Below are 144,179 nucleotides of genomic sequence, written 5' to 3' on the forward strand. Positions count from 1 at the left end.
GGCAGTTAGAGGAGATCAGGTTGGCAGGCAGAGGCAGTTAGGGGTGATCAAGCTGGCAGACAAGTGAGCAGTTAGGAGCCAGTGGTCCAGGATTGTGAGTGGGATGTCCAATTGCCGGTTTAGGCCCCATCCCGGTGATTGGGCCTATTGGCAGTCAGACATCCCCTGAGGGATCCTAGATTGGAGAGGGTGCAGGCTGGGCTGAGGGGACCCATCCCCCTGTGCATGAATTTCATTCACCAGGCTTCTAGTATAAAAATAAAGTTATGTTTGCTACCTTCAGACTGATGTAGGGATTTACTCAAATAAATACAATGGAAATTGGTTGGTTACTTTGAAAGTTTGAAAGGTACTTGTAATCACATTTGTATATGCAAAAAATATCTATCTAATGTGTACATGGTATTAGGTTTACTTTTGTGAAGACATGTAGAGAAAGAACAAAGGTATAATCAAACTATTTTATGCAGTCTCCTTTCATTAAAATATGGTTGTTAAACTCTTAAGAAGGACTAAAAATAAAATATTTATTTAGTTCCAACAGCTCTATAAAGTTAGTAGTCCTATGTCATAGATAAGCTATCTTTGCAGCCCTACACAAGCTTCTCCCCTCCCCTCCCCCCAGATAGTTATGGATCCTGGCTTCAAGATTTGGGGTGACTACAAATCCATGTGCTTTCTGATATATTCATGCACTGCATAATGACCTTTCATTAACAACAGACCTTATGTATTACACCGGTCCCATAAATTTATAATGGAATTGAAAAATCCCTACTGTTGTCAAATTACAGCGGGGAGGGGAGGGAGATCTGGGGGAGATAAGAGATCAACCGAAGGACTTGTATACATGCATATAAGTACAACCAATGGATACAAAACTCTGGGGAGGTTGGGTATGTATGGGGTGGGGGGCAATGTAAAATATGTACACAGATAATAATTTAATTTAAAAAAATTTAAATAAAAATATAAAAATGAAATATGAAAAAAAGAAAGAAAAATCCCTACTGTAATATTGTCAACAATAATAATAAAAAATTCCTATTGCCTAGTGATGTCATAGACATTGTAGCCACTGTAATGTCACAGCTCAATGTCTGTAGTGATGCTAGTGTAAACAAACAGACTGCACTGCCCATCATATAAAAGTACAATACAAAGTATTTGATAATAACAACAAATGACTTGCCAAAACTGGTTTGGCTCAGTGGATAGAGCGTCGGCCTGTGAACTGAAAGGTCCCGGGGTTGGATTCCGGTCAAGGGCATGTACTCTGGTTGTGTGCACATTCAACGGTAGGGGGTGTGCAGGAGGCATCTGATCAATGTTTCTCTCTCATTGATGTTTCTAACTCTCTATCCCTCTCCCTTCCTCTCTGTAAAAAAAAAATCAATAAAATATATTTTAAAAATAAATAAATAACAAGATAACAAATGACTACATTACTCATTTATGTATTTACTATACTATACTTTTTAACTTTATTTTATGGTGTGCTATTTCTACTTATAAGAGGGGGGGGAGGTTTGCTGTGAGACAGTATGCCGTGTTATGCTGGCAGCAGCCCCATACATATTGTGTTTACTGTGTCTCTTGATGGCAACATTTTCTCTTATTCTTGATTTGTTCTCCCAATCATTAAGCAGTACCTGACTACATTCCAGAAATAATGGATAAAGTGGAGGAAGAGTGTCCATTATTGACTGCAATGGGATAAAAGATTTTGCCCTTGCTTCCCCACCCTCTCACCCTTGAGAAAGAAGCAGATTTTGTCATGGAATCAATTGCTTGCCCAAGCTCTTCAGCAAAGGTGGTGTTTTGGATATCCCCATTTTCCCAAGGCTGCCACCATGGGCCCAAGATCTAAATGGGCTGCTCTGTCCTGACTCATAAGATCAGAGGAAGGTGAGTCCCTCTGGAGGACCCTGGGCAACCTTCAAACAAGACCAGTGCCAATCAGATTTGGAAAAGGCAGGATCTGGTGAGGAGCAAAGAACAAAGAACAGCACAGGAAGAAAGAAACATCCTGGAGGAAAACAGACAGCCTAATACAAGGTAGCTATGATTTCATTTTTCAAGGCAGTTCAGAAAGTTCATGGATCCTTAATGAGGATTCACTTCTTGCCACCAAGAGATGCTCACAGGTTCTTTACTTGTATATATTCTATGTAATTGTAATAAACTTGCATTACCATTTCCAGCACCTCATCTTTGGAAACAATATTAACTTCTAGTTCATGGGCCGTGCCAAAGAGATTGACATTGCCTCAATGGGGGAAAGCAAGAAATGTGGGCTCTTGTAGAGGTTAAGCAGAACTTAAAGAAATTATGCTCTAGAAAAAAAAAGTTTTAATAGCATTTACCTTTTCTTATTATGACATTAAAGTATGCTCATTGTGAAAAATTAAATAATGCAGACAAGTAAATAAAGCAAAAAAAAATTCTCCTATTCATAGATAGTCACTGTTAAAATTTGGGTGATTTTCTTTCTTTCTTTCTTTCTTTCTTTCTTTCTTTCTTTCTTTCTTTCATCTCACTTTCTGTGCATCATCTCATCTAGCTTCATATTAACTCTAAAAGATTTAGTAGAAGCTTAGGAATCTTTGCTAGAACACACTGATAGCAAATGGCAAGGAAATCATGGCAAGGCAATCATTCAAGTCCAAGCTACTGAAGTTAATTAAATAAATGTTAAATAAATGAATGGGTGGGATCTGTCAGTAAAATGTCCAGATTTGAATTCAGACCACACCAAATCCACATCTGCTATTCTCACCACAGCCCATCACACTCTGGGAGAGCATATCTAGTGCAGAATAGAAATATCAAACAGGCAAAATTAACATATGGGGAGACAGATATAAGGAATAAACTTTCACTGGACAAGTGTGGCTCAGTAGCTGAGCATTGACCTATGAACCAAGAGGCCATGGTTCCATTCCCAATCAGGGCACATGTCTGGGTTTTGAGCTCCATCCCCAGTGGGGGGCATGCAGGAGATAGCTGATCAATGATTTTCTCTCATCATTGATGCTTTTTTCTCTTTCTTCTTCTCCATTCCTCTCTGAAATCAATAATTTCCATTACCCATTTGCTTATGATGTTGAAAGACATGTGCTATATAAACAAATAAAAGCTCTGAGCTTTATTAGTTGTTAATTTCAGTCTCTTCTCCCTCCCAAAATATCATTGACTAGAAGTCCAGTGCATGAAATTAGTGCACTTGAGGGTGTGGGGGGAGGATCCTTCAGCAAGCTTTCACCGTCTTGCAGTCCGGGAGCCCTTGAGGGATGTCCAACTAAAGTCCTAGGGGTGCAGGCCTAAGCTGGCAGATGGACATCCTTAGCACTGCCGTGAGGCAGGAAAAGCTCCCGACACTGCCACTGTACTCATTTGCCATGAGACTGACTTCTGGTTGAGTGGCACTCCCCCTTTGGGAGCACACTGACCACGAGGGGGCAGCTCCTACATTGAGCATCTGCACGCTGGTGGTCATTCTGTCATTTGGTCAATTTGCATATTAGCTTTTTATTAGATACTAGAGCTCTGATGCACAAAATTTGTGCAAGGGACTCGGCCCTTGCAGCCCCGGTTGCCTCACCCACTGCTTATTCCAGAAGATCATTCCAGAGTTTGGACTAATTAGCATATTAACTCTTTATTATATAGGAGGATTGATCCACTGAAAGTCTTTCTCCATTCTGTATAGAATCTTACTCACTGTACTCACTGAAAAAAAAGCCTTGCATGAGTCATTTCCAAGTGGACATTTGGAAGGATGGTAAATACGGAGTCCCAATAGCCAGTCCCAGCTTCCTCTCTCTCTCCCTGCCTTGAGCTTCCAAACCTTCCTAGGAATAAGAACTAGCCTTTCTCTTTTCAGGTTCCTACCAGGAATTGGGATATTGCCCCAGGCTTCGTCTTTGGTTGGGTTGGTCTCTAGAGAACAGATTCCTGGAACCAACTTCCTGTCTGTATTTGCCCCATGTTCCTCCTTACTTGGCTCTAGCTGCTTGTTGGGAATATTCCACTTCTGTCTTATGGCCTCCCTCCCCTTTCCCCTTAGCCAGCTGCTATCCTGAGCTGCAAGCAAGATTGCCATACGCTTTAGTTGCTTGCTAGGTTGGACCTCCTTTGCCAGCCCCTGCAATTTCATCTATTCCCCAAGTGCAGAGTTTTACCTCAGTGGTACGTTCAATGCCATGTCCCAAGCCTTCTCTAACTTGCCTAAATAACAGGACATGCCTTACAGATCTATGACATAGCCATAGCTTTACACAATTGGTGTGTTCTGGAAACATCCTTTTCAAATCTAACTTTCCAAATAAAATCTCTCAAATATTCTAGAGAGAATGTTTAAAGAATCATTTTCTGACTCTTTTATTTAAAAAAAAAAAAAAAAAAAAAGTGAATGTTGACCTATGAACCAGTTTGATTCCCAGTCAGGGCACATGCTGGGCTTCTTTCAAGCTCAATCCCGTTAGGGGGTGTCCAGGAGGCAGCAGATACGTGATTCTCTCTCATCATTGATGCTTCTATCTCTCTCCCTCTACCTTCCTCTCTAAAATAAAACATCCTTAAAAAAAAAAAAGTGGGGAGCAATATATGGTTCTGTGTGAAGGGTATTATCTAAGACCTGAGTCCTTGATTTGAGTCCCATTTCTCACAGATTGAGATCTTGGAATAATCATACAGTGTTTCTGGGACGTTTTTCTTCACCTGAGAAACAATTAGAGTAATTTAATTATTTTTAAAGCCCAGTCTAGTTGTAGCAGTCTTCAATTCCTAATAGTTACTCCTGAATATATATTGTTTTGTATATTTGAATATTCAGGTAACAAGTTCTCAGCATTAACTACACTGGATGAGCTTTCTGTCTGGGTTTTGCTCTTTTATTACTGTTGTTTATGTTTTTTATATGCTGTCCTTCAAGACCTGAAGTTGTTATAATAGGTGACAACTAAGGTAAGCTTCATAGAAAGGGAGCTGCCTTATCTATAGAAAGAAGCTTTTTATTTTTTTATGTTTGGAAATAAAAGCAAGGAAAGCTCTACTGACTGTGAATAAGACATCTGAGAACAGGTCAGAACCTGGCGCTGAACAGGGATGGCAGAGAGCAATGCCTCTGAGAAAGAGAGACACCATCATCCAGCTCTTTTCTTTGGTAATTAATGGGGAAGCCTTTGTATGTTTGCCTTAGACCCTTTCATCTAAGGGTTGCTAAATGTTTTACAAACATCAATTAATTCAATTAAACTTCACCTCACCGCCTTGAGGCAGGTGATGTGAAGTTCGCTTCCGGTAACCACATCTGTGCTTGCTCCAGTGTTGTCCACAGGTTAGGCATTAGTACAGATGAGCATAATTAATAATAACAGTAAACCTTGAGTTCAGATAAAATGGTGTCATGTGAGGTCTCACGCATTTTATGAAGATCAGATTCAGGTAATGGGGACTGAAGAGGAAACTGGAGGGAGTTTATTGCCAGTGATGACAAGGCACTGGTTTCAGGTTCCACCCACTACACACATGACCTTGAACCGTCTTTTGTGACCCCTTTGTTACTCAGTTGCTACAGCTCTCAAGTTATTTCACAGAGGCATTGCAAGGAATAATGTTTGCAATATGCCGTGGAGTCCTTAGATGAAAGCTGGAAATTAATACATGATGAAACATTATAACCACTTGTAATAAAAGTAACTTGTAACTTCACACCAGCTAAAAGATTAGGCAAGGGAAGGACACGCAGGCTCACAGTCCTGGCAGAAACCAGTCCTGGAATTTTTTCCATTTAACATCTAGTCTATCCACCCAGAGAGACTGAGAACTGCTGAGTGGCCCACGTGCTCCTGGGATAAGTGAAAGCAAGCTGAAACACCAGGTCAGCAAAGAAACAGCAAAGTATTTTCTTTCTTTTCCATTCTTATTTGAGATGAAGTGGTTCAAAGGAAATGAGTGCAAAGAGAGAATGAGAATCAGGAAATGGCTGAAGCAGCTTTTCCTTGCAATTCTGTTATTACTCTGCGTGTGTAATCCATAGTCTCCGAATGAGCTTGTGCAGGAGTCTTCCTTTGTGCCTTTGCTTTCCATCTCCTTTGTCAACATTTCCCCTCTGCCTGGGCTGACCAGACTTGTTTGGAAAGGTCTAGGAATAATTGGGGGCACCGCCTTCAGCACTGCCATAAGTCAGAATTCCAATAAACAGGACAGGCGGCCTTCTTGCACACTTTCTTTTTCTCGGAATACCCTCCTTACAAGCTTCCCAACCAAGTCTCTCCTGTGCTCCCCAACACCTCTCTATCTCCATTTATCTAGGCCAGCAGGGAACTCCCTACCTTCTTGAAGCCTTTCTGACCTGACTCTTACCTCAACTCTGACACTCTTGAAATTAGCACACATATTAACATCTAGTCTATCCACCCAGAGAGACTGAGAACTGCTGTTAGCAATTCTTCAGTGTTGGTTCTGCTTACTAATAGACTTAACTCTTCCAGGGAATCTTATCTTAGTCTCCTCCTTCATCTAGTGCAGGTCATGGCATGATAGAGTTAATTCAATAAATGAATGGGTGGAATCTGTCAATAAAACGTTAAGATTTAAATTCATACTACACCAAATCCACATCTGCTATTCTTACTATACTACATCACACCCTGGGAGGCACGTGTAGTAAAGAATAGAAATATCAGATAGGCAAAATTAAGAGAAGGAGAAACTGCTATAAAGAATAGCCCTAGCTTGTTTGGCTCAGTAGATAGAGTATTGGCCTGCAGACTTAAGGTTCCTAGGTTCAATTCTATTCAAGGGCACATGCCTGGTTTGCAGGCTTGATCCCTAAAGGGGGCATGCAGGAGGCAATAGATCAGTGATTCTCATCATTGATGTTCTCTCTCCCTGCCTCTTCCTTCCTCTCTGAAATCAATAAAAACACATTTTTAAAAAAGAAGAATAGCCCTTGATTGTTTGGTTCAGTGGATAGAGCATTGGCCTATAGACTGAAGGGTCTCAGATTCAATTTTGGTCAAGGGCACTTACCTGGATTGCAGGTTTAATCCCCAGTAGGGTGCGTGCACGAGGTAGCCAATTAGTGATTCTCTCTCATTATTGGTGTTTCTCTCTCCCTCTCCCTTCCTCTCTGAAATCAATAAAAATATATTTTAAAATAATACACTTTCACCAGAAAGGTGTGGCTCAATGGTTGGGTATTGACCCATGAACCAGGAGATCACAGTTGGATTCCCGGTCAGGGCACACGCCCAGGTTTCAGGCTCCATCCCTAGTGTAGAGCACACAGGTACCTCTCCCTCTCCCTTCCTCTCTGAAATAAGTAAAAATATATTTTCTAAAAAAGACTAAACTTTCAATTCCTTTGGACAAATACCAAGAAGGGTGATTATTGGATCATCTGGTAAGATGTTTAATTTTGTAAGAAACTGTCAAACTGCCTTTCAGAGTGGCTGTACATTTTGCATGCTCACCAGCGATGAGTGAGAGTTATGGCCCCACACCCTTGCCATTATTTGGTGTTGTCAATGTTTTGGGTTTGGGCCATTTTAATGGGTGTATAGTGGCACCTCATTGTTGTTTGAAATTTGAAATTCCTTAATGAGATAATCAAATAAGTTGAAAACATATCCACGTAAACACCTGCACATGAATATTTACAGCGGCATTATTTGTAATTGCAGAAACTTGGAAGCAACCAAGACGTTTTTAATGTAAGTGAATGGATAAACAAACTGTGGTATATCCAGACCATGGAATGTTATTCAGCTCTAAAAAGAAATGAGCTATCAAGCCATTTCAAAGGTAATATACTGTATGATTCCAACTATATGACAATTGGAAGAGGCAAAACTATGGAGATAGTAAAACATTTACTATCTAGGGTTAGAGAGGAATGAATTAAGGGGAGCAGATAGATTTTTTAGGGCAGTGAAAACCACTCTGTATGATACTATAATGGTAGATACTTATTACTATATATTTGTCAAAATCCATCTAATGTACAACTTCAGGAGTGAGCACTAATGATAACGTGAATTGCCTACTAGAGCTTTTTGAGGCTTGGTGAAAATTGTGTCAATGTAGGTTTCTACCATTCTGTAGCTAATGTGCCATTCTGATCAGAAATGTTGATGTTAAAAAAAAATGTTGGTGTTGAGGAAGGATATGTGTGTGCACTTTTTATATTCTTGGGGACTTATTTTGCTATTCAACTTTGGCTTAAAAGTTGTTATGGCATAACCAGATTGGTTTAATAAGGTAAGTTTGTGTGAAGTTTTTTCTGTAACTCCTAATCAATGACACGTTCATTTCAGCTCCAGAATGGTGCATGAATTGCCAAGTATACTCAAGAACCCAGCCAGAAGGGAACAGAGCAAGTATTGTCAATTTTGAACCATAGAATGAAATAGTTCTCTCCCACCTGCACACCAGCACTGCTGTAGCTTTACCACTTCATATTCCACCACTTCTCAACCTTTATCTGTTGAGATAAAGTTTGATATCTTCTTGCTTTATTTTTTTTTCTCTTCTAAATATTTAGATTGCCTGCTAGAGCTTTTTTGAGGTATAATTTTTATTGATACACAATTCACATAAATAAAATTCACCCTTTTAAAAGTATACAATTCAGCCCGGCTGGTGAGAGTCAGCAGTTGAGCATCAATCCATAAACCAGGAAGCTGACAGTTTGATTTCCTGTCAAGGCACATGCCTGATTTTTGGGCTTGATTCCCAGTAGGGGGCATACAGGAGGCAGTTGATCCATGTTTCTCTCATTGATGTTTCTATCTGTCTTTCTCCCTCTCCCTCTTTCTGAATCAATTTTTAAAAATGAAGTATACAATTCAGTGAATTTTAGTATATTCACAACGTTTTGTAGCCATAACCACTAATTCCAAAACATTTTCATCTACCTAAAAAAGAAATCCCACACTCCATGTATTCTGATCTTGTGATAAAATGTTAATTTCATTTCCTTCTTTATATGGTTAAATTGAGCTAATAAGTGTTGGAAATTTAAAGAACTGCATATATTTTTTTTGTAATTAAAACCACAATGGTTACTATTTTTATGTTTATCTTAATTTTTGCCATTTGCTCAAGATTTTATACCTACACACACTTCAGTCTTGGCCTTATTGTTTTCTGCTTTCTGGTTGGAGGTATCAGAGCTGACATTGTATGTAGCTTGAAGCAAAGCAAGTAGACACAATGAATGTAAAATTAACTCCCCTTTATTGAAAAGATGATGTTCCCCAGGCACTATACTTCATAGTTTTAGGAGGTAACATCTGTTATCATACTTTTTATTTTACATGTGAGCAAATGAAGGCTTATGGAGTTTTGAAACTTACTATCCTTAAGTTATATAACTGTAAAGCCCAAATCTGACCCCAGATTCAGAGGACACGCCTTTAACCACTATGCTCTACCACTTCCTGATACATTGAGTGTTTGGTTTAATTATACAAACACCACTTGGTCAGTGCTGGACAGTGTGCTTTCACAAGTCCTCATTCCATTCCTCTGATTACCAGGTGGGAAGAGCCAGCTCCTATAGATGACACGATCACACAGCTCAACTTGCACAGATGAAATCAGGGGGTTTTCCCAGCGCCAATGTGGATGTGTTCCTCTACATTACACTGGAGCTTCTGACAATTCTCAGACTTCTGTTGCAGCTCTCACAACAACTAACTACCCCTGTTTATTTGTTTGCATATTTAAATCCCTACATCAGTTGAAGGGAGCCAATATGACTTGCTTTATATATGTTGTCCCTGTGTTCAAATAATGTGTCTTGAATGAATGTCTGAATAACCCAAAGTATAAAATGACTATCCAATGATCTACACTGATATAAATACAAGATAGAATAAGTGAAGTAGTCTTGCCACATAGTTACCTGAATATTTATTTCTAGGCATCCTGAAGCATTTAACCACCAATATTTCAGTGGAAGACTACATAAAATGTCATTATGCCTTCTATACATGTATACCTATTACAAAAGTAAACTTAATTCATTATATACATTAAGTAGTATGCTTTTCCATACAAACAAAAAAAATGTGATTACAAATACCTTTTGAAGAGAATTGGTCATATTTTGTGCCTTTGTGAGCAAAATGAATGAAGATACTATTAAAAGCTGATGGATTGAGTCTTTCATTAATGAAATAAAATTCTCAGTCTAAAGCCAGCCTCCACAACGAGCTGGGGAGCTTGTGCAAGGCTGCAAAGATTGCTCAACTATACAATAGGACTAATAACCTCACAAGTCTGTTGGAAGAATAAAAGACGTGCAAAGTGTGTGGCTCAGTGAACATAAGCCTAGTGGCCAGCTCTTTGTTTCTAATACCATTCTCCTCGGGGTGGGGAGGTGGCTGATAATAGGACCTGGACACCAAATATACAAGAGGAGTCTGGAGCCTCATTTAGTGCCAGAAAGTGTGTGTGTGTGTGTGTGTGTGTGTGTGTGTGTGTGAGAGAGAGAGAGAGAGAGAGAGAGAGAGAGAGAGAGAGAGAGAGAGAGAGAGAACAATAATGGGGGATAAATTAAAAAGGCACTTCAGCAACTGCAATAGCTCCCAATGATCAAAGCTAAAATAATTTGAGTAACAAAATTTAAAAAATTGATTTGGATTATAACCCAAAATGTAAAGTAACTATCCACAAGTCCACACTGTTGTGAATAAAGGATAGAGTAAGTAAATGGGGAAGAAGAGGGAAATCTCCTACTCTGAAGGATACAAATAATTTATGGACACACTGCCCCCTCAAGGCTCACTTACCCTTAAAGTGTGAGCTGCTTATGGTGACTCCACCAAAGAATACAGTATGGGAGGTGGAGAAATAACTTTGCAGTGGAGAAACCTGACAATGCTGTCTTCAGCCTAATGATCAAGGTCAACTTCCACAGCGATGAAGTCATGTTGAGAGTATGAGATGACACATCTATACTAATAAAAGTTAATATGCTAATTAGACTGGGAGACCTTCCAGGAGACAGCAGGGGAGGGCAATTGGGGGTGATTAGGCCGGAGGGGGAGGGAACTGGGGGTGAGTAGGCCTGCAGGCAGAGTGGTTAGGGGCGATTAGGCAGGCAGGCAGGTGAGCAGTTAGGAGCCAGAAGTCCCAGATTGTGAGAGAGACGTCCCAGATTGGAGAGGGTGCAGGCCGGACTAAGGAATACCCTTTCCCTGTGCATGAATTTCTTGCACCAGGCCTCTAGTATTGTTATGTTATAGCACTTTACCCCTGTGATGTTCCTCCTCAAAACTCATAATTCCAGTCTGATAATGAGAAAAACATCAGACAAAACGCAGTAGTGGGACATTCTACAAAATACCTGATTAGTATTCCTCAAAACCATCAAAGTCAGTAAACACAGAAAAGTCTGAAGAACCATCACAGCCAGAGCAGCATGATGACTCTGTGTAATGTGGTGTTCTTGAACAAATAAAAGAATATTCAGTTAAAACTAAGGATATCTGAAAAAGTTATAGACTTTAGTTAATACTAATTTATCAATATTGGTTCATTAGCTGTGATAAATGTGCCATACTAATGCAAGCTGTTAACAATGGGGGGAAACTGGATTCAGACAGAAGGGAACTCTCTGTACTATTTTCATAAAATTTATGTAAATCTAAAACTATTTTAAAATAAAAAGTTCATTTTTTCCCAAAGCAGTGTGAATACAATGTGTTTGTTATAGTACGTGGGAACTGCCTGTTTTAAATTTGTAGCATCCCCACCTTTGTTCATCACCTTGTTAAAATGATGGAAGTCACCTGGGTGGCAATGTCAGGCTTTAGATTTAGATTGATGGTATAAACTAGCCTGGGCTTTTCAGAACCAACCAGCCTTGGTTTAGTGAGATAACTCTGCCCCCTATGGGCGCAGTATTTAATCACACTTAGTGTCTTCGTGCTCCAGTCACTTTTGATGTTTCCAAGTCTGGGCAAGAGTCAAGATACACTTGGGACTTCTGATACCCCACTTTGTTCATATACACAGAACTTTACCCCCCAGAGTGTTCTCTAGAGAAAGACCCATCCATGTGAGGGAACCGGCTGATGGAAGTATAAATGGCATGGCTCACTTATGCTAAGTGAATTAAGCCAGTCAGGGAAGAAAAATACCACCTGATTTCACTTATATGTGGAATCTAATAAACAAACTAAATGAACAAAATATAAACTGACTCATAGACACAGAAAACAGACTGGCAGCTATTAGAGGGGAGGGTTGCTGTGGGTGAGCAAAGTAAAAGGATTAAGCAAAAACAAACAACACACAAAAAACTCATAGACATAGACAACAGTATGGTGATTATCAGTGGGGAAGGGGATCGAGTAGAAGAGAAGAAGAGGGTAAAGGGGAGATAAATGTCGAAGGAAGGAGACTTGACTTTGGGTGATGAACACACAACACAATGTACAGATGATGTATCATAGAATTGAACACGTAAAACCTATATAATTTTATTAACCAAGGTCACCCCCAATAAATTCAATAAAAAAAAGTTTAAATCAGATAAAAGAGAATACAATGTATAATACCTACAACATAAAATATGTGTTAATCAACTCTTTTTGTTATCATTGGGGCTTCCAGACAACAATAGGCTATCAGTAGTTAAGCGTTGGGAGAGTCAAAGTTATATGTGGATTTTTGAGTGAAGAGAGGATTGGCACCATTAACTATTGTGTTGTTCAAGGGTCAACTATATACACATACCCACATAAACAATGATACATATTTCTTAGGTCACCATGTGCAGAAAATGTAACATTATATTTTTACATCTCAACTTGATTTTTTAATTCCTCATTTTTCCTTATTATTAACCACATAAAATTAGTCAACTATAAGGTAGTTTAGTCACTGCAGGATATTCCCACCACTTTCTGTTTAGACAGTCGAGTAAGGATTTCCCCCTTCCCTCTTTCTTCCATTGGATTGGCATCCATAGTTGCCAAGAACCAATTCCAGCATGAAATAATTATAAGAGTTTTACCAAAAAGTTGGTGAAGCTTGGGAAGCTCAACAGGAATGAGTCACATGTAGTTTACCTGTTGGAAATGGCTACGAAGAATCTCTCCCAAACCTGAATGGTATTGTTAACTGCCAGACAACTCAGGGCATTTTATTGCCTCCTGTTGGCCAAACACCTGAACATCTGTAGGCTATTCCCGAAACTGACAATCTCTGTAAACCCTTTGAAGTGTATATTTCCACCTTGGGACAGGTTATGTGAATAAAAGCATGGTCCTTGATCAAGGCAGAGTCTTCTAGTTCCTTCAGCTGAAGCTCCCCTGACCCCCAATGACTATCAAAAATATCTTTCGTCCACGGACTCCTTCTTAATCATCTAAGCATAGCCCTTTCTCCAGAATGCTGAACCCTTTGTAAGGCTGGGGGAAAAGAAGCCTGGCACATTGTGCATCACAGAGTGGAGGAAAGACTGGCTTTTCCCATCCTCTGTCCTTTATTGGCAAAAGTTGAGCTGTCACTTGTATTTGCATCTCTAGTCATTTATATTTACTCTCCCACCATTGAGACATCTGTGGCTTCACCATAGATTTTGTCTTAGCCTTCAGCTATGAAATTTTTATCAAATCCATGGCAGGACAACTGGCTCTTACACCTCTCATGTTGACAAAGCATATTATTTACAAAGTAAAAATTGGCTTTTGTACACAAAAGTCAGACTTTGAGACTCAGAAATCCAATAGTCCCTTCTGTAAATTTCTAGTCTAGTTAGAAATCATAAGTGCTGATAATTATCTTATTTATTTCTTTTTGTATTCCTGCTGTCACCTTATCCTGTCTGTACATGGAAGAGGCTTGAGGGTGAATTAACGATCAGAGGACAGAGGAGAGTAAAAAGGAGTGTGTGTGTATATATATATATATATATATATATATATATATAAACATACATAATACATATAAGTATACATAATAATATAAAGAAGAAATCAATCAATAAACAAAGGTTACAGTGTTTATGCATTTCTTTTTTTATGATTTTTCATATTTTCTGAATTTCTAGAAGGAACATGTTTTATATCATCAGAAATAGAAACTTATCTATATGTGTATACACACATGTATATATGTATATATGTATAATGTGTGCATGCATGCACATATGTGTATATGTATATATGTATATATGTATAGTATATATGTATAGTCAGAGACAATATATATGTAGATGATGATGCTGGGAGTCACTTTGTATATCAGCACTACAGTGAAGAAGGGAGAGTAGGGAACCCAAGCCTTGAGCTGGCCATACCTAAAGCTATCTTTTCCTCCAGTCTCTGTGTTACTTGATCTTTGACCCTGTTGACCACTCTTTTCTTGAAACCCCCTCTTTCCTTGGCCTTATATCACCAAGGTCTCCGAGCCCTTTTTCTAGTTCTCTAATCCATCAGAAATCTAGACCTCAAGTCAGAGGAATGCCGTAATGGGAGAGACTTTGGGAGGTACACGGAGGGGAAGAGGATGACTCATATGTAGGAGTAATGGGTTCTGTGGTAAAATAAAGAAGACCACAAACGTTTACTTGAATCTCACAGGCTCTGCGACTACTTTGGCCATTGTAGCAGAAGTGAGTCGAAAGGCTCTCAGACCTTAAGAGACTGCAGCAGCAGCTGAAACCGGTTTGGCTCAGTGAATAGAGTGTCAGCCTGTGAACTGAAGGGTCTCAGGTTCGATTCCGGTCAAGAGCACGTACCTTGGTTGCAGGCACATCCCCAGTGTGAGGTGTGCAGGAGGCAGCTGATTGATGTTTTTAACTCACTATCCCTCTCCCTTCCTCTCTGTAAAAAAATCAATAAAATGTATTTTTAAAAAATAGAGAGAGACTGCAGCTTCCACTTCCTGTCACATAGACCCTTTCTCTCGGAGTCCTGAGCCACCATATACAAAGTGAGCTAGTCTAGGAATGCCCTCATGTGAGGATCCTAAACTAAACATGTAGCTATGCCTTTTGGTTGTCTTAAGCCACTAAGTTTTGAGTAGCTGTAAATCATTACAACAGATTCCTCCTTGCAAAAGGGGCTTAATATAATACTACCACATTTCTATAGAAGGAAGTGTAGTGAGAATTGCAACAAAAATTTCAATTATCTTCATAATAGGTTCCTGCATTGCTATGAGGGAGGGAGCTTTTTTGTTTAGGAAGAGATCTTGATACACCAATTAGGAGTAGAAGGTAAGACCCTAAGGGGAGGAGTTCATTTATCTAAGAAATAAAAAGGTATAACCACTTTGAATTGAAATGGAGAAATTAGGGAGTAAGATAGAGCAGAGAATAGGAAAGTAAGTAGAGATGAGGGAAGAGAAACTGAGGAGGGGAAATGGCATGGCCAGATGCTAGTCCCCACATTGCAGAAATGACTGAGAGGGTTTTGAAGAACATGGGTATCACGCAAATTTGACTTGGCTGCATATCCATAATGAAAACCTCCCCATTTCTCTAAAACATCTATCAAATTTGCTATTGGTATAGACCCTTTGGTGTTTTTTGTTTTTAATTTTTGTGGAAAATGAGAAAAATGTCTGAGGGCCACACCTCTGTTGACTTGGTTGAGAATGGGAACAGTAGGTACCAATTCCTACCCTAAATTAATTTAGAATAGTGGTTCCCAATGGGGAGTGGTTTTGACCCCCAAACAGCATTTAACAATGTCTGAGACACTTTGGACTGTCGTGACTGGGCAGCTACTGGCATTGAGTGGGCAGAGGCCAGAAATGCGGCCATAATTTCTACAATGTACAAAACAGCCACCCACAGTAAAGAATTGATCAGCATAAAATGCCAGTAGTGCCAAGGTTGAGAAATCCTAATTTAGAGAAAGCAAAATATCTGAGTCAGATGTGTCTGAGAACCTAAGGCTCCTGCAGAATTTGGAGACAGCTTGGATAACACATTGGACTCTCTGCAATCGTGGAATGTAGTTTGAATCAACGTTGTCCAAATGATCAGGTCAGGATGGCTCTCATGAACATCTGGTTTATGCGTCAAATAAGAAGATGAATCAGTTAAGGTTCCAATTGCAAGTTATAGAAACTAACTCTGAAGAAACTGAGCAGGAAGGAATGTATTAACAGTGGGCAGCTCATAGAACCATGGAATGGCAGGAGATAAGCAGTCATAACTACTCTCCATGTGTCCCTCTTTTGAGCTCAGCATGTCTATTGGACCCATTCATGTGGTTACATGTATGAGTAGTTCATTCCTCTGTGTTGTATTACTTCGTATAAATTTGTGTATCTGTTTTCTTGTTGATGAGCAGTTATTTTGGGCTACTGTGAATAAAACAGCTATGAGCATTTTTGGAAGAGTCTTTTTAAATGTATGTTTTTATTTCTCAAATAAATCCTTAAGAGTGGACTTGCTGGACCAAAGGGGAAGTGTGTGTTTAAGTTTGTAAGAAATGCCAAATATTTTTCAGTGTTTGTACCATTTTATGTTCCCCCCTCCCACCTCGGCAGTGTCTGGCAGTTCTGGTTGCCCCAGACCCTCACCAAACTTGGTATTGTCAGTCTTCTGAATTTTAGCACTTTTAGTGAAGATATGGTGTATCTCGCTGTGGGTTTAATATATACTTCTCTTGCATGCATATAAGCATAACCAATGGAGGAAAAATTCTGGGGAGGGAGGGCATGTATGGGAGTGGAGGGGGAGCAATGGTAAGATATGTACACATATAATACCTTAATAAAAAAATGAAAAATAAAAAATAAAAATAAACTTAAATACACACACACACACACACACACACACACACATACACACAATTTCCCTGATGACTAATAACATTGGGCATTTTACTTACGTGTTCTTTGGTTATCTTATATAATAAATACTAGGTGATATGCAAATTGACCATTACTCTAATACACAAGATGGCCACGCCCATGTGGTCAAAGATGGCTGCTGCCATGTGGACACAGATGACCACCACAAGATGGCTGGCAGGGGAGGGCAGTTGTGGGTGATCAGGCCTGCAGGGGAGGGCAGTTAGGGGTGACCAGGCCATCAGGAGAGGGCAGTTGGGGGCAACCAGGCCAGCATGGGAGGGTAGTTGGGGGTGACCAGGCTGGAAACGGGGGGCAGTTAAGGGTGACTGGGCTCGCAGGGGAGGGCAGTTGAGGGTGACCAGGCCAGCAGGGGAGGGCATTTAGGGGCAATTGGGCTGGCAGGGGAGCAGTTAGGTGTCGATCAGTCTGGCATGGGAATGGTTAGGGGGTGATCAGGCTGGCAGGAAGAAGCATTTAGGGGAAATCAGGCAGGCAGGCAGGTGAGTGGTTGGGAGCTAGCAGTCCCAGATTGTGAGAGCAATGTCCACTGGGATCAGGCCTAAACAGGCAGTAGGACATCACTGAAGGGGTCCTAGATTGGAAAGGGTGAAGGCTGGGCTGAGGGGCACCAAATTTTTTGCACCAAGCCTCTAGTTTATATATATATATATATATTTTTTTTTTTCCTTTATGCAATGCTTGTTTGAATTTTTGTGTTCATTTTTGAGTTGTGTCAGTGCATTCAGGCTGCTAGAACAAAATATCATTAACTGGGTAGGTTATAGAGAGCAGAAGTTTATTTCTCATAGTTCTGATGACTGGAAAGTCCAAGATCAAGGTGCCAGAATGACCTCATTCTGGTTAGTGAGAGCCTGCTTCATGGTTCATATATGAACATCTCTCTGTACCCTCACATGCTGGAAGGGTCTGGGAGCTCTGTGGGGTCTCTTTTCCAAGAGCAAAATCCCCAACCCATTTGGCCTTATTTAATTTTTTTGTCTCGGTTTCTCTATTCCACTGGTCCAGGAATTTTCCTAGCTTCTTTCTATCCCATTACAGTTATACTTAGTAACCCCTTACTTGGTCCTCAGTATGTATAAGTCTGTCATCCCAACCAGACCATAGTTATGTGAGAGTAGGAAATGGGTTTTTACTATATATATATTCCCAGAGCATAATTCATAGGAAATGATTTATAAATGTCTGTTGGTGAGGACAGTGCCATGCTTTTCTGAGTGGTGGGGAGAATGTGATAACAATGACTGTGCAAATATAATAGGTATGACTTAGCTAGTTTCCCTTCCCAGGAAGCCACAGAGAAAGGGTGCCGAGTCAAGGGGCTTGGGCACCTCCCAGGAAGAACTTTGCAAAAACTTCGATTGTAACAATTTAAATATAAAACTTAAAAAAACAAATGCATATATTGAAAAGTTTCCATTAACCTCTCCCACTATCTTCCTTTCTGGATACCTGCTTTATTAAAAACTTTGAGCTGGGACTGGTTTGGCTCAGTGGATAGAGCATCGGCTTGGGGACTGAAAGGTCCCGGGTTCGATTCCAGTCAAGGGCATGTACCTTGGTTGCGGGCATATCCCCGGTGGGGGTGTGTGCAAGAGGCAGCTGATCGATGACTCTCTCCCATTGATGTTTCTAGCTCTCTCTCTCTCCCCCTTCCTCTCTGTATAAAATCAATAAAATATATTTTTTTAAAAAAACTTTGAAAAGTGTCTCTTTGCAAGTAAAGGTTTGTGTTAAGAGTTTTAACTAGTAGATTGCTCAATTCCTAAATGAATCTGTGGATTTATCTTAAAATAGCAAAGTCACTTCATGACTCATGAGCCAGAAAAAATATTTTTAATGTCCATTTATTGAAGTACATAAAAACCAGGTTAACAAATTCAGAGTATGCAATACAGGGTTTACAATACAAGTAAGTCTTCCCTCCACTCATGACCCACCATCTTCAAGTTCTTACCTACTTATCAAGAAAATCATTCCTCCTGCGTGTCTACTTTCAATACTTTCTGAATACCCTGCTTATTCCTGACTCTTCTGCTAACCAAATGTGCTGGGAGTGGGTTTGGGGAATAGATTCCTTCACACCATACAGTTCTCAGATTCTCCAGGCACCAGCTGCATGCCCTGCGATTCAGCTCAATTCTGACACTGTCAAGAGCTAGCCTCAGATCTCACAGGTTAAGTGCTTAGTCCCACAAGACTAGTTTCCCTCTCTCACTTGAGGCTCCCATCACAAGTCCAGATATTCCTGTATTTCTGAATGACTGTCTGTGAACCCGAGGTTCCCATGACCCCCTTCTCAGATTTGATTAACTTACTGGACTAGCTCACAGAACTCAGGAAAACAGTGTATTCACTAGATTACCAATTTATTACAGATGATATTAAATGGCATGAATGAACAGCCAGATGAAGACAAACTTGGGTGAATTCCAGAAGGGTACCAAACATAGGAGCTTCTATCTCCTGAGTTCGGGTGCATTCCTGTTCACCAACCTGGTAGCCCTGTGAATTATGTCCTTTGGGCTTTTATGGAGGATTCATTACTTAAGCATAATTGATTTAAAAATTGGCCATTTGCCTGGCTGGTGTGACTCAGTGGTTGAGTGTCGACCTATGAACCCAGAGGTCCTGGTTCAATTCCTGATCAGGGCATACACCTGGATTGCAGGCTTGATCGCCAGTGTGAGGTGTGCAGGAGGCAGCCGATCAGTGATTCTGTCTTATCATTGATGTTTCTATGTCTTTCTCCCTCTCCCTTTTTCTCTGAAATAAATATTTTTAAAAATTAAAATAAAAAATAATAAAAGTTGGCCACTGATGTTTATTCAACCTCCTCAGAGGTAAGAATGGGGCTGATTTCATCCTTTAGTCAGGTGATTGGTTGCCCTGGTAACTAGCCCCCATCATTAGCGGCTTTCCAAAAGTTGCCTCATTAATATAAACTCAGATGTTGCTGAAAGGGACTTATGATGAATAACAAGACACTTCTTTCACATTTGTCACTTTGCAGATATGTCGGGACAAAAACCAGTGTTATAACAGATGTCCCTTTTGCTCTGGTCACTTATGAAATATCAAGGGTTTGGGGAGTTTTTAGCCAGGAGAGAGGACTAAGACCAAATACACCTTTCTTATTATAAATCACCATATTACACTGCACTTCACTAGGGTGCACCAATTCAAAATACTTTCCTGGGTCAGGCATGTAAGATGAATAATGTCCATGTGTTTGTTGTGTAATACCATCTTAAATAGTATTCTTTCAACACCACATAACTTGTTTGCATAATTATGTTCTTTACTTCTGGGGGGTTGGGGGAGAACAACCTTTTTTCTTGTTTTGGAAACACATGACCCTCTCAGTTTTTCCCTTTTGATATAAAATAGAGGTTCCCTTTCCTCTGATTTACTAAAGAAAATAAAAGCACAAGCTTCATGATACATGGCAATTGATGAACTCTTCCATTTCAGAAAGACTTGAGGAAGGAATGTGAACTCCTGGACAGGACATGCATGTCTGAAGACATGCAAGAACTACTACTACCTGGCTCCTTTTTTCATCTGACTTTTTTTTTTTTTTTTTTTCATGTAGGCTTGATGTTGTCAGACCTGATACTGTAAGAGAAACCATATCTTTTAAAACTTTATTTTTAAAATACTGAAAAGTCCAACACAAGCCAAATGAAACAGGTCTGCAGGCTGAATTGGACTAATGATGGCAGTTTGATTACTAATATGCTGCCCCTTTTCCCACTTGTAATACTATATATATATTTTTTAAATATATTTTATTGATTATGTACAGAGAGGAAGGGAGAGAGAGAGAGAGCTAGAAACATCGATGAGAGAGAGTCATTGATCAGCTGCCTCTTGCACACCCCCTACTGGGGATATGCCCGCAACCAAGGTACATGCCCTTGACCGAATCGAACCCAGGACCCTTCAGTCCCCAAGCCGACGCTCTCTCTATCCATTGAGCCAAACCGGTTTCGGCTGTAATACTATATATTAAACATTGTTCCTCATCAGGACAAAGAGACCTCACAGGCTTTCTTGGCTAGTATGAATGTAATTTATAAGTAGCTCTTAGCTATGGCCATTTGTGTTGTTAAATTAATTAAACTAAAGGACTATTAGACTGAGATTGTTCTAATGCCTTGTCAGCCTACAAAGCAACCCAAAACCCGAGCTTGCAAATGTTTTAAGGTTAATATATTAAAATCTGAGACAATTAATCACAAATGGCCAACTAGGCTTTCCCAAAAAAGGCAACCATTTAAGCTATAGCACATCAAATAATTTTGTGCTTCACTCTCTGGTGATTAGAGAAGTGTTCCATCTAGATCCTGTTGGTGGAGCACTTCCAAACACTTCCAGTTGGTCATTGCCTGACTCAAATACATTTTTTATCAAATAAATTCTTAAAGTGTTCAACATGCCTCAGGTCATCATTTAACTATTGATTCCAATCTTTTGCTATTTCATGCAATGAAGAAATAAACATCATCATGCATACATCTTTGTGCATACTGGGAGTGTTTCAGTAGGACAGATGCCTGGAGATATAATCACAAAACAATGGTTTTGTATGATGTAAAGATGACCCATGTATAAAAGGGGTTCATATTATTTGATTTCTCTTATTCTTGAAACACATATACACACAATCCCACAAACAACTAGCAAGTAAGAGAAACAAAGACATTTTTGTGCAGCTCTACAATCCTGGAAAGATCTAGTTTGCACATGTCATTAGAGCAAGTTCCTCTCTGGGCCTGCCATTAAAACAGTCACCACAATAAACATAATTTAAAACATTCCCAGAGTCCTGCATTTGGGAAGTATACTGGGTGCTGTTGTGAATGGATAGATACTAATCTAGGATTCTGATCTGAAAGGAAATTGTTTTATGCATTGTGTTTGGGGGAGGGGAGTGATGCCCTTGAAGTGAAGCAGGGACGCAGGGTACTTTAATTTTGGCTATGCCACCAACTGCCTTCATTACCTTTCATAGGTCATATTCCTGTAATGGATCCCAGTTTCCTCATAAAACCAAAATGATAAGAGTTAAAGAGGATTAAAAAAAAGGGGGGGGGGAGGTGGAGGTGGGGATTAAAGCCATAGAACACTAAGAATGAAGACAGAAAGGGGAAGGGGGCCCAAGATCTCTGAGATCTGGGTCCCTCCAACATTGAGAGGTTTGGGAGGGGAGGAGGAACCAGCACGAGAGAGTGGGGAGAAAAAGGAGAATGTAATGTCCTGAAAAGCAAGAAGGGCAGCTGACTCCGGAGAGTGCCGAGCACCCAACATTCTGAGCTGAGTGCCGAGAGGTCAGTGACTGCTGACAGCGTGGGAAAGCCGGTGAAAGACTGACGGGACAAAATCATCTTTGATGCCTTTATAAAATGCACAAGCTTATTCCAATCCCATAACTGGCCTCCTTGACCCGAGTCCCTTTCAGACGTGACCTTCCGATCTGTCAGTGACTCCTCTTTCCGCCTCCCTGAGATTGTTCTAAAGATAGGAAAATACTTTGCAAACAAAGGCGCCTAAAGAAAGGCTGGAACAAAGGAGCAGCGTGGGTTTTTACTAGTCTATTATGTATATTGTCCTCATTTTGTCCTCTGTAGAATTTTCCAGGCTCCCTCAATACCTAAATGTTCTCAGAGTGGTTCCAACCAGTGAGAATTTATCGATCCCGAGTCCAAGCCCCTCACCATCGTCCGCACCAGCGCAAACACCCCGGACTCCTCACTCACTCCCCAGCTCCAGTCTTCCACCCGCGGGACTCAGAATTCCAACCCGGAAACCCAGCCTGCGGAGCGGGTTGGGGGAGGGAAAGTAGATGTGCCCGGGCTCCGAGCGCATGCGCGAGTCCTGCCCGGAACGATTGTGCTGCCCTCTCCGAAGGCGTGGGGGGTGGCTGTTTGCCGGACGGACCGAGTACGGGTGCCGGGCGGGCTCTCGCGGAAGTCCATGCGCCATTGGGAGGGCCGCAGTGGCTTCTCTGTGTCCTTGTTGCCCAGGGCCCTTTCCTGGGTTATTCCCGGAGCAGGAGCCGGACTGGGACTGACACCCGGCTCCCGCCCGGCCGCCTCAGCGCCGGTGTGACCTCCTCGCGGGAGGGATGTGGCGTCTACGCCGGGCCGCCGTGGCCTGGTAAGTGCAGGCTGCGACCTGGCCCCGTTATTCCTAGGGCCTCTGGAAACCGGGTTTGCCCCATCCTACTGACAGATGTGCAGATAACTCTCAGTGCCGGCGGTCGGGGGATCCCGGGATGTTGTGGAGGGCCCGGAGGGACTGGAGCCCTGCGCGAGTCCCTGATCTGCTAGCTCCTGCACTGTCCTTGTCCCGGTTCCTGTGCCCCAAGAAGCTCTGGGCGCCTTTCAGCCTTGGCCTGTCTCGGCTGCCCCTGCCCTTTTCACCCTTCTGACCTCGCCGTCATCTCTGCCTCCAGCTGCTTCTTGTTTTTGCCCTCTCCCTCCCCGGTCTTTGGTTCTATCTGTGTGCCACCTTTTCCACGTCTCTCTTAACTCCTCTCTCTCCACGCCCGACATACTTGCTCCCGCGGGTCCGCGCCCTCTCCTCCCGGATGGAGGGGACTCTGCCTCTCGCCCTGGTTCGCTGAGGTAACGCGGTTTGGGATCCAGGTCTGCAGCAGTGACGACTGCGGTGGCAGAGATGGAGAATAAAGATACTCTCTTAATAGCAGCCTTTTTCAGAGTTTAGGGAAGGAGGCTTGGTTTGGGATGCTAGTTGGGAAATGTGGCACCACCTTTCTAATCACACTGTGATTGTCGCCCTGGCCTGATATAAGAAAGTCATAGAGGACTTTTCACTTCTGTGGGTGTCTATATGCATTTTAATGAGACTTAAACGACTATCTTTACGTGTAGTTGTATTTTATTTTATTTTATTAAATATATTTTATTGATTTTTTACAGAGAGAAAGGTAGAGGGATAGAGTTGGAAACATCCATCAGCTGCCTCCTGCACACCCCCTACTGGGGATGTGCCCGCAACCAAGGTACATGCCCTTGACCAGAATCGAACCTGGGACCCTTCAGTCCTCAGGTGGACGCTCTATCCACCAGGCTAACTGGCTTCAGCCCTGTAGTTGTATTTTAATATCCTTAGATACCTTTAGAGTTCACTCATTCTTGCAGATATTTGATAAAAAGTAATATACTTTAAGCAAGGCTGAAAAAAAAACTCGGTTTTCTCGATTTAACTCAGTCTGTAAACACGAGTCTTGAATTTTCTCAGACGTTTAAAATAGTTTAGGTAACTATACGTATAAAGTTATCTATTCTGTATAAAGAATAAAATCCATTTATTTTGTGAAGTTTATCTTGAGTTTATATTCAGAACTGGATGGCATATAATAGTTATAGGTTTTTTTCAAATAGAATAGTTGAATAAATTATTTCTAATTCCATTAAATTTTAATTTCTAAGTAAATCCACGGTCCTCAATACTAAAGTTATTTACAACCTTTTTATTTCTACTCAGTGTTTACTGGGGAAACATCTAATTTTCTTTAAATAAGAGGAAAGATTGCAGAAAATAGCATACTTTGCTAAAGCAATTAATATCTGTAGGAAAAACTTTAAAATTGAATTTAAAAACAAATTGATAACTGATATCTGTTTATTCAGTTGGATGCTGTTGGGCTAAATTAAATCTAAACTTATTGTGGACTCCATAGATTTTGGATTAATAATGGTATCTTACATTGATAACACAATTTAGCTACCTGCAGAAGTAGAGATGCAAAAAGTCAAAACCCCAAGCTCTGCAATTTGTCTTTTGTTATGCAACATACAACATGCTTCCTCTACATGTTATGAAGAAACACATTTAATTTCCTGTTCTTTAACAAATGGGAACAGAAATATTTTTGAAACATTTGTCTGAATATGTGATGATGGACATGTAAGGAGATCAATGACCAACGTTTATTTAGGTGCAATAAATATTTGTGTAAAATTGTTGAAAAAATAAATACATCTTGAGATTCTGAAGATGAGAGAGAACAGATGATTTCAGGGGTGAAAACCTTATGTTGGTTCATTTTTGATTTTTAGTTTGGCTGAATATGGAAGTCTCTTCAAAATTCTTTAGGATTTTGAAGGTATTGCTACTACCCCCCACCTTCCTGTTTTTCCCTTCATAGAAGGAAGCTTTTAGGATTTTGGCCTTAATTCAAGGCTTTGTCCAGGTGTGGGTCTTACCCCTTTCCTTCTCTTTACCCTCCCACTCCTAACCCCAGTCATCTGGTCTGACACTCAGTAGGCCTTTCTGTTAAAAAGATTATAAATGTACTTCTGTACTAATTAAGTATTTACATTATAAATTGACCCTAATATAGTCTTGAAGGACAAGATACAAACAAAATAAAACAAAACAACCTGTATCTAGAAGCTTTGGGACTTTCTTCCTTAATCCCAGTAGATAATTTTGGGAATACTGGATTGGATACCACTCCTCTGAATCACTTTACTTTTCTCCTCTGGTTTTTATTCATTTCTTTATATTCTAAGTTCTGGATAATTCCCTTAAGTCATTGTGTGATGTTTCTATTCTTTATTTTATGTTGGACTATACAGCTTTGATATTCATGAACTCCTTTTTAACATTTATTACACTCTTAAAAGATATGCAATTCTGTAAATTTTGTATTATTCTCTAGTTGCTATTTTTAATACAACCTGCTTCTATTATTTGTGTCTGCAGTATCTTTAGGAAGCCTCCCTGAGAATAGTATTAGAATTTTGTATCATCACTTTTTCTAAGATTAACAGTGTTATTTATCTTTGTCCTCATTTAAGAGTTGCTAATTTTCTTTAAGAGCCTAGTTATCTAATTGTATCAATATTTAAACATGAAGGACTAATGATGTATATAGATGCCTGTGTGGGTTACCTCTGAATGAAAAGGCTGATTTAGCAAACTGTTTTAGGTATATGATATGTCAGTGAGCAGGCTTCATTTTAGAGTTTTTAGGGAGTGGGCAGGCTATCTGATGTTACAAATACCAGTATTGTTGGGGCCCACTCTGGGAATGGGAAAACCCCGACCTCACCTTTATTCTCCCTCTGCCTCTCCCCCCCCACCCCACCCCCCCCAATATACATACACACACACATTTTCATGAGTCTTAGCTCTTCCTGGCCAGATTGCTTAGTGTAGAGACAAGTATTGCTGTTAATGTTAACACTCAGCTGCACTGGAATAGGGTGGAGGGTGACCCAAACCATCTTTCCCCAGTTGATGCTTCAATAAATCTCAATTTCTTCTCCTGTTTTCATTCTCTTACCAGTATTTCAAAAGGATGCTATTGAGAAAAAGTCTTGTATAAGCCTTGATCTTTTAGATCACCCTTAGGAATTAGAAGCTCTAGAAGTAGTCTTTGAGATGCCTTTTCGAATTTGAGGATTTTGCTCCCACCCATACCTATTTCTGCCATCATTATGGAAGTAGGAATTTTAGGGGTTTGGAAGTCAAGGATGGAGAAAGTACAGCAAGCTCTTGAATAAAGTCATTGAATTCGGCATTGTTTCATTATAATATTGACGAGATGCCAGATGTTGTAGAAACTTAATTCTTGTTTAGTCTACGGTAAAACTGATCATATTATGCCTCATTTGGCTTTAGGTTGCAGAACCAGAACCTATCAATGACATTAAGTGAGGACTTAGTATAAAATTAAAAAACATCTTAGGGATATAACTACTCAGACCTGCAGTTCATCTGTTTTGGTTATATATTTGGATGAACTTTTTTCTTAAAACTGCAAATAATTTTTTAGGGTTAAAGAGCTATTCATTCATACATTCATGGAGGTTAGTGCAATTCATGTTGAAATGACATTTATTGAGCTTTTTTTTTTTTTTTTCCGTGATCTTTGCTTGGTTCTTTCACCTTTTTAAAGATTTTGCTACTTAATTACCCCCAAAACATGCATTCATTAAGCAAAATTATTGAGTGTCTACTATTTGTGAGGCATTGGACGAGGCTTAGAAATACAATGGTAAGCAAAACAGACCTTATGGAGATTGCAATTTAATGGTAGAGAAAATATTAATCAATAATTATATAATATAAATTTCACAAGCTCTGAAGAAAAAATACAAGGAGCCAAGAACTGTAGCAGGGGGACTTGAATAAGAATGAAGTTCAGGGAAAGGGGGAATGGTTGATGTGAAACCAGTTCTAATAGAAGTAACAGGAATTAAGCAAATAGAAGAGTTTGTCCAAGAACAGTAGGAATTAAGGCCCTGATATGGGACTAGATGAAAAGCTCTCTGGAGGTGAGAGGGAGAGAGATGGGCACCAGACCATGGAAGTTTTGATAGACTAGGAGTTTGGATTTTATTCTTAATGCAGGGGTGACATTTAAATGATTTATGCAGGTGAGTGACAATGATCAGATTTATATTTCAGAAGAGTGTTCTGGTGGAGAGAACACCTTGGTACAGACCATTGTAGTCACTCATGTAAGGAAGGATAGTAGTGGAGATGGGGGAAGGGGGAGATTGGAGATCTATGTTGAAGTAGAATTAACAGAACTTGTGGGTGAGGAAGGATTAAGAATGATCCCCAGGTTTGTGGCTTATGTAACTGGATAGGTACTGCTTATGCCATTTTCTGATATAAGGAATACTGGAAGAAGATCAGGGCTTAGTGGGGGTGGGAGGAGGAGGAGAGATAACAAGGTTTTGGATATCTTGAATTTGAGGTATTTTTCAATATCTAAGTAGAAATGTTGAGTAGGCAATTGGACAGCAGGATCTGGACCTTAATTATTAGTATTAGGTATAAATTTGAGGAATATGAGTATGTAGGTGGTAATCAAGGAAATAGATGTGGAGAAGATTGCCTAGGAAGAATATATATAGTAAGAAGAGAAGTGGGTTTAGATTTTGACTTTAATAAACTACTAACATTTAAAAGGTATGGTAGTTGGGGAGGCGGCAAGTGAAAAGTAGTGACCAATGAGGTAAGAGTAAAACTAGAGATTGCCAAAGAAGAGAGAATTCCAACAGTGAGAAGGTGTCAACATTGTCAAATATTGTAGAGAGAATTAAAATGGGAATAGAAAAACCAAATGTCCAGTGGAAAGCTTTTGGCACTCCTTAAGAGCCATTTCACTGAAATGATACAAATGAAAATCAGATTGATTTGACTTTTAATGAGCAGATAGAGAAATGAAATGGGGTCCTTTTTTCCTTTTTTTTTTTTTTTTTTTTAAGGCAAGAGAGACTTGACTTTTGATTCCTTAAAAGGCAGGAGAAAGAGAGTTTGAAATAGGGACTCTCTGGGTGCTTGCTGTAATCTCATAGGGGCTGTAGGAGCAGGGGAGCCAGAGGATATAGTTGTAGCTGCGGTAGGTGGATAGCATGTTTCCTTCTGATACCTTCCATTTTCTCAGTGCTGTAGGAGGCATGTTATCTACAGAGAGTTGGAGGAAGTATGGCGAGATGTGGGAGGCTAGAGGAGAGTGGAAAATGTCTGAAATAGTTCTAGCAGAGAATAGAAGAATGTATGGACAAGAGAAATGAAATAAGACTGTCCGACAATCTTGAGAGCCTAGGTGATATGTCTGTCCAGAAGGTGGGATATTCTTCAGTAATGCTTCATTCCCCTCTCAGACAGGGAGAAGAGCTATAACAAGGATCATCCAGGGTTTATATTTTGCCAGTTAAAACAAAAAACCAGGGGGCAAGGGAGTCTGGAGTATTTGCACAAGATGTATTGACACTATGAATTAGGGGATTAAGATGGGTAAGTGTTTATTGACACTATGAATTAGGGGATTTAAGATGGGTAAGTGTTTAAGTAGATAAGATGGAAACTAATAGGTAAGAAGATAGAAGTTTCAGTAATTTGGTTGTTCCATAAGGTAAAAGTTGGTTGTAGTGAAAGGGAATCATGGTCTGAGAATAAGTTACTTGAATTAGTGATTACCGATTGCAACTCTCTGATATAACTATTATTTTATTTAAATGGATTGAAAAATAGGCTTGGGTAAATTCATAATTTGCCTTTAAGTGCCCAACTAGTAAGCAATGAAGCTGTGATTGGAACCAAAGTTTTATCCAATTCAAAAAAAAAAAGTGGATGTACGAGTAGAGTTGAAAGAAATTTGAGCTAAATATTATGGAACCATGAACTGTTCCCATAGTTGATTCATCTTTTGAGTTTTTTTATAACTGTAAGTGGTAATTTTAGTTGCCCAGGTAAAACCTCATGGTTATTACTCTTCTTTCCTCTTTGTGGGAACTCCTTTCACGTCCCACGTGCTTCAGGATTCGGGTTTGGAGAAGGTTGCACACAAATGAAAGACTAGAAAAATATTAATTTGGAAATATTGAGGGCCATGTGGGAGCCCATCTCTAGTAGGAGGACTATGCCTTGCTTTGGCTTTGCCATCCCTTTTATTCAGGTTTGGGATACATCCATTGCCCTTAGGCAGGTAATTCCAGTAACTAGTATATTATCTTATCAGTAAGGATTTATATGATTATTTGGTGGGAAAGTTGCCTCAGTTACCTTTGGCTAAATTAAATAGGGAGTGGTTGGTTCTGACCTTTCAAAGCTTCAAGGTTGACCAGCCTTCCAGGTTCCTTGTTGACACCTTTCTAATTAGTGAGACAACTCTTCTCTTATGTCTGGTCTGTCATTCTGGTACTATCTACCTTACCCTTTTCTTTCTCACTGCTGCTACCTCACTTTAGTTTTTTCTTTCTTATAACTGGGCAAATTAAATATAATCGTCCTTTCTCTTCACTTCTGATCTAACATTTACTTATCTGTCTTCTGATCTATCGTTGTGTCTTTGTGATTTCGGGCTGCTATTAGAAATTGCCATACCCTGGGTGGCTTAAGCACAAATACTTATTTCTCATAGTTTTGGGAGCTAAGAAGATCATGCTGCAGCAAATCTGGTATCTGGTGGGGGCCTGCTTCCTGATTTATAGATGGCCATCTTCTCAGTTCCCTCACATGGTATTTGGCCATGTGTGCTTATGTATGCATGTGTGTTTTCCCTTTTGTATGTTGTTCTTTTTATCTCATTCCCTTTGCATTGTTACCCTGTCTGATCTTTCTCCCATACCCATTTTTCTTTCAGCAAAGTCTGCCAATCCTTAGTGAAACATAGCTCTGGAATAAAAGGAAGCCTCCCACTACAAAAAGTGCATCTGGTTTCACGAAGTATTTATCATTCACATCATCCTACTTCAAAGCTTCAAAGAACCCAATTCAGGACATCATTTCATCAGTTTTCCTCTCTAACTAACCATCCTTTACGTAAATTGAAACTTTCTCCAATTAAATATGGCTACCAGCCCTACAGGAATTTTTGGCCAGCAAGATTAGCTGCAAGACTCTTAAAACTTCGGTATCTCGTACTGGGATCTGCTGTTGGGGGTGGTTATACAGCCAAAAAGGTGAGTTTAACATTCCTACTGCATTTCTAATTACTCAGCATGATTATATTAAGGTTTTATAGCATAAGTAATTTTTCTTGAGAGCTTGTTTGGAGGTTCTAGCAGGGGAGCACAGCTACTCGTATACCCTTGACCGAAGACCGGTCCTCTCCTCTTGGGGGAAAGTCGTCCTCTTCGACCGAGCGCGCAGCTTCAGGAGGGACGCACATGGATCGGTGAGGGAGGAGGGGGACACCCGCCTAGCCAGCCAGATCAGCCGAATCAACCCTGGCGATCAATGGGGTGACAGATGTCGCAACCAGATCGCCCTCACATCCAGCATAAGTAATTTTTCTTTAGTCCAAGAAAATATAATTAGATGTTTTAATATTTATTATGTCTCTACTATATGCTAGATTTTTATTGCTTGATTGATCTTAGAGATGGAGGGAGGGAGGGGGGGGAGAGAGAGAGAGAGAGAGAGAGAGAGAGAGACAGACAGACAGACAGACAGACAGACATCGATGTGAGAAAGATACAATGGTTGGATATTGGCTACCTCCTGCACAAACCCTGACTAGGATCTAACTGCAACCCAGGTATATGCCTGACTCACAATCAATCCCATGACCTTCTGGTGCATAGGAGGATACTCCAACCAACAATCACACCACCAGGATTATGCTGGATTATTGCAGTGGTGTGTAGTAATAGGAAAATGCCTTCCAAATTTTAGTTATAAGTATTGGAGGTAAAAATGGCCCCGTGGAGCTCTGACTGCGGTGGCTCAGTTGGTTGGAACGTAGTGCATCAAAGGAAGGGTTGCGGGTTCGATTCTCAGTCAAGGCAAATACCTAGGTTGCTAGTTGGATTCCAGGTCAGGGTGTGTATGGGAAGCAACCAATGGAGTTTCTCTCTCATATCAATATTTCCCTCCCCCTCTCTCTCTCTCTCAAATCATTTTTTTAAAAACCATATATCCTTGGATGAGGATTTAAAAAAAAAATAGTAGAAGAAACACTGTGCTGGGAGTGAGAACACTTTGTTTGATTTTCAGCTTTGCCATTTAGTGGCACGGATAGGAAACTTAGTGGTATATTTATGCAGCCACTTTGTGGCTGGTACCAGAGACACCCATGTCTTGACCCCAGGTCTGTCTTCCTTCTATTCCACAGTATTGTTTAAAGCCACATCATAAAACCTGTTTGAGAATGTATTTCATATTTTTACATTTTTCTTTAGTACAGGAAGAAAAGGAACATTTACATTGTTGTGTGCTTGCATGCTGGTTTGTTTTTAGAAGAGTTTAGGCCACTTTGTTGCTAGAACTTTTGAACATAATGTATCATTCTTAGTAGATTAGTATGTTTTCATTAAAATAGTTTTTCTTATATTCTTTATATACAATAGTATGCAGAGCTTTGATTGGCATTCTTTCTTATCTTTTAGACTTTTGATCAATGGAAAGATATGATACCAGACCTTAGTGACTATAAATGGATTGTGCCTGACATTATTTGGGAAATTGATGACTATATTGATATAGGTTTGTATCATCAAATTATTTTTGTCATATCTATAGGACAAAGAACTAGTAGTGTTGAGATAGTTTCCTAACTCTTGAGTTGAATGTGTAGTAGTTTTATTTTAATGATAAAAATAATAGAATGACAAAGAAAGCATTTATGAGAAAAAGAAAAGTATCCACTAGTTCATCACTTTAACAAAGCTGCCATTGTCTTTTTGAAGCATTCTCTTTTAAATGTACCAGTTCTGTGTATGTGGTTAATATTTTCACTTCCTTTTTTAAAATTATAATCATAGTCAACATACACTTTACTGTCTTATCTTTTGCTATCTAACACATTTTGTTAGCATTTTCCATATTTCCAATCAGCCTTCTCTAACATCATTTTTAATTTGTATGATACCCAGAACTGATGTACCATAACCCACTTAACTAGCTCTTTTTAATTTGATACCTTGGTTACCTCTATTTTTGGTAACCAGGTTCTTTGAAAGTCTGCCAGTGTCCAGAGTAATTTCTCACTATTGTCAGCTACTGTCCCCCATCTAACAATAGGTAGGTGAACAAAAGTATATTTGATAGTTGTGATTGTCAGTAATCCATGATGATCTTTAAAAAAACATTTTGAATGAAATTATTTTCCTCAGTCTCTTTTTTAAAACTGTTTATTAGCTTAGGTGTACATGGGAGTGGAATTAATGTCTTACTACACTTATTCACACCACTTCCTTAAAGATAAAATTGTGCTGTGTTGACAAAGGTATTTGCAAAAAAGTACTCTTTCAAATTATTTTTCTAACTAGAGGCCCAGTGCACAAAATTCATGCATGGCGGGGAGGTCCCCCCTCAGCCCAACCTGCATGCTCTCCAATCCTGACCCCTCAGGGGATGTCCGACTGCTGGTTTAGGCCCGATCATACTAAACCGCAGTCTGACATCCGTCTCACAATCCTGGACCACTGGCTCCTAACTGCTTACCTGAGTGCCTGCCTACTCACCCCTAACTGCTCCCCCGCTGCCAGCCAGGTTGCCTCCAGCTGCCCCCTCCCTGCCAGTCTGGTCACTCCTAACTGTCACCCCTTACTGGCCCCCTGCTGGCCTGGTTGCCCCCAACTGCCCCCCTGCCAATCTGGTCGCCCCTAACTGTGCCCCCTGCCAGCCTAATTGCTTCCAAATGCCCTCCCTACCGACCTGGTCACCCCTAATTGCTCCCCCTATCAGCCTGGTTGCTCCTCACATCTCTCAAGTCGCCCCATGCAGCCTGCTGTTCAGTTATTTGGTCATCCCTCACTAACCCCCCTGCCAACCTGGTCGCCCCATGCAGCCTGCTTGTTCAGGAGTTTGGTCATCCCTCTCTAACCCCCCATCTTGTGAGGGTGTGAGGGTCAATTTGCATTTTATGTCTTTATTATATAAGATATTCATGAGGATTGGTTTTTAACTCCATATATTTGCCAGTACATGGTGTAGCCTGAGAACTTGGATTCTTAACCTAAACTCCTAGACTTAAACCCTGCCTGCCCTATTTCTTGGTTGTGTGCTTGGGTCCAGTTACATAACCTTTGTACCCCAGTTTCTCATATATAAAATGGATTGGCTGATAGCTAGTTTGTGAAGTTGCTCTGAAGACTAATCAAGTTAATGCTTTTAAAGTCCCTAGAATAATAGTCGGCATATATTCTTATTTTGAGAATATTTATGTGTTTTGGTCTTCTCCAGAGAAAATGAGAAAAGCCCTTTCTAATTCAGAAGTCACTTGGCCAAAATTATTGAATGCTTTTAAACAAAAATAAATGCTTTGACCATTTTATAAATAAAGCCAACTCAAATAAAATAAAAGTTTCCCTTGGGCTCTTATTATTTCTAGTTTGTAACGGACTATGAAAAGAGGGAGAGAAGTAATGGAAATTCTGTTCTTGAGCTGGAATGTGATCACAGTTTTTAGTTAGCCAGGTACTGCAAGAGATGTCTTTCTTTTGTTTTTTTGGTTCTTTGCTTCTGCTTAGACATCCTCCCAAAAAGTACTTCTGATTCCAATCTCTTGTTAACATTGTTAATACAGTGTTTCTGTCTCAAGGCATTTAACTTATAAATTGAAGGTCTCCATCTAAACCATTTGTTTGGTGAGTATTTTATTTTAAATTTTATGGCTCGTGGAATATCATTAGAATAACACATTGTTTCAGATATATGTAGCAGCTGTAGTTGTAATAGGAAGAAAATGGGAGTTTAAATTTATATATGATATTTAAATTTTATTAATGTTTTAATGGTTAAATTATTACTTTGAAACTATGAGTGAGGCTATTTGTGTGTGTCTCCTCCAGAGAAAATTAGAAATTCCCTTCCTGATTCAGAGGACCTTGCAAAGTTGGCTCCTGACTTTGACAAGATTCTTGAAAGCCTCAGCTTATTGAAGGACTTTTTCACCACAGGTAAGGAAAGACCTGTGTTCGATCTCATTTAAAATGTTAGGAACCACAGAGGAAAAATAATTAGGTGTATTCACTTGTTCATTTCCATCTTTTAAATGAAAACATTTAGTACAAACGAAACAGTTTTTTTAAAACAAAAATCATAAACCATAAAGTTTTGTTGTGCAGTGATTTTAATTTTTTTTTTTTTAGCCCAACAGAATGAAAGTTTGCAACAACTTAAACAAGCTAGGCCTTAGACAGTGAGGGGAAAAATATCACTTGTTCTTGACAAGTAGATGAGACTTCCTATGTGTTTGCTTTTCATAATGGGTTAGAGTCAATTTGGTGATTTTAAAACAAATTTATTATGATGGACCATAATGAGTAGAATTTACTAAGGTTAATCCTGGTGTATTTGCCCAATTACTATCCTGTCTTAATATACAACCTGAGATCTCAGACATCTTTGCTTATTCCTGTTAAAATTTTACATTTCTATTTCCCTTTTTGCTGATTTTTCACAGGTCACAAATTGGTTAGTGAAATCATAGGAGCTTCTGACCTACTTCTCTTGTTAGGTGTGTAAACAGACATTTTTCCTGATCTTAACATGCCTTCTAAATGCTTCTAATAATCTACTTGCAAATAAAATTTCAGACCAAATTTATAATGCTGCTTATGTTGAATTTCAAAACCCCAGAACTATATTGGGCAAATTCATTCTCCTTTGGTCAAAATAATAAAATAATTATTTTGTAGTAAAACTAAAATTCCTAAATATGTATATTTTAAGATAAAAGCTATTAAAAAGAGTTTGCTTTACCAGAATATTTTCTTGAAATTGATCTGATTGTTTTTGATAATTGAAATGAAAAGTAATTTTAGTTTGTCTCATCTGTCCTGTCATAGGTGACATTTTAAATTTATTTTTTTACTGTATGTAATCTTTACATAATGACATTGGTATATGGCTGAACTGTAAGTACACTCATGTACAGCACTTCTTATCAAAGACTATCTTATTTTTTATTCTAATTTTCAGTGATATTTATAAAAATAGGTTAAACACATGCTACAATTAAAAAAACAATTTTTTTTTTTTTTTATTGCATGGGTTACTAGTGTGTTCCTTAAAATAAAAACAACTTTCAAAAAAAGGGATACTCTAAAATCCATTTACCATTTAAAAATTTTTTTGTTGTTGTTATTGACTGTGACAGCATGGATGGACCTGGAGAGTATTATGCTAAGCGAAATAAACCAGTTAGAGAAAGATAAATATTACATGATCTCACTTATATGTGAAATCTAACGAACAAAATAAACCAACAAACAAAATGGGTCCAGAAACCTGGATGCATAGAACAGAATGACAGATCTCAGAGGGGAAGGGTGCAGAGGGTTGGGAAGAGATTAACCAAAGAACATATGTTCACATAGGCAAAGCCCATGGACACAGACAGTAGTGTGGGGAAGGCCTGGGGTGGGGGGCAGGAGCTGTGTGGAGGGGGGCAAAGGAGGGGAAAACGGGGACATCTTAACTAAACATAATTTGTAATTTAGATTGTTGACATCATTGGAGAATTTAAAGGACTGTTGTTTATCTTGAAGGTTCATCTGGAGAAACCACTTTTAGAGCAACAGATCATGGAACTGAAAGTGACAAGCATTATAGAAAGGTAAGTATAAAAGAGAATTCTTCATCTAGGTAGTCTTGTAAGATTTTTAAAAAAGGTTTTAACTTACCTGCAAGACTTGAAAACGGTAACATTTGAGGAGCAAATATAAAACACCGTACTAGAGTATTATTACTAACCTTGGTACAAAGTGCAAGGTACATGCAGCAGTTTTAGAAAAGTAATTGGAGAAGCCTATTTCTTTCAAATATGTTCTGTGAAATATTAGCTTCAACCTAACAAAAGATTTTGTTGTTAAACATGAGTGGGAGAAGTGGATATAAATAAAACAAGAAACAATCAGGCTTTTTCTCTTTTCCCTTGATTTCTCTGCTCGTAATGCACTCCTATGCTTTGTGCAGCTCCAGATGTCTGAGTATACAGGGATTTTCAGATTTATTTATTAGCAGAACCCTTTACTATGAAATAACTTACATGTGTGTTTTTTTTGTTTGATTGTTTTTTGTTAATCCTCACCTGCAGATATTTTCGAGAGAGTGAAAAGGAGAGGGAGAGACAGAAAGAGAAACATCCATGTGAGAGAGACATCGATTGGTTGCCTCCCGCATAACCTGGGCTGGGGTTCGAATCTGCAACCCAGATACACCACTTGACCGGAAATGAACTTGTGGAACCTTCAATATGCAGGTTGACACTCTATCCACTGAGTCAAACCAGCTAGGGACCAATGTTTTATGTCATACACTTAGGGGAAATATTAAGGTTTTAGTAGGGAAAGTGGGTTTTAGTAGGGAAACAATTCTGTTACATTGATAGTCAATAAAATTATGTATGCATGTGGTTATTTAGGGTTTATCGATTTCAAAACATATATTAATAAAGTCCTAGTGAAAGTTTTAGAAAATTGCTTATTAGAATAACATACATTTCTTTGTGTTTATATGCGTATTTAACCTTACATTTTTTAAGTGTTGTTTGTTTTTTTTTATTATATATTTTGGAATTGGTAAGATAACTGATTCCTTGGCTATTAAAAAATGTATGTCTAGCCAAAGCCAGTTTGGCTCAGTGGTAGAGCGTCGGTCTGCGGACTGAAAGGTCCCAGGTTCGATTCCGGTCAGGGGCATGTATTATACATTGGTTGCGGGCACATCCCCGGTGGGTGTGCAGGAGGCAGCTGGTCGATGTTTCTCTCTCATTGACGTCTCTCTCCCTTCCTCTCTGTAAAAAATCAATAAAATATATATTTTTTAAAATGTATGTAGACAGATATATATCTGGAAAAAATAGTCTATGAACATTTTAAAATTAAATATGGACTATGTAGCTTTTTACTGAAAGTTATTATGGTTTTAATACATTGAAAAATAAATTATTTTATGTTTATTTGAGAAGCAGGAAGAAAATTTCTAGGTTTCTATCACTCTCCCTTTAATGTTGAACTTTTTACATAATATTTCAAGTTTTAATTATATTTCAAAATGTGTTTTTTTTTTCTTTTGCCTTATAACTTGATCTTTTGGAGAAAATATTTGAAATACCTGAGTGTGTGTGTGTGCACTCATGGGTGCATATTTGCCTTTTAATTTTATCTTTTTTGATACCCTTTTCATTGCCTTTATTATAATCAAGGGATACCCTTGACTATTCATGCTACGAGGGAGAAAAAAATTGAATAGAAACTAGCCAATTATGTGCAGCTTATTTTGAGCCAAGGCCTTGGCCCTTAATACAGGTAAACCTACTGTTCAGAGAGGAGCTAATCTAATTTGGGAGAAGGAGCCTTTGATATGGTAGTATGTTTTTGAGTGACAGCCTAGCTTTTCTCTGATGTAGCCTAGGGTTGCTTTGGTGAATAAGAAACCTGCTTTAGGGCCTGACTTAGATAATTCCCTTAAAATCCTACTAAGGTAGTAAATGAGTAATCAATAAAAGATCAGGATCTCTGAATTTATGGTGATAAATTGCCCACTCAAAAACTCACCAGTTATTTTCAGCTGTTGTAAATACTAAATCTGGAGTTGGAATTAAGTTGCTTTACTAAATAAAATGATAGCGAATGCTATTGTAAAAATTACAGAAAATGCATTTTCAACCTCTTAATAGTGTTTTAATTCTATTAATATGCAACATTATGGTTTTAAGGCTTGACTGTTACCTGTAATACTTGAAAATAATGAACTATTCAGACAAGGTGTAGAAAAACTGATTTTAAGAGACCTGGCTACAAATCAATGATTTAAGGTAATGAAGGAGAGACCTTAGCTTAGAACAGGTCCTTTTTAGAAATTACTCTAAAACATCAAGTTTGAAATTTTGGTCAATGATTAAAGGTGGTAGGATAGTGTAGAGTTTAGCTGTTACCTTTTTTAATTGGTTTGGTTTGGTCTGGTGTCTGAGAGCTCCAGATTTAAAATGGTATTCAGGGTCTGGCCATAGTTTAATACCTAAGTTTCTGGCTAGACTTCTAGAAATGTAGAAGAAAATGTGCATCACATTTTTTAAGATAATAGTAATAAATTGAAAACATTTCTATAACTTAAACTAAAAAAAAGACTTGTGCTTTCTAATAGGAGAAACATCTGGAGAAATGCTGGCAAGTAGAGGAACAGTTAGGACCTTTCAAAGTCAACTGACAAGAAAGTGACGGGAGCTGAGGGAGCACAGGTGTCAGAGTGTTTACCTGAGTCAGACAGAATGAACAGCATGATTCCCTGTAGTGCCCAGTCTGGGGTCACTAGACTTTAGGTGTTCTGGAAAGTGGTAAGGGAGGTCTTCAAAAAGTCAACAGAAAGCATATCTTTGCACATAACAAAGTATAACCTAACTAGACATCTGTTTCTTTGATTTTACCTGGATTTATTTCCATTCAGTTTGTGGACAGTAGTTATTTATGTTATGTTGATGAAAAGAGCTGATATGCATCTTTGATAAATAAATAAAATAGAAAATACTGAAACCACCTTTCAATAAATGTTTTTTGCTAATCAAAAATTTTAAAACTTGTGTCTTTAAAATATGAGAAAGAACCCTTGGAGTGAACTGAATAATGTTTTTCAGACTTGGAGATCTTTAGAACTACCTGAAAACAAAATAGAAATTAGAATGGTGAGCCTGTTTGAGTGAGTTAATTTATCGGTAGATTTCTGAATATTGCTCATAATGCATTATGGGTGATAAGACTACTTAGTGTGTCTACCTTTTAGATTCAGTAAGATTGTTGTGTTCTAGTGAAAATATGGTAGAGGAGAAATGTTAGTATCTGTGGTTTTGTTCTATCTTGTTTCTGATTGATCATAAACATACTGTAGAAATAAGGAATATGGTCATTCTGAAGGTTATAAACACAATTATAATTTATAGAAAATACTTAGAGGACATTTTAAAAGTCTAAATCATGAAAAGTGGTATTAATGTTTTAAGTATAATTATTAAACAGTAATACCTTGCTGCTTTTCCTTTCCATATGTTACTTTATTTCTTATTTATGTGGCTTATGTTGTACCTCCGAGCTGAAATAGCTCTTTCCTTTCCTTTGGCTAATTACTCATCATTAAAGCCCAGTTCAGTTGTCACATTCATTAAGGCCTCTGTGGTCATTTTGGTTCCATTAATTATACATTTAACATTTAGACCACTTGTCATATGTAACACTATCTATTTTGGTTTGCATTCTTATTATTGATTGAATATTCCTACCACAGAATCTCACCTAGGATAGTGCTGAGCTTTTAGCAAAATCAGTTGATTAATTTAAACTCAGTAGAAGAGAGGCTAATTTAAAGTAATAAATTTGATGCCAACAAGAATGGGCCTAAAGATTTTATATAATATGTCTTTTTGCTAGTTACCTGTGAATTTCTCTTGGCCTTCAATATTTGGCACCTATTGAGGAAAACAGGAATGTTAGGTAGTACATATGGTACTAAATTGTAACCAAGCAGTGTTGCTTAAGTACTACTTACATTTCTGGGATTCCTTATGTAACAAATGTGGTAATAAAATGAAATTCTCACAACCAGCACCAACAAGTAACTACAAAGTTAGGAAACTTGCAACTTATGTTTGGTTAGATCGTGATGATGATGATGATGATGATGATGACATAATTGTTCTTCTCTTATCTTTTAGTACATAAGTAAATAGCATATTTACATTATTTGATTAATTTTCCTCCCTTTTCTCAATCTCTGTGGAGGCTGTTCTGAAGATTGGGGAAAATGAGTTGTAGGATTGATGTGTAGTTTATCTATAGAATAGGCATTTTTTAGGAAACCAATTGGGATTTTATGCTGAGAACTTTGTGTGCAGTATAAGGTAAAAGTATATTGTAATTTGATTCATTTATACAACAGATGTATCAAGTCTTACTCTAGGTGCTAACTTGAACACATGCAACGTGCAGACATTATTCTAGATGCTAGGTATAAAAACAAACAGGGTAGGGGCCCTGTTTGGCAATACATTTTTAATAAAAATACAGTATTTTAAATGTACTCACATATTAATGACTTATAATTTCAAAATTATTTAAAACTTTCTACCAAACTCATCTACTTTTATGTTTTTGCAGCATTTTCAGTTGATATTTTGGTTTCTGGAGTTATCACTGATTTTCTTGATCTAACATAATTTAAAAAAAAAACAACGTAATACTGTACATGAAATAAGAGACTTTGAGAACTATAATGTCAAATTGACATAGCTAGGTATTTAGAGAGTATTTCACCTGTAGTTGTTTACACTAATTTTATTAATATTTATAACAATATATTTTATATCTAATATGTATCAGTTAAAATAGCTGCTATTTCTTGAGAGAAAATTGTCTGAGCTAGGGAAAATATTTATTGAAAAATGTGTTCTGTCCATTGAAAGAGTGTGTCTTGCACAGTGGATACACGCATTTCTTGGCCTTCCTATTCCACGTGGCCTTAACTTAGAAACTGTATACCCTATCACTTGGCATTCAGGGTGAGATTTAGTGCCTTAAATTGTATAAGGGTAACATCCTTTAGTCCTGTAGCATAGTGTAAATAGATTTTTCTGTGTCTAATTCTTGCTTTTTCCTACTTTTTTCAGGAGGTAACAGTTAATTTCAACTACGTTCACATAACAGTGCTTCCCTCAGTAACAGACTTGGAAGGAAAGTGAAGTGTCATTAGAAGGAGGGTGTTTCCTTGTAATGTAATAGAAATTAGAATACTTACCATACAATTTACATATAAATATGAGCAATAAAATAGGAAAGGGTGTTTAATAAAGAATTGTATGACTGATAGACCAGCAGTTAATAAATGATAAAGAATTGTATGACTGATAGACCAGCAGTTAATAAATGTGGAATATTTTATCACTGCTTTGGTATTGTATAAATTGAATACTGGTTGGTATGTTAGTTAAAGCACAGGTACACTACTATATAAGCCAACATGGGAATTCCCTTCTTTAAAAGGAAATTGTTTTGCAAAATCTAAATACTGGGGTGATTAGAAGAAGTAACTACAATAAATGACTAAATGACTAAAAATAAGTTGAATTTGGAATAAAACAAGTTGGATCTTTCTGCTTGATAAAAAGCACTGATACAAACATTGAAAACATGCCTTAAAAAATTATGGGAATGATGAGGGTAGTGGTTTTGTTTTTCTTTGCCAGACTTATCAGTGACCATAAAGTATTTATTTAAAAGATACGTCTTTGTAGATAAGGTTTTTATAAAAATATTTTATATTAAATTTGGAAACAAATGTTGACATTTCATTTATGTTATCACTTTTACTTTTTCTTCTCATTCAGAAATATCAACTAGTTTCATCCTTTGTCTTATAGTATAAGGCAGCTAGTGCCATTATTATTGGCAATAACTATAGCCTATGTACTAAAACTAAGAATCAAACAAAATAAAAATCTCCTAAATTATATGCTAATGGTTTCCCTTAAATTTAAAATGTTTTTTTTTTGTTTGTATTTACTTTTTTTTCTAACTTTATTTTTTGACTTTTTATGAGGTATAATTAACGATAAAATTATATTAGTTTCAGGAGGCCAACACAAAGATTCTATATTAGAATAAATTATAAAATGACAACTATAATAAATCTAGTTTTAACAGCCATCACCATACATAGTTAATTTTTTTATTATTGCTTTATTACTATAACTATTTTTTTAATTTTTAATATTTTTATTGATTTTAGGAAAGAAGGGAGAGGGAGAGAGCGATAGAAACATCAATGATGAGAAGAAATCTTTGATCTGCTGCCTCCTGTATGGCCCCCACTGGGGATCAAGCCTGCAACCAGGGCATGTGCTCCCAACTGGATTCAAATCGTGACCTCAGGTTCACAGGTCATCACTCAACCACTGAGCCATACTGGCTGGGTTATTTTTTAAAGTCATTTTTATTGTTGAAAGTACTACAGTTGTCCTCCTTTTTCCCCATTAACCCCTTCTGGCCTGCACCAGTTGCCTACCTTTTTCTTTTATGAAAAACTTTATTTCTATAAGTCTTTGGAGTATATGAGTAAACTAAATTATAAAGTCTCTGGATGAATCCACTAATTAAAGTTTGAATATATTTCATTTTAAGAGACTTTCTAACTGCATTAGATAAAATATTTTGATAATTTTTTTTTTTTTATAAAGCTCTGAAGCTATATGAAACTCCTAATTTAGATTTTAATGAGAATTAGTTTCCCTAACTCCTTTTATTTTTATAATTTGGTAAATATCCAGCCAGAACACTATTCATATGCAAATCCTGATCTCATTCATTGGAAGTTAGTTTTTTAGGGTTCATAGTTGTCAACACTTAGTTTGTCTTTTCTCCAACATTTCTCAAGATCAATTATCTAATAGGACAAATTTAAAATGGTGTACAAAAAAATGACATGTATTTTTATTGTCATGCCAAATATGAATATATTGTGATAAAAAGCTACACTAGATTAATATTTCAAGATTATTATATGGAATGAATTTTAAACATAGAAATGGTGATTTTTTTGTACATAGGGCCAAACTGAGTTTGTTTCATTTTAAATTTTTATAAGTATTTTATTATCTCCATATCTCAATTATGTTCTTTTATAGTGCTTTTGCTTTAGTAACTGACATGTACTCTATATTCTAAGAGGCTATTTTTATTTAATGTTAAAACAGCTCATAAAAAGTGAAAATTTAATCAAATTACTTATTTGATGTTGTGTAAAGTTAAGTGTCTAAAACATTATTTTTTAATTTGCAAAAATAAAAAAGTGCTAAATTTTAGTCAAGTAAGTTTGTGTGTAGGCATGCAGAATATATGAATTAATGTAAAATCTTGATTAACTTGATGCTCAGAAATTCAAATGAATATTTTTGAGGGGCTATAATGTTTAATTGAAGACATCAGATACAGTATGAAGAAAAAACATTTACTTAAAAATAATAATGTAACAAGTAAATAAACAGTCCTATGATAATTGTGGTTGAGAATTAAGAGATTTAGAACTATAAGGTCAACACTTGTTTAAGAACTGTTTCATTTTTCCTCTCATATAGATCAATCTAGACTATATACTAGTTCATATTGGAAATCTAAAACTAAGGGTTGAGGCATTTGTTTTCTTGAGTTCTCTAATACTAAGAATTTTAGTTAATTTCTAAATTAACAGCACCACCTTTCTTGAGCATCCTGGTTAATCTGGCTTTTACTGTAGATTGATTTTATGTATCTGGTTCATTTTATTTAGCAGTCACTTACTGCATTTTCGTTTTCACTTTTTAAACTATGCTGTTTTATATTTCTGAGACATCTAATTTTACTGAGGGGAAAAATGGAAATGTGGTACAGAGCCCAATTATATAGCGGCTCTAAAGGTACATAAATGTTTCCATTTTTTTTGTCATATGCTTTCCATTCCTCCCTAACTTACATTTGTTCCTTTCTTGTGCTCTTTGGTTTAACATTGTTCTCCTCCCCAATTTTCCTCTTTTCCTCATTGTAAACTCATGGCAGGGTCTGCTGGGTGAGCTCATTCTCTTACAACAGCAAATTCAAGAACATGAAGAGGAAGCACGCAGAGCTGCTGGCCAATATAGCACGAGCTATGCCCAACAGAAGCGCAAGGTGATGGATGGTTTAAGGGGGCTACTGATGTGTTCAGATTAATCAGCCATTTCTACCGAGATCATGTCACCTTAATCCATTCATGGACTCCAATTATGAGAAATTATTTTTGACAAAGTAAAACTATGGAAGATACATAATACAAATATGTAACTTTCCTGGAGAGGGTAAACATACCCAACATATATATTTTCTAAAAATTATATTAACTGTGAGGGTTCTTGGATTAGTATTTAGGGAAGAATAATGAATTATGGTTCAGTTATTTAGTCATCTTAAATTCTTAGGTAACTTGTCTACTTAATTGTTCTCCAACCAAGCTTTTATTACTAAAAATGAAAAAGATTACTATGAATGACTATGTTCAGTTATTTAAAGATTGAAATGTATTTGTTTTAGGTGAAGTGGAGAATGGCTTTATTTTTTATAGAAGAAAACAATTTTGATTTAATTTTCGGGCATAGTTATTCTTTTTTTTTGGGGGGGGGGTGTTAATCCTCACCAAAGGTTATTACTTTTTCCATTGATTTTTAGAATGGAAGTACAGGAGGGAGTGGGAGCGAGGAAGAGAGAAACAGCGTGTGAGAGACATGCATCAATTGGTTGCCTCCTGCGTGCACCCAACAGGGGCCCTGGCCCCTTTGGTGGGAAGGCCAATGTTCTAACCCCTGAGCAACACTAGCCAGGGCAGCATAGCTATTTTTATTCAGATTGATAAACTCATTGTATAAAGTTTATCCACATTCATCAATAAAGTCAACATAAGTAAGTTTTACCTTGGATCACTGAGAGAACATTAGAAATCAAATCTAATTCTTCTGTTCGCTAGAGAGCAGATTCTGATAAAAGTCAGTGTGAGTCTATACAAATATTTAGTTATAGGGACAATCAAGAAGTCCTTAAAAATATGACTTTGGCTGTAAGATGATCCCACAGTGTAGATCCCAAGGTTAATGTTCTAAGAAGATTTTCAAATCAAAATGAAATGAATGTAATGATTTAAAAATATATTCTTATGAAATCAGCTAGTTTTCACATATCAGAAAAGTTTTAAAGTTATGTACAAATCTTAGGAAGAAAGATTAAGTCATGCATATAATGAGCTTTTTGTAAGTTCTGGTATTGGAATCAACCAATATTATAATGATTTAGTGCAATGCTTCTGCTGACTAACCTTGTCTCATGTTGGTGGTTAAACACTTAAGAGCACTTATCATAGTTTTATTTATTTTTTCAGTGTCACTTCCTGGCTTTTCTCAATTCCATGGCTGTGGAATCAACTACTGTATGTGCTTAGCTTTTAGTGAATGGATAACATAGGTAGATAATAGAAAGTAAATTATTCTTCTACTTCATTAAGTTAAAGCATGTATGTTACCAAAGAAACACTTAGGCTATTTTTTTTAATATCTGTAATTCTTACAACAAAGAAAAATTATTTTTTAAACAAAAAAGACTTATTTTAAATGGTGCTTTAGCATTCTCTGATCTGTATGCTGTTGAGAGTGCCATTTAAATATTCTAATAAATTGAATGCTAAGGCTGATCCTTAGCTTTGTTACAGAAGGAAGGGGAAGGAGTTATTCCGTTCTGATACATCATTTAGAAATATTAGTATAGTTTACTTAAAAGTTATTCTTAAAGGTTCATAATGGCAAAATAACTTGAAATGAGTTCTTAAAAGTTCATAATGGTAAAATAACTACCATTTTCAGATTTTAAGATATGGTTTAACATTTTTTTAATCTGATAATTTAAGAGCTATTAGTAGTGAATACTAATTATTTTCTACATTGCCAAAGGTTAATGCTCATTTGAAGCCTACTTGTCATTTTTCAGGCTTAGTGATGTTCCATTTCAAATATTTATTGGTTTATCCAGTAACTTCTATGCCTCACTTACCTTGTTTGTGAAATAGTGATTGATAGGACTGTACCTTCTTCTGTTTTATTACGTTGCACAGTGGGTCACCAAATCGAGGTTGTTCCTGCCCACTGTGAAGTTACTTGGGACTCTAACGTTATTTACATTCTCCTATAGTAAGAGCACTCTTCATCATTTCCCCTACTTTCCTGAAAAATAGTTTCCTATCTTTCCTACTTTCCCCTTATAGTTAGTACACAGATAACTTTTCAGCCATTCACCATAATGGTCAAAATCCTAATTCATAAGATTTCTGTCCATCCAGGCATTTGAAGTTTACTTGAGGTACAAAACCACAGCTTTTTGTGGCTTTTTAATAATTCTTTCATCCTTACCTTCTTGAAAATATAAGTAAGGCTTCATTTTTTTATATCATGCTAGTAGTAGCAGTTCTAAAATTTCCCTTGTATCTCCTGAGCAAAGGAGCTCATGCAGGAATAGTACATTAAAACTGCCTTTGGTAGTTTTGCCTCCTATGAATATGTACACATATAAAGACGTTTTTGAGGCTTTCATATACGTGTTTTGGTATTTCAGAATGGCCACAATGGCTTAGTAGGGAAAAATACTTAAAATTTTTAAATCAGGCTTGGTTTTGTGAAGAGCTAGTAAAGGTTTTTGTCTTTCAGCTTTAGCTTGTTTCTGCGGAGGATTCCGCTTTTTCTCCATCAGTTTCACAGCCCTGGAATTGTAGAAAAGCCTTGGTTTCAAGACCATTGATACCCATTTCTGTCAGGGTGAGTCCTAAATTAACTTCATAATATAAACTGAATATATCAACAGGACAAGAACTTATTCTTGTCATAAGGAGTTGAATTTTATCGTAAAGTTCATCAAAATAAAATATATCCATATTGCTAGTTAAGACCTTAAATAAGCAACAAATTAAAAAATCCCTTAGCTAGTCTCTTAAGAAAAATATGTATAAGTATCTTCTCATGAGTACTTCTTTTTCTTGTTTCCTAGAAACATTAGGTATAATTCTTGACTCCACCATCACTTGTCTTATAATAAAACATTAATTTTGATGTTTCAGTAAGTTAAGCAGATAGAAGGTAAAATGGTGCATGAGTTATTCCTAACAATCATGGCAAAGGGCAAAAGATAAATCTACATACTTCTAAAAATATGAATTTATAAAAATCTTAACAGTCATGATACTAAATATGTTAGCATAAAGATTGTGTTTGTAATATTCTAATAAACTTATATCATTTTAACTTTTTGTATACCCTTTTTAATTTACCAAATTACTAAGGTAACCTTTTAAGCCTTTGGCTTATAATAAACAGTATAACTTTTTGGTGTAATTGTATTGGTTTCTTAATTATTGCCCATTGTGTAATGTTGAATTTTCTATTATATAAGGATATATTGCATGAAATCATTAAATATTCACAATCAAACTAAAACAGTTTATACTAATACTGTTTATACATTCCATACTAATTTAGCTGCAGTTGGATGAATATTTAATGAAACAAAATCAAAGTACCTTTTAAAATGAATTGAAAATTTAATGTTTTTATGACCATATTGTTACGGTGTGATGGCATGCCTTATGTTCGAAATGTGGAATTATTTATTTCTCCTTTGGCCTTCAGTATTTTGTTTTTTGGGATATGGGCTTCTCTCCAACTTTCTTGTTTCCTCACATTTTAGGAGACTATTAATAATTCTTGTCCATGCTATACAAACACATAGTCAAATGAAAAGAATTTCTATCCATAAGTCTCTACTTGATATATAGGAATGAGAAAACAATAAAGTTTGCTTTATATTATCATTTTTCTAATTACTAAAACATAAGAGATTTTTAGGCATAGTCTTTTAAGGAAAAAATAATATGTACCTATTCTAACAAGCATTGACATTTATAAAAAAAAATGTTTGTTTTTTTTATTAATTTCAGAGAGGAAATGAAAGGGGGAGAGAGATAGAAACATCAGTGATGAGAGAATCATTATTGGGCTGCCTTCTGCATGTCTCCCCCTGGGGATCAAGCCCCCAACGCAGGCATGCACCCTGACCAGGAATTGAACCATGACCTCTGAGCCATGCTGGTTGGGTGTCATTTTTATTTAAAAGAAGTGTTAGGGAAAATTTTTGAGAAAGTATTTGGGAATAGTAATTAAAATCTCAAATTAACTTTATTGCATGGATGAAAATTATTAATGCCTTCTTGAACAAATCATTTAAAATTTTTTCATATACATTTGCTATCATGATGTCTTGATTGCTTAAATAGCCAATGAATAACAAGGATTTACATGAATTTTAAACATATTTTTGTGTCTAATGAAATAAATTCATGTTGCAAATTTTGATGATCAGAAATTAGACAATTATTTTGAAAGACTGAAAATGACAACTTCTGTATCTCACCAAGGAGTCAAAGCACAGTAATGTGGATTTGTCATAAATGACATCATTTTGATTAAAATTGATCATTGTGTTTGATATTTAGAATTGTATTGTGACAACTTTAAAGCCTGTTACACAATAGAGTTCTTTGTTGTTTTTGGATATTTTACTTTAGAACTATTAATAACAATTTGAAGTAGTTTCTGCAATATCTGTGGATTTTGTCCTACTTTTGTTTTATGTCCAAATTAATTTTAATTGCTTTACTTGACTTCATTGCTACTGATGCATTTGCTTTATTAAGTGTTAACAGATCTTGCACTAGAACTAAATTTAAAAACAATCATCTGGCTCCTCTTAGAGTTCTGAAAATGCAAGTTGTTCTTTGCATTTATTAAATACTTCCCTACTTACAGAATGGAATTGGATAATGTTTGTTTAAAATATACACTATGATCAATGAACTTTTTCAATACCTGTAAATGATAACATGTATCTGACTTCCCAAAACACATTTCTGTAGGGCTGTCAATGCTTTATTTCTCCATGCATCCAAGTGCCTTTGCTTGAGCACAAAACAAGCTGTGAAGAACATAGTAACCATATATGTCTAATTTTTCTAACAAGCCATCCATAAGAAATGATTAAAATGGCAACAGGAAATGATTGCTTTTTAAGGTTTCTATTTAATATGAAATTTAATGAGCTCTTCTTATTGATAAATATAATTGTTTTTAACTTTCTTAAGGATTTGATTTTAAATTGCATTGGTTGCGCATATAAAATCAGTTTTTACTCTTAAAATACTTTAAAATTTTTTTAACTTACAGTACATCCTATATAAACCTAATTATACTCAAAATTATTTTCTTTTGAATATTTAGGTGTCAGACAAAGAGAAAGTTGACCAACTTCAAGAAGAACTTCTACATACCCAGGTAATTCTGATGAGTGAGAAGAGCCAAGGACTTCTTATCCTATATAATAAAAGGCTGATTGCTGTCTGCAGGGCAATGGGTGGACCCCAGCAGTAAGCTAACCTGTGGATCGGAGCGTCTGCCCCTTAGTGGTCAGTGCACATCATAGTGACTGGTTAACTAGTCTACTATCTGCCCCCTGGTGGTCAATACACATTGTAGTGAGTGGTTGAGCATCCTTAGCATATTATTAGCATATTACACTTTGGTTGGTTGAACAGACAACTGGACACTTAGCATATTAGACTTTTATTATATAGGATAGGAGAGTGGTCAGCAAACTCATTAGTCAACAGAGCCAAATATCAGTACAACAGTACAATGATTGAAATTTCTTTGGAGAGCCAAATTTTTTTAAACTTCTAATGCCACTTCTTCAAAATAGACTCACTTCTTCAAAATACCAGGCCATGGTATTTTGTGGAAGAGCCACACGCAAGGGGCCAAAGAGCTGCATGTGGCGCGTGAGCCGCAGTTTACCGACCATGGGGATAGGATATTTTAATTAAAACACAAAATAATATGGGGAATGGGAGGAGTTTGAATTTTTGCTAAATTGTCCTTATAATGAAGACTTTAAAAATGTTTATATAATAGGGAATATTGTTTCATGGAATGTACTTAAGGAAAAGCTTTAAATGCTTACATTTTAAATAATTTAATTTCTTAATTGTAAATACCAAAGAATTTTCCAAATAAAATGCCAAATTATAATGAAACTTATTGTTTGAGATTTTCATAATTCTCTCAACATTTTCATAGGAGTTTTGAAATGAAATAATTTATTTTGAATAGTCAGGAGATATTACTTCAGGATTTTAGAAGCTTTTAATTTAGACTTAATATTATTTATTAACCCATCTTTTTCTTATGTAGTTATGGTATTATTTTGTTTCAGTTAAAGTACCAGAGAATCTTGGAACGGTTGGAAAAGGAGAACAAAGAACTGAGAAAATTATTGTTGCAGAAAGATGATAAAGGCATCCATCATAGAAAGCTTAAGGTATTTTAATTTTATCTTAATTTGTTGGTTCTCAGAACTTTTCGTGTTCATCAGTACTTGTGTGTAAGTGACTATAACCATAACATGTTCTATCCTCCTTTGTCACCTGCTATCCTTCAGGGATAGGAAGTTCTCTTTCTATATTAGCACATTTTATAAATTGTACTTTCCAGACATTTATTTAAACTATGCCCATAAAATCTTCATACTTTTACCAGCCATTTCTCATGAATCAGTTTATTTTTTTGAAATACCTAGTATATCTTTAGGCCTATTTCCTTTCTACAGCTATAAAACCAGAATTCTGAGTTGATGGATGTTTATATATGACTTATCATCATTGCCTTAATTATGTTTCCAGTGAATGATTAGGCTACTTCCTTCAGTTTTAAGAAAGTTAACATTTTCTTCTAGATTGTTCCTTAATCATTTTAAAGAATTTTTGAAAAAGCATATGCTGGTATTGTTATCAGCATATTGGTAATTACCATTATCAATAAATTAAGCCCTAGCCGGTTTTGCTCATGGATAGAGAGTCGACCTGCAGACTGAAGGGTCCCAGGTTCGATTCTGGTCAAGAGCACATGCAGGAGGCAGCCAACCAATGATTTTCTCATTGATGTTTCTATCTAGGTGAAAAACAAAAACAAAAAACAAAAAATTTATTTTCCACTAAACCAAGCTGTACGTATTAAATTGAAGTAATACTTCTAACTTACATCCCCTATAAATAAACTGAATTTGTGTGTAGCAAAACTGTAATAAGTCATGGCACATACATTTGGTACCATGGTACAAAGATATGCAATTGTAGTTTAAGCAACATGTATTAGTAGATAGTTCTGACTCTAAATCAGGATTGCATTAAAAAAGTAAATAGCATGACTTTATTTACAGATTACACACAGCAATTGAGAAAAGTTATGTCCAACTGTTAATATATTTTGAGAATTTATGTCAGAAAAAGTATATTTTGTCATAGAATAAAATGTCAATGAAAATTAAAGAATTTTTTGTTTATTTTTTAGTGGAGGGATAGCAGTTTCTTCACATTTATTATTTCTAGGTGTTAAGAGATGAAGGGAATTGTAGGCCCTTATTTTGTTTCTACCTTAATGATAAAACTTACCTTTAATTATTAAATGCTTGATAGCAGATCTTTTTTTCCCAGCTCTCATTTATCGTTCATTTATTCATCAAATACTTACTTGAAACTTGTTATTTGTCAAGTACTGTGTTTGATCCTGTTTCCACTTACAGGTCTGCCCTGGTGCTCTCCCTTATTAGCTGTGCAGTTGCTAAAGTACACTATCATGCTTACTGATTTAACCATCTTTTTGGTCATTCTTTCTCCACTTTAATCTTCTTTTCAGTCTTTCTTTTCCTGCCTTACCCCAACCCCCATCTCCTATCTGTTTCTATCTCTATTTCTATATCTGACACACACACACCAAATTTGGTAGAAGATGATTTCCTTTCATTTGGTCATCTAACACCTTATTTGGCCTTTATGCTGTTAATGATTTTCTCTGTTGAGTATATAATATTAAATATCTTCAATATTAAATAACAACTTCCCTCTTTTACCATTTAGTTAGAAAGTTAGGAAATCCTGAATTAATGTACTTTAATTATCAGTGTATCTCTAAATAAAATAATGGATAAATTAGATAAGAAATAAAATTTTATTCTATACTGTTTAACTACGACAATGTATTTGCATAATTAGAGATAAACAATACCATGATTTTGAAAAACATTATGAATTTATCAGCTTTTTTTCCTCTTGACTCATCTATGGTATTTTAAGTTTTCACTGTTTTATTAATTTTTTTTTTTACTTTTGTAGAAATCTTTGATTGACATGTATTCTGAAGTTCTTGATGTTCTATCTGATTATGATGCCAGTTATAATACACAAGATCATTTGCCAAGGGTAAGTGAAAACTTAATACATAGGGAACTGGCCCCTTAGCAAAAATTTAGGTTTTAAAAAAGTTATGTGTGTGTACACAAACACATTACATACACATTCATATATACATATACACACAGATTAAACCAGAGACATGTATTTTTTATTTATATAATATTAGTGGCCCAGTGCATGAAATTCGTACATGGAGGGGCTGGTGAGTGGGAAGGGTGTCCCTCAGCCCGGCCTGCACCCTCTCCAATCTGGGAATCCTCAGGGGATAACCTGAAGTTGGACATCCCTCTCACAATCAAGAACTGCTGTCTCCTAACCGCTAGCCTGCCTGCCTGATTGTTCCTAACTTCTTCTGCCTGCCAGCCTGATTATCTCTAACTGCTCCCCTGCTGGCTTGATTGCCCCTAACAACCTCTGCCTCAGCCCCACATTCGGGACCCAGGATTCCCTCCTCCAGCCAATCACTGGCACCCAGGATCCGGGCTTCCCTCCCTCTGGTCAGCTATAGGTGCCCAGGCCGGCTGCAGCTGCAGGGGATGGTGGGCAGGTGGCTTCGCCTGGGCTGCAGCCACAAGTTGACGCCCAAGACCTCAGGGTGGGTGGCTTCTCTGTCTACCAGGCTGTAGCCAGCCACAGGTGCTGGCGCCTGGACCACAGACAGGCAGCTTCTCCGTCTTCCCTGGGATGCAGTGTGGATGACTTCTCTAGCTGGCTGCGGCCTGGGATCATGGGGCAGGCGGCTTCTCCTCCTCCCAGGCTGCAGCCAGCCTCAGGTGCTGGCGCCCAAGGTCTCCATCTCCCCCAGGACGTGGGGCAGGTGGACATGATGCTTCTGTTGCTGTCTGCTGCCTGGGATCACAGGGAAGGCGGCTTCTTCATCTCCTGAGCTGCAGCCAGCCTCAGGCGTTGGCACCTGACTTCTCCACAGGCCCAGAGCGGCGGGGACAGGGCTGCCACAATGTTTTTAGATTAATTTGCATACTCTGATTGGCTGATAGCATAGAGGAGTGACAGTAATTTGCAAGTTTTCTTTATTAGTGTAGATTTTTTTTTTTATGAGCTGTAGATGATTTTTAAGTATTGAATGTTATTTGAATACTTTGATCCATTGCTTGACTTGCATTTATCTGTAACCAATGAAGGCTGTTACATATTTGGCATTACATATTCATAATATTCATTATATTAAAGTAACTGAACAGTGGATTCAATTCATCACATGAGTGAAATTTAGTCAGATAAAATTAAAAATTTCTTTGTAAAGAGTAAACTAGCTGTAAGAAAGACTTGTAGAACTTGAATGGTCTGGCTTTAGAAATAGTGGTTTAAATTAACACAAGTTTTTAATAAAATTTTGGCTATACTACTATATAAATGGGTTCAATTTGTGCTTTTGGGGGGGGAGGGGGGTTATTTCTTAGGCCTGATCAGACATCCCTCTCACAATCCAGGATTACTGGCTCCCAACTGCTCACCTGCCAACCTTCCTGATTTCCCCTAACCACTCCCCTGTCAGCCTAACTGCTCCCTGCCAACCTGATTACCCCTAACTGCCCTTTCCTGCAGGCCTAGTTACCCCCAACTGTCCTGCCCTACCAGCCTGGTTGCCCCCAACTGCCCTCCCCTGCCTGCCATCTTGTGGTAATCATCTTGTGACCACATGGGGGCGGCCATCTTGTGTGAGGGTATGATGGTCAATTTGCATATTACCTCTTTATTATATAGGGTATACATACGCATATCAACTATCAATTTTTTCATGGATGATATTTTTCAAATCATTTAACTGTAGATACTTGAAAAGACTAAAAAATATCTTGGCAGCATTTCAAATTTATTTAAGTATGTGTTGGTATTGAATAACAAATAAATGTTTTTGTTTTTGCCATAAGGTTGTTGTAGTGGGAGATCAGAGTGCTGGGAAAACTAGTGTGTTGGAAATGATTGCTCAAGCACGAATATTCCCACGAGGATCTGGGGAGATGATGACACGCTCTCCAGTTAAGGTAAGAAAATAGGCCATCTGAATGAAGTTCCTTAGAGCCTTGTTTATTATGTTGAAATGAAGACTTTTAACTAAAGAAACAATTGGCACAGCATTTGGAATTATTCCTATTAAAAATAAGTAGGAGGCACAGTCAGGAAGCCAGTATAACAGGAGCTGAATAAGGGGAGAGGAGGACAGTGGTGCAGTGAGAGGCCAGGCCATCCTCTTATTATGCTTTGTAGTTTAGTCTGAGTAAGAGAATAGAATCTTGAAAGTGGAGCCAATGTATATAGACTAGAGGCCCAATGCACAAAATCCTTACACGGGGGAGGAGAGGAAGGTTGTCCCTCAGCCCAGCCTACACCCTGTCCAACCTGGGACCCCTCAAGGGATGTCTGACAGCCCATTTAGGCCCACTCCCACCTAAATGGGCAGTCGGACATCCCTCTCACAATCCAGAACTGCTGGTTCCCAACTGCTCGCCTGCCTTCCTGCCTGATTTCCCCTAACCTCTCTGCCTGCCTGATCACCCCCTAACCACTCCCCTGCCAGCCTGATCAGCGCCTAACTGCTCCCTTGCTGGCCCGGTCATCCCTAACTGCCCTCCCTTGCCAGCCTGATCTCCCCTAACTGCCCTCCCTTGCAGGCCTGGTTCACCCCACTGCCCTCTCCTACAATCTTGGTCCCCCCCAGCTGCCCTCCCCTACAGGCCTGGGTGGGTCCCCCCCCCAACTTCCTTCCCCTGTAGGCCTGGTCCCCCACAACTGCCATCCTCTGCTGGCCATCTTGTGGCAGCCATCTTGTGTGTTGGAGTGACAGTCAATTTACATATCACTCTTTTATTAGATAGGATAGTTATCTAGCTTTAATGTAAAAATAGTATAAAATGGTGCAGTAGCAGTTGAAATATATTGGGTCAAGGGAGTGTTTTAAAGATATTTATATGCTATTAGAGGCCTGGTGCACGAAATTTGTGCACGGGTGGGGTCCCTAGGCCTGGCTGGCAATCAGGGCCAATCAGGGCCAGGCCTATCATGGCGGGGCCAGAGAGGAGGCAGCAGTTGCTGGGTCCGGTGCAGAAGGAACAGACGCCAGACACCCAACTCTGCCATTGTCGATACCCCACCACTGCATAGCTCCTGCCTACCCCCCTCACCACTGTGCTGCCACTGCAACAGGCGGGCAGCGAGAGGATCAGGGCCTGGTGGCGGCGAGAGGGACAGGTCAGGGGAGGTTTGTTGCTTGCCCTGAAGAAAGAGCCAGCTCTAAGGGGCCACGTCCACCACCACCCATCTCTGGTTTCCCATCTCAACCCGGGAGTCGGGGTGGGACTGAGGGAGGTTGGCTGTGAGAGCACACTGACCATCAGGAGATAGCTCCTGCATTGAGTGTCTGCCCCCAGTGGTCAGTGCGCATCATAAAGACCAGTTGTTCTGATCTCTTAGGCTTTTTTATAGAGAGATGATAGATAGATATATACATACATACATACATACATACATAGTTGATAGATAGATAGATATGGATATTTTAATGATCTGGTTGAAAAAAATGATGCAAGAGAGAGGGAGCAAAGTTATTGAAGTAAGAGACTGGGACTCAGTGTACAAGTTGTTCATATATAGAAATACTGACAATTCATCCATGGTTACAGGAAGGAAGTCTATGGCTTCAGAGTCTCATTCTGAAAATATTCATTAGGTGCTTAATATGTGCCAGGACTGTTCTAGGCAGTGTGTTGGTAAACAAAATAAAGATCTTTGACATAATGGGGATAGTCTAGTATAGAGAGACAGGTAATAAATAATCTATACTAATAAAAGATACGCTAATTAGGGCAGACCTCTTCTGGACGGCCTTCGGATGTCTTTGCAGGCAAAGCCGCAGCAGCTGTGAAGGGCCCAGGCTCAGGCTGTCAGTGGCAGAAGCAGGGTAATGGGGGCGGTAGCTTCACCTGATCTGCCATGTCACCTCCCGCAGAGAGAGGTCAGACTGTGGCTTAAGCGGGAGGCCAAGGCAGAGGCAATTAGGAGTGATCAGGCGGATAGGGGAGCAAGTTAGGGTTAACCATGCCAGCAGGGGGACAAGGTAGGAGTGATCAGGCCAGCAGGGGAGCAAGTTAAGGGCAATCAGGCAAGCTAGCATAGGGGTTAGGGACGATCAGGCAGGCAGGCGAGCGGTTAGGAGCCAGCAGTCTGGGATTGCAAGAGGGATGTCTGACTGGTCCCAGATTGAAGAGGGTGCTGAGGGATCCGCCCCCCTACACAAATTTTGTGCCCCGGGCCTCTACTAGACATACTAAGTTACAAAGTTACATAGTATGTTAGAGGGTGTTAAGTGTGCACAAAAGAAAACAGTGGAGTCAGGCAACGGGAATGGTGGTACCAGGGTATTGGCAGGCTTCATGAGAAGGTAACAGTTGAACTAAGATTTGCAGAAAATGAGGAAGGGATTTCTGTGGTGTCCTGTTCAAGAGTGTTTCAGAGTGAAAGTTAGTGCAAAGCTCCTGAGGTAGTTGGAGCTTAGTATGCTCAAGGCCAGTGTGGCTAGAGCAAAGTGAAGAGTAGCCAGGTAATGAGGTCAGAGGGATATTGGGAGAGCAGATTATTAGAGCTCAGTAGGTTATCATGCAAAATTTAGTTTTTGTTTTTAATAAAATGGAAGCCAATGCAGTGTTTTGAGCAAAGTAACAACATACTTTTTAAAATTCTCACTCTGACTGCTCTGTTGAATTGACTCTCCCTGTTTTAGACCTCTCTACATACTGGGACAGTGACACGCAGAGATAACAAGACATTATAGCAAAAACGCAGGGTATCAAAGAAGAGAGTGGTAAGAAGAGCTAAGATAGCTTCTTCCCAAACAGTGCCATAAATGCAAGAAATTCTCTAACAACTTATAGGGCAACAGTCAGTGGTTTCAACTTCTCAACTTCACATTCCTTGCTTTTTAAGAATAACTTTTCAAGCTTCCAATTTTACTTTTAAAATACAATTCCTTCTACTGAGATTAGATTAACAGGCCAGATAATAAAACTAGCTATTTGAAGGCATCAGAGAGCAACCTAAAGAATTTGTGGGGGATATTCCTGCAGGTATTTTCCCCAGGGCATTTGCTAATTTGTGGCCTGAGAGAAAAGCTTAAAACTTTGTAAAATTTTTACTGGATTGAGAAGCCCAAACAGGGAGAGTCAATTCTTCATACTTCCCGACCTACCTACTACATTAAATGTAGTTAGCTCTCAATAAGTAGATGTTAAATAAGTGAATTGTCCTTTATCTGAATTTACCTGTGAAGTTAAAGGCAAGGTCTTCCTTTAGTTTTTCAGGTTTCAAATTGATGGTTTTGTGCTCAGTACTCTGTATAATATTGACTATGAAACAAAAAGGGCAGTAGTATTTTAGGTCATGAAAGATACAAAGTAGCCATTGATCTTGTTAGGCAATCACAATACATGTGATAAGTGTATGAACAATACAGATAAAGAACTCTGTGGTCTCCTGACAGGCCCCAGGGATCTTAGAGTATGTAGTATGAACTTAAGAGTATGTAGTAAACCTAGAGTTGTGCGATGCAGGGGCCCTGTCTATCTAGACCATGTAAGTTCCATGGGAATTAATATGAATTGTAAATGCATTATTACATTTCAGTTTTCTATTAATTCCAGGTGACTCTGAGTGAAGGTCCTCACCACGTAGCATTGTTTAAAGATAGTTCTCGAGAATTTGATCTTACCAAGGAGGAAGATGTAAGTAGTATGCATGTGAGGTTCATGTGTGTAACTTTGTAACCTGCGTAAGCTTATGACAACTACAGGGAGTATTTGTTAACTGAAGATTTTCTCAGGACTTGGTTGTTTTCCATTCATAGCTTGCAGCATTAAGACATGAAATAGAACTTCGAATGAGGAAAAATGTGAAAGAAGGCTGCACTGTTAGCCCTGAGGTGAGTGTCGCAATTCATTTCACCAATATATTGTGGAATCTAATGGTCATGACATGAAATAAATCATAATATTGGTATTGCTATTCCAAGATAACATAAATATTTTTAATATTCCTGATATATCATTTTGTGGGAAATTGTCTTAGAATAATGACTCTTAGGATCAGAAAAAGAACATTTTTCTGAGCACTATATCTGAATGTCTGAGATACAGACTTTTCAGACTATTAATATATATCACCAAAGAGTTCCTAAAATTTTCCCCCCAATTTTTATTTTGTTTTGTTTTGTCCCCTGAGTAGACCATTTCCTTAAATGTAAAAGGCCCTGGACTGCAGAGGATGGTGCTTGTTGACTTACCAGGTGTGATTAATGTAAGTATATACAAAACTTGTATTTTGTTGTATTCCTTTTGTGGAAAACATTTTTAATGACATTTAAACCTTTCTCTTTAAGACTGTGACATCAGGCATGGCTCCTGACACAAAGGAAACTATTTTCAGTATGAGCAAAGCTTATATGCAGAATCCTAATGCCATCATCCTGTGCATTCAAGGTAAATCTATCACAAGATTTTAATTGCACTCATATGCTTTCTTTAGCAATCCAGGCTTTGCTCTAAATATGCATTTTACATAAACATGCAAGATAACCCTCTTTCATTCATTTTATTAGTAAATAGAATTGAAGTTGGGAATAATTTCACTGTAGGCATCATAGAAACTTTTATTGGCTAGAATATCTTTCATAATAAAGATGTTAAGAAAAGTTTTCTTACTATAATGTAGACACAACAGTGTCTTGTGGAAATTTTTAAAATCCACTTTGCAATTATTACAGTGTCATTTTTTATTTTATTTTTCAGATGGATCTGTGGATGCTGAACGCAGCATTGTTACAGACTTGGTCAGTCAAATGGATCCTCATGGAAGAAGGACGATATTTGTTTTGACCAAAGTAGACCTGGCAGAGAAAAATGTGGCTAGCCCAAGCAGGGTGAGGGAAAGTCCTTTATTATGAGACAAAAGATTCTTTGTACAAAAACTTGTATTTTATCTTATTTCTGTGTGGAAAACATTTATAATGATGTGACAGTAACTGTTTGGGGAAGAAAAAAAAAGTCTTATGGAATACTTTATCATAAGAGTAGTAGAGGGATTTCTCTTGGTGTTCTGTAAAAACAAAGTATTGAAAAATTATAGTAAATTATTTAAGTGTAATTTTAAGGTATAAATAAAATTCCATTATTATAATTTGTTAATGTTGTATACTTTAAATAATTTTATATTCTGACATACTGTCATTAATCTAATTTGTTATGTTTCTTTTTAACATCTTTTTTATATCAGAGTCAGCGTTAGCCTATCTTAGAGCAGGGATTCTTACATCAGTAAGTCTTCAACTGGAGGGCCTTTTGGGAGTAAAACTCTTTTACACTGTGTGAATGATAGATCACTGTACAAATGTGCATTTTTCTGGGGCCAGAGTATGTAGTTTTGGTTACATTTAGAAAAAGATTTTTGACCCTAAGAGAGTTGAGAACCAATGAATACAAATGTTTTTGTTTTGTTTTTTTTTTAAAGTATAAAAAGACAGTCCAACTTGGTTAGAATTTAGATATTTGCAAAAGTGTATGGGGAAATAATAGCAGCTACCATTTATTAAATCTCTGCATTCCTGGCACTATGCTAAGTATTATTATTATCACATACTAGAGGCCTAGTATACGAGTTCATGCACCAGTGGGGTCCCTCTGCCTGGCCTGCGGGATTGGGCTGAAACCAGCTCTCTGACATTCCCCCGAGGGGTCCTGAATTGCAAGAGGTCGCAGGCCAGGCTAAGGGACCCCACGGATGCATGATCAGGGCCAGAAGGGACACTGGAGGTTGGCCAGCCAGGAAGGGACCACAGAAGGACTCCAGGGCATATCCAGCCCATCTGGCTCAGTCCCTATCAGCCGGATCAGAGCATCTGCCCCCTGGTGGTCAATGCATGTAATAGCATCTGGTCGACCCGTTGACTGCTCCCTGGTGATCAGTGCACGTCATAGCGAGCAGTTGAGCCGTCTTAGTATATTATTAACATATAACGCTTTGATTGGTTGACTAGCCCACTAGTCAACTGGACACTTAATATATTATGGCCAGAGGGAAGCCTGAGTCTCGGGTGCCAGAGTGCCAGCAGCCAGGGGAAAGAAGGCCTACTCTTGCACAAATTTCATGCATCAGGTCTCTAGTATAGGATAATTTTCTTTAACAACCATTTTGAAAAAGTTGGAACATACTTAAGGCCACAAAGCTAGTAAGTGGCAGAGAAGAAATTCAAACAGAGACCTGACTTCAAAGCACTACACATCATTCCAAGTTTTAATTTTGGTACTTATGTTTTAATAGAACATTTTTAATATACTAAAATTAAATGTATTTATTTTTTCCTCAAATAGAAATTGAAATACATTTTAATACTTTTGTGTAGGTTTACATATTTAAATTAACTGTACATATATAGCATTATTAAATTTGCTTTCTAAATGGTATATAATGCTCTTTAAAATTATGTAAACCTTTATCTCACATTTATTTTTCTCACTTTAAAAAAATAGATTCAGCAGATAATTGAAGGAAAACTCTTCCCAATGAAAGCTCTCGGTTATTTTGCTGTTGTAACAGGAAAAGGTATGCAAAGATGGATTACTGTAATTGAAGTTTTTGTTGTTTTCAAGTAATAAACATTTTCTCAGAACTTCACCATTCTCTTTCCCTAGGAAACAGCTCCGAAAGCATAGAAGCAATAAGAGAATATGAAGAAGAATTTTTTCAGAATTCAAAACTCCTAAAGTAGGTATCTTGTTTAAACATTTAAAGATTTGATAGTGAGGGAATAGCTTGAACTATTAGTTTTCACTTAAAAGTTTCTTTATAATTATTAGTTTAACATTGACTTTTCAGAATTTTCCCCAGATGGCGATCTGTACCTACTAAATAAGTCCTCCAGCTACCCTGACAGAACTCAGAGCAGTTTATCACATGGTGCAATACATGCTGACATAGCAAACTGCACCTGGGGTGTGGGCAATGAATGACAGCATGGACACCTGAAGTTGTGTTACTTATAAAGTGATTTTTAAAAACCAACACTTAACATTTTTAAATTCATGTATCCATTTCTCTTACAGGGTTGGGGAAAGTTGAAGTGGGCTGGAGATGTCAAAGGGGTATCCCTAAATACTAATAGATATTGACAGAAATTATCAGTAAATATAATACTAAAGAAAAGCAAAAAGGAAGAGCTAAAGAGCAACTGAGTTATATTAAAACTTTATAAGTAGAGAGTCTCTTGAAGTGGAAAAGTATGTTTGCCTCTCTATTAGTATAGTAAATCAATATAGTTCTTATAGATATACTATTGAGTATTATCCGAAGTGATAGGAGCTGACAGGTGTATAGAACTGTGCTATCCAATACGGTAGTCACTAGCCTTGTGTTTATTTAAATTTAAAATGGTTAACATCAAATAAAAATAAAACTTTGTTTCTTAATTGCACTAGCCACATACTTAAAGGATTCAATAACCTCAAGTTTTTGAACCCCAATAGTAGCTACCATATTGGTTAATTTAGATATAGAGTAGTTTATTCATCACAGGAAATATTATTGGACAGGGTTGCTATAAAAATATATATGTAGCTATTCTCATTAGGTTATCATAACAAGCTCATTCTCAAACTTAGTAATGGTATCGTCCTTTTGTTATTGTAGTATACTTTAACTTTTGTTACTTTTAAAAGGGCCAGCATGCTAAAGGCACACCAGGTGACTACAAGGAATTTAAGCCTTGCTGTATCAGACTGCTTCTGGAAAATGGTACGAGAGTCAGTTGAACAACAGGCTGATAGTTTTAAAGGTACGTTGGGTTTTTGAAATAAGGCAGCCCATTTAGACATTGTATTAGCTGACAATCTTAGGCATCCATGAGGTTCTTTACTCCCTTTAACAGTTGCTTTTCAGTACATTTACTATTAGATAGTGTGTGGAAAATGGGGAAAAATTCCATTTTTTCCATCTAGTATTACAAGAACAGGGGTTTCCTTTTAGAGGAAACATTGCTGGGAGCACATTGCGAGTTTCAACAGATTAGAAAGTTTTAGTAGTGTTTGGGAGAAAGAGCTTAGTAAACTGCAGTGAAGTGAGAGTCCCCCTTTGGGGGCTGTGGGGGAGAAGAAGTGTGTTAGGAATCAGAGCAGCCTATGCCTCAGCTAGTTCCTGAATTCCATACTTTCCTGCGCCATGGCTTTGCTCCCATAGTTTCATTTGGTGAGAATACACATTTCTTCCTTTTTTTAATTTGGAAATCCCATTTATTCCATTTAATCCCTAAGCAACCTTGTAAGTATTAGTATTAGTCCCATTTTACAAAAGAGAAAATGGAGGAACAGAGTACCTTACCTAAGTAGTACACCCAGCATCATACAGCGGTAGACCCAGGATTTGAATCTTGGTATAAATGCAGAATCCATGCTCTTAGCTACTGTACTATAAACTGTTTCGGTCATGTGTTTTGTGGATTGGATGTCGGAACTAGAGTCAAGGAGATTAGTTTGGAAAACTTGCAATACGAGATTCAGAGATGTTGAGAGCCCAGAGTACTCAGGAGGCATAGGTGCACACTTAAATTCAGTTACTGAAGAAGGTATGCATGGCAGCCTTTAGCCATTGCCTGTGGAAAGAGTCCTCTAACTTAAACACCTGTCCTCCCTCCTTAGCAACACGTTTCAACCTTGAAACTGAGTGGAAGAATAACTATCCTCGCCTGCGAGAACTTGACCGGGTAATGTTTGTGCACATCATGTATTTTGCATATGTCTAATCCAGCGATTTTCAAACAGTGTGCCGCAAGGTATTTTAAAACATGCAGTACCTGGCTAATTAGTCGGGGGCACTGACCTCTTTTCCCTTAAAATGGTCAAATAAAAAAATGACAACAGTCAACATAATAGCTGTCAGATGTGAATGAGTTAAAATTATAACTACTTTTTTGTCAGATCAGCAAGAACTACGATATATTTTTTAGTGTGCCTCAGAATTTTAGTAATTAGTTTATGTGTGCCATGAGATGAAAAAGGTTGAAAATCACTGATCTAATCTAATATTGCACTCTAACAAAATATATTTTAATGAGCGAAATCTGGTAAGCTACTTTGCTCTGGTTTTTACCATGATTACTAATTTAAAGCTGTAAGAATGCGTTCCCAGGAACAGTTATTTTCTACAATAATGTAAATTATTTTTCATAACTTTAAAACATAACTAGGGTCATGGAATGTCAAAACAAGTATTTAAAAGTATTTTCTGAGATGAAGAATTTTTTAAAGGTGTTATAGAATTAATTGTATTTATGTAATGTAAACTTTTAAAACTTATACACCAACTTTTTTACCTTTTCAACATTTACTGTTGAAGAATATACTCTAATTTGATGGGATTTAAATATTGGTTTTCCTTGATTTTATTTTATTTATTTATTTTTTAAAACAAAGTGCTGCTACTTTATTTTTTTTTAATATATTTTATTAATTTTTTACAGAGAGGAAGGGAGAGGGATAGATAGCTAGAAACGTTGATGAGAGAGAAACATCGACCAGCTGCCTCTTGCACACCCCCTACCAGGGACATGCCCGCAACCAATGTACATGCCCTTGTCCGGAATCGAACCTGGGACCTTTCAGTCCGCAGACTGACGCTCTACCACTGAGCCAAACTGGTTTCGGCGGTTTTCCTTGATTTTAAAAATGCTATTCGTTGTAGAATAGCATCAGATTATTAATACACTAAGTTAATATGTATTACTACTTTCATGTAACATTTGGTATGTGAAAAATTTATCTGAACAAATATTATGTAAAAAACTGCATTCAGAATTAAGTGAATAAGGTAGACATTTGTGTCAGTGTTTTTGTCCTTATCTGGATATTGGCATTTCTACAAAAGATACTAGAAGAGAAGAGTATTATTTGCTGGTCATGCATGCTTCAAACCTGAGCTCATCCAACTAGCCTGCCAGAGGCCTTCTTTTTAGTTATTTCTGAAAATCGTGGCAGGGCAAATGGACTCTCTTCTGAAAATCTTACTTTCTTGTGTCTGTATTGCCTAGAATGAACTATTTGAAAAAGCTAAAAATGAAATCCTCGATGAAGTTATCAGTCTGAGCCAAGTTACACCAAAACATTGGTGAGTATTTGACCTTTTTTCAAAAACTTTACTATATGAATTATAATGAAATACTAAAATTTGATTTATAAAGCTATGGTTTATTGTAGCTGTGACTCAGTCCTCAAAATATAGACAGAAACATAAATGTATCTACTGTTCTAGTCTACCTATGTAGAATGTAGAATAATTGTGTACTTCGAAGTATCTTTCAGAAGAGATATTCTAAAAGATAGCTTTTTACTCTTTTTTCTTTTGTTGTGTTTTTTTTTTGTGTGTGTGTGTGTGTGTTTTGTTGTTGTTATTGTTTGTAATTGCTAGAATGATTAATTTCAAAGGGAGGTCGGGGGAGGAGAGAGGATGTCTGGGCTGCGGGCCATATAAGGCCCATGAAATCATTTGGACTAGCCTTGCAAAGGCATTAGGGGTGAGCTAATTAAATGTTTGACCAAATATAGCAGGCTAATTTTTAGGTTGATAATTTTTATATGGCCCAGGAATGATGTTACATATATCCAAATGGGCCTTGGCAGAAAAAGGTTCCCCACGCCTGATTTAAAAGGTTATCTCACTCCCATGCTCAAAACCTATAATGGCTTCATAGCACACATCCAGAGTTCCCTACGTGGCCCTCAGAGGCCTGCACGGCCCCGGCTGCCTTTCCACTCTCTTCCACTCTGCCCTTATTTGAGGACTTATAATTAGTTCTTCAGGCAGCTCTATATTTTTTTAAAATCTGATTGCTTGAGGGTTTTTTATTTTTATTTTTACCTTTAATATGTTTTATACAAATCACTTTTCAAATTGAATCCTATTTGAAATTTTTCTTAAATAGCAAGTAAATACATCCTTTTGAAAAATACTCATGCAAGTCTTTCAAGGCAAACTATCACCTTCATCTTAATGCTTTGTGTAAATTTGGGTGTTCTTAAATTTGTTGGAGTGGGGCACTGTAACCAAAGTGGGTTCTATATACCTCAAGTAAGCTATGTCTAATTAGCCCGGAGATTTTTACACTCATTTGTTAATTATCAAGTTCCTGGTGTATATCTTTCTAACGAAGTCTGTAGTATCTTAAAGAATTTATCACTCTTGGAGCAGAACTATTCTTACTGTCATGCATTACAAATAGTTTCTATACCTCTTCTGTTTGCTCAGTTCAAGATTATCAAAATTGACCCTACATAGTAATATCTAGTCTTTGAGTTTGAATTCAATATTACTAGTTTCCACATCCTGGGGACCCTTCTTCCTCAGTAGTGAACATTTTTCTCTCTTTAAGGAGTCAAAGTTTACCTGTTTTTCATCTCCCCTTATTAAAAAATTTTTTTTATCTATACTTATTGACTAATTATATACAATACAATTTATCTTTGTTACTCTTTGTATTTTAAGCCAGTTCTCTGGCTTTACAAAAGCCAATTCATTTTTTAAGTTACAAGAGAGCTATATGTGCATGTATGTATGTATATATGTATGTACATAGGGAATGAATATAATACTACTCATACTAGGTTGTATGAGGATAATGAATATAAAAGATGATTTGTAAACTGTAATAACTAATAATGCCATTTATGGCAGAAAATATGGTGTTTCTGTAAATTCCTGGCATCATCAAATGGCATGGTTAGTTTTGTTTGAGCAGAGCAAGTCTGTAATCAAAGTTACCAGCAAGGAAACAAGCCTTTATGGTTAACCTCATTTATTTAGCACACAGGTGGCTGAGGAGAATTGTGCAGGAACAGGAAGCCTGCAGTGCCAGATTGCCTGTTGAGAAGGCAAGGGAGAGAGCTGGGACAGCTGGCTGCTAGACATTTATTCTGTGTGCTGCTGGAGCAGATGATTTTGTATATTTTCATCATTTTTTTTCAGGCACTATAGCTTAACACAAATATAGATCAAAATAACAGCTTCTAATTTTAACTGTTCATACCACATTGAATTCACCTGCAATGTACCCCACACATTTTTAAAAAATACATTTTATTGATTTCAGAGAGGAAGGGAGAGGGAAAAATAGATAGAAACATCAATGAAGAGAGAGATTCATTGATCGATCGGCTGCTTCTTGCACGCTTCCTACTGGGGATCAAGCCCGCAACTTGGGCATGTGCCCTCGACTGGAATTGAACCTTGGACCCTTCAGTCCACAGGCTGACTTTCTATCCACTGATCCACACCAGCTAGGGCTGTACCCCACACATTTTATGTTTGTGACATATTGATATCTTAAGTAGTATCTTTTTGCTGCACAATGCCTTTTGTGATATTTTAGAATGTGTGCTTAAGATGCTTATAATTATTTAAGTCACAGGACTGTTTGATTTATATATGTGCTCTGGAAGTAGTGTTATAAGCATTTTGTGTCCTAAAATGATTGTTTGTTATTCACTTATAGACATACTACGATGCTTTAATTATATATTTTAAGAAAGTTATTGGGGGTTTAGGCTTGACATATGTGCATTATAGTAAGAAATGGTCTCTCAACATTTTCACACAATATACCTGATCATCAGGAATCGATTACTGACATTAAGATGGAAATATTGATATATCATTAATATTATGTGACCATCATCATAGTTTTTTTTTTCATATGTTATTTGGAAGAATAGCTGGCTGGATTTATACTTTTTATACTTTTTAAAAGAAATGATACCATGGTATGGATAAAATTTTTGCTGAAGGGCATTAAGTTTATTTTGTTGAAGTTAGAATGAAAGGAAATGGGAATGCACAGTTGAGTCCTCTAACTCAAATTTAAGGAATCAAAAAATGGTCCGACCATTTTGGAAAACATTTTGGCATTATCTTAAAAAGTTAAATATATAATATCGCCATTTCCACTTATAGAATATTTGCTCAAGAGGAACAATAGCGTATGTCCATGCAAAGACTTGTATAGGAATGTTTGTCTCAGCTTTATTTGTAATAGACAAAAACTGGAAACAACCCAAATGGCCATCTGCAAGTGAATGGATAAACAGGTTCATGTGATGGAATATTACTTATCAGTAAAAAAGAATGAACTATTGATAAACATGCCATAGATAAATCTCAAAATAATTATGCTGAGTGAAAAAGACAAAAGTACATGGCTGTATAAATGCATTTACATAAAATTCTGGAAAATATAAACTAATCTGTAGTGACCAAAAGCAGATCCAGTGCTGACAACTTTTGGGGATGATGGCTAGTTCGTTATCTTGATTGTTGTGATGCACAGGTGTATACATATGTCAACACTTTAAATATGTGTGATTTATGGTAAGTTAATGATACTGTGATAAAGCTGTTTTAAAAAACTTAATATTATTTTTAAATTTGGTGTTCTTGAAATGCTTTCTTTTTAAATTCCAGGGAGGAAATTCTTCAGCAGTCTTTGTGGGAAAGAGTATCAACTCATGTGATTGAAAACATCTATCTTCCAGCTGCACAGACCATGAATTCAGGGACTTTTAATACCACAGTGGACATCAAGCTCAAACAGTGGACTGATAAACAGCTTCCCAATAAAGCAGTAGAGGTTAGGATATAATTTAATTAAATGGGTAAGAAGCATTATCTGAAGGGAGTAGGAGCTGTGAATTTTAAATTTTATTCCCATCACAGCCACTGTCTTTCTTTTTATCTTTATACTCCATTTGTGTGTTGGGATTAATCTTAATGCTGCTACCAGTTACTACTGTTATAAATCTTTACTAATTGATATGGTGTTGGTCTGAGGGTATTACTGTTTTCCTCCCCAAAGATAGCTTCTAACAAAACTGTCAAAATTTGCATATATTTCAAATGTGAAATATTTTTAACTTCTTTTGTGGATAAAGATTTAATGGATAAGGGATATATTTAACGGATAAAACATTTCATGTCTTGATTTTCTGCAAGGCTTAATTATACTTAATTCTTTAGTTTGGATCTTGCCAGAGGTTAGACCAGAAATTATAAGAAAGTGCCTTAAAATTTTTGCATTTCTGTTACCCTACCACTTACTAACTGTGTGATCCTTGGGCTAGTAGTTTAAGGTTTCTGATTCCTCATCTATAACAATAGGGGTGATAATATTGCCTATCTCACAGACTGTTCTCAGGAATAAATGAGGTAATGGATATAAAATACTTAGACAATTCCTGGCCCATAGTAACTGTTCAGTAAATGCCAGCGCTGTCATGGTGGCCACCATTCAAGGTGATCAGCCATGCATATCACTCTGAAGCACGATGGTTCCAGCTGAGAGTCTGCCTCCGTGCTTCTGTTTGAGGATGCTCAGGAAATTAGAATCTGTTAAAAATAATTTTGTATTTCATACCTACCCTAGAAACAGAATGTCAGTTTCTGATTATTCAGGTATATTTCACCCCTTTCCTAGCCTGTTCCAGATCTAGCTTCTTCACCGCTGTTCTCAATTTCCTTACGCCTCCCTTTCTAACTCTGTGGTCATACCGCCCCAGCTATGTGCTGCTGACCCTGCCCAGTTCTCTGCACATTTACCCCTGATAATTCGCGCTGCTGCCACCACTTCACTAGCTGTCCTCACTACCGGCCCTGGCATTTTCTGGGCCCTATCTCATGATAGGATATTTTTATATTCTACGGTTCAAGCAGTGGAAGTGGTCATAGAAATGGCAGTGATTGTGTCTCCTGCCGGCTCTGCCCTTCACTCCTGGGTGTGGTAAAAGATGTGGATCTGGTGAAGGTCAGGAAACATTGCTTTTAATACTTCGCTGTGTATTTTTGTCCAGCCGCCTTTCTTTATGCCATAATTTCTTAATGTTTGAAATGAAGAGGGCTAAATATAAAATACCATTTTGACACTGCTCTTCCTTTCACTATTCATGTAATTAGGAGTTAGCTCTGACACAACACTGTATAATGCTCAGCTATGTTTGAAAGTATTGATGCATTGCTTTCATAAAGGCAAAAATGTGAGGACTAAATCATTAAGAAATTTTAAACTTTTTGGAGTGTGGAAGAAGCAGGCAAACTCAGGTGTTGTAGAGAATGAAGTGAATTAAGCCTGGTAGTTGGCTAGAGTGCCCGTCTCATCTAAGGGGGCAGCTCCTATACGGCTCTGGCAGGTGGTGTCAGGAGAGAATGTGGGTATAGTGTCAGATTCTTCCAGAGAGCCTGGAAATGTAGATTTGTATATGAAATCTCTCAATTTTTAAAAAACTTAATTTTTTAAAAACTTAAAGCACTGTGTATGTCTATCACACATGCCAGGAATTCAAATCTATCCCACCAGCTCCCAGTGTAAGATGTCTAGGCCAGAGTTTATATTTGTTGATGGTTTTCTTAATGCGGTTTCAAATGTCTTTTCTGATAAGCTGATTTATCACATCTAACTTAAGCTCATGTGTGTATTTTTTTATGTTTTACATTAAATAAAAGTATGTAGTATAACTTTTTCTTTTAAATAATTCTAGGTTGCTTGGGAGACACTACAAGAAGAATTTTCCCGCTTCATGACAGAACCAAAAGGAAAAGAGCACGATGACATATTTGATAAACTGAAAGAGGCTGTTAAGGAAGAAAGTATCAAACGCCACAAGTGGAATGACTTTGCAGAAGACAGTTTGGTATGTTGTTTGTATATTAGGGTGTCAGCCTCATATGTTTATGTAATTCCTCAAATTGGTACTTTTATAAGAAACATTTTATATGACTAAATTAGATTCTGAATTTAAAATAAGGAAAAGAAATAGATTTACAATCTATAATTGACCCTTTGACATTTCTCTGTCCTTCTGTAATTGCCTTCTGTTATTTCTTGCTTGATTAACATTTTAGGAAAAAGAAGGAAACTTCTCACTAAATAGGCTTCTATAAACTTCAACAAGTTGTCATCCATTAGCCTGAACTAAATAGAGGTTAGCGGCTTCTCAGTTTACTTTCTGGTAAGGAGTTAGATGCATTAATTTGCCGAAACCAGTTTGGCTCAGTGATAGAGCATCCGTCTGCGGACTCAAGGGTCCCGGGTTCGATTCCGGTCAAGGGCATGTACATTGGTTGCCGGCACATCCCCCATAGGGGGTGTGCAGGAGGCAGCTGGTCGATGTTTCTCTCTCATTGACGTTTCTAGCTCTCTATCCTTCTCCCTTCCTCTCTGTAAAATATCAATAAAATATATATTTTTTTAAAATAGATGCATTAATTTGCAGTGGATTTTAGTCATAAAATTTAGACTTCTAAATCATAATGCTAACTACTGTGTGTTGAATGCTTATCAGAAATTGTTGTGTATTTTGTAAGCATTCTTTTATTCCGTTCTTTTTTTTTTTTCCAGAGACTAAGCCAACTTTATAAGTATTACTGAAAGCAAAATATCATATAATACAACTTGAAGCTGCTATAAATCTAATCTTGCATCCTAACTACATATAGGGTCAAAAGCAAAATAAAAAAATGTTCAATACAGTTCATAAGTCTCTATCAGGTCTCTGGTGTCAGCCTTAAATGGTCTGGTTTCCCATTACCATCAAAAAAATTAACCACAGCCCTTGCCAACTCCTCCCCAATGTCCTCAAACCTGTGTGAATCATCAGGCTATCTGAAAGAGACAGACCTGCTCAATAACACAAGGTCGGTTTTACATGTAGACAAGGAGGTTTAGTGCAAAGCAAGTGTTCTACACAAATGTTCAGTCAATGGAAAGTACTGAAATTGGGGCATGTTAAGCAAGGAAGCACCAAGGTTTTAACCTGCCTGAATATTTTATTAGAAAGGAAGAAATTTTTTTTTTTCTCCTCTCTGCTGAAAAGCGTGTGTGTGTGTGTGTGTGTGTGTGTGTGTGTGTGTGTGTGTGTGTCTGAGAAAAGTTGCCACTGTGGTGCGGTGGGGTCTCTACACACAGTGTGGTCAGTGAGCTTCTTCGTAATTCTCCAGTCTGGAGACCCGCAGACATTCTATTTCTACTAAGAGTACAAAGTTGAAGGACAGGAAAGTCAAAAGGGTTCGATATAAAATATATCCCCAATGAATTTGTCAAACATTAGGAAAGTTTCCAGATGTAAGAAATGCTTTTAATCTATATTAATAATTTCTCATACAGTATATTTACTGCCGTCTAAAAACTCTGTAAATATTTACTGTAATTCAGTGGGAACTCAATGGGAGGAACCTGGAAGAAGGAAAACCATGATTCAAATTAGTCTCAGAGTTTCCTTTGTGCACAACAGTACCTGTTCCAGTGAAGAGCACTGCCAGCTGGGCTGCTCTGTTTGGATCAAATCAGTCATGTAATGCAGGTAGTAAACAGGAAATAAAACAAACTCCCTGATTAAAAAAAAGAAATAGCAAGAACCAAGGAATATTTAGAAGTGCTTATAAAATAAAATATGTATTGAAATATGAGGGAACCGTGTAGACCAGAGCTGTTAAGGTAAGTTTTGGCATTGGTATTTTAATTCTTCAGGCTTCTGGTCATTGTTACCAGCTGTAGTATAAATTCAGTGAATTGTCGGTGTGGCATTACGACTTGAAATGGTCAGAATTCTTCCGGTTCACTAAGTTGAATGTTGTTTAATAATGAATTTCTTACCATACTCTTCCCTTCCCGCCAGCTCCATTTCTTTGAACACCACCACTCTTGTCGCCGATGTGTCAGGTTCTACTCTCCCTGTGCCTGGGCTGGCGTCTGGTCCTGATCACTGTCTGCATCTCCTATGATCACAATGCTTTTCTCAATTCTTGTTTCAGATAGTCCACCTTTTATAGTCTTGGTGATATGTATGGCTGTTGTTATCGATACATAATCAGATGTGATGGTTGTGCAGTCAGTAATATGCCCAAGTCACCAGCAGCCATGCCATCAATCTGGGGAGACTTCAATGTGATGGTTTTGGTCAAAGTTTGGACAACAGGGACTTTCTTGGTGGAGATTTCTGTCCTTTGTGAGGCATCAGAAATTGTTACCATCTCTGTCTTTACCATGGGTGGCTCTGAGCAACAAATAATTTGTGACAAACATCAGTGTCACCATGAGATACCTCTCTGTTAACTTTATGTTGCTCATCTTGCTTTATAACACCTTCGTGAACATTCTCTCTGCAGATCTCCTTGTTCTACATGGGCAACTACATGTTCCTGGATCACTGTTTCTGCCTACACTGGCTCCTTGCTCCACCATCTCAAAAATCTTTTGTTATATGTAACAGTCTCCTCATCATAATCAAACCTTACTAAGCACCTATTCTGCTCAGACAGTTATGAGAGGCACTGTTGAAACAGTCTTCTAGGAAAATGATATCTGACTGTGGGCTGATTGTAATTATAATTTTTTGGAATAAATATTTATCTTCATATTTGAAAATTATTTATTCTTGTTAGCTGCCTTACTAAGACTGGCTTTTTGAGAGAGTAGTGCCATTTTCATTCATTCATTCAACAATTACAAAATAACTAGTGTTTTTTTTATGATAAGTAATATTTGCTTGTGATTATTTAGACCTTTTAAGCTTCCCTCCATTACATTTTTCAATGCTGTTACCAGTGAGATAATGGTTATTACTTTTATCTTCTCTTTTTTGAAAATGCTAATACATAGGTCATATGACAAAAAGGAGAGTTAGAGATTATCTGAATCATTAACTACTAAATACTAGGGTTCTAGGTGTTAGATTTTATGTAGTTAAATGTGTACTGTGCCCCTCTCCAGCCCCCCACAATGATCTTAGAGATGGTCAGCTCATTTAATTTGGGCTAGGAAAAATTCTCCACTGTTGTTTTTTTAGACAGAAAGCTGACAAATAGGCAGATACTAGGACCTCCTGCATTTGTGTGGCAGGGACATGCTTTATATCATTTTGGAAACATCAGTTATTTTGGATATTTGCTAAGCTGTCAATTTGAATAAAATTACTAAATGATAAGACACAAATCATATTAGCTGTTTTTCTTCCCTTGTTATTTCAGAGGGTTATTCAACACAACGCTTTAGAAGACCGGTCCATATCTGATAAGCAGCAGTGGGACGCAGCTATTTACTTCATGGAAGAGGCTCTTCAGGCTCGTCTCAAGGATAGTAAGTAGGGACAGGGGTTATGGAGTTTTGAGTAGTTTCTGATGAAGGAATCATCCAACTTCAGAGAATATTTGTAATTTTTTAAAAAGTAATATTTCAAGGTCTTTGTTCTTAATACTGTAGTTGAAGATTATTTATGGGATTTTTTTTTTTTTTAGTGGACTGCTTAGTTACTACTAAAAATATTAAGTAAATTAGACCCAAGTACTGATAATCTAAAAAGCTGTATTCAAACTATTCTAGTGTTTGCTGCTATACTTCTGAGAACTTTACAATGAATTGTAGTTTTCACTGGTTGTAAACATATATAATTAAATTATTTCTTATATATGCACCCTGTCAATCATATAATTTTTTCTTGTATCACTTTGAAGTAGTTATGAAAACAAGAATATTATTAGTTGTAATTTCTGTGCTTGATAAATAATAAAATGCATGATCAAATTAAACTTTTCTTTCAATCTTTTAGCTGAAAATGCAATTGAAAACATGGTGGGTCCAGACTGGAAAAAGAGGTGGCTGTATTGGAAGAATCGGACTCAAGAACAGGTGAAAACAAACAAATCTCTGCCCTTATGATGATACAATTTTGGTCATTTTAATTCAAGCAGTAAAATGTAACCCACGCATGTCTCTGTACCAGTCTTAATAATTTCAAATGTTTATGTCAGCCTTTCTAAAATATAAAATCTTTAAACATTAAACTATGAATGCAAGTTTTTTTAATAAGTAGCTGTTTATTAAAAGAAGGGGGCGATGAACATATTCCTATTGTGGTTGATTGGTTTGTTCATTTCAATTCCCTGTATGAGGTAAATTTAAGATTATAGTTATGAAGAAAGGAAAAGAATGTCAAAGGTTTCAGAGGATATAGAATGAATATGATTAAAATAAGAAATATAAAGACTTTTTTTAAACCTTATTCTATTATATTATCTCCGGATTTTTTTTTATAAGTTGTCTATTCAAATTAGTATATTTTTTTTTACTTTTTTGTTCCTATGTTCACAAAATAAGTATAAAAATTCAGATAGGAAACAGGCAGAATTATAGAATTCATTTATTTACATTTAATGATCACTTCAGAAGAACAAACTGGTAAAGACAAGTGTAAACTTTGCCAATGAATAAAAGAGGGAAAATGGGTAAATTATTAAGTATCCAACCCCCATCCTTTTTAATTTTTCCTTATTATTGTGGCTTCTTTTCCTAGCTAGCATTCAGTCTTACCCCACTGTCTCATTCTTGTTCATTCCTTAAATAAACGAGTGTAAATAGAATTAGAACATGAATGAAGGCAGTAATGAGTCAGGAAAAGAGGTGGCGTGTAACCCACTTTCTTGTTCCTGAGTCCATGTGATTAGAGAAGGAAGATAAAGATATCTATCAGATGTGCATCCCGAATAGTGAAGGGACAGTTCCTCTTTTCCTTGGGATGAATTTGAGAGGCAGGGAGTCATTAAGAGACTAAAGAGAAGCTGCCGAAACCGGTTTGGCTCAGTGGATAGAGCTTCAGCCTATGGACTGAAAGGTCCCGGGTTCGATTCTGGTCAAGGGCTTGTACCTTGGTTGTGGGTGCATTCCCAGTAGGGGGTGTGCAAGAGGCAGATGATCGATCATCGATGTTTCTAACTCTCTATCCCTCTTTCTTCCTCTCTGTAAAAAATCAATAAAATATATATTTTTTTTAAAAAGAGAGAGACTAAAGAGAAGCTGAAGAGGTGGTCAGAGTGCCCGGTTGGATAATGACTGAGCTCAGGATGCATCAGTCTTCTCTGTGTGCACATGGACTGAGAGGAGGTCTGACGGAAAAGAACCCCTGGGGACCATCAGAGTTTCTGACTTTGAAATGGGGAGTGAAGGGGAAGAGAGGGTATTGACTGGAAAAAAACGGGTGTAAGGGAAATAAACACCAAAGAAAAACGGTGTCTGACCTTCAAGTCCTAGTGAAATAGGCCGAGAGTCTCTAGGACAATTTACTTGTGGTAAATATGCTTTGGCCAAACACTCTTAGAAATGATTCCTGTGTGTAAGTTTTTGGGTTTTTTTTCCTCAGGAACTTCAACCCATAGGGAATCGCTGCAAGAGAAGCAGAGGAAATAGTTTTAAGGGCAGTGCAAGGATCTGCAACCCAGAGGAAGAATATAGAAATCCTCCCTAGAAGAGGGTTTCAGGGCAGCAGATGTAGGACTCAGGGTGACTTTAGAACAAAGGCCATAATTTAAAGTGTAGAGGGGAGGGAGTCAGAATCACCTGGGAGGTATTTGTATGTTTGTTTATTCTTTCAAAAGAAAGCCTCCTGTCAGACCCCTGTCAAGTTCTCCTCTAATCTTGTACCCTCCCACACCCACATTAAGAAACTTTTCTGAACCTCATACCTGGAAATTACAGTGAGAAACATTAGAAAGGAGATTAATAATATATCTGGGCCTTACATTGCAAGTTTAAGGCAGCTGTGTATAATCCTTTGTCTTTTTGAGTGACCAGATTTAGCAGGAAAAGAAACTCAAGATTGCTCTATGTTAAAGGTGATAAATCCATGCTCTGAAAACTATAATGTGCTTTTTTTGGTGTTACTTCTGAAAATTCTCACCTTGCCTAAGCTGAACTAATGCAGATCTTGGTCAGTATAGGTGGGAGAGGAGTGTTGTCCTGAAGACCAAGTGAAGTGGGAACAGATGGACAGGTGGAAGTGAAAACAGAACAGGAAAAGTTGAGGAAAATCATAGAGATTTCCTTCCTACCTCAGACTAAATAGCAGATATTTAAGGAAATATTAAATAATATTTCTTCTAAAATGGCATGTTTTCAGAGACTGTTAATTAGTAGTCTGTTTACAAGCTAATTGTTTTATTCAAGTGGTATTTTTGTACAAATGTTCAGATTCTGTAGCTTAATATAGTTTGGGCTAAGTTCTGTGGTAGTGACTTGTTTAATCAGTAAATTTGAAGCTTTTTTACACATGCAATTTTAAAAGAAGAATTGAAAATGAAGAGATAGGCCCTAGCTAGGTAGCTCATTTGGGGCATCGTCTCAATACGCCAAGGTTGAGGGTTCAATTCCTGGTTAGGGTACATATAAGAATCAACCAATGAATGCATAAATAAAGGGAATAACAAATTGATGTTTCTCTCTTTCTCCTTCCCTCTCTTCTTCCCTCCCTTCCTCCCTCCCTTTCTTTCTTTCCCTCCCTCTCTTTCTCTAAAATCAATTAATAAATGAAATATTTTAAATGAAAAGAACTTAATTTCATACTGTATGAGAGTCATATTTCAAATTTTTCACCGGTATGTATACATTTCCTCCTTTGATGAAGAGATTATGAACAATTATAGAGAAGAGACTGGGAATGAATCTAAGATAATGGGTACCTTACAGAAGCAATCTAAAGCAAGATATTTTAATGAAAAGACTATTTAAAAATTTCACTATGAATTTTATATTTAATTTGTTGTGAAAGAAACATGTCAAGAGGTATAAGTCCTTACAGTCATATAATTATTAGCTGTAAAACACTTATAGAATATTACCTCTTTCTGTGTAAAATATTTCAGCAAAAGTAAAATAAAACAAATAGGGCTAAAAAATTTTTTTCATTTTTGCCTCTCATAATTCATAGTTGTTCTGCATGCATAAGCCAGGGCACTGTGTACGTTCTTATTTGTTGTGATTGAACTTCTGTCATTTATTATGCAATAGTAATATATTTATTAAAATTGGGACTCTGTTTTTACAAGTATGCCGAATCATGAACCAACTAAATACTTTCTTCTTTGAAACATTTTAAAGTGTGTTCACAACGAAACCAAGAGTGAATTGGAGAAAATGTTGAAATGTAACGAGGAACACCCAGCCTATCTTGCAAGTGATGAGATAACTACAGTCCGGAAGAACCTTGAATCCCGAGGAGTAGACGTCGATCCAAGCTTGGTAATAAATATGCCAAAAGCATGCAGTTGCTTCCTTAATTTTTGTTTCTTGTTGGATAATGCCTTTGGATTCTCTTTTCCCTCTCTTATAATAAATCTCAGGTTTAAAATAATTACAGTTTAGACTAATTTTTGCTTTCCTTCATGATGTTTATTTGGGGAATATAAGAATAAAAGTGTTTCTGGGCCTGTGTTTCCTAGTTAGAGTGTAAAGGATCAAAACCTCACTTTAATATTAGCTTAAGTTAGCTTAAGTGAAACCCAATGAGAAAAGTAATTCTAGTGGTATAGTCGTATAAAATTTCAGAGCCACATATAAATTCTGCCCCCTGGTGGTCAGTGCACATCATAGCAACTGGTCGACTGGTCATTTAGTCATTAATGGTCACTTAGGCTTATATATATATGAAATTAAGACTAATGATTGTATGAACATAGATTTAATTTATCCACATTGTCCTAGTTCTCATTAATAATTAGTTGTATCCAGTTTGATAATTCTAAGTTTTCTGTGGCTGTAAATACAAAGGGAGGAACTTTGTCCATAAGTAGGATGTGGATTGGCTGCTTATCTTAATCACTTTCTGTGAGCAAGAAAATCTCAGGGTTTTTTCCAGGAGACACTTTGTTCAGTGCATTTTATGAAGCTAACAAAAAGGTAGGAAAGTACTCTGACTGGAATAGTGGTTCGACTAAATGTCAGGAGACGTGAATTCTAGTACAATTTCATTCCATTCGCTGGTAATATTACCTTTAGTAATTGATATAATCTCTCTGAGCCCCTTTTTTCACCTGTCAAATGATGGTGATGATATTTACTCTACCTACTTAATATTGTTATGCTTTTAAAAAAAGAGTTGTATGAAAGAACCTTGAACACTAACAGAGTGTAATAGCAATAACAGGGATAGGGGATCATAGTGATGTGGTAACTGAAATTTAATAATCAGAAAGGAAATATTGCTGGGTTGGTTGATGAACATGGTCTGATACCACCTTCTAGTCCTAACTGTGTCCAAGGCTCACAACCTCTTATTGCCTTGGAATCTTTAGCTTGAATTATGGGAAGATAATCCCTACTTTAGCTACTGTACAAGATGATTATTTGACTATAACAGCAATGCTTGTTAAAAAATACTGAAAATTTTGAAGTACATAAACCGGTAAGGGGACAGACTACTAGTAAATCTAATCTTTGTCTTAAAAAAATTTAATGGATAAAGGTTGGTAGAATAACAACATTGTCATTGTTTTTAATTTTTTTAAATATAAATAAGCTTTGTAGGTGACTTTTCGGAATGTGTTTGATTAACTTGACAAGTGTATAATAACTCTGGTGTTTGTTTTTTCATTAGATTAAGGACACATGGCACCAAGTTTATAGAAGACATTTCTTAAAAACAGCTCTAAACCACTGTAACCTGTGTCGAAGAGGCTTTTATTACTATCAAAGGCATTTTGTAGATTCTGAGGTAAGGTTTCCAAAAGCAAGTAGAAAGGTTTATAGCAATAGTATTTTAGATGTTTAAAAGTAAACTTTAGCTTTAGCGTTGATTTTAAGTCTTTTGATCTTCTGGAAAAAATGTGTGATTTATAAAGAGTAACCTAACCCCTATCTTTTCAAAGATATTTACCACTGTAGTAGTATTTGCATCTTACATGCATATCATCCCCGTGTAAGATTGTGTGTGCATGTAATAGGCAGTAAACCACTTTAAAATATTTTTAAGAATTAACTTCTTCTGTTATAAAATAATACATTCCCATTGTAGAAAGCAAATTCAATAAATAAATGTAAAAAATATGCAAAAGGAAATAGTCCCTTATAACCCTTCACCTAGAAGTAATTTTAATTAACATTTTTAAAATTTCTTTATTGATTAAGGTATCACATATTTGTCCTCAATTCCAATACCCATTCCAATAACCCCCCTCCCTACTCATGCCCTTACCCCCCTATTGTCCTTGACCACTGGTTAGGCTCATATGTGTGCACATAAGTCCTTTGGTTGATCTCTTCCTTTTACCCTCACCTCCCTTTGAGGTCCAACAGTCTGACCCATGGCTCCTTATCTCTGGGTCTGTTCTTATTCATCAGTCTATGTTGTTCACCATTTCCCCTAGGATGAGTGAGATCATGTCCTACTGGAAATATAAGAATCAAAAATGAGACAAGCAATAATGGTTATAATCAGTCTGTAGTGAGTTTCTTCCTGGGCCAACAGTTCTTTTGAGACCCAATTTTAATGTCAAACAGTTCCTTATGTGTACATATCAGCAATGATATTTCAGTTCTGGATGGTGGACAAATGGTGGTAATGCATGTCCGACCCTTTCTGGTTTGGTCCTGGGCAACCTGCAGTGATACACAGCTGCTGACTGCTATTATGGCAAGGCGTCGTCACCGTCTTCCATCTCTGGACTGCTTCTCTAACATTTTTATATATTTTTGTTCAACTCTTTCTATGCATGGTTGTGTGTGTGTATGTATATAAGATAGTCATCCACTGCATAGTGGAAATAATACTGTAAAACAGTTTTTATTGTCCTAGTTTCCTATATTAGGTTGTAATTCTTTCTATCACTAAAATCTTGCTTTAAATTATTTCAAAGCACTATAGTTTTTGGAATGGATAGTTATAGCTTAATGTCACATTTTACGAAGTAGCCTGTAGGTGGCAGCAAATGATGTATTTTGAGCACTTTTTTTTACAAGCAGAAATGTTTTGAAATGTATCCTGAAAATGCTGTATTAATCAGTGATCTTATTTGAGCCCCCTAAAATGCTTTCCTTTTGAACTTTCAGCAGCTTAAAATAAATTTACAATTAAATGCACCTATATAAAAGGTGACAAGTTTTTTGCCTAATTTTAAATGTTGAGAAGACCTCCCTACAGAATAAATTTCTCTTTAAAAATATATTAGTTATTTTCATATACAGCTGAATTTCAAATGTTTCTTGAGAATACACTCAAAGAAAAGAGGTTAACCTAAGGACATACTTTAACATGATTATGTGTTGAAACTAAATACAAATTAAGGGTATAATATGCTATGGATTTCTACTTGTATAAAACACAATGAAATACCCTATTTCCCAAGTTTATTTGCTTTCTTATTGGAATTAAAACAAAGTTATATAGGTATGTGGTAGGTAGAACCCAAATCATGCAGAATTTGATGGCTCCTGTGCAGAAATTATTCAGTATCTTCTATCTATAATAGGAATATACATATATGTTAGGTAAGTCTGCATGTTTTTAAAACTTAGGCTATAGGCTCTTATTTAGTAGTTGTCTGTGTTTATGATCAAATTTATGTTTAAATTTGCATCTGATAATCTTAATTACCTGATATTTCAGTTGGAATGCAACGATGTTGTCCTATTTTGGCGAATACAGCGCATGCTTGCTATCACAGCAAATACTTTAAGACAACAACTTACAAACACTGAAGGTAAGCCACAAAGGGACCATTTTCTAATTTTGGCATAAAATATACAGTAATAACATCCATTTATAATAGCATGTCCATATACTTTCTTTATAATAGATTTATTTGAAAAACTGAAAATTATTATTTGCCCTTAAAATATTAATGAAAATAAATCATAATTGGAAAGAATGGAGATAAAACATATCAGGAGTCTCTCTTTATTACAGAAAAACTCTGTTACAGAAGGACTCCTAAGCATCACTTAGATTTTTTGAGAAATCTGTATTTCTATTAAAGTGTCAGGGCTTGAGAATATGCCTCTCTTAGAAAATATATTAGTTTTATGCTGTTAAAAGCACTGAATAATAGGTAAATATTCTCCCTGTAACTGTGAGAAGTCTGAACTTAATTGATCTAATGCATTGAGAAAAATAAGAACTTACTGCACGTATTGTTAATTTCATATCCTTGTCCACTCATAAAAACAGTGCTCCTCAGGTTTTTTTATTTACTTTGAACAGTCAGGCGATTAGAGAAAAATGTTAAGGAAGTCCTGGAAGATTTCGCTGAAGATGGTGAGAAGAAGGTGAAGTTGCTCACTGGTAAACGAGTTCAGCTGGCTGAAGACCTCAGTAAGTACTTCCTCCTGCCTTTAACTTTAACTTAGCTGCCTTTTCACCATCCCTAGTTTCATTCCTTGTTCACCCATTTAACCTCAGACTTACAGAAAAGTATATACAAAGAACTTTTCTTCTGAACTATATGCGGGGAAGATGCTAACTTGAAGCCCCATCACTTCCAAGTATCTTAATGTGTGTTTCTTAGAAATAAAGAGTTTTCTCCTAGCAACCATTAAAATCAGGATGTTGATACTGATTATGACGTGTCTAATTTCACACACCATCCAAGTTCCCCTTTTGTCCTAATATTGTCCTTCCATGTTACAAGATGTTCCATGCTCATTCTGTACTCTACCTGACCCAACTGTTTTTTGGTTTTTTTTGAGAATGGTATACTGATATGCTCATTGTTATAGAATATTACAGTTCCCAGAGCCTTTCGGTGGAAAGAGCTAGGGAACAAACACTGCATGTGTGCCTGTACATTCCTAAATGCATATACACACATTTGCATCTATATTCCTGGTCATACATAATATGTCTGTATTGAAAACCATAAGTTGACACCAATATTTATCATTTGAATTCAATAATCCAAGGTTTGTTCTTTTCTCTTTTTTTCCATATTTGTAACTCCTTTTTCTGACAAAGAGAAAACTGGCTCTAGGTATCATTAATATATTTGCTTATTTTGATCAGTGCTCCTTTATGTAACCAAACTTATCACTCTCCCCTTCATTGAACGAACATTCTCTCACCCAGCTCAGGCTTTTACACTGACTCCAGGCCAGCTCTGCAGTGCCTGCCCCTGTGTTGGTACCCTTTTCACTCATCTGGGCCCTGACATCTCTTGTCAGGATGCCCTCTTCATGGAGTCCTTTTTGCTGAGCTCAGGCTCTGTCCCTTTATGCAGACATCTCCCCCTGTCATTCTCCCTTTCCCTGCACTCTACACAAAGACTCCCTCCTCACCTGAAGTCAGACTGTGTTTTTATGGAGACACCCTCTTCCTCCTGCTTGTGCTCCAATGCCCTGCACCAAACTACCTTCCTACACAGACGCTCTCCTCACCTCTAAGCCAGGACACCAACTCCCCCATATGAACCCCCTCTTACACCTGATCCATCTTCTCACCTGCTCTAGGCAGTGTGGCTTTCCCTTCCCCTCCACCATCCTCACTCCACTTTGTGGAGTTATTTAGTTCTTTCCTGATGCTATTAGGTTCCTAGCTTTAAGATGTTTTGCTTGCCTGTTAAGATTTACTTAGATCCTCGAAAACCTAAGGAAGTCAGTGGAAGATTAATATTATTAAATAAAAATACTGGAGGTTGGAACTTCTTTTTGAACCTACCTTATTATAAGTTTCCCTTACTACAGCTTCATGAAACAAAGTATTTTGTCTTTCATTTTATACTTAAATGTATTATCCACTGAGTTTTCTTATATCTAAAAGAGCATATGCTGAATAGAAAGAAGTTCTTCAAATTTGAAAACTGTTTCTAAGCTGAATTTATATCAATATAATACAGTAGTAGAATATCCATGAGAAAGCAGGCAATTTTCCTATTTTATACCCTGAGTCTAAGCAGCATGCTATTTTCCACAGCTTATCTTTTCCTTCTCTCTCCATTTCTAAGTTATCTGAGCTCTTCATTTCTGGCTTTTCCTTTTATTTCTTTAATAATCTTTTTTTGAAACATACTTTAACTTTTATTTCCATTTTCTATTGACTTTCTTTTGTTTTTGTTTTTCATGTCACTTTGGCAACATAGTTAAGTTTGTGCCAACTTACAGATCTATTTTAACTCCGAGTTGCCTTATATTAGCTGTTATCTGGGGCAGGTATCTCCCAGAGCCTTGGCTCCTTTATGAAAATGACTGCGTACTTTAATAGTTATGCACGGCATTGTTAATAGAATTAGTTCAAAACCATATGGAAGTCCCTGGCTCATAATTTCATGCTAAATTAATACTGTTCCAAGAAGCACTGATATAATGTATATAGTATATCTCTTTTTTATTTCTCAGGACATATTATCAGACAGTGAAAACTTCCATGTATTTTACCAGCATATACATTTTTAAGTGATTTAGGAAATGATGTGTCTCTTATTGTGTGTGTAACCCCATCATTTTCCATTCATTCCTAACTTGATTTTTTAAAGAAAGTGCATTACTATCACAAATTTGTGCATTGTCAAGCCAGATCATATGTTCTGCTGGTTTTCCTTAAAATGATTGACTACCTTTGTTCAAATAATATTAAGGTTGCATTAATGTACCAAGTAATGTGCTTGGAAGCAAGTGTTTCACTAGTGACTCAGCTTCACTAATCCCCCTTAGAGAGATGAGCCATGACTTGGTCCATTAGTTGTAAAGAATACATCTCCTTATTGTTTATCTTCAGTCTAACACTTGGGAATCTGGTCATAGATACTTTCAGCGAGAAAACTTAGAATTTAACAATTACTACTACATTACACAGTTCAAAGTGTCTAATATAGCATATTCAGTTAGAATATAGCATGTTAGTTATCAATTTAGAGAAGAGAGGCAATCAGGAGAGTTTTTACTGTGATTTTAAAATTGTGCAGGGTAGAACATTGTAGAGATTGGTAGTTTTATGCATTACATTAATTGTCAGTCTTAAATTTGCTTGATTTTAAATTATTTCACCACTTTACTTCAGAGATTCACCAACCAGTTAGCCTTTAAGATGAGTACATAAGAAGTAGTACATGTTCTCTCCTCTTCTAAAGAAGATATACCATGTTCACTAGTGAAATGAAACCATGAAGCTGGAGTTAGGGAGGTCAAAGAAATGAGAGAGAAGCCTACTTCTTTTAGTCTCGGGAGGCTCCTGGGAAGAGGAGTCATATGTAGGAACTAGATCTTTTTGGAGGTATGGTAGATTCTATAGCTGGAGCAAGAAAAGGTAGGATGAACCTGGGGCATCTTAAGGTGTAGAAAGTAAGGAATTACTTGAAGAATGGTGGGAACATGTCAACAGGCTATAGAGCCAGCTTGAAGAGGCTCCAGCTCGCCAAGACTAGGCTAATTTGGATATGAAAATAAATGATAGTTATAAATTATAACCCATTGAGTAAAATAAATCCATGTTATATTTATATTAATAAAGGAATAACATCAGTGATGAGGATTGGGATGTTTGTGCAATCACACAAAATATCTCCATACAAAATATTTTAAAAAAGTAAAGTTACATTGGAAAAGCCTTGGCGATACCACCTAGTCAAGCGGTCAAAGTTAGTATTATCAGTAATAGTCAAATCAGACCTGTGGATGCTTTATAGAATGCAGTGAGAAGAACCCAGCATCACTTCTAGAATCTTCTTACCAGCAATGTATATATAACAAGTCCCATTATAAAGATACATCAGACAAACCTAAATTAAGGCACAGTCTACAAAATAGCCTGTAATCTTCAAATACATCACTATCATGCGAGAAAGGGAAGACTGGGATCTGTTTTGGTTGAAGAAAACTAAAGAAATGCAATGTATGTGCCTGCACGGGACCTTTTTGCTCTAAAGGACATTAGTGGTCCAGTTGATAAAATGAGAAGGGAATCTGAGGGTTACAAGGTAGTAAGTAGTCCCTCAGTGTTAATTTTTAAACTTTGTTAAATTGGTATTCTTTAGGAAAAGATCCTTGTTTGTAGCTAATACCAATAGAATATTTGGGGCTTTAAGAGCATAATGGCAGTAAATGATTAAGGAAAAAATATGTTCTTTGCAGTATTCTGATAACTTTTCTCTAAGTTTAGGATTATTTACATTAAAAATGTTTAATTGTATTTTTATAACTGATAATGGATCAGGCTCATATGAAAATAATTGAGAGAAAACAACACCTTTGAAAATATGTCTTTGAAGTTGACAAAAGACTGTTACTTCATGAATAGTTTAGTAAGCTACACAGCTCATCTTTTCACCTTAGTTTCTTATTTGCAGTGTCTAGTCCACTTAGACCTGTCTGGTGTGTAAATATGCCCACTTTGACTTTGATAAAATTATTTTGATTCAGTAGTGAATTTTATTTCAAAGGATATAAATAGATATTTTAATAGTGTTAACTTGGATAAAATCTATTTGGATTTCCAGCAGAATTTTTAATGTTTCCAACCTATTTATTCAAACAGACTGCAGTTTTAAAATGCTTTCTTTGGAGAGGGGAAGATTGGTATACTATAGCTTAAATCAAAGTTTTTCTTTCTATTATGCTCTGTTTTATGATTTATAAAATTTATTTTATAGTTGTCATCATATAGAACAAGTGATAGTGGTATCACCTCACAGATTTATTTTTACAGTTTGTTTTCCATCCACCTCAAGCACTGGTGGTTTTCCATCCACCTCAAGCACTGGTGGTAATTGCTGGCAGTGTTGCTAAACTGAGTTTCATCAGTCCATCTGGGAATTTTCTTATTGTTTGCCGTGAATATGGTGTCAGCTGTTAACTAGGTTATTGTGAGTGTTTGGACCTTAAATTAATTGCTTAGGATTCAGAGCTTAGGTTTCTTTTAACTCTTGTTACTGAGTTACACTTTTCATTCTCTGTTTACATAACCAAAGAATCATTGATACCCAGGAACTAAAGGAGCACGAAGAATCATTTAGATCACTCTAAGAACTACGGAATCTTTCTTTATTTTACAGTGCATTCCTTTTCATTTTGGTATCAGAATCTGAAACTGTGTATAAATGTATTTTTCTCTCCCAGATATGAGGCTTTGTGCTTTTTATGCATTCTCATAGGTATAGTCATTTTTCTTATAGGTAAAGAAATGGAGGCTTAGAAACACATAGATAATAAGTGGTAAAGTCAAGAATCGCCCCTCCCCCCAAGTCTTTTATCTATTGTGCCAAACTAATTTGAGGGGAGAAAAAAACAACAAAAAACTCAAGCCATTAGAAACTATGATTACATAAAATGGTTCTCTACATTTGGATACTTCCATAGTTGGCAATATCCTTTATAGAGTAGGTCAGAAAGACACACATATTAGTGATGATGATCATAATCCTTTGTACTTCCTGCACTCAAATGATATGACAACTGATAGAATTAGAACATCTGGGTAAGAGATTAGAACACTGAATGCAAGCGAAGTCACAGAACAGGATTGGAGGAAGTTCATTTTCTTTGTGTGCCTTCTAATCACTTCTTGAAGTATACTGTCAAATTCCACCACGGTTAAGTAGTATCTGAGTGTTCCAAACTCAGACACTGCTTTTCAATGTGACGTGCTTAGAGACTTAGGCTCTAGCTATAACAAATGCAGAATTTTTATGAAGCAATTGAGGCTTTTTTTTTTAAGCTGGTTTGCGAGTGTTGAAATGTTTTATAGTAAGCTTCAGTGTATTTCTTCATAATTCTTGTACTTCATAGATATGCTTCAGTCAATACTGAATACTTCATACTTATATCTCATTTACTTACCAATAACTGTGAAAACAGCAGTAAACTCCTGTACTTGGGCTACCAATGCACAGGCGTATTTTAATGGTATAATGCGATGTCCTTAAAAACAGTGTAACTTAAAGAGGCTGGTAAATTAGAATTTTCCAATATCCGCGCCTTTTTTCTCTGGCAGTTAATTTGCTCTGCTGACTCCCTACGCGAGGTGGCAACAGCTGGCCTTTTTATTGGAGCCGGGGATTAGAGAGTAGGAATCACAGCGGCATGCTCGGCCTCTTGCCTCTGTTGACTGTTCTTTATTGTTTGATGCCTGAGCATCTCCCAGACAGCAAGCAATTGTTTCTTGAAGCTTAAAGTTTGTTTCTCTTGGGAGTGTACAATGCTTTTGGTGCTTGTCTTTGTGTCTCTTCAGTTTCCCAGTCTCCTCTTATCCTCCACCCTGTGCTTTCTCTTGATAATTAGAAAGCAGCAAAGATACAAGCTTTGTATCTTAGTGTGAGGGAGCTTCAGTTTTGACTTTAGAAACTTAGAAATATAGACTACAAATGGAAACTTCTTTTTTTTTCTCTCAGCTACCAGATATTCAGGAACAAATCAGTTTTGTAATGAAAACTTTTGTTCTCCATAATTAATGTACATTTCTAAAATTATGATAAAAAGGGAGCATCAGGAGAATGATTCAGAACTGCCACTTTAAAAGTTTAAGATTGAAGAGAAGCATTGCACAGCCGCTTGAATCTAAAAAGACCTTTCACTAGCTCCGAAACAATTCTAATTAATAGGTGAGTTAAAGATGTCTTCATGCCACATTAAAAATGGAATAAAAAGTAGTCAGAACATATGTAGATGGAACCTCAGCCAGTGTGATTTTGTTGTTCTTCATCTAGAAAAGAAAAATATCAAGACATTCTTGAATTTGATTTTCATAGGTTACTCCACATTAATGAGCTTCTCCCATACCCGCCATGTGCTTGAGGGCCAGGATGGGTACAAATAGTGGCCATGAAGCAGTGAGAGACTGAATAGAAAGATTATTAGAGTCAGAGTTTGGAACTTAAAATTACTATAGAAAGGGAAAGTCCGAGGTTTAAAACTTTTTCCAGAGCCTGGCTCTGGCACGCATATTTTGACAAGTCTCCCTCTATAGGTGATTGGTTCTAGGTCACCACCACCCACCCTTCTGCCCCTGAACTAGTGCAGCTCTTCCTGTTTGCAGCAGTACTGTTAGTTATTGATTGGGATATAATTGACATCTATCTTCTTTTAGTAGAGTCTGATAAACGTGTGTGACTGTTGAAAATTTGGTAAGTTATTTGATCTATATCGAAGTAGAAATTTGTTTCTGTAGATGTAACCATGAAAAATGAATTTTAAAGGGATTTCAAGGAGGAGGGACTGCAATTGAGTTATAGACTGCTAGATAGGCCCAGAGAGCATTCAAACAACAAACAAAAAAAGCACAACCACAGAGAATAGAATCAGTTGCCCTGGAGAGAAAGCATGAACTGTAAGGACCATAAGCCCTACAACATCATTTATATCTAAATACTGTTACTGTTTCTTTGGCCAATAACTAAAAGACTTCAGTACTGTTTTTCTCATCTACTGGCTTCTAGCACATTTCTAAGCAGTCTTTTCCCTGCCTCTCTTTTCTTATGTCTCTCATGTGCCTTCTTCTAGATCATTATCACGGGTCCAAAACCAGTATTTTTCCTCTGCCCTACTTATTTACCTTCTCTCGGTGGTTAAAAACCTTCCTGAGATACTGCCAGTGATATTTAACTGAGCAGAAGGCAGGCTTCCCAGTCTAGGCAACCAAAATAACTAATTTCGGGGGAGAAAATTTGTGCTTACTATGACTGACCTATTACTGTGACTTGGTTCATTCATAATTTCACAATACTTATATGCTACATATTGTATGTCTTCTGTGACTGTTTGATTGTGAGCTTTTATACAGATTCTGTCTTCACCCCCGTCTCTTGACTTCATAAAGAAGCTCTCACTTCACATCCTAAAGGAACTCTTTTCCACTCTGTCCTTCCAGAAAGCTACCATCTCCTTTCCCTCCTGGCAGCTTGTGTTTGCTACATTCACCTTGTACCCACCCCCTTGCTAACATCTTTGATCTGCCTTTCATCCCTTTTGAAACCACTTCTTTCTGGTCACCAATGATTTCCTAATTGCCAGTTCACTGAATCACTTTAATAATTTTTTAAGGTTATTAGGAATTTTTAAAGTTGATTGGAATATTTTCATTCTTTTTAACAATTTTATACTTAAGTAAGTAACTTTTTCTATTGTATGTTATCAGTGTTAATGGTCTCTAAGTCATCTTTTCAGGGTAAAAGTGATTAAATTTTTAAATTTTGCCTCTGAAATAATGTTTTTCATAGTAAGCTGAAATTGCTAAACTAAAGCATCTAAGGAAGATAATGAAGATTATTTTTACCTTGAGTCTCCATAGAATGAGAGAGGGGCAGTTGGGGGTGGGGGGGAGAGGGGGTAACGGGGAGAGAAAAAGAGAGACAGAATGAATCAAGCAGTCCTCAGGGAGAGTTTGGTTAGAAAGTAGTTATTTACAAACAGAATTCCTCACCTGAGTGGTGTGCTTTCCAGATTATTGATGAGAAAATCCAGACTCATAAAAGGGCTTTATAGGTCAAGCACATTTTCCATGGCCCAAGTCTATTTTTTAAGGCAATATTGAAGAGTATTAGTAAATTGGTTCAAGATTAAAAGAATATTTCTCTGGTATACCATGTCTTACTAGCAAGTATATTCTTTCTGCTTTAAATTCAGGTTTTAACTGATTAAAATAAGAATAAAGATAAGAAAGGTCTCTTCAGTAATTTATGGGTTGAATTTTTCATTTATCCGTTTAAAGTAGGTTTTATTTATGCTTTATTGTGATAGGTGCTTATGTGTATATTATGTGTAAAAAGGCCAGTGGATAGAATTAGAGCTACGAATTAGGCTGTTGTTTTTCCCTTGCTAATAACACTTACCACTTCCTTACTGACTGAGTTACAAATTAAGTAACATTGTTGAACATGGGATTAAACTTTGATTTGTTTTATTTTTAATTATTTTATGCATCCTCTCATCTCTAAGATGGGGAAAAAATAGAATCTAGTCATGGAAAATAAGGTAATCACAAACAATCCACTGGCCTGTTAAATGGCATATTTTAAAAAATTATGCAAAGCAAGAATAATTTTTTTAAAAAAAGAGCGATCTTGAAGGACAAATTGATGCACACTAAACTTGTAACCTCTGGGAAATGAGGTTCTCGGGATAGTTGGAGAGGGGATTAAGGGAAAAGGGAATTGTAATGTTTTACTATTTTATAATTTCTAAACTATTTTCCCAAATGAGCATAATTTCATATTCTTAATTATATTAGTCATGGAAATGATGAAGCTAATTCATTATATGATCAGTCTTAAAAGTGATAGAATATTTTTCCAAATAACTTCTTGATGATTGTTTTATGGGACCACATAGCACTTGCTCATCAGGCACTTCCTAAGTGTTAGGATTCACTTTCATTTAATCTCATTTCCAGTAACTGCCTATCATGGATCTGTCATATATGAGTGAATTGAAATCTGTCCTGAATTAGTGAAGTTTTCAAGCTTTTGCATCTCATTTAAGATAATAGATTTTCTGTGTGTCATTGTTATCTACTGTGTATGAAAAGAGTCCATTTTAATTTCTCTTATAAAAACTGTTTCATTTTTCCTTAGTTTTAGTATTTTGAATTATAGAAGGAAGTTCAGTTAGAACACTTTTTCTGGGCCAAGGAACTCAGTCTTTTATTGTTAGTCTTTCCTTTTATTGATGTCAGGTTTTACTTTGAGTCATATGTACAGACTGTTCCTGTCTTCTCTAACTACACTGCCAAATGTTTAGGTATTTTTGCTTTAATCCTTTTTATTATCATAGAAGTAGTATATATGTTTTGTGGAAAATTAGAAAATATAGATGGCAAAATTTATAACAATTGCCACTACCAAGAAGTAACCACTGTAGCATTGTATTCTAAGACAATTTTAATGTGGTCTAAGGAACATCGTTTCTGTCACACATGTTCATAAAGAGATCTTAGGTTGGCTTTCTCTTATACCGGTAATCTTCAGTTCATCATACTTCTACTTCAAGTTTCTCAGAGTAGGCTAAATTTTCTTTATAGAAACTTATTTCAAAAAGGTTCACTGAGAGGAAAAGCGGCATTAGTGAAAGTAAAACCTATAGTACAATTATTTTAAATAGGTCATGTATACCAAGGCTATTTTGTAGCAGAACATGTACTGAAAATTACCCTGTTTGAAAGCTAATCCCTTTCTCTATTCAGGACGCTGGCTGTTAATACGCATGCCTGTACCTCCTTTATGTCTCTACTTTCTTTAAAAATGTTCAAGTCATTTGTAGCTTAAACCTGTTGGATTGATTCTTCTATGTACTCTAGCTACTTTTGATCTTAATTCTCTTTTAAACAGGAAACCTTTGAATGTTTGCCTTCCACTTCAATTTTTAACATCCACTCGATTCTTAACTTTGTAATCTTTTATTCTCATTTCTACTTAAATTGTAAGAAATTTCTAATATTGCTGGCAATCAAGAGAAAACAATGAATAGGAAGTATCCTATATAATAAAGAATATGCAAATTAACCCTCACACCCTCACAATATGGCTGCCTATAACAAGGCTGGCAGGAGGGCTAGTGAGGGACGACCAAACGACTGAACAAATAGACTGCGTGGGGCAACCAGTCGGGCGGGGGTAGGGGGGGAGGTCCATGAGAGGCAACCAGGCTGGCCGGGGGAACAGTTGGGGGTGACAGGCCAGCGGTGGGGGGAGGGGGGGAGCAGTTGGGGGCAATTAGGCTGGCAGGGGGCGGGCAATGAGGGGCAAGTAGGCTGAGGGCAACCAGCCCAGTAGGGGGGCAGTTAGGAACAACCAGGCTGGCAGGGAGGGGGCAGTTGGGATGACTTGGCCAGCAGCAAGAGGCAGTTATTGGTAACCAGGCCAGCAGGGGGGTAAGTGAAGGACCATCAGGCCAGTGGGGGTGGGGCAGTTAGGGGCAACCAGGCAGGCAGGCAGGTGAACGATTAGGAGCCAGGGGTCCAGGATTGTGAGAGGGCCTAAACCGGCAGTCAGACATCCCCCAAGGGGTCCTGGATTGGAGAAGGTGCAGGCTGGGCTGAGGGGATCCCCCACCGTGCACTAATTTTTTTTTGTGTGTGTGTGTGTGTGTGCGCACTGGGTCTCTAGTCTATATATATATATATATATATATATATATATATATATATATATATATATGGCCAATATGCAAAGTGTCCCCTCCAGAGTTTGACCACAAGAGGGAAGTGTGATCACTCTCTATGACGTGTCCTGATCACCAGGGGGCGGTCTAGAACATGGTGGGTGACCAGCTGTGGCTGTGGGGCACTGAGAGAGCAAGGGAAGGGGGAGGTGGGAAGTTGGTGGAAATGCGTGGTGGTGGCACACAGGTGGCGAGAAATGGAGGAGGTGGGGAACCTGATCAGCCCTGATTGCAGGTCAGGCCTAGGGACTCTAGGCACACATTTCATTCACCAAGCCTCTAGTTATCATATAACTGCCTGATTTGAAACTTTGGAATCTAAATCCTGCTTAGGACTCAATATCTGTCCCTTACATTTGTTGAAAGCTGTACTCTTGACTAAATGTGTTATGTTTGTCCATGTTGGCACCTTATAGAGGCCTGAAGCTTGTAAGCTATTATCCCCATTGTTCAGATGAGGAAATTGATGTTCATTGAGGGAAATTACTTAGCTAGTACCCTTAATATTAATAGCAAGGCTGGGACTAACCACGTGTTAGCGATAGTATATTTTTAGATTTGTTTTGGGATTTTGTTCATCTTTAACCTCTGGGCTTGTTCTTGTGGGTGACTGTCGATAACCAAGTTCATATAATTTTGCTTCCTTTCTTACATTATTTTCACTGTGTTGGTTCTAGTAGGTAAACTAATAATTAAGTATCTAGGACAATGGATTTGTCTCCTAAAGACATATGTAATGGTTTCATTCTTCATAAAGGATGACCCAGATTGATAAATCTATGTATGTATTCTTAATTGCAATTGCAATATTTTTGCTTCCCTTTCCTATAGAAAAAAGTAAATTGTGACTTAAAGTTTAAAGGTGATTTTCTAAAGTAATGAATATGTGGAATTAATTCTGAAGCTATTTTCATTTCTTTGACCCTTATTGTGAAGGCTCTGAAACCAGTATCAGTAATGATACCTCCTTACAAGATTGTTGTGAGAAATAACTGAAAACTTATGATCAACCTCATGAAACATGAATGCCTGTTAATTTTTGTGATAAGTTTAATAATATTTTTTCCTAATACAGCATTGTATTTAAAAGATATATTTCATTTTGGCTTTTCATGTCACTTAATAACTTTATTAAGGCCTATAGTTTTTAATTCCATATTTTTTCATAAACTTTTAGTTTGGTTCATAAATCAGAATTACATTCTGTTTTTGTATTATTTTCTTTTACTTTTAAAATTACATTAATGAGTTGACTGTTTAAGAATCATTCTCATAATTCATTCATCTGTCACACCTCCTTTTTAAAGCTTCAGCACGGAAGGCCTTTTGACAAACCAATATTTATAACAGTTTGACAGCGGGATGAGGAACAGCGTTTGTCTTTGTAACAGCTTGAAGAAAGACCCTTTCCAGGACCCAGTCATGCAGTTACAATCTTGACCTCTTTCTTATGCTGGGAACATACATACAGCAGCATGTGTTTTCTTGTCCCATTGACTGTCCATTCACTTCCCATCTGTTTTGCAGCCTTAAAGGAACAGAAGGGGCCCTCTTCTTATAAATCTGTCTTTGCAAGTGATAAATGATGTCCTGTCTCTTTAAGGGCTGCCTGGGTGGTTTTCCTTTTCTTAAAATATTTCAACTTTTCTAACAAAATTCAGGATAAAATATACTTTTAAGAATAAGAAAATAGAAAAGAAAAAATGATGGATTGTTTTAAAACCTCAATTGATTGGGACTGACTATTATTTTACTAGTTATTAGGCTAAAGCTTTCCCAATTAATTACCTTAATCATATTTTAAAAATTATATTGATCTTTAGATTGTTTACTAGGAACAAAAGAATGTGCTCATTTTGAGATAGTGTATTTATTTAAACGTTTGTTGGAGAAAATAAAACAATGTATTATTAATGAATTAGCACGTAAAATATCTTTAAAAGATTTTTTTTTCACTATATTTTTTGTTGATATATGTAACTAATATGGAGCATTTTATGTACAGGATACAGAATAAAGTAATTAACAGGAGATTTATAATCTTAAGGTAGAATTAGTCTAATTTTGCATTTAAAAGACAGTCATGAATGCCAATTGTGAATCTTCTGTTGCTAAAAATAAATACTTAAGTATAGATATTTATCATTTATCCAAGGATTGAGCAGATATTAACTTATTTTTTTTCTCCCATGCAGATATATTCATAGAAGTTTACATATAACAAATATTATCCCAAAAATATTCTTGAATTACTGGCATAAAAGGGATTACCAGTATAAAAAAGACCACTTTTAGACTATTATAGTATATTATATGAATTAGCTACCTAGTAATATATCTTCCTCAAATTAACATGATAGTTTATTAATTTCCTACCTTATCCTAATAAAGGATTTGAGGCAGCTTACAAAGACCTATCTTGTGCAGAGGTAAAAATGGAAAAGTTAAATGGAAGGGAAGATAAAATTCAGGCAAGTGAAATTTGGGGTAAGATTGGTACCCCCTCAAAATACATGCTCCAGGGTTCTAGGTACTTTGCTGTAAGTGTGCTACAAATTTAGCCTTGCGGTTCCTAGGGACTGATAGAAAAATGGAAAGCAAAGTGGATTACATGACTTATGGTAACTCTGAAACAACAACATAGCAGTTGCTTAGATGAAACATAGGTATTCTCAGAACATACACCTGAGAGAAAGTTTATCAGTTCTCATAACACTGAATTGTATGATATAGTGAATCAGATGGCTGTATGTAATCATGAATTTTATGGGGCTTTTTCATGTTCTCAATGTCAGCAAATAACATAAGCAGTTGTGAGCAAAATCATAATGATGCAGTTCAGATACATAGCTATTTGGTGTGGCTGATCTAAAGATGAAATCTATAAAACCCAGAGAAATAGACGAATTATGCATCCTCTATCTAATCTTCCATAAATAATATTTCTTACAGCTGAGCCTTTTAGAAAGTCTCAGGTAACAGAAAGTTCAAGGTTTTACACTCATTGACATTGACAAACCTGGAATGGTGCCACTCTTTGTTAGTTAAGGGCAGACCTATTAGTTAGCTGAACTGAAATTAGGGTTGCCATCTACTTAGGAAAGTTGAAGAGCCTAACCAATATAAAGGCCTGAGTATAAGGCTACTTGAAGTTCATCCATACTGAAGTCTTTTGGAGAATTCGGATTAAAAATATTAAAGCATTTTAAGAGGTTTTGATTATATTAACCAAAAGGTGCTTGATAGAAATACTTACAATTAAAAGAGTTTTTAAAAAGCTAAATTTATTCACAAGTCACTGAGCTTTTTATATATTGAGTAGACATAAGTTATACTTTACCTCACAGACTTTCTTTATGGCAGCTTCCCCCAACACTCCCCCCACCAAATGCTATTGTTTTTGGGGTTTGAAAATAGCAAAATTTTTAAATGATTATCTTTAATGTTTAAATTAAGTACTGGTTAAATCAGATCACTCAACAATGAATGAATGAACTATGAATATTCATGGGCATCTATCTAGCAAGTGCTGTGCTAGGCTGAGTGATTTTAAATGACAGGCTTTTTGTAAGTATATGATTCAGACAAGCAGTCCCACATTGATTCCTGGAAAAACCTATCTTTCTAAATTGAATTGTATAGCCCTGTAAGAATAATATTGTCATTTGTGATTACATTTTTTTACTAGGAGCTTAACATGAAATTTAAAAAGATACTAGGTAGTAAACAAAAGATAATAAACAAGTTATAAAAGATGCAATTAAAACATGATTAATTAGAATAGTGCCTGTCAGTCCTAAGTTTGAAAGTAACATGGGCTTTGGATTCTTCTGACAGATTCCTTCATTTTATAGATAAAGAAACTAGGACTGTGACTTGTCTATAGTCATAAAATTAAAGGCAAAGCTGACACTCGATCTTTTGATCACAGGATTGTATACCCTTTCATACATTGTTTTATCTTTCTAAAAATCAGGTAAAATAATTACCCTTTTGATTATTTGGGGGTGTTAGACCAGGATTTATATAACCTTTTTTCCATCAAATACCTTTCATTATTATGTATACCTGTAAAGTCTCTGTTTTGGAAGATTTGTCTACAATAATGAACTTACACTAAATGATAATTATGCAAGTAGATGTAATTCTAGCCCAAACAAAGATTTTCATTTGGACTTTTGAAGCAATGGAAGTAACCCAGAGACTCTTACCATTTTCACAGATCCCCTGTGAATCTGGGACCCCACCCAGCTTTGAAATGACCATACCAATCTCAAATAGCTTTCCAGAACATAAAGGAAATGATGCCTTCTTCTGTGATAAGCAGTAATCTTATTTGTCTTCATTAATGAGTCTGTTTAAAAATAAGTGTGTGTGTGTGTGTGTGTGTGTGTGTGTGTGTGTGTGTGTGTGTGTAGGGAGAGAAAAAATTACAGGGCCAAGATTGAGAAGATAAGTGTTAGATTTAGAATCTCTTGGACTACCTTTGGTTTTTCCTTTCATTAACTGTAAAATGTGCACATTCCTCTTTGTGCTAAATCTAAGATTTTGAGTTAGTTTTGAGAATCTTGGGTCTGATCTCTTATTCGCCTTTTTTGTTGTTCTCTTTCTTTGTTTCCCTGTACCCTAGATTATTCCTTTAAACACTGAACTTCTAAAGAGCACTTACTGGTATAGCATAATGGTCTAATAAAAAGCAAGCCTTTTCAGGAACAACATATAGTACATAATAAGAAATGATCCTTTAATTTCCCATACTTTAGTGAACAACTTTTCACAGCAGCATCACACCTACAAAGTGTCCTCAAGCTTGCTACAAAGTGTGTGCAGCATGTTATAAAACAGTTACGTGGAGGCACATTAGGATCCTCAGATGAGTGGTTTGCGTCAAGTCCACTGCATCAGTAATTTTGCAGCTTGTTTCTTTGTGCTTTCTTTAAAAACATCAAAAGTTGTAAAAGGTTTATTTCAGTGCATGTAGTAATGTTTTGTGTGTGATTCTTTGTTCCTGTTCTAAACTGTTATTAACCACTACAGTGAACCTTCTCCTGGGATTGGCCTTTTGGTATTCACAGTGTATTCAAAACCTAATTACAGATTAGTCTATATTTGAGACTTTTGGGATGAGTGTCAGAAGACTCAAAAAGAATTTGAGAGTAGCAGTGTCATTTCACGTGGCGATAGAGAGACCCAAGCCATTGAATGGGTGCCAAGTCATGTGAAGAAAAGAAAAAAGGAAGGAACTTCATTCACTGAGGCTGACGGTTTATGAGTTGGGGATTATAGGAATATTCATGACTCAATCAAGAAGCACAATGAATTGATGTTTGAAATCGTTCATCTTTTAGGTAAATATTGGATAAATGGAAAGTAGATTCTGTATTCACTGCATGTAGAATTGGCTATTTCAGTGAAACAGAAATAGAAGTATCTTAATCCCTTCCTGAGTAGGTTTAATTTATCAAGTAAATCACAAATTTTACAAGAATTCTCCAACTATAAATATTTAGTACAAATATTTAACAGAAAAGGGAGTTTGCTTTATAATTAGTCATGATAAGCTGTACACATTTCTGTGGGAAAGTAATTTCTAATGGTGAAATAGCTAAATACACTAAGAGTTGGGGATTTGAAAACACTAATCACTGAGACATTAATTTAGAAGGATCATAAAATAGAAAGTTTTAATTGCTAACTCTCAACCTTGATTTTTATGGGTAATTCCGTTTTCTGTGCAGTGGATAACATAAGACAGTGCTGAAAACTTACATCAGAATTTAAAATGAATGAATTCAAATATGGGGAATAATCCTGCTTATTATTTGTAATACAGCTTCCTTCTAAAGCCTGGAATCAGTTTCCTTTCTAAAGCTGTGTCCGTGGTGTGGTTGTGTGTGTGTGTGTGTGTGTGTGTGTGTGTAGTCAGCATCTTTTAGCCTTCTTCATAAGATGCAATCTAATTTGAAGTTTTGTTTTGTTTTCCACTGAGGATCCTGTTAGTGTTGCTCATGTGATTCTCATGGCCCACCAGCTTGTCTTGCTCTTCATTGTCCCTGTGGACCTTGCCTCCTACTCCCAGGTTTGCTCCAGCTCCCGTGGTCGTGGCTTCTGCCCTCTTGGTCACTGCTGTAATGTCCAGGAAGCCTGTCGAGTTGTTTTGTTTTCTTTTTTTTATAACTGATAGTCCTTATTTTCTATGCATATTTTTTGAAACTGTCACTTATCAGTACCTATTGAGCATGTATGTATACTGAGTCAGACATTGTTGTAGATACTGATGATGCTGAACTTTGGGGGGACCAGTTTCCTACACATATTGTTCTCAGGAGTTTCTCCAAATGTGTATAGTCCTAATCTGCTCAAAAGGTGACAGTATTCCTCAGGGGATGATAATGTTTTATATATGTATTTTTAGCCATCGCTAGCACCTAGGAGGAGCTTGGCAACTATTCAATTCCATAGTTTTTACTAAAACATGTCTTATTTCACATAAAACACAAAATTTATAACAAATACACTGGAAATAATAGCCTTTGTCTTGTTACCACTTAGAGTGCACATGTGGCAGCGGGTCTAGTGTGTTTCTCATTCAGAGGAATGTGACAGGCAACTCTCAGACTTAATGTTCTCAGCTTTGGCACCAGTACCTGCAGAGCTGTATGAGGACCAAAAACAGTGTGGGCTTTGAAATCACCCAAACAGAGCAGATACTTCACAGACTTGGAATGAGGGTGGCGAGTAAGCAAGGAATGCTGCTCGGAGGCAGGAGATCATCTGTGTCCATGTCACTCCATTAAGTACATTGTATAGGCAAAGGAAGGAACAAAGAAATGAATTTTTTTACTTAGTGTTAAAAGGACTAAATAAAAAAAATTATCACAATTCTTATTTTTTAACATTTATTTCCACTCTCCTCTCTTTACCCCATTACTTCCTAAAATCTTACTAATTGTCCTTTGAGTCATTCTTGAGGTCTCAGGGGATAGGGATACAGTGTCCTAATACTCTCATTGTAAAATATTAGTAAAAACAGCTTTTTATGGGAATTTTTGAAATATTTTTTACTCTGTGGTATTTATATAATAATTAAATACTCCTTTTACTTTCATTTAGAAAACAACATGGCTTATCTCTAATTTTGGGACAATTCATATTTGATTTAGACACCTGCCGTCAAAGTGGCTCTTGGTCCGTTTCAATACAAATTGATGTTGCTCTGAAAGTCTCTTGAGAGGGATGCTCCTGTATCACCCTCTCACAGACTGTCTGTCCCCTGAGGATGGAAGGCATTGGCAGGGCACAGGGATGGCTAGAGCCGGCCTGCAGCTGCCTGATTGTATTCAGATCGTGGAGCAAATAGAATCAGAGTTCCTCTCCTCATGCAATCCAGCTTCCCAATTAGAAACAATTCTCAGTGAATGCTTAGAGAAGCTGCTACGGTTCTAAACACCTGTTTTAGATTTCCATTTGTAGTGTTATTATTGAAGCTAGATGATTTTTTTTAAAGACTCATACATTTCTAGAATTCTGTGAGACAATATGCAAAACAAAGTTTTCTTCTACCCTTCCCCCACTTTTTAAAATTCTTTAACTGATGCACTGTATTACTATGCAGACCTCTGTAAGTATTCACTGAGGAAAATCAGTGACGCTGTTTCTAAGCAACTAAATTAATTCATTTTAAAGATAAGAATGTGGCCTTATTTTGGTAAAGGAAGTGTGCTTACTGGGTTGCCATTATTTTTCCTAATAAGCCTAGTTTAATTTTTACGTAAGGAGTTAATGCTGCCTTTGTGAACACTATTATCATATTTTCTCTTTGAATAATTTTATTAAAACAATAGGGTGTTTTTTTCCTATAGGTTTTGTACTCATCTTAAAGTACCAAGAATTAGAACTGTTAAATGACTGGAATATGACAAATGTAAAGACTGTATTCTTCATAAGCAACCATGATAGGCTTTGTTGAGTTCCTTTAATGCTAATAGGAAGTCATATAAAGGACATTCTTTTTATTGGCAGCTTTTCACATGTGCTGTCTCACTAGTAAAAAAGAATACTTCTATTTTTAATGTAAAAATGTAAATGTTGATTATTAACGTTTTATATGATTTTTCTATAGATCTAAAGTAGATGCTCTGCATCTATTCCCTAACATCACTAGCTTTTAACAAGTCACTTCACTTGTTAATTCCCATTGATTGGTTAAATTGTGTTCAAAGAACCAAAATATTTGCTACTATGCCTACTAAACCTACTTTTTAAAATAAGAGTTGCATGATTAAGTTAGAAGCAAAATAGGATAAATCACAACTTTCCCATATTTAATTAATGCTAGGAGATTGGCATGTTCAGTGAATAGTTTGCATTTGTGAAGGAAATCTTTAGAGAATTTATAGATTTTTATTTTGGAAGTCTATGAACATCAAAATAAAACAAAATAAAATAATAAAATAAATAAGATACATAAGTCTGGTTTTAGTGGCTCTGTTGTTTTTATGCTTTTCTTCATTCACAACTCAAATGGTACATTTTTGCATGTATTTTAAAGTGTTAATTACCCTTTTCATGTTTGTTGCAAATATTTCCTACAATTTCTTTTGCCTTTTAATGTTAGGACATTTGACATATACCGTGTTTCCCCGAAAATAAGACATCCTCCGAAAATAAGACCTAGCGCATGGAAAGATAAGACATCCCCTGAAAATAAGACCTAGCACAACTTTGGGAGAAAAAATTAATATAAGACACTGTCTTATTTTCGGGGAAACAGGGTAGGTGTACATTTTAATGTGGCCATATTAGTGGATCTTTTTCTTGGTACCTAAAAAGTTATTTCCCAGTCTAAGACCAGTTAAATACCTGTATTCTCTTGTAATTTTTAAAAAATTGTTACATTCTTTTATTTTATCCTTTGTTTCAAATATTGCTAACTGTGTCTTTAGTCAGACTTAAGAGAATCTGAGAACTCTAGTATATATATATACATTTATTTGTTTGTTTGTTTGTTTATGCATCTTTCTGTGTAAGATCCCATAGCTTTCATTAGAATCTCAAAAGGGTCTGTTATAAATCCCATACCCCCTTTCCAGAAAGGTTTTGAGAGATGCTACTACAAGCCACGTGGATATAAGGTGGTGTGTGGTGATAAAGGCATTTTCTCTCCTTTCCCAAACAGTTAAAAGTATCCCAGACCATTTATTGAATGATTGTCTTCTATGATTTGTGATGCCTTTGAAAGATAAATTTATTTCAAAGTTATTATCTCTTTCTATCTCCACAGAGAAAGTTAGAGAAATTCAAGAAAAACTTGATGCTTTCATTGAAGCTCTCCATCAGGAGAAGTAATTGTAATAGGTGAGTAAAAGTCCTCTTTCTATACTGTACTGATTAAATGCAAAAATTATATTTTAAACTTATTTTAATAGTTTATCATTCTTCTCGACTATATTCTACTTGCTCCTTAATAGTAATTTGAATGGTAGGAAACTCTAAATTTCACGTATAATTTTTTTTAATAACTTGATTTTCTTTGAATTGAACTAAAAATATTTTTTAGAACTTGTTTTGAACAGAACAAAGGTTAACAAACTAAGATATTTTATAATAGCAGATGGCTCATAAATTTTCTGCATGTAAAGAATTGAACTCTAGCTCTCATTATTTTATTCCCCTTTGTTCATATTTGATGGATAATTAAGTATATGTTAACTGCAAATATCTTTATTTGGCTTCACTAAGAATTTCATTAATTGTTCTTAATCTTATTCTCTTATGTTTAAAACATTTAAATAACCTTTTTCCTGTTTAAACTAACTTAGAATAATAGCCTTAGAATTTAGTACTCTTCTATATGTGGACTCTCTAATTCTGTAGTCTGGCATTATAAATATGTTCCAATTAAAATATTGTATATTGAAAGACTTTTCTTAGCATAGTCAATTGTTAATTATCATTGAAGAATTATAATTAATAGGTCTTTTGCTTTTATGAAGAAGTGAAGAAAGGGAAAATGCTCTGATTAAGAGATTATTTTTTATTTAAAATACTAGAGGCCCAGTGCACGAAATTTGTGCACTTCGTGGGGGGGAGGGAAGGAAAGGGTCCCTCAGCCCAGCCTGCACCCTCTCGCAGTCCAGGAGCGCTCGGGGGATGTCCGACTGCCACGGTGGTGGAAGAGGCTCCCACCACCACCACTGTGCTCACCAGCTGTGAGCCCGACTTTTGGCTGAATGGCTTGTGGGAGCACACTGACCACCAGTGGGCAGCTCCTGTGTTGAGGGGGATCAGCTCTCCAACATCCCCCAGGGGTCCCGGATTGCAAGAGGGCACAGGCCAGGCTGAGGGACCCCACCGGTGCACAACTGGGACTGGGAAGGGATGTGGGAGATTAGCCAGCTGGGGAGGGATCGAGGGAGGGCTCCAGGGTCTGTCCGGCCCATCTGGCTCAGTTCCAATCAGCCAGATTCCAGCAGCAAGCTAACCTACCAGTCAGAGTATCTGCCCCCGGGTGATCAGTGCACATCTTAGCAACTGGTCAACTGGTCAACTGTCTGCCCCCCTGGTGGTCAGTGCAAGTCATAGCAAGCAGTTGAGCGGCCTAAGCATATCATTAGCATATTATGCTTTGATTGGTTGAATGGATGACCAGACACTTAGCATATTAGACTTTTATTATATAGGATATCATCACTTTATTGTGAGCCTTATCCTAAGCAGCCTGTGTAATGCAGTCAGAACTGGAAGGAGTACAAAAATGTGAAGGAGTCTCTCCCTAGCTGTTCTCAGTTCAGAAAAGGACCTTAAAGCTCAAACTATCTGCTTTCCTCTGCTGTTGGGGTAACCTGTTTATGGAAACAGGCGAGAAAGGGAGGTGTACACCAGCAATGAATGAGAGAGGACGAAGTCAGAGAGCTTTGGAGTACAGCCTTGTGACTTGTTTTTGTTTGTCTTATAAGTTAAGACAGATGAGCAGATGTATACAGAGAGTAAAAACCAATCATCTTTAACACAAGCCAAAAATAATTCATTGTTTTTAAGTGTCTATGTTTGTAAAAGTTTTACACAACTTCAGTGTATGAAAATTTTCTTTTAAAATCACAGAGTATTATGGTATCTCCTTTGTCATCACAGTTACTAGCAATAGTTAATGTTAGAGATAAACATTTCGACAGCCTTCTTGATTTGGAAATTCTTCAGCGCCCAGTTCATTTGATTTGTTTGTTTACAAATGTGTTTTGGAGGGATGGGAAGTCATGGATGTCACAGAAACTTCATTAAAAATGTAAGCTACATTTCTGTCTTTTTTAATGAAAAGCCAGCCAGTGCTTTACACAGTAGTCCCTTCCTCAGGTGGTCAGCGTGACAGCTAGAGTTACTGTTGCTGCTGAAACAAGCCTTTTGCTGCCACCGTGTCTGTCCCAAGTGCAGGCTCAGGCGATCCAAAGAGCCAGGCAGCAGTGGTACTTGTACATAGAAACCATCCCACTTTCTTTGCTCCCTACTTGTCTGTAGTTTCTAAGGCCCTTCTCATCCCTTGGGAAGTATGATTCTGTGAACTATTACAAATATCTGTGAATTAGAGAAGATTAATGTTTTTAATGTACCTTGCAAATTCACTTAAAAGAATAAGTCTAGCAAAACGGTAGCCTTGCTTTATTCTGATCATTTTATAAAAGTTACGAAGCATCTTAAAGAATAGTTTCTCAGTGGTAGTTTTAACATGTGTTGAATTCCTCTGCTTATTTTAAGTAAATAACTAATTCTGATACTTGCTGAAAATGTTTATTCCCATCACTATCATACATAGAGTCCATTCGTCCTACTGATCAGTTTAATATGCTATGTTTTTATTTCTTTCTCTAAGAAATGAACTTCAGTATTTTTTTATTTATATATCATGTTTGATGAAATTATATTCATTATAGTATATTTTAAATTTAATAAAACTAGCACATTGCAAACTTAGACAGTTGAGCATTGGTATTTTTGTGATCATTCAGTAATGTCTCCCCAGACTTAAAATTATCAAATGTGTTTATTTTTACAGAACCCTACTTATTATATCATCACCTCGGCATATATGAAGAATGAAAACTCCAAAGTCTTTTCCTGCCTTTTTTCCTTCTGCTATCCCACCTTTCCAAACATAAAATAAAGTCATGGGGTAAAAATCACTCATGTGTGTTAGAGGCACCTACACCACCAGCTGCCTTTTGAACAGAAGAGCAGGGTAAATGTCACTAGCATCCTATTTTATTGTATTGAAGTGACAAATTGGGGAATGTAAGTGGTGTGACCATTAGGTTCAGTCCTTAGAGATAAGAAACTTGCTCTCCTGCCTGTTGTCTCACTTGTGGTGGCACTAGTTCAACTAATACATTAGCTAATGTAACTCCACGTCAGTGTCTTTCCCAGAAAAAGAATGCTAGGTGTTTTAAATAAAACTTACAGCAATTTTCTAACAATTATCAACTGTATATAAAATGATGGTAACCCACTAAGTTGTCTGTATCCAGTGTTCTATATCCAGAAACTCTTTGACCACAATAATTCGTCACATGGAAGAAAACTAACAAGAGAGCCCCTCAAATCGGGTTATTTGGATTATAATTCCACGAACATTCAGTGAAAGAGATTTCAGCCCTGCAGAGAAGCCGAAGCACTAGCAGCTTACCTATTTGATTCAGTTGATGTTTTTGTACTCTCTGTATCCATTTGAAATTCATTTATTTTGGATGTTGTATACTTAAGCTAGGCTTTCTGTTAACAGTGTTTTTTTACCTGTTGACAGAGCTATTGGGTTGTGACACAGAATTGGGAAGATTAAGAATAATCAATTGACTAATTACATTTAGACTGTCATCAAACATTTCACCTAGGCATCAGGAAAAGGCCTTCTTTCATATGACTATTTTAAATAGAAATTATTTCAACAATTAGAATAATGTTGACTATCTCCCTCGAAAATTTAAAGGAAAATAATAATATTTAATTTATTGCAGTTCAATTACAATAACACCCTCACAGCATTTTCATGTTTTATAAATATTTCTTATTGGCTAAAGGGCTTTAAAGCAAAGAAATAAGCCATTTTTTATTTAAAGTATCTTTCTCATTTAACTCTGCTCTTTGCTGCCATCTCATTACCGTTGTTATTCTAATAAAAATACCCATTGTGTGAAAGTTTTTATTTTACAGTTTACTTAATTTTACAATTTTTTTGGAATTGTGTTTTGGTAACATTTCCTTACCACCCGACATTTTTTTTAAATGTAGCATCAATATGTCCTTCACCATGATCTCTCTCAAGATCTGATACTTAAAATGCAAGTTTGAAGGATAATCATGAAGGACAGAAATTTAGAGTCCAATGAACACTTGTTTTACACCGTTCCTTGAGCAAGGCAGACCCAGCTTTCAGCAGCTGGTAGCAGTACATTGTACTTGGTAGAGGAGTGGGCAAGAACATTTCCTGTCTCTGAGACGGAGGGATAGTAGGGAAAGGGAAGGGGGCTCCCCTGTGAGAGGACCTTCCTAGTTAATTTCCTCCAACTAGTGCTGGCCACAGGTAAACCCCGCACTGAAGCAGACATCATGCAATTATTAATTCTTTTGTAGTTGTACAGAACTTTACAAACTACAAATCTATTTCTGAATCAAAAAGGAAATAGGACCATATTTATTTCTAGATAGGAAAAAAATGCCCTCATTTGCATTTCCACTGATTTCTCCCAAGAAAAAGGCTGATGTTAAGTAAGTACTTTTATCCCATCCCCTTGAATAAATTTAAGAAAGGGGGTAGGGTGTCCTTATTTCTTTGAGATCAGTATTTGTAATTTAAATATATAAATAGATGGTAAAAATGAATATTATTAAAAGTCCCATGTAGGAGTCCAGACGGTTTCCCATCCTCTTCAGTAATATGACATATCTCATGGGTAATATATATATTTTCTTTTTTGCTGATCTCATACTAAGCATGCTTTTTTTTTTTTTTTTTTTTTTGGAAGCTAGGTACTTACTAAAAGCAGATGTTAATAAGAAAATAAAATTATGATTCTCAACAGTAAATCCTCTGTGTTGTGTCTGTAGTTCAAAAATTACAAATGACTCAGATTTGAGTCACTTCAGAAATCCAATGTACAGAAGTTAAATTCTAACTAGACTAGGAATTATTTGTTTTTTCATTATTTGGGATTTGCCAGAAAATAGAGTGAACAAAGCTGTGTATGGAAGATTGAACAACTGGAAATAAATTATTACCTAAAATGTACTCAGTCAGGCTCTCAATTTAACATTCGGTCTGGAGGCAGTGCACAGTAGGAAACAGGTTCTCGTGCTTTGTGGCTGAACCATCCGAGCTGTACTTGTAGGTGGAGCAATCACCCTTTGTAAGTAAGCTTAATTGTCTGCTCGCTTTGTATTATCCCCATTTTCCAGCCTTTGCTCCAGCAGACTCCTTCCCACAGCAGCCTCCAAATGCAAATGAGTAGAGTAAAAGTGAGTGGGGAACATTGCAGAGAGTGGAGCTTCCTAACCTTTAAGATTTGGGAACTTTACATAGGATAACACTCAGGATGCAGCTTAAAAAGATAAATCCCTTGTTTAATCATTTCCTATTTATTTTAGATTGATTGGTCTGTGTAAAGAAATATGGTATTTTAGTTTTCCAGTAAAGGGGATCAATGTTTTTTATCTCAATTCTCTAGGCTGGTATAAACTCTAGTTTCAGATCCTTTAGCCGTATGGAAATGTGCTTACAAATATGCTTACCTTTTGAACAATCATGGCTGTGTTTCGATTCTTAAAACAACCTTGTTTTTACTATCACTGTGAGTGAACTTTGTATTATTTTTTTAAACCTTCATACTACATGTAGATGTTATTGCAACTTATCTTTTGCCTGTGCCTGTGGCTTTCACCCACAAATGCTGTATGTTGTACCTATTTGAAGGTCATTTGTGTAGATTAGTAATTAAAGATCTTATCTGAAGAGAGCATCTTTTAAGAGTTCTCTGTGTTAATGAGGGAGGGAGGAAGAGAGAGGCAGAGACCCCTCTGCACATTGGACCCCACAGTATAACCAGATTCATAGCAAGCCTCTCAACGCAGCTCTTCTGTCTCTGGGTGCATTCATTTCACGGGCCTCACATTTCACAGCTGTAATCATATGGTCACACAATGCCTTCTTTCCTGTCTTGATACTTGTCAAAACATTTTGGTGGGTTTCTTTTCTTAATAAAACATATCAAAAATGTTTTTTAAATTATATTTTGCTGCTATTGTCAGCATTTTCACTAATGATGCCAACATGTTCAGTTAGTTATACATGAGGCTTATTAAAAGGCATAACTGAGCCTTAATACTGGAAGTAACCTTAAATATCAGTGAGTTCTATTACCTGATTCTTCCATTTCTCATTTTCTATTCCCCCTAGAACTATGTTCATAAATGATGCTTATTAATATTGATTGATCACTTGATGTGTGAAATGAGGCAGAAGGTGGACATGCCTTCTTCAGGATTCGTGTCCATTCTGCTGCTCACTGTTGGAGTGATACATAGCAACCTAGCAACAACATGGAAATGAGAATTTTAGCCACTTGTCAAAAATAGGGTCATGGTTTATATGATCTGGCACTTGCCAAAGCTTGTGAACCTACTAACATTTGTGAAAGTGTGTAGGGAACAGGTTAATTCCATCTTCTTGCTTTGCTGAAGTTTATCTGTGAATTAGGCTAAACCATCAGAAAGCAAATAGCCTGGAATTGCCTTTACCTACCTCTTAATTTCTCTCAGGCCTGGGGCTTTCACCCACAAATGCTGTATGTTGTACCTATTGGAAGAAAATGCAAAGTAAAACCCAATGACATGTCTCTGATATCACTTAAGTTTCACTAAAGAACGGATTCCTAGATAATTGAGTGACAGCTAAGTTTCTTGCTCTAGACCAGTGATCGGCAAACCACGGCTCTCAAGCCACATGTGGCTCTTTGGCCCCTTGAGTGTGGCTCTTCTACAAAATACCACGGCCTGAGCGAGTCTATTTTGAAGAAGTGGCGTTAGAAGTAGTTTATGTTTTAAAAATGTAGCTCTCGACAGAAATTTCAATCATTGTACTGTTGATATTTGGCTCTGTTGACTAATGCGTTTGCTGACCATTGCTCTATAAACAAATACATATGCTGCTTTCTTCTGTTAAAGAGAACTCAAGACCTTACCTGTTTCTTTCCTTCAGCTGCCAGCAGATGTTGAAATTAATTTACTTCATAACAGATGATCCTGTCCATTTTTCTGCTCCCTTAGTTGTGTTTTGTTTTTGTTTTTAATCTTTTTCCATTCCTCTTCACATAAGTCACTAACAAAATGCAGTGCCTACTATTTCTCCATTGAGAAATGTCTTCATCTACTAGAGGGTTTATGGTGAAAGTTCTCACACCTGCAGTCAGTGATGCTCCGGGTGCAGCACAGCCAATACCCTGTGTACCAATCAGTTTATAACATAAAAAAACAGAAGTCTAACCTATGCCTTAAGAACACCCCCAGTAACAATTGTGAACATGCCTCCTGGCTACCTTGAGGAACACTAACAGGAGAAGGCGGTACCTGATGTTTGTTGAAAGAAAAGGTACACAGCTAGATGCCTCAGTCTGCAGCCAATCCAAGGATAGGAACGCCTAACCAAAGGCCCATTGACAGTCACTCAGAGAAGTGACTGTCACTAGCCGTTTTCATTTTGAGATCCATCTACAAATCCCCCTAGAGCCTTTTTAATGGTCAGTATCATATCTTGTCTAGGATTGATCCCATGGAACTTTTTTTATTTTCCTTTTAAATGTTGAAATTAATGAAATAACTTAAATTTAGAGCAGCAATTTCAACCAATGATTTTTAAAACATGCAATAGCCGATTATTTAGTCGGGCTCTGACGTCTTCCCTTATGTCAAATTTAAAAAAAGACAGCTGTTAACAAAAACAAAACAAAACAAAAAAGCATTGGAACCTGTAAAGAATTTTTGTGAGTTTATTTGAGCCAAACTGTCGACATATGTCGGGAAGCAGAACCTCAACGGATTGAGATAATGCTCCGGAGACTGGCAGGTTATATTTCTATATTTATACATAGCAATCAAAGGAAAGGGACGTAGGTGAGTTACATGAAATTCATTGGTGATAGATTAGGGAGGTGGGACCAAGTGAAGGGGGAGGGGACCTCTGGGATAGGGTAAAAGGTTAAAAGATGGACATGAGCTTGTCTTTTATAGAGGTGGATACAGGATACTCTAACGTAATTAACAGTGGACAATTAACTTGATAACAATAACAATGAGGGAATGTCTCGAGGCCATTTGTTGTGCCCTGAGGGGTCCAGGGCAAAAAGGAAGTTACGAGTTACCCAGACATCTCACAGATATGTTATCTTAGATGCGGGAAGGCAGATGGCTCAGTAAAGTAGATCAAAGTTGATCTTTGTCAGGTGAAATATCTGGGACATGACTACCTACTATAACCTGTTAGATATTTAATTTTCAAACCATCTTTTGTGGTTATCTTAGGTCTCTGGGTTTGCAAGACTGCCATGCAGGCCTTCCCTAGCTTGTCAGGTTAGCATGTGGCTCTTTGCTTTCACACAGCCAACACCACAATAGCCATCTCGTATGAATTAATAGTAATTGTACCTTTTTTTTTGTTTGTTTGTCAGATCTGAAAAAATATATTTTTTGGTGTGCAGCAGAATTTTAGTACAGTGTATTTATGAAAGTAAATAGTACAGCGATGCACTTAGAAAATGCAGAATGAGCTAACTGCACAGAAATGGCACAGAGTGGTTTTCTCTATGAGGCTGTGGAGATAGCAGAGATGTGAGGTTTTATGGCATCACTAGACTGGAAATGGCAGAGATGTGAAGTTCCATAGGGCCTGGAGGACAGGGCAATAATTGAGATTCAGGGCTCTACTCTAATATGTACCTCAGTCCTCAAGTCTCAGGAGTAAAAATGAGGACCTTACAATTTTTCCTCACCAGGTCAATCATGTTGCTTTTCCCATCTTACCTCTTCAGATTCTCTAAATCTTTTTTAATTAGCCCAACTATGAAGATGCAGGATTATTTTGACTCCAGTGTTTAATACCTTGATTTTATTTTCCCAGATTTTGACTGCCTTTTTTGTTTCTCATAAATTTAACACATGAAAGCTATGAGCAGAAGCCTTTACTGTGGCAACTGAATTTATTTTCAGGAATATCATAATGTAGTCTTTATTTAATTTTCTTGCCCTGACAGTTCCTAGTTTCCCAAGATCTTTGGAATGGAAATAGGTCCTTTCCAGCCTACATTAGCGTGTCTGGTTCATGTATGGGAACATCCAAATACGAATGCTTAATTGAACATCCCTCACTTTTCTGCCTCTGCCATATCTGAGACTCTCACCAGCCCAGAGCCATTCCCATTGTCATTCATTTAGATTTCTCTTTTTAAGTATCTGAGGCATTTACGTTCTTGCCAATTATCCAAATGCCATGGTCATAGCTGAATTGGGATTGTGAGACCATAGCTCCCTCACTTCCAGAGAGAGCACTGTTCTGTTGCTGAATGGGTGGAGGAGGCGTTTAGAGCTCACTCTCCCCTGGGTGCCCCCATCAGCGCAGCTCGCCAGCTGTGTGCCCGCAGTTGGCTGTGCTTTTGATGTGCAGATACTACAAGTTGGTCACAAACCTGTGTACAATGGCCCTGTTCTGGTTCATGTGAAAATCAACATCCTTTTTTGTGTTCCCGGGTGACAGGATGCTACAATACTATTAGCATTTGCAAAGAGCGTGCTCTGTCCAAGGGTGTAGCCGCAGATCGTGTGCTGCTCAGTTTGTGTTTCTCTATTATGTGAGAGACACAAAGAAGCTGAAGGCAGGCAAAGGCCTGTCAAATCCTGTAATGTAGCGCTCGACCCCCAAACTCCACTTGGCCTCCACGCATCTCTTGTTCCTGGTCCCACCCCTTCCTCTGAATGGGCTCTGAGGTAGGTAAATGAATTCAGAGGCCTGGTGGGGGGGGGGGGGGGGGGGGCGGTCCTTTCTGACCTCATTCCTGTACCATTTGTTTGCAGGCTTGTAGGGGGAGAGGAGGACATTTTGGAATCCTTTGTGTCAAATCATTTTCTTGCAGGTTGGGGAGTTAATGGTAACTTTGTCTGAAGCCAGCCGAGCAGAAAGCCTCCACGGACCAGGCGTGGCGTGCTCAACCTCCTCCAACTACAGGATGAGAATGTGGAAACGGATGCTCCTAGAGCAAATGTGTGCGAGGCACGTCTGCCTGCTCAACATCTGGCGGTGGGAAGCTTAAATCTTCCCGTGTGTGTGAGATAGTCATTCTTCCTTTGAATATAGTGTCCTCTTTCTGAACCACCGTGGCTTTTACGCTGATGCCTGTAGTGCAGACAACCTTTTGTGCAACCAGTTACATACATTCTGAAGTATTTCTCAAGCCTTGAACCACCTGGCGAAGGGTATCATGTGATTTCTAGAGGTGTATCATTTCTTACCCTCAGACTTACTTTGTTCATCAGTGAATTTGAGTTTTAGAACACGCTTTGGTTTTGCTAAAAAGAAGGAAAGGGGCCCAGAAGAAAGCAGCAGTGGGTTCAATGAGTAGTTAGAACGCTTGCCTTTTGATTTCCAGGCAGGTGCTGTTTCTGCTCCATAAAGATTGAAATCAGGAACCACGAATTCAAAGCTTCCAAAACCAGGCATTTGTTATAAAATTAAAAAAAGAAAATCGTGGGGAAGAAGTTATTGTTGGTGAAGAATGTCAGAGAAGTTTGAGAGGTTGTGGGTGCAGAAGGCATTTGGGAGCTGTAGCTACGAGCGTGCCTGCTTCCCCAGGAGTGTTTGCAAATAGGTTTGCTGGCCTTTCGGTGCACCTCACCGCACGCAAGCCTTGGGAACCAGGCAGACCCGTCCAGGGACACCCTGACTGCCAGGACAGCTCAGATCCAGCAGCTCCTTCCTGCCAGGGTGAATGAAGGGCAGGAGCCTACGTTCATCTGCACCAGAACAGGGAAGAGCAGAGACAGAAATCCAAAGTAAGCTTTTAAAGAGACGATTGATTGAGAGAGGACACAGTGCGAATTGTATGAATTTGGCTTCTGCTCATGGCCAGGCAGAAAAGAGATTGGCTCATTATTTGCTAAGAGTCCTGCTCCTAGGCCGTGCTTTATCTACCACATGGATTTGGGATTTTTGGATTTTTAACATCCTTTGTACCAATGCTACCATCTCTGCACACATCCAACGGTCCAAGTTTCTCACCTCTGTTGGCGCCATGGCCTTCATCCTTAGCTCTCTCCCATGCAGCCTCCACACACCTGCCAGAATGAAGTATCTAAAATGCCACTGTGACTACGTGATTACAGCTGTCTCCAGATAGGTTTCAAAATAAAGTTCAAGGTGTGTAGCACATAGCCCCTCATGATATGGGATCTGCCCATCTTTCTAATGGCAATTCCAACCATCCTGGGGGCCCCACATGCATACCCGGTACCAGAGACCCTTTCTGATGAGATGGATGATGATATTCATGAATGAGACTTTATATTGTAAAAAGGAATGTATTGGAAGGTCTGCATAACCAAGAAAACCAATATTTTCCAAATGGCTAATGGGTGTTGGGACCAAACCTGAATTAAAGATCCTTTCCAAGGGGAAAGTAAACTAATGAATTTTACATCACAGAGTATGACAGGTTCATTGATACATTGTCAGATTCCACATTGCAACCAACCTTTGTCAAGTGTTGGTGTAATACTAAAGAAAACTCACAATTACATGCAAAGATTATTAAATTCTCCTCTTTTCTAGTTATATTACTTAGAGGCCAGGTTTTCTTCATACACTCCAACCAAAACAACGTAGTGCAATTGATTGAATGCAGAAGCAAATAGAATCACTTCTATCAATTCAGACAGTAATGAGAATTTAATATATATTAAAAGTTATCCTTATTGCTATATATTTTTGGCTTATCATTTTTTATCAAAAAATGTAATTTGCCAAGACCGGTTTGGCTCAATGGATGGAGCGTCGGCTTGGGGACTGAAGGGTCCCGGGCTCGATTCCGGTCAGGGGCATGTACCTTGGTTGCGGGCATATCCCCAGTAGAGGGTGTGCAAGAGGCAGCTGATCGATGACTCTCTCTCATCGATGTTTCTAACTCTCTATTTCTCTCCCTCTCTGTACAAAATCAATAAAATATATATTTTTTAAATGTAATTTATGTTAACAAAAATTATTTTTTAAATATTTCTTAGTTTCAATTTCTAATATATCATTATCAAATAGTAAATTAAATTTAAATAGCAATAGAATAACCCACATAAAAGCCCTTGTGGACACTAGTTTTTAAGCAATTGAACTTTGAAAATCACTGCTTTGTACTAGGAGGCTTAGCTATAGGGTCAGACCCTTTGTTTAAAACATCTGAAGCAATGCATTCCCCATGAGAATTACCTCTTGGTTCCCTAACCTGAATTCAAGATATGTTTTAAATCAACAGCAAGTGTTAGAAGACAGTATCATGTTTCCATGACGGATGGGTGAGTTGTATAATATGTTCACATCAGCTGTGCCACTCCACCAGCTCTCCCAAGGATGCCAGGGTATCTGTGCCATCACACCCTTACACAGTCTTCGGGCCACGTCTCACTTGACCACTCACTGCATTTTGCACCTGACCACTCCTTTATCTCTTGGCTTCCCCCACAGCACAGTCTTCTGATTTTCTCCCAGCTCTCTGGATCTTTGCTTAAAATCTCCTTTGCCTCTTCTTCCTCCTCCACTCTGCCCTTAAGTGTTGGAATTTCACAGAGCTCTGTGCTGGCTCTCTTCTAAACTGCATCCTCTCCCTAGATGTCATCCACTTCCACAGCTTCGATAGTGATTTCACTACCAGTAATTCCCACTGCCTATTCAACATTACCCCATGCATTTCTCAAAGGTCCTCTGTAGCTAACCTCATCATCATCTTCCCTAACTTGCAGTCAGTCCATTCTGCCCTTTTCAATAAGTGGTAAAACCACTCACCAGATTGCTCAAACCAAAAACTAGGAGTCGCCCTTACCTCTTCCTCCCTCAGTGTCCACATCAAATCATTCACCAAGGCCTATTAGCTTGACCATGGTCCTCTGTATCCATCCACACGTCTCCCTCCCCACTGTCCCTGCCCTTGCTCTAGCCATGATCTCCTCTAATTCATGGCCTTACTTCCCCTCTGGCTTAGCTCCATACTTCCAGATGCTCTCTTTAAATCACACCTATGATTTTATTCTCTTGCTTAAAACCCTTCCATTGGCAGGCCCTGTCCTTAGGATAAAGTCCAAAATCACTGACAAGGCTTCCAAGGGTCCTGGGAGATCCACCCCAGTCTTTTTCAGGCTCCTTTCTCCTTGTGTCCAGTCTTTACAAACATACTATGCTACCCCAAGCTTGTGCACATTCTCTCCTCAACCCTCAACCCCCCATTTGCCTGATGAATGGCCACTTACACGAACGGCTCAGCTTGAACATCAGCTCCTTCACAAGCTCTCCCCTGAGCTGGCCCCTCCTCAGACTACTGTAGTTGTTGATATGCCCCCATGGCACCCTGCACTCTGCTGCCTACTATATATCACATTTCTAGTTACTTACTCTGTGTCCACTTTCCCCATTTAGACTGCAGATTCTGAGAAAAGAGAGACACCCTCTGAATTTCCCACAATGCTGTGTCTGCCACAATAGATTTTATGAATGAATGAATGAATGAATGAATGAGTATATCAAAGTTGGAGCTGTGAAGTATTTTAGAGACTTCAAACCATTTGGAAATATGGCAGAAATAAATCCCTGAAGGAGAATACAGCAAAGCTAGGTTGTTGTTGTAATGATCTCAGAACCAGAGACTTCAGTTCTGATTTCTAGCATGCCTTGCTTCCCAAGGTGGTATGTTGGTGGACACTTTAGGTCCTGCAAACAGATAGAATGAGGTTAAAATCCTGGAACTACTACTTGCTAACTGTGTGGTAGCAGACAAATTCTCAGAGCCTCCGTTTCCTCATCTAATTAAAAAAAAAAAAAGTGCACTTGAGTGCACAGTATACCTCATGGAGTTTTTAAAATTAAAGAGAATACATGTAGTTTTTAAAATGAAAGAGAATACATATTTTAAAATACATTTTAAAAGCCCAGCACATGGTGAGTGTTATTATTGTCATGTTGGTTCAATTAAGATCCAATCCATTGCCAAAAACAGTTTGGCTCAGTGGATAGAGCATCGGCCTGCGGACTGTAAGGTCCCAGGTTCGATTCCGGTCTAGGGCATGTACATTGGTTATGGGCACATCTCCAGGGGGGTGTGCAGGAGGCAGCTGATCGATGTTTCTCTCTCATTGATGTTTCTACCTATCCATCTCCTTTCCTCTCTGTAAAAAAACAATAAAATGTATTTTTTTAAAAAGAAAATAAAAAAGATCCAATCCATGGTTAATTCCAAACCAGCAACAAGACTGGCATGGGAAATAGCAGTGGAATCCTGCCCCTCTCCTGCAGTGCTCGCTCACTCACACCGACCCCGAACATTGCTCCCCAGGTGTGTTTCTTCCACACACTCTGCAGAGCACAGGGGTACCCTGACCCGAAAGCCCCTGTTTCCCAGGTCTGGCCCCCATAAGGCCATGGAGCTGCCCAGCCAACTCTACCCTGAGGACTCACGACCCTGCAACTCTTAAGCTCCAGCTGAGGTCTCAGCTCAACCCCCTGGCATCCATGTGTAATCACAGGCCCCTGAGAGTGCTCCCCCTCTCGCTGACTCCGTGGGCTGCACTTACAGATTCTGAAGAAGACTGGAGTGGCCATGCGGTTCTTCACTTGTCTTGAGAATTTATAGAGATGTTCATTGTACACTAGAGGCCCGGTGCATGAAAATTCATGCACTGGAGGGAGGGGGGCCCTCAGCCTGGCCTGCCTCCTCTCACAGTCGGGAGCCCTCAGGGGAAGGAGATGTCCCAGCAATCAGGGGAAAGCGACGCCCCTCCATCACACCTCTGCTGCTGCCACTGCCGGCAGCACAAGCGTCAGCCAGCACTGGTTACCTGAGCCTCGGATGGCCCTGGGCAACTGGGCAGCTGCCATCTGAGGCTTTCCTTCCCCTCGGGCCAGCCCTGGGTGGCTGGGGGGCTGAGGGAACTGGGCACCACCATCTTGTGACTGTGGGTGCCACCATCTTTGAGGGTGTACCAGTCAATCAGCATATTCCCTCCTTATTGGCTGTGGGTGCTGCCATTTTTGTGAGGGTGTGATGGTCAATTAGGATATTCCCTCTTTATTAGATAGGATTATTATAAAGCACAGCTCCATGACAGTTACATTAGGGGGGATGTTTTTAATGCAGCCGACAATGTTTTGGTTTGTGTGCGGGCCCGTGACCGCTGGCAGTCTCAGGCCTGAATATCAGGGAGAACTGGGTTCCCTGAGTAGCCCTCAACTGACCATGTTTTTTTTATTACTTTATCTGACTTTTTGCGAGCATTTCCAAAAGGCACCTCCAGTTCCTTTGCCAAATGAAGTGAAAATGTAGACGTCCCAGGGAGGCAGTGTTTGTTCTCTGGGCTGCTACCAGCCCTTTCTGAGCAGCAGGTCTCGTGCGACTGTAACTTCTTTGTGGTTACTTCCTGTACTTCCTCCATCAAGTAGGGACGTGGCTTAGCGAGGGGAGGCAGCCTAGCAATGCCTTAGGAAAACAGGTTCTCCCTGCAGCTGGAGAGGCCAGCTTGGACGCTGCGCCAGCAGCCTGAGGAACAGAAAAGGCTGCAGCGAGGAGGGGTGGCCGGCCCCCAGGCCCGCAGAGGAATCTGCTCCTCTCATGAAAGGGCCCTTCTTTCCAGGGGATTATAAGAATATTCATGACCCTTGAGATCAGCAGGTGAGGCTCAGCCCCCCCTACTCATCCTTTGGGCAAATAGTCCAGAAAGCCGAGGTTGCCTGCATGAAAAAGGAACAGTGGGAGCTGGGAGCTTTTCCTGCTTCCCGGGGCCCCCCAGCGCCCTTTATTTTCAGAGGAGGGCAGGGTGGGGGGCACTTGTCCCGAGGTGAAGCAAGGACCGCGTCTTTCATTTCTAAAGAGCGGGCTGCAGAGGCTGAGGCAGAAGTCCCGTGACATGACTTGAGACACAAAATGGTATCTTAGCATCGAAGACCCCCTTTGACAAGAAGAAGAAAAGCCCTTTTCTTCCCGGCCCGGATTAGGCGAGGAGGGAATTCTCCGGAACATGTGTGCATTGTTCGGTGGAGGGCAGCCGGGCTGGCCCGGGGCTCGCCTCCCAAAGTCAGCCCAAAGGAGCTTGTCCCCGTGTAATTAAAAGGGAAGGGAAACAGCGGGGAGTCTTGTTCCGCTGCTGCCCACCAAAGTGGGGATCCCGGGGTGGGGGGTGGCATGGCCCAGGAAATTGGCTAAATTAATGGTTCTTGGAGGTCTCACTGAATGTGGGAGCCCTGGAGGCAGAGAGAGGGCAGGGCCCGAGTCACACCACAACGCTTCTGGTAAGACGGGAGGCAGAGGAACGCTCTCGGGGGGCAGAGCTGTCTAAGCTCCCGCCGCCGGCTGGACCGGGGACAGGCACCTGCAGCGCGGGGTCAGCCCGCCCCTCGCGGCCCCTCGCGCAGCGCGGAGCCCAGGGCAGTTTGTCCAGCTGACGCAGCCGGGAGGTCACAGGTCATGGCGGGCACTGGGGCCTGGAGCTCTGGGAGGGGGAGCAGGGGCTTCCCTGGCAACTCGAGTTTCTGAAAAGGAGTCTCTTGTGTTTGTCAGTAGGAGAGAGTCTCACTCGGGAATTACTGGGAGAAGTGAAACCCTGACCTGGAGGGGAGCATGTTTAGGATTTGTGGGGGTTTAACGGTGACGAAGAAGAAAACTTCATGGAGAAAAGCTTTACAGTTGCCATTCCCAAAACTTCAGTTCAAGAACAGGAGCTTCAGCCAGGTCAGAGTGGCTCAGCGGTTGAGCATAGACCTAGAAACCAGGAGGTCATGGTTCGATTCCCGGTCAGGGCACATGCCTGGGTTGCGGGGCTCGATCCCCAGTGGGGGGCATGCAGGAGGCAGCCGATCAATGATTCTCTCTCATCAGATATTTCTAGCTCTCTCCCCCTCTCCCTTCCTCTCTGAAATCAATAAAAATATATTTTTTAAAAAAAAGAAGAAGAAAAGAAAGAATGCAAACTTCATGCCTCATTTTTCAGTTTCCTTCTCTGCCAGTCCTGCAGGGTGGATGTCTGGGGACCTCAGGCATGAGAACCTGCAGGCTGCAAAGTCCTGACTCCTCTCCTGATGCCTGACTCCCTGTGTTGTGGGGACAATAGTGACAACAGCCAGGTTTTCTGAGGCCCCACACATTCTCCCTCAGGCCAGGTTCTTCCCGAGAGAGGGCCGCGCAGAACCGAAGGCAGGCCTGGGCACTCCGCTCTTCCTGGTAAGCAATGCATCCAAGTCATTATCACAGAGGAGACGTGGCTCCTCGGGCTCTGCAAATATTGGGCCAAAGACTTGAGCGCAGAGACGCTGTTGACAGTTACGAGATGGTGGCATTGTTGTCTTTGTCGCCATGAAGTGCGGCTCCGTGGAGCCTGGCCTAACCCCCTGTGTACACAGAGGAGGCCGTGTCCTCGGAGGCCCGTGTGTTTGCTCTGCCAATATCCGAGGGCTGCCGGCCCTCCAACCTCCCTCTCCCTGGGCCAAACAGGAAGCATTAGACACACACCGTCCTCACCCGCACGCCCAGGAGATGGGGTGGCCGGGAGGGGGTGCCGAATGCTGTCTAAGCCACATGCTTCCTTTCCACTCTTTCCGGTTCACTTCTTAAATGTGTTTTTAGTGACGTGTAATGTACACATTATCATCAGTTCAGCTTGATGGGTTTTCACAAACTGCCACACCCGGTATCAAACCGGCTGAGAACCGGATGGTTTCCAGCATCCCTCTGGCTCTCCTGTGCTCCCCCGCAGGGACCACCTCCTGCAGAGGGGACCAGCGTCAGGACTTCTCACACAGACCAAGGTCACCTGCTCTAAGCCTCCTCATTTCAAAACTTCCTCTCGTAGTTTGAAGCCAATGGGCTGTGTGTCTGTCCAGCAGGGCATGGTGACCATGCAGCTGGCACAGACTGAGCTCAGCTCTGCCCTGGCTTGGTCAGGCCCCTCCATGCTCCGGCATCAGGCTGACTCATTTAAAGGGCAGACTTGGTCTCATGTCTCTGGGGGCCCTTCCAGTGCCAACGTGGAGTCCCTGGACCCACTATACTGTCTCAAGCACCAGGCGGCGGATGGGCCCATCACAAGAGGACTGGCTCTGAGCCTGTGTTAACACACAGGCTCGGGTGTGTATCTTAGGAAGGTGGCAGGAGCTCTGCCCACCATCCCTCACTGTACCTCCTCCTTCCGAACCACCATCCAGAACATCACAAGACAGGGCAGCCCAGCCAGTGTGGCTGAGTGGTTGAGCATGGATCTAAGAACCAGGAGGTCACGGTTCGATTCCTGGTCAGGACACATGCCCAGGGCTGCAGGCTCCATTCCCAGTAAGGAGCATGCATGAGGCAGCCGGTCAATGATTCTCTCTCATAATTGATATTTCTATCTCTCCTTCTCCCTTCCTCTCTGAAATCAATAAAAAGATTTTTTTTTTTTTTTTTTTTTTTAAAAAGAAGACAAATCAGTTCAGAATTCCCTCCACATCACCAACATTCCCCTGATTTGTTCCAGTCCAGAATCTGGTCCATTCTATCTGAAAACCATTCCAGGCAGCTCAGAAAGGGAGGCTGGAAACTTCCCTCTAAATACGTTCTCAGCATTTGTCCCGCTCCTTTTAGCATTCCTGAAGCCTTTTTCTGTTTGTGTGTGTGGGTGAGGGTGGTTGCGGTGGAAGGGAGGGTGAAGTGGCTGACAGAAACCAGGCCAGAGCTGGGGGCTCAACTTCTCATTCCAAAGCACAGCCCTCCAGTGTTCAGCCAGACAGAGAAGCAGGATGCTACAAAAACTTATGAAAGAAGATGTAAGAGCTTTAAATATTATTTTAAAAAATAATTACAAAGATTAATTATATTTTTAAAATGCTATTTTTAAACTAATTTCCAAGTTACAGAAAAATTATAAGAAAAAGTGACAAGAATTCTCATACACTTTTCACCAAGACTCATCAATTGTTAAGTCTCAAATATTTGTTTTCTACATGGCTTTTGAATTCAGTTAAGACCGTTTCTATTTATTAATTTTTTAAATTTATTGGGATGACATTGGTCAATAGGAACATATAGGTTTCAGGTGTGGGTTTCTATGATCATTTTCATTTAATGTGATTATTGCTATGTTGGGCTTAAATCTTTCATGTTATTATTTTAAAACTATCATCTTGGTATTTTCTACTTGTCTGACTGGTGTTTTGTTTCTTCTTTCCTCCTTTTCTTTTTTCTTTTAAGTTAATTGAATATATGTTATGATTTCATGTTATCTCCTTTATGGGCATATTAACTACACCTCTTTGTTTTTATTTTTAATATTAGCTTTGACTTCAGATCTTTAATTCAAATAATATACTCCACATCTATAAAAATAAAAGTGTAATATGCTAATTAGACCTGACAGCCAAACAGTGGAGCAACCATCCAGGTGACCTTCCAGACAACCTTCCGGACGAAGCCATGGCTGCAAGGACCTAGGGCAGCTGTGACAGCTGCGAGGGCTGAGCCCCTTGCACAAATTTCATGCATCGGGACTCTAGTAAGATATAAGAACCTTACATATATATATATATATTTTTTTTTTTTTTCATTTTGTGTTCTCTCAACCATTGTACTATTGCTATCAGACATTTGACCTCAATGTATGGTGTAAATTGCCTCATATATTGATGTTGTTATTGCTTGAAATAGGCAAAATTATTTTTAAAAAGTTATCTTTGAGAGACATTCAAATAATAAGAAAAATTGTATGTTCCTACTATGTAGTTACCATTCCCGGTGCTCTCCATTCCTTTCTGGAGGTCCAGGTCCCCATCTGGTATCATTTTCAATGATTTCTCATATTTCTTGTGATACAGGCCTCTGCTGATGAGCTCTTTCAGCTTTTATGTGTCTGAAGAAGTCTTTAGTTTGCCTTCATGTTTGAAAGATATTTTCTCTGGATACAGAATTCTAAGTTGGTGTTCCTTCTCAGAACTTTAAAGATGTTTTTTTACTGTCTCTGACTTGAACTGTTTCCAGTGTGAAGTCTGCTATATTCTACTCTTTGTTCCTTTGTACATGCTGTGCCTTTATTCTCTAATTGCTTCTTATATGTTGCTTTCCACCACTGGTTTTAAGCACTTTGATCAGGGTATGCCTTGTTGTACCTTTTTTCCCCATATTTTTTTATGTTCAGGGGTTTGTTGACCTTTTTGGATCTGTGAATAGGTAGTTTGTTAAAAATTAATTTTAAGGTTTATTTTTTAAATTGAATTATTTCTTCAGTATTTTCCTGTCCATCCCTTCCTCTCCTTCTGTGACCCAATTACACATATGTTAGGCCACTTGGAGTTGTTTCTCAGCTGATGGGACAGTGCATTTTTCCTGTTCTCTTTTTATCTTTTGGGGTTTCATTTGGCATTTATTTTGTGTTTCTCTTGCTGTGGCATCAAATTCACTCATCTTCTCTTCTGTAGTCACTAATCTGCTGATAATCCCATCTGGTGTATTTTTCATCTCAGACCCAGGATGATGGGAAATCAATGTGGTAGGTATAGAATCTATGCATGCCATCGAGGGAAATCAGAAATTTTCATGGAAGAGGTAGCATTTGAGATCAACCTCAAATAATAGGGAGTGAGGGTATTTTTGGAAGAAGTAGATGCAGACAGAAAAAGGAGTCATCACTGGCAGAGGGACAAGACATAGAGGTGAGGAAGGGCCCTGCTGGTGTGGACACAAGTTGCGCAGAGTATGGGAAAGACTAGAGAATGGATGCAGTGGAGAAGAGACTTGAATGTCAAATTGAGTATTTTTCATTTTAGAGGCAAAAACATTAGGCTGGCATTGCAATAGAAATCCTGCCATAAAGCTCAAAACCACAACCAGAATTCCTAAGAGAAGTGGAGTTACAGACTCCTTGCATCAGAGTTGCTCCCCCTCCTTGGCAGTCAGCTCTCACATCTGAAACAAGAGGGTTGAACATTGCCTCTCCACTGTCTGCTATTCATGATCTCCAGGTGTCTTCCTGCTCTGGATGTGCATAACTCCATGAATCAACTTAATTTTAGTGGCACTGGGGAGTCAATGATCTTGAGCAGGAGAGTGACATGCTTTTTAAGACATTGAGTAATCATTTGTAAACAAATTCAGTGAATAATTTCTTCTTATAACTAGTGGCCTGGTGCACTAAATTTGTGCACGGGTAGGGTCCCTAGGCCTGGCCAGCGATCAGGACCAATCAGGACCTTCCGGCTGCCTGCCAGGTACTTCCTTCATCCCACGCCACCACCCTGGTGGTCAGCACACATCATAGTGAGTGACCAAATTCCAAGTCTCCCAATCGAACCCCCAAGGGGACACTTTGCATATTAGCCTTTTATATATTTAGATAGTTAATGAGACTTAAAGGAAAGGTACTATATGCAAAATGAGTGTGTATGTTTTCTCAGTCACTGAAGAAATGAGGGTGAAGAGAGGGCCAGAGAAAGGTTGCATTAAGGATATGTTTTTGAAGGTCTATTTTGCAATCAAGTAAACATCAAATGGTGGTTTCAAGTGTTGAACCCCAAATTGTCCCAATGGGAAATCCTAGCTGAAGACAGAGACACCATTTATGACCCTGCTGGCTCCTCCAAACACTATGGTGTAGTAATAGCAAGAATTACAACAGGCTTGAGTTTAAATTTTCATTTTCATTAATGAGATTCTGTAACCTCAGTGATTCTTGTTTTTTTCATCTGTAAAATAGTGAGAATAATGCCAAACTCAAAAATTTTTTTGATAAAATTTAAATATGATTAGTATGTAACTAAGGATATGAGCTTTATTGATATTCTAGCAGGTTTTTTTTAGTAGAAATTGACAAATTGGTTCTAAAATTCATATAGTGGTGCAAAGGACCTAGAAAACCAAAACAACTTTGCAAAGAACAACAAACCAGAACAAGATTAACAATACTTGATTTCCAGACTTATTATCAAGCTGGAGTGATTGGGACTGTGTGATATTGGCATAAAGATAGATAAATAGATCAATAGACAAATATATTAGCAGAGAGTACAGAAATAAACCCTTCCCTTGCATATTTGGAAGCCTGATTTGGGGCAAAAGTGCAAAGACAAGTCCATAAAGAAAGGATAGTGTTTGTTTTTATCAACCAATGGTGCTGAAACAATTGTTTGGCTATGCAAAAAAAAAAAATAATAATAATCATTTAATTCACCATATATATAGTCATAAAATGGATCATAGACCTAAATGTAAAAATTATAATTATAATACTTCTAAAATAAATCAGGGAGAAAAAACACTATTGTCATGAGCTAGGCAAATATTTCTTAGATACCACAACTAAAGCACAATCCATACAAGAGGAAATTGATACATTGGACAACAAATGATACTGTAAAAAGAATGAAAAGACAAGACACAGGCTGGGAGAAAAATTTTAAAAAATTTGATAAAGGATTTGTGGTGCCTCACACAACGAACTTAATTCGTTCCAGGAGCAAGTTTGTTATGCGAAAAGTTCGTTATGTGAAACGCGTTTTCCCATAACAATACATGTTAAAAAAAACAATTCGCTCTGTAGCATAAAATATGCTAAGATGACATAAAAAAAGATAAATTTTTTGTTATTATTTTTATTTAGATACATCTAAAAACATAATTTTTTTAGAAGCCATGATATAAAAAAAATATTGAGTTTAACTTAAAAGGACGACTGCCGTGATACGTGCGTGACTTAATTCGTAATGAAGAACGATTGCCGTGATACGTGCTTAAGTTAAGCGCAGTGACTAACGACTGCCTGCAGTGCCTGCGCAGAAGGATGCAATACATCGGCAGCGATCGTGGAAGCTCGGGCGAAGCAGTCGTGGAAGCTCGGGCAAAGTGGTCGTGGAAGCTCGGGCGACTTCGTTGTGTGAAACGAAGTTCGTTGTATGAATCATGAAATGAAGTTCGTTGTGTGCAGCGTTCGCTGTGCGAGGCGTTCTTTATGCGAGGCACCACTGTATAATAAACCCTAATATGCAGATCAACCAAAAAGAGGAACAACTGGTTGCTATGACTCAAACTTACCACCAGAGGGCAGATGCTCAACACAGCCAGGCTCATGGCTGGCAAGTGCATTGGCAGTGATGGGAGCCTCTCCTGACTCTGCTGTAGGCAGGTGGTCAGGACTGTGAAAGCCCTGGACTGTGAAAGAGATGTCTAACAGCTGGCTTAGGGATTGGGCCTAGGCCAGCAGGACATCCCAAGGGGTCCCAGACTGCTATAGGGCACAGGCTGGGCATAAATATTGTGCACCAGGCCTCTAGTATATAAAGAATTCTCAAAAAACAATCATAAGAACTCAAACAAACCAATTAAAAATAGGCAAGAGATTTTAATAGACATTTTACCAAAGAAGATATAATATGACAAGCACATGAAAAGATGAAGTACCTCTATACATCCTATCTAATAAAAGAGTAATATGCAAATTAACATCTCTCTGCTATACCCATAAGCCACGCCCACCAGCCAATTAAGAATGAGTATGCAAATTAACCCAACCAAGATAGCTGCAGCCACAGAGAGAGCAGGAGGCATGGGTTCCCACAGCAATGGAGGAAGCCAAGCTTTCCACACACCCTGGTGGTCCCAGGCCTCCACTCAAGGCTACAAAGTTTCAATTATAGAAGATGAATAAACCCTAGATACCAGGGCCTCCACTTGGGTCACCAGGGTGTGTGGCCAGACTGCAAACCATCACAGACCCCTCGCCCAGGCCACCCCACACCCCAAGGAAACCCCCACCCTGATCCGGGACACCCTTTAGAGAAAACCAGCTGGCCCCCACCCCCACCCATGCACCAGGCCTCTATCCTATCTAATAAAAGAGTAATACGCAAACTGACCAGCACTCCAACACACAAGATGGCTGCCCCCATGTGGACACAAAATGGCTGCCACAAGATGACCAGCAGGGGAGGGCAATTGGGAGGGACAACGCCTGCAAGGGAGGGCAGTTGGGGGGTGATCAAGCCTGCAGGGGATGGAAGGTAGGGGTGACCAGGCTGGCAGAAAAGGAAAGTTGGGGATGACCGGGCCTGCAGGGGAGGGCAGTTAGGGGTGACCAGACCTGCAGGGGAGAGCAGTTAGGGCAAACAGGCTGGCAAGAGAGCTGCTAGGCATCCATCAGGCTGACAGGGGAGTGGTTAGGGGGTGATCAGGCTGGCAGGCAGAGGTGCTTAGGGCAGAGTTCGATCGGTAGCGGGAGTGGAGAGCGGACCACAGAGAGCCCTGAGCAGCCCCACCGCCGCCACCAGCCTAGTTACCATCACACCCCGGGAGGAGCCGCAGCTGCCACAGCCGGCCCCAGTCACCATCACCGCAACCATGAGCAGCGAGGCCGAGACCCAGCAGCCGCCCAACGCCCCCACCCTCAGTGCCGCCCACACCAAGCCCCGGGCAGGGAGCGGCGGCCCAGGCAGCCTCACATCGATCGGCAGCACCTGACACCGGCGGGGACAAGGAGGTCATCACAACGAAGGTTTTGGGAACAGTAAAATGATTCAATGTAAGGATGGGATATGGTTTCATCAACAGGAATGACACCAAGGAAGATGTATTTGTACACCAGACTGCCATGAAGAAGAATAACCCCAGGAAGTCCCTTCGCAGTGCAGGAGATGGAGAGACGGTGGAGTTTGATGTTGTTGAAGGAGAAAAGGGTGCGGAGGCAGCAAATGTTACAGGCTCTGGTGGAGTTCCAGTACAAAGCAGTCAATACGCAGCAGACCGTAACCATGATAGACGCTGTCCACGTCGCAGGGGTCCTCCACGCAATTACCAGCAGAATTACCAGAATAGTGAGAGTGGGGAAGAGAAGGAGGGATGGGAGAGTGCTCCCGAAGGCCAGGGCCAACAGCGCTCTCTGATCCCTCATTCTTTTCCCACCTTACTACATGCGGAGACCCTGTGGGCGTCGACCACAGTATTCCACCCCTCCTGTGCAGGGAGCAGTGATGGAGGGTGCTGACAACCAGGGTGCAGGAGAACAAGGCAGACCAGTGAGACAGAATATGTATCGAGGCTATAGGCCACGATTCCGCAGGGGCCCTCCTTGCCAAAGACAGCCTAGAGAGGACGGCAACGAAGAAGATAAGGAAAATCAAGGAGATGAGACCCAAGGTCAGCAGCCACCTCTGCGTCGGTACCGCCACAACTTCAATTACCGATGCAGACGCCCAGAGAACCATAAACCACAAGATGGCAAAGAGACAAAAGCAGCCGATGCACCAGCTGAGAATTCGTCCGCTCCGGAGGCTGAGCAGGGCGGAGTTGAGTAAAAAGTGCTGGCTTACCATCTTTACCATCATCCGGTTTAGTCATCCAACAAGAAGAAATACGAAATTCCAGCAATAAGAAATGAACAAAAGATTGGAGCTGAAGACCTTAAGTGCTTGCTTTTTGCCCGTTGACCAGATAACTAGAACTATCTGCATTATCTACGCAGCATGGGGTTTTTATTATTTTTATCTAAAGACATCTCTTTTTGGTAATGACAAACGTTTTTTAAGAAAAAAAAAAGCCTGGTTTTTCTCAATACACCTTTAAAGGTTTTTTAATTGTTTCATATCTGGTCAAGTTGAGATTTTTAAGAACCTCATTTTTAATTTGTAATAAAAGTTTACAGCTTGATTTTTTCAAAAAAGTCAAACTGCAAGCACCTGTTAATAAAGGTCTTAAATAATAATGATAATAATAATAATAATAATAATAATAATAAAAAGAAGTGCTTAGGGCAATCAGGAAGGCAGGCAGAAGAGCAGTTGGGAGCCAGCAGTCCTGGATTGGAGAGGATGCAGGCTGGGCTGAGGGACACACCCCCCATGCACGAATTTTGTGCACCGGGCCTCTAGTTCTATATAATAAAGAGCTAATGGTCATCATGCCCTCATGCCTTGCACCCTCATGCTGGGGCTGGGGGATCTGATACCATGTTCCCTACCCAGCAGGGCTTGACAGGGAACCTAGGCTGTGCCTCCCAACATGTGGGGCTTGATGGGGATGGGGCCAACCGGATCCGGGTCTTGTGCAATTTCATGGTGCATGTGGGTGGGTGGGGTCTTGACTCTGGGTCCCGTGGTGCACCCCAGACTCTGACAGGAGGGAGATTTTCATATACATTTTACTAATTTTCTTTCCTCTCTGACACTTCTGTTATAGAGAAAGGGCAAATAGCAATATTACAATATTTCCGCTAATTAATTCTTTTTCAATGTGCACAAACTTCATGCACCAGACCACTAGTACTTTATTTTTTACTTTTTAAATATATATTTTATTGATTTTTTTTACAGAGAGGAAGGGAGAGAAATAGAGAGCTAGAAACATTGATGAGAGAGAAACATCGATCAGCTGCCTCCTGCACACCCTCTTCCAGGGATGTGCCCGCAACCAATGTACATGCCCTTGACCGGAATCGAACCTGGGACCCTTCAGTCCGCAGACCGACGCTCTATCCACTGAACCAAATCTGTTTCGGCGAGACCACTAGTACTTTCATAAAGAAAGAAAATAGGCTTCTGTGTTGCGCAGACATAAATTGAAATCCTACGTATAAATTCTACTCAACAGTTACAGAATATGGGAACTTAGGTAAGTCACATAACCTCTCTGAACCTCTCAGTATGGTTCCCCGTAACATTAGGATGGTAATAATCCTACCTTCCTGATAATACTCTTAGAATGAAATGATACCTATAAATTGCTTAACACAGTATCTTGGACGTAGTAGGTACTCAATAAATATTAATTTTTTTAAATATATTTTATTGATTTTTTTTTTACAGAGAGGAAGAGAGAGGGATAGAGAGTTAGAAACACTGATGAGAGAGAAACATTGATCAGCTGCCTCTTTCACATCCCCTACTGGGGATGTGCCTACAACCAGGGTACATGCCCCTCACCGGAATCGAACCTGGGACCTTTCAGTCCAAAGGCCGACACTCCATCCACTGAGCCAAACCGGTTTCGGCAAACATTAATTATTAAAGTGCATCCCATAGAACCTGGCTCCATAAAACTTCACCCTGTCTCCACCCTTACCTTCACCCACTGAACTCTCTGTGTTTGACCATGAAACAGTCTCACACGCCAGGCGAAGAAGGGCTATTAGCTGCATCAGACAGAAAAAGCCAGCTGCTGAGTGACACCGTTCAGCTGGGCCTGGATCTCCCCTCTGGTCCCCAAGTGGCTGACGTTGGCAGCACCAGAGAGGCTGGGGACAGCCTTCCCTGGGGCTGTGACTTGGCCTCAGAGGCCGGAGCCCTTCCTTTCTCCCGAGCCCTCCTGGAACTTTCCGCGTCCCCACGTGCCAGGCAGCCCTGCAGCCTGTGGGCCCGGGCCCTCCCTCCAGGGTGGAGCGAGCACTTTGGAGGAGGGTGGCCCTATTGTCCAGGGGATTCTTCGGCCACAAAGGCCCTGCTGAAGGCTCCACGTCCCTGGAACAAAACTGGGACTAGAACTTTCATGAAAGAACAAGGCCTGCTCTGTGTGGCCGCCGCGGTTGAAACTTTAGCAGCGGTGGCCGAGACCGCAACCCCACTGCTGACCGAGTCTGGCAACAAAGACGCCCCCTTTCAGTTAACCTTTCACTTCCTCCGAGCTCCTGACAAAGGGCCGCGGAGTGCGGGGTGAGGGGTGGAGGGCTGGGCGGCGTAGACGGGACGGGAGTGGTGGCTGGGAAGAGTGAGCAGGTTTCAGGTGCTGCTGCTCAAATAAAAGGAGTTTGTTCAGCTTCTCAAGGAAGGTTTGCTGTTTGCCTGGTGGCAGGTGATGGTGCCAGTTTTAACTATCAGATCAGCCTCCCAAATAAGCCCTAATGGGAAGGGAGCTGAGCTCTGAAGGCCAAACCTCTCCCAAAGGGATATCGGCAAGCATTGTCTGCGATCTGGGGTTTGGGGAATTCTGGAAGGAAGGTGGCTTACATACCCATATGTTTACCAAATATATCGCGAGGATCCATTTGAACCTCACAACCATGAGGGTCATATTTTTTTTTTTTTTTTTTTTCCAGAGGAGGCAATGAAGACTCAGACTGCATATGAGCCTTGGAATATGAAAATCTGGTTTCATTCGTTCATTTGTTCATTCATTCATTCATTCATTCATTCATTCAATAAGCAGTGAAGATTGCCCAGTGTGGGCCGGTGTGGGGAACAGCGTAGTGAACACAATGCAATCTCACCCTCGGGTTGTTCATAGCGTAGTGATGTAGGTTCCTCACACCTGTTGTGTGGCCTGGGACAAGTTACTGAACTACTTTGTGCTCCAGTTTTTACTTCTGATAAGTGGGATTCTAAGTCTTCTAAAGGATTGCCATAAAGATGACATGAAATTAAATGAGTTGATATACATCACACCCAGGCTGGGCTGAGGGACAACCCCCCCCCCCCCAGCATGAATTCTGTGCACCGAGCCTCTAGTTCTATAAAATAAAGAGCTAATATGCAAATGCTCATCACGCCCTCATGCCCTTGCACCCTCGTAGGGCCTGGCACAGAGTACATTCTCCACAAATCGGGCCATGATGGCTGTCAGTGAGGAGCAGGTTGGGATTCAGGCTGCTCTTGTGTCCTCATGTCCTCAGATGGGAAGAGCCAAGGCGAATCCTCATGTCCTCAGATGGGAGTGTGGCAGCTGGAAATTCCCCAGAGCCACGCCCATCCTGGGACAGGGGAAGGCCCGGGGGACTGTGCTATTCAAAATGAAGCTCCCTCATTCACAAGAAGCCCAAGCTTTCACTGAGGGGTTTTGCTGAAGGTGCTGCGTACGTTTCAGTCACTCATTCATTCCATGCATATATCCATTAACATCTTCCAGCAACCATGCGATGTTGCTATGACACCTGTTTCTAGGAAAGTCCAGCGCCATGTATGATGAGGGGTAGGGGGCAGGGGGCTGAGACAACAGATAACCCAGCCTTGGTGTCATGGGGCTGCTCCCTCTCCTTTTCTCCTCCCCTGACTAGTCCCCTCCAGTGTTCCCCTCGAATAGTAGGTCTAAATCTGTCTTCTCCCTGTTGCCATGGCCTAGTCCACACCCCGCTTGGTTACTATGTCAACGGCTCACAGGGACTCTGTCTCCAACATCTCCTTCCCCGATTCCACACGACCTGCCACATTAACCTTGCTCAGAGCTCACGACACCTCACTGTTTTGCTCAAAAATCCTCAACAGCTCCACTAATACACAGGTGAGGCCTCTACAAATACAGCCCCAGCCTTCATGTCCCAACTGCCCCGCGTCCTCTCGGCTGGTAAAACTGGTTGCCATGCACCTTCAGACTTCACGGTACCCGTCCCTAAGGGCCTCAGCCTGCTTCTCACACCAGGAAGACCATCATTTTACATAGAGATTTTTCTACCAGCCTTTATTCTGTTAGTTCCTAAATCAGTTTCTAACTATTGGCAACATTTTTTTTTTTTTAAGCCTTAGAGCACTAGTTAAGCATACACTTTTACCTATATGTTCCCAAAAATCTAGGTTAGCACTTCTTATTTGGGATTCAGGAATCTGTATTTTAACAACTCCAGCAGGTGATTCTCATCCTGAGAGAAGTTTGGGAAGCACTGGCTTAAGGAGTGTCACATCCCAGCACAGGGGACCTTGCTTCGCAGTCATTTATGCCGACAACTTGTACAAAGTGCTCTTCACAGACATTTACTCTTCCTCACAGACACTCGGGGAAGAAGGCAGGTGGGTGTTTTTATTACGAGTCTTTCCATTGTACACATGAGGAAAGTGACATGGCCCAGTTAAAATGCCAATTCGAGATCTGTGAGCTCATGTCCTATGTCCCCTCCCCCGCCCCCTCCTATTAGGCCCGAATGAGTTATTTTTCATTGGGGAGATTCATGTAACGAATACATGTTTATTCAATAAGATGGCAGAAGAAGCTTCCAGTCAGCAAAATCAATATCCTGGTGGGTCCAGGGGTGGCAAGCAGTGGGCTCAGCCCGCCTAGTGACTCAGCGTCTCATTCTGTCACCTGCGATTCCACTCACACACGCTGGATACCTATCATACATTCGGCCTGAGGTAGTAGGGGGACATCTCAGACCCACTGCGGCTTCTAGGAGGGAGCAGTCCTGGTAGGAAATGGTATAAGCAGAGACAGACAGGGCTATGGTGACACAGAGGTCGCCCTCAGAGGGGGAGGGGAGGCCAGCACCCAGGATGCTCTGTGGATGCAGTGGGATCTGAGAGAGCCTGAGGGAGAACCAGTGATTCACAGAAGGGGTGAAGGAGCAAAGAAAGGACAGCATGCTCTGGAATGAGAATAAGATGGATGGAAGTGAAGGGAAAAAGTGGGGGGACTTCCCATTCCAGAGAAGCCCCCACATCTCCTTCTACCTGAACCCTCTTTCCTAACTCAGGCTGAGGTGTTTTAGACACTATAGTTTCATATTTCAAATAGACATCTTTTATTATGCTCTTATTTTTTATTATAAATACTAGAAGCCAGATGCATAAAGATTCATACAAGAATGGGCCTTCTTTTCCCTGGATGCCAGCACTGCCTTTGCTCTGGCCAGAGCCACCTTTCCACCTTCCCATGCTGCCCAGAGGCCCGGAGCAGCTGGGGTGGTGTAGAACAACCTGCCCCCGGCCACTCGGTGCCTGCATATGCAAATTAACCTGCCATCTTTGTTGGGTTAATTTGCATACTCACACCTGCTTGGCTGGTGGGTGTCCTGAAGGTACAGTCAATTAGCATGTTACTCTTATTAGGTAGCTTGAAAGTTTAGGATTTTTTAAAAAATATATCTTGCCGGGACCGGTTTGGCTCAATGGATAGAGCGTCGGCTTGGGGACTGAAGGGACCCGGGTTCGATTCCGGTCAAGGGCATGTACCTTGGTTGCGGGCGCATCCCCGGTAGGGGGTGTGCAAGAGGCAGCTGATCGATGACTCTCTCTCATCGATGTTTCTAACTCTCTATCTCTCTCCCTTCCTCTCTGTACAAAATCAATAAAATATATTTAAAAAAAAAAAGTATATCTTTATTGATTTCAGAGAGGAAAGAAGAGGGAGGGAGAGGTAGAAACATCAATGATGAGAGAGAATCATTGATCAGCTGCCTCCTGCACGCCCCCCACTAGGGATCCAGCCAGCAACCTGGACATGTATCCTGACCAGGAACCAGCCGTGACCTCCTGCTTCATTGGTTGATGCCAGGCAAAGTTTTGTGGTTTTTTTTAAACAAAAACTACTAGATGATTTTGAATGCACATGATCCCGGATGGATCCTTAACAGAAAAGAAAAACCAAATAAACCATTTCCTTGCTCCTGCTATAAACCAACCTCACACTCCAGGCGAACTCCCTTTGCAGCCACATAAAAGGCCAGTGACGCCAGTCGGCTCCGCCTGCGTTCTCTGTGGACCGGCAGCTCTCCCAGCTGGAGCCGGGGCTGCTGCAGGCCCATGGGCTTCCCTGGGTGAGAGGAGCCAGTGGTGAGAGGAGCCGGTCTGTAGGTACCAGGAAATAGCGTGGGGGTGGGGGGCACCTCTGGAGAGGAAAGTCTCTCTGAGCTGCGGGAGTGAGGGTCCTCACGGAGCAGTCCAGGCCCCACAAAGCTGGGGAAGGAGCTATTGAGATTTAATTGTGCAAACCCACGTGGCTGGTGGGAAGGACATGGGAAAGGCTGGGGGCGGGGTGGGGTTCTTTCTTCTTTCTTCCCTTTGTTTTCTTTCTCTTACCCCACCACCACCACTTCCACCCGCCCCCCGCTGATGGGATAAAAAGAAAAGGCTGTGTCTGTCTGTCGCAGGCTGGGGACTTTCTCTGTGTGGTGTTATTTGAAAAAAAGACAAAACCTCCAAACAACACCCAGTTGTATTAACACAAAAGTCCAACTCCACGGTTGAAATCTCCCTTTCCATTCCCAGGGACAGGTTTCCCAAATGAAGCCCAGCTCATCTGTACAGACAATGGGGTCCCCGGGGAACTGCATGTGATCGGACCAGCGAGGGAGAGTCAGAATGGTCAGTGGGAGGGGACACTTTCCTGTCTCTGTGACCTGCCCGCAGCTCTGTGAGCAGGGTGTGAGTTTCCTATTTTCAGCCCATGCCTCCTGTGTTCACACGTGATCCCAAATGCTCAAAGGACCAAGGCACGGGGCAGGTCCACGCTCATGCTATCAACCTCAAGGGCATTCTCAACTTGCTGTCCTGTCAGCTCCCCCGCCCCCTGAGACTGGCATCCCAGCACCCAGCGCAGGGCCTGTGAGAGGGCACAGAACACGTGGTTGAACAAACACGTATGGGTGTAAATATGCTTATATATGCACCGTCTCAAGTATGTTTAAAAGTTTATAAAGATTCCTAAACAACAGCAACAACAATAAGATATCCCTCAGCTGCTAGAATCTGGGAAACGGAGAAATCTGGCACCGGGACCTAAATGGGCCCTTTCAGACCCTGAGCAATCTCTGGGAAGCTCCAGGCAAAATGTTGGCAGAATTAAAGGAAAGCTGTAGGATCTCTGAGGTAAATGATTATGTTAACCAGGTAACAGAGTGAAGCAGAATTAGATTGTCAGAAAAACGAAATACTGCTGGGAACTCTCTCTCTGGGATAAAATCTTGTGTATGTCCACTGGGGAATATTGCTTCCAGGGACACAAGCCAAGGCATGGAGTTTGCCGAGTCACAGGAGAGCAGAGCTGAAGAAAATGTAGAGTGCCTGCAGCCCCTGCTCTACAGATTCAAACACAAAGGCCCCGGAAGAACCCTGCTTAGAACTCACCTTCTCAGCCCACGAGTTTATCTCCAGAAGGACCCCGTCCCCCACCTCAGACCCAGCGAGTCCACTGTGTGGGTGTTTTCAGTTAGGAAGTTTAGCCTGTGAGGTAAATGCTTTGCCCATTCACAGGCTTGCCCAGGGCTGCAGCCACCAGTGACATGCTTCAGGGGAGACACAGTCCCCCTGGGGTCTCCTCACCACAGCGTAAGATGATATCTTCAGTCCTTGGTGCAGGCTGACGCCACATCCCCACCCGGCCTCTGGCCCACATTTGGCATGGCATTCACCAGTGTAACCACAGGGTGGAGATTGTAGGGTAGAGTCCCAGCAGGATGCTGAGGCCAGCCTGGGCACAGTATAGGCACAGGGACTGTCTACAGGCTCTCTCTCTCTCTCTCTCTCTCTCTCTCTCTCTCTCTCTCTCTCTCTCTCTCTCTTTCTCTCTCTCTGTCTTGTTGGCTTCCAGAAAGAACCAGGGGTACTGCCCTGTCGAGGTGGTTTTAGGCAGCAGGGCAGGCTGACTCTTGTAGAGGGGAGTTTAGGTGGGAGGTTCCTGCTGATTAAATCACCTGGCTTCCTGCTAATCCAGCCTCAGATAAGGTCAGGCCCGGAGCTTGACCAAAGGAACATTATTGGGCTCAAGAAGTGGTTTAGAAGATTTTTTAAATGAAGCTCCGAATTGATGGGAATTCCCATATCTATCATTTTGAAGATTCCCTAAATGCTCAAGAGTTGGCCAAGCATCGCTTACACAAAGCAGAAGGCAGGGAAGTCAGGGCAACCCCAAACCACCCTCTTTCAGGACACTCCCCGAGCTTCCCTGAGTGCCTCCTGTCATCCTGGGACCTGGGCCCAGGCCCACCCACTGCACCTGCCACCCGGGGAGTCAAATTTCCTCTCTGCCACCACTACACCTGGGGAGGCGGGAGGGGTATTATGTAACCACTCCATTAGCATAGAGAGAATGCTACCTTGTCTGTTAGTTTCACTTCTGCCAAAGAAGTTTCTGTGGGTCAGTGGAAGTCAGCAGACCTGGGCCACGAGACTATGCAAAGCTTCCTCATATTCACTATTTTATTCAATGTTACAGTAGACTTCTTTGATCCCTGTTTTACAGTAAGGAGACTGAGGAGAGGACAGGGAAGGAACTTTCCTAATCTGTGTGAGTTGCTGGTACAGAGGTGGGGTTATCCCTGCTCTCCCAGCTCCTCTCTGCAAGTTCTCCCTGGTCCCATTGGCCCCTTGGTGACTTCCTCATTCCCCCGTCTCTGTGAAGCTGGACCTGGCTGGCTGGTACCTTCCTTTACTAGCCAGGCAGTAAGGCAAACAAAAGATGTGTGGGGCGACAGGCTTGCCCTAGAGGAAGGATACAGAAGGAATGTTCCCTCTAGGGCATGGCTCACTTGGGAGGGGCACCAGGATGTGTCCTCCAGTTGACAGCCAGGCCCAGTCCCAGGGCAATAGCAGCCCAGTGGGGCTTCTGCAGTCCTCTAGGGACTCCCCAGCTGCCCCATGGGTATTTTGACCTGATACCCAATCTGGTTTGTGTGCACATGACTTAGCCTCAGGCCTGGAAAGAGATGAAACCATCTGGGGCCTGGCACATGTTGATTTGGCAGCTCACTGAGTGGAAGCAGCCAATGCCAGAACTCCTGCCCACTGGGAACTGGCTCACCAGGGCCAGAACGCCTTCTGCAGCTCCACAGGAATGCTTCCTGCTGATCGGATTTCCCCACAAGGATTCCTGGATCTTTGTTAAAGAAAAGGTAGAAAGAGTAGAAAACAAATTCTCCAGCACAGACTCTCCAGGCTAATAATAGTCCTATAATCTTACATTTATTGAGCACCTACTACAATCCCTTGACAAAATGCAGTTTCTTCTGTGTCTTCTGGTGGTGCCTCTACTCGTACTGGGTGGCATGGATGGAGCATTGTCAGGCACTGGGCTGCACAGGAAGTAGTAGAGTGTGGTGGAATGAGCCAATCCTGGCTTTCCCACTTGCTAACGTATGACCCTAGGCAATTCACTGAATCTTTTTGTGTCACATTTTTTTCCATCTATAATGTGGGGATAAGAACACTAGGTTGTCCAGAGATTGAGGTAAGCTAGAAAGCACTTAGTATAATATCTGGCACTGAATAAACATTATCTCCCATTATTATTGGTGTTTCACTTGTTATTAGCAATTATTATGTCATTATTGTTACTATCCCCATTTTATAGATGAAAAAAGTAAGGAACAAGGAGGTTCAGTAAATTGCCCAAATTATCCTATCTAATAAAGAGTTAATACGCAAATTGACCGTCACACAATCACAAAGCTGCCAGTGCCCCCATTGGAAGCAGGGTTTCCATAACACAAGATGGCTACACCCACAGTGGAGGCTGAGTTCTTGTAAGGAGCCTTAAGAAGCAATCAGCAGAGTCCTGAGGCTATGTGGCACTGGGCCGGGGCAGGGGACCTCAGGTCATGTCCCCCACCCAGCAGAGCTTTATGGGGGACCTGAGGCCAAGCCCTCTGCCCAGCATGGATTAACAGGGGACTTCAGGCCATGCCCGCCACTTGGAGGGGCTTAACAGGGGGCCTCATGGTGCACCTCCCATCCCAGTGCTGGGCCAGGGGACCTCAGGCTGCTCCCCCACCCAGTGGGCCTTGATGGGGGATCTCAGGCCATATTCCCCACCTGGAAGGGCTTGACAGGGTCCTCAAGGTGTGCTCCCTACCCTGGCATAAGCTGTGGGACCCCAGGCCGAGCACCCCCCGCCCAGTGCTGGGCCAGGGGACCTGAGGCTGCACCCCTCTACCCAGTGTGGCTTGACACTGGTGGAGCTGGCCAGGTCTGGATTCACCCAGCAGGGATGGGGCCAGCTGGGTCTGGGTCTCATGCGATTTTGAGGTGCAGTGGGTGGTTGGGGACTTGACTCTGGGTCCCTCAGCATGCCCCAGATTCTGACAGGAGGAAGATTTTCAGATACATTTTACTAATTTTCTTTCATCTCTGACACTTTTATTATAGAGAAAGGGCAAGCAGCAATATTAAAATATTTCCTCTAATGAATTCCCTTTTAATGTGCATGAGTTTCATGCACTGGGCCACTAGTATAGTTAATAAATGACAGAGACAGAATATAAAACCAAATTTCTCTGGCTACAGAGCAATCATTCTTATCTGTCAAACAAACTGTCCCCAGCAACTCCTAGAATATTAACGTCAACTTTCAGGAATGTTCTTTAAATTGTTTCTAGTCACGGATGTGATGAAGAATGTTCGATATTCCCATTTATACAAGTAGGCTGCTCACCTGGAGAGACTGCTTATATTAATCAAAAAGCTAAGGACCTTTCGCAAGGAATTCAATTAATACGTCTTTCAGTGAGAGAGCTGTGGCGGATGTGACATGAAAGGCAGTGTAGTTTGCTGGAGAGACCCCTGGGCTGGGTCAGGAGACCCGTGTGCCCTTTCTGGCCTGCCACTAATTTGCCATATGAACCGGCATGCTACTGGCCTTCTGAGGGGTAAGTTTCATCACTTGTACAGTGAGGGTTGAGCCTCCATGCCCTTTAAGAGGCCTTCTGGTTTGTGAGCATTTTTACTCATTCATTCGGCAAGTTTTACTGAGCATCTACTCTGTGCCAGGAGCCATTTGAGGAGCTGGAAATGCAAGAGCAAACAATACTATCGGTGAGGTCCTTGCCTTCGCAGAGCTTGGAGGTTGTTAGAGAGAAGCAAACAGATAATGAGCACAGAGTGGTGGGTCACCTGAAAGCGCAGGGCTGGAGCACCCCACAAGAAGGCTCCGCTTCCAGCTTGAGGAACCAGGAAGGTTTTCTCGTCAGAGGGACGTTTCAGCTGAAACCCAAAGGTTGAACAGATGCTAATGTGGTGAGGGTAGAGGAAGGTTTTTGAGAAAAAGTCATAGACTTGTCCATTATGAGCATGGCACATTTGAAGAAGGCAGTAAAGTGTGGCATGGCGAGGTCTCAGAGCGGGAGGGGGAGGAAGTGGCTGGAGGGGCCTCTGGGCAGGAATGCAAGGCCCTGAGACCATGCCAGACCTCAGCAACTGGGTTAAGGGTTTTGATTTTACCTTTATTTTTTATATATATTTTATAGCCATTTTTATGAGGTATAATTTACATAGCACATTCATCCATTTCAAGTGTACAGTTTGATGGGCTTGGACAAATGCATACAGACATGTGATTATTACCACAATTGAGACAGAGAACATTTCCATCACCCCCCAGAGTTTCCTTCTGCCCCTTTGGAACCAATTCCCTCCTCTTGCGGCAAAGACTGATCTGCTTTCTATCACTATGCTTTTGCCTCTTCTAGAATTTTCATGTAAATGGAGTCATACACTTCGTAGACTTTTACTCTGATCCCAGGTCAGTAGATGGGCTGCGGAAGTGAGCACTGATTTATCTTTGAATCATGCAGGAGCCACCCAAGGGATTTAGGCTGATTTGCAGTTTAGAAAGATCACCTTGGCTCCATCACAGGGGAGGCAAAATCAGAGGAGGTGAGAATGGAAGTGGGCAGACCTGGGGGGGAAGGGGGAGGGGGGGAAGAACGCAGAGGCCTCAATGCCCTGGTGGGGACAGCAGGCTCTGCAGTAGAAAATCAGGATGTGAGGGCAACTCAAAAGGTGGAATAGGCAGGACTTGGCCTGTGGTGACTGGATGTGGTACAAGAATGGGGTGGGGGTGGGGGAATAGAGGTGGGTGAGAATCAGATTAAGTAGAGTGATGGCAGAACCAGGCAGGGAAGCTGGGTGGTCAGTGAGTGCTGACCTGAAGCTCCCGCACCTGGGGCCTCTGTTCTTTGCTGTCCATACAGGCTTTCCTGGATGATCCTGCCCCTACTCTAGGCTCACAGCTCCAGGCCAGACCTGAGCTTCCTATCCGTCCAACCAGTTGCAGATTGACTGCTCCTTCTTGGCGTCTCTGAGCACCACAGTGCCAATGTGTTCAACCAGAACCATTCATCTCTCCCACCCCACACCTCCGCCTCTTCCTTTTGGGAACCCCCATTTCTGCAAGCCCTCCCCCATCCCCCTTCCCCCATCCAGTCCACTTTTAGACATAAGCCATCCACGTCCACAGGGAGCAGTGTGTGCCTGCGAAATCAATGCACAGCTCTGAAACTTTGGGTTTGGCTGAGCAGGCTGTTGTGAGGGGCAGGAGGGGGAGAGCAATTATGGGCCTTCAAGACGCCGCCTGCGCCGTTGGCAGGCATGTTTTTTTCCTGGGTGTCAATACAAGCCCAGGGTCATTTTTCAGTTTGCCAATGGCTGTAATTGCGTAAGGCTGAGTGGCTCTCCAGAGAATCCCCGCCGTTCCCCTATTCTCTCCTCCCGGACACGGCTCTATAGACACGCCCCGGGCCATGGATCATGTTTTTCACATAACCCGTTAATTACTAAATAAAACAACCCAGCTTTCAACCTGATTAGCCCAGATTAATGGCCAGCAGCGGGTTTCACGTGCCCGCACAATTTATCACTGAAAGGAGCTGTGTCTTTAATGATTTAGCTACCTGGCCGAGCAAGGCCTGCCCAGGACCGCAGGCCTCCGAGAGCAGTTAATTGCCGTTCTTTTGTTTCTGACCTGGAAAGGCCCAGGTGACAGTTCCCATTAGCCAGGCTCGGCCTGCCTGATGACAAAGGATGGCAGGAAGCCCTTCCCTCCCACTGTGTGCAGAAGATGTATCGAGGTCAAGTGTCCCCAGCGCCACCACGCCAGCTGCCAGCTGGAACAGGTTGAGTCCACTTGTAAATGTATATGCTTTCCTCCCTTCCCCTGCCCACCTCCTGCCCTTTCTTCCTTTCTCAAAATGTTTGAAAGAGTGAATCATTTTTTTTTTTATCTGCAATTGTGACATTTCACCAAGAATTCCAGGACCATTCACAAAAATGAGAAAGAAAAGTTGTTTCCTGTGGTTCCTTTTTCCTACGTGTTAGCACGGCCTGGCCCTGCTGTGGGGTAGAGTGAGAACATTGCTTTAATCATTTATCATTGAAAGATCCTTTGATGAAAAAGCTCTTCAAATGTCAGAACTGGTCTCAAGCATCTGGTCCAACTCTTGCATTTTTTTTTTTTTTCAGACAAGGGTGCTGAGGCCTGAAGTAGGGGAAATAAGTTATCACATCGAGTTCGTGAGAGATGGAAACTATCCTCATTTTTCAAGGGAGGACACTGAGCCCTTGTTTTGTCCAATAGAACTTTCTGGGACAATGGGAATGCCTGTATCTTTGCTGTACCGTGGAGTGGCCATTAGTCACCTGTGGCTGTAGAAGGACTGAATTATGGCTGAATTTGGAGGTCTACTTCTAGGTTTGAAATTAGGACTGAATTAGGACTGAATTTGGAGGTCTATTTCTAGGTTTCTATTTTATTCCTTTGATCTGTTTGTCTATTATTTCATTAATACCACTTACTTTTCAGATTGTTCATTGCTATTGCATAGAAATGCAATTCACTTTTTAAAAAAGTATTGTTTTGATTTTTTTTAAATTATGAATTTATTTTATTTTTAATATATTTTATTGATTTTTTTTTTTTATAGAGAGAAAGGGAGAGGGATAGAAAGCTAGAAACATCAATGAGAGAAACATCTATCAGCTGCCTCCTACACACCTCCCACTAAGGATGTGCCTGCAACCAATGTACGTGCCCTTGACCGGAATCAAACCCGGGATTCCTCAATCTGCAGGCTGACACTCTATCCACTGAGCCAAACAGGTTTCGGTACAATTCACTTTTTTATGTTGATCTTTTATCCTGTAAACTTGCTGAACTCATTTATTAGTTCTCACAGTTTTTTTAATTGAGGTTTTTTAGGGCAGGTTTAACTTTACAGAAAAATTGGGGAGAAAGTACAGATAATTCCCACATACCGCCTCCCCTACTGCCCCACATTGCACACAGCTCCTTTCCCCTACTGACATCTTACATTAAGCTGGTATGTTTGTTATAACTGATGAACCAATACTGATACATTATTATTAGCTAAAGTCCTTAGCTTAGTGTTCACTCTTTGTGTTGTCAGGACTATGCGTTTTGAGAAATGCATTGTGTCATGTACCCATCACTAAAGTCTCATACAAATCGTTACACTGCCCTAAAAATCCTATTCATATCTCCCTGCCTCTCCCAGACCTCTGGCAACACCTTTTTTTTTTTTTTTTTTTTTTTTTTACTGTCTTTATAGTTGTGCCTTCCCCACAATGTCATATAGTTGGAATCATTCTATATAATAAAAAGCGAATATGCATGTTGTCCCCTTGACTGGGAGTTCGACTAGGGGGCAGGGCCAGCCCACCACCACCCATGGCCCCTACCCAAGGCTGGCCCTGCCCCCTCCCCATCCTCCCACTACCAATCTTCACCCCCCACGCTGATCAGGGGCAGAGCCAGCCTACAAACCACTCTCAGCCCCTCCCCCCAGAAGGCCTAACCGAATTGGCCCCAATTGGGGCAGGCTGACTGGACCCCACCTATGCATAAATTGGTGCACTGGTCCTCTAGTATAACATATGTATAGCCTTTTCAGACTGGCTTTTCTCACATAGCAACATACACCAAAGATTCCATCATGTCTTTTCACAGCTCCATAGCTCTTTTTATCACTAAATAGCATTCCACTGTGTACAAAGAACTGAGTATATGACAGTTTGTTTATCTAGTCACCCACTGAATAATATCTTAGTTGCTCCCAAGTTTTGGAAATTATGAATAGGGCTACTATAAACATAAGTGCGCAGATTTTTGTATGAACATAAATTTCTTAACTTATTTGGGAAAATTGTAATAAGGAGTGCACTAGCTAGATTGTATGACAAGATTGTGTTTAGCTGTATAAGAAACTGCCAAATTGTCTTCCAAAGTGACTGTGCCATTTTGCACTTAAACCAGTAATGAATGAGAGTGTCTGTGGCTCCAGATATTCACCAGCCTTGGTGTCATAAGTGTTTTCAATTTTTACCATTCTTTAGATAAGTAGTGGAAGCTCACTGTTGCTTTAAAGAGCATTCCCTTAGTGTTGAATATCTTTTTACTTGCTTATTTGCTGTTTGTATATCTTCTTTGGTGATTTGTATGTCTTTTTTGGTGAGGTGTCTGTTCAAATCTTTGGCCCATTTTTTAACTGGCTTGTTTGTTTTCTTATTGTTGAGTTTTCAGAATGCTTTGTATATTTTGAATAATAGCTCCTTGTTGGATATGTCTTTTGCAAATATTTTCTTCAGGCCTGTGGCTTTTATTTACAGGTCTCTTGGCAGTGTCTTTTGTGGAAAAGAAGTTTTTGATTAAAATGAAGTCCAACTTAACAATTATTTGTTTAATGGATTATGCCTTTGGTGTTGGTTGTATCTAAAAAGTTATCAACCCAAGGTCATTTAGATATTCTCTTATGTTATTTTTGTTTTGTTTTTTTAAATACATCTTTTTATTAATTTCAGAGAGGAAGAGAGAAGGAAAAATAGAAATATCAATGAAAGAGAATTGCCAATCAGTTGCCTCCTGCATGTCCCATGTTGGGGATTGAGCCCTCAACCCAGGCATGTGCCCTGACCAGGAATCAAACCATGACTTTATGGTTTGTAGGCCAACCCTGAACCACTGAGCCATTGCAAGCTGGGCCTCTTCTGTTATTTTTAAGGAGTTTAGTAGTTTTGTCTTTAACATTTGGACATATGGTCCATTTTGAGTTAATTTTTGTCAAAGATCATCTGACTGCATTTTTGGAGGTCTATTTCTAGGTTTCTATTTTATTCCTTTGATCTGTTTGTCTATTCTTTCATTAATACCACATTGACTTGATGACTGTTACTTTTGTGGGAAGTTTTTAATTCATTATTTTATTTTGAGGAAAAGTGCTGCTGAATATTTTGGGAAGCTTGTGGTGAACATGCTCCATATCAAGATACTTGTGAATGCTGGTTTAAACACTTTAAAAGTAATTGTTTTGATGTGAAAGACAAAGAACGTCCAGTTCAACTGAAAAAGTTTGAAGACCAACAATTACAAGCATTATTGGATGAAGATACATGTCAAAGTAAAAAACAACTTGCAGAAAGATTAAACATTGCTCAGCAAACAATTTCTGATCATTTACAAGCAATGGAAATAATTTTAAAGGAAAGAATGCGTCCCACATCAACTGAACAAAGGAAAGAAGGAAAACTAAAAAGTCATCAATAAAATGTTGTTCAACGGCACTAAAGAAAGTCTTTTTTGCATTGAATTGTGACTCGTGATGAAAAATGAATTTGTTTTGAGAATGCCACATGCACAAAATCATGGGTTGATCCACATCAACCATCAACATCAATTGTAAGACCACATCTCTTTGGAAAGAAGACAATGCTCTGCATTTGGTGGGATCAGGAAGGTGTGGTATATTATGAGCTTCTAAAACCAGGTGAAAGCATTAATACTGATCACTACTGACAACACATAATCAATTTGAAGCATGCTTTGATCATGAAATGACCAGAATGAGCCAAAAGACACAGCAAAGTAATTTTGCTTCATGATGACGCACCATCACACACTTCTCAAAACCAGTTAAAGATATTAAAAGATCTTGTCTGGGAAATATTAACCCACCTGCTGTATTCACCAGACTTTGCTCCTTTGGATTACCACTTGTTCTGATCGATGGCACACACACTTTCTGAGCAGCACTTCAAACCTTACAAAGAAGAGGAAAATTGGGTCTCTGAATGGTTTGCCTCAAAACAAGAAAAGTTCTATTGGGACAGTATTCACAAATTACCTGAAACATGGGGGAAATGTGTAGCTAGCAATGGACATTACTTTGAATAAAGCACTTTTGATGTTTCTCTTGAAATTATCGTGTTTTCTTTGATTACAAAATCCACCACTATTAACCGGTACACCTAGTATAGACTTTAACAGCTGATAGCTCAAATTTTTTATTGCTGTTAATCTTTACCAGAGGACATTTTTTCATTGATTTTTTTAGGAAGAGTAGAAGAAAGAGGGGGGAAAAGAGAGAAACAGTGATG

At 39.2% G+C, this 144,179-nt stretch overlaps 1 protein-coding gene and 1 pseudogene across 5 annotated transcripts; both read left to right on the forward strand.

Annotated features, from left to right (window-relative positions):
• The first annotated feature begins 22,770 nt into the window (after positions 1–22,770).
• Positions 22,771–107,104, forward strand: OPA1 (OPA1 mitochondrial dynamin like GTPase). Of its 4 annotated transcripts, XM_084871537.1 has the most exons (31): positions 22,771–23,016; positions 29,993–30,311; positions 31,740–31,836; positions 34,146–34,253; positions 34,760–34,813; positions 35,847–35,914; positions 43,875–43,985; positions 49,157–49,210; positions 50,148–50,252; positions 52,102–52,188; positions 54,075–54,188; positions 57,837–57,917; positions 58,040–58,114; positions 58,417–58,488; positions 58,571–58,670; positions 58,980–59,110; positions 60,717–60,789; positions 60,879–60,951; positions 61,902–62,017; positions 62,877–62,941; positions 64,265–64,341; positions 67,687–67,852; positions 69,753–69,905; positions 73,240–73,348; positions 73,818–73,897; positions 77,138–77,278; positions 78,633–78,749; positions 80,640–80,733; positions 81,234–81,344; positions 101,391–101,464; positions 104,157–107,104. In XM_084871537.1, exons 1-30 carry the CDS (start codon positions 22,985–22,987, stop codon positions 101,453–101,455), a joined length of 3,048 nt encoding a protein of 1,015 aa, XP_084727663.1. In that variant the 5' UTR covers positions 22,771–22,984; the 3' UTR covers positions 101,456–101,464; positions 104,157–107,104. The 4 variants fall into 4 exon arrangements, with proteins under 4 accessions (XP_084727663.1, XP_084727665.1, XP_084727664.1 ...); XM_084871539.1 differs by lacking the exon at positions 43,875–43,985; XM_084871538.1 differs by lacking the exon at positions 34,760–34,813 and having other exon boundaries at positions 22,780–23,016.
• An 18,501-nt stretch (positions 107,105–125,605) lies between these two features.
• LOC311616141 (Y-box-binding protein 1-like) lies at positions 125,606–126,973 on the forward strand (annotated as a pseudogene). Its single transcript has one exon. The product of its transcript is annotated as a Y-box-binding protein 1-like (transcript).
• Positions 126,974–144,179: the final 17,206 nt, after the last annotated feature.

The sequence above is a fragment of the Pipistrellus hanaki genome (assembly GCF_964339955.1).
Source record: "Pipistrellus hanaki genome assembly, chromosome: 2".
Taxonomy (NCBI): Eukaryota; Metazoa; Chordata; class Mammalia; order Chiroptera; family Vespertilionidae; genus Pipistrellus; species Pipistrellus hanaki.

What these genes read in the sequence shown, in the direction of transcription:
- OPA1 (XM_084871537.1), top strand. Translation starts at nt 22,985, where the DNA reads ATGTGGCGTCTACGCCGGGCCGCCGTGGCCTG. An exon ending in TGCTGTTGTAACAGGAAAAG is followed by an intron (nt 60,790 to 60,878) that starts GTATGCAAAGAT and finishes CTCTTTCCCTAG; the next exon opens with GAAACAGCTCCGAAAGCATA. An exon ending in TTCCCAATAAAGCAGTAGAG is followed by an intron (nt 67,853 to 69,752) that starts GTTAGGATATAA and finishes AAATAATTCTAG; the next exon opens with GTTGCTTGGGAGACACTACA.